The 126,312-nt window shown below is 44.0% G+C and overlaps 2 protein-coding genes and 1 non-coding gene across 3 annotated transcripts; 2 read left to right on the top strand and 1 right to left on the bottom strand.

Annotated features, from left to right (window-relative positions):
* Positions 1-5,636: 5,636 nt before the first annotated feature.
* GPR180 (G protein-coupled receptor 180) lies at positions 5,637-20,716 on the bottom strand. The gene is made up of 9 exons (XM_075852385.1): positions 20,397-20,716; positions 19,243-19,401; positions 13,917-14,117; positions 12,810-12,990; positions 12,684-12,733; positions 11,060-11,217; positions 9,649-9,840; positions 8,429-8,506; positions 5,637-6,876 (listed from the first exon to the last, which is right to left on the bottom strand). The coding sequence occupies exons 1-9, from the start codon at positions 20,527-20,529 to the stop codon at positions 6,718-6,720; spliced, it is 1,311 nt and encodes a 436-aa protein (XP_075708500.1). The 5' UTR covers positions 20,530-20,716; the 3' UTR covers positions 5,637-6,717.
* TGDS (TDP-glucose 4,6-dehydratase) lies at positions 20,550-71,909 on the top strand. The gene is made up of 12 exons (XM_075852386.1): positions 20,550-20,931; positions 40,877-40,943; positions 42,436-42,504; positions 43,319-43,409; positions 45,602-45,744; positions 48,349-48,447; positions 52,277-52,336; positions 59,335-59,378; positions 59,891-60,056; positions 64,935-64,993; positions 65,517-65,614; positions 69,831-71,909. Exons 1-12 carry the CDS (start codon positions 20,861-20,863, stop codon positions 69,905-69,907), a joined length of 1,044 nt encoding a protein of 347 aa, XP_075708501.1. The 5' UTR covers positions 20,550-20,860; the 3' UTR covers positions 69,908-71,909.
* Positions 71,910-84,283: 12,374 nt separating this feature from the next.
* On the top strand, positions 84,284-84,356 carry TRNAF-GAA (transfer RNA phenylalanine (anticodon GAA)). The gene has a single exon. It is a non-coding gene; the product is annotated as a tRNA-Phe (tRNA).
* The last annotated feature ends 41,956 nt before the right edge of the window (positions 84,357-126,312 follow it).

The raw sequence follows: 126,312 nt of genomic DNA, 5'->3' as shown, positions 1-126,312 counted from the left end.
GAAGGTGTCCGTGCCGTAGAAAGGCTCCGCAAATGGTAGGACATGTTCTATTTTTTGCTTTTTACAGACCGTGCTCCCATACTTTAGGTGGGAGCACGGCCCGCAAATGTGTGCGGCTGTCTGTGCCCGTAATCATGGACCGTGATTATGGGCACGGTTATGTGCATGGGGCCTTAGATGGGAAAAAAACTGAGGCCCAAACTAGGCCACGGTTAAAATGACTCAAGGAGCCTATAGGGTGTTCTCAGCAATACTGTGTACATACTATTTGAGACTGTATATAAGTAAATGTGTTTGTAATTTATTTTCAATTGGTGTATCCAAGTACAATAGCAAAATGCTGCAAATGTAAGAATATGGCTTTACCACAATAAAGACTGGTTGGTAAATATTAAATACCACTTGCCAGCATGGATTAAAACTAGAGTATTTTTTGTTTTTCAATTATCCATAGTAAAAGGTTATCCTGATTAAAGGGGTTTTCCGATGAGAGACATTTATGACATATACACAGGATATGTCATAAACATCATATAGATTCGGGTCCGACCTCTGGGACCTGCACCTAAACGAGCACTCAAAAAACCTGGTCTGCCGCTGGGTTGTGGCAGAAGCAGGTGAATCAGGAAACAGCGTAGGTCGCTGAGCTACGCGGTTTCCGTAACTCCTTTAGAACTGAATGGTAGTTACGGAAACGAGCTACGTTGTTTTCGTAACTCTTGACCATATAGCCAGGAAGTGGCCAAGGAGGCAGAAACAGGTAGAACAGGGTTTGGAGGGGGGGGGGGGGGGCGTTCCAGAGATAGGTTTGGGACCTGCATCTATTTGACATTTCTGATATACCCTGTGGAAAGTTTTTTTTTTTTTATTTAAAAAATTATTATTTGAGTGATTACACATTGTTTTAATTTTTTCTCAAGTTAGGAAATATTATAAATTAGATTCTAATTTATAACATTTCCATGTGCTGGGCACTAGAGGGAGCAGTTCCCAAAATTGCAGCATGGTCAATGTGGTAAAGCAACCTCATTGGTTTATGCTGCAAATTTGGGGTAGACACTCTCTCAAGTGTCCTCACACAATCCCCCCTCCCTTATTCTGGCTAGTGCCAGGAGAAGGATGGGTTTGAATCTTCAAACCTCCTACACTGTGTGCCGCCATTTTGAGCGACTGCACAGTGTAGGAGGATTAGATACAGTGCTCAGCAGACAGTATAACACGAACATAATACACCCATCACATACACGAACATAAATTACCTGCTCCTGCCGCCTCCGCTCCTATGCCTTGCCCCTTCGCTTCCTTGAACATATGGCCGGAAGCAACCAGCTTACTGTCCGGCTGCGGCTTCCGGTCCACATGAAATTGGCGCCGGATTTCGCTCTGCGAACGAGCTTCACTTTGGTCTGTGTGGGAGCGGTGCATGCGCCGTTCCCAGACAGACGGCGTACACTGCAGAGAATGGAATGGCTCCCATTCGCATTCTCTATGGGGATGTATGTGCCGTATTCCATCTCTGTATGTGTCGTTAATCGACACATACAGCGATGAAAAAAAAATAAATGGCAGCCCCCATAGAGAAGTAAAAGAAAGAAACAAGTAGAACACAAATAAATACAATTTATTTTAATATCATACTAAAAGCAATATTATATATAAAAAAAAAAATTCATGACACCTTCCCTTTACGTTTCCTTTAGCAGGAACTCCTGTAGGGCTGTCTGGATGCGCTGTTTCTATCAATTTCTTCTGTTAATGGAATCCGTCACTTTCGCTTTATAGAACTTAACGTGCACCTTTTGTTCTGGATTTATGAAATTTAGTAATATATCATTTTAGAGGAAAGTGGCATCTTCCTCACCTAGCATCCTGTAATTCCCCATTTCCCTACAAGCAAGCTCTATAAATATTCAAAAACCTCTTCAGTCCCTAAAATATCCATCTAAAGTAAGGGTCTGTTCACACATTAGTTCCTGATTCTCTGATGGTCATTATAGAATGGAATGCTGCGCTATACAATCCAGTAAAAAAAAAAAAAAAAAAAAAAAAAATACCATGCCAGTGTGAACAGAGAAAAATGCATTGACAAGTAGAGAGGGAGAATGGGGCTGCAGATTCTCTTTGAGGAGACATCTCTGGCTGGTTCAGGGTGCTGGAAACAGCACTATGGGATATGTGGGCAGCAGGACACTAGAGAAAAGCAAGGTTTTGTACACACTGGCGTCCTGGTTTCCATTTTTACCAGAATGATGAGGGATCTATGATGCGCAGTCATGATCAGTTAAAGGAACAGTGTCACCCCAAAAAAATTTTTTATATCAGTTTGATGTTAGTGTTTTATTAAAAACTTTTGTATTTATTTGTGTGTTTGTGTGTTACTTTTTTTTATTTTTTTACTTTTTCTTCACTATGGGGGCTGCCATTTTTTTTTCCATTTCTGTATGTGTCGATTAACGACACATACAGACATGGAATACGGCAGCTCCAGTCCCATAGGGACTGCGAACGGGGCCCGTTCCATCCACTATGGTGTACGCCGTCTGTGTGGGAACGGCGCATGCGCCGCTCCCACACAGTCCAAGTTGAACTGAGCTCCGTCCAGCGCCATTTTCCTGTAGACCGGAAGTCGCGGCCGGACAGTAAGATTACTACTTCCGGTCGCGGCTTCCGGACTTGTGCACATGGAGCAGCGGCAGCAGACGGAGCGGCGGGAGCAGGTAAGTGATTTCTATGTATATGTGTGTGTGTGTGTGTGTGTGTGTGTGTGTGTGTGTGTGTGTGTGTGTGTGTGTGTGTGTGTGTGTGTGTGTGTGTGTGTGTGTGTGTACTAGTGTATGTAAACCTTCTACACTGTGTGTTAGCTCAAAAAATGGCGATAATAAAGTAGGCAAAAGACAAGCTATATTGTCAAGTACATCTGCCTAAGCAAGGACTGATCCAAAAAAAATTATAATAATTCAGTGAAATGGAAATATATGAAATAAGTTAAAAGGCACATATGTTTTCACTCCTTTGAATTCAGACGTGTCGGTGTAGCATTGTATTCCAATTTTTGCAAGTTATTTTAACAAAACTGTTGTGCTTCTGCTTTGTCTTCTACAGTACATAAAACTACTAGGCCAAACTAACTAGACCATAATACTAACCAGGACAAAGACGTAGTAGTTTAGAAACCAGGCATCTCCTTTGTGTTCAAGGGGTGCTTACATAGATTTCGAATCTATTCTGGCAACATTTAACAATTTACAATAATTTTTTCATAGTAAAAAATTAATAAATAAAGCACGCCGGCAAATTGTTTTTGTGCACACATCATACTATCTTACCAGCGATATTCTAGCAACGTCATGTTTCTTCCCAGCTCACTTGCATCTATAGACTTTCCTTATGGTCAGCTGTGTCATGTGATCTGTCTGACCACCAGAATAGACCATGCTCTCATGTGTAGACAGGAGGTCATTTCTCCTGTGTGGCTGACTTCCTATGAACTACAGAATTACATCATCCCCAATCAAATACCTCCTGGCAGATCAGAGACTCCTCCCACCTCACCCAGCTCCTCCCTCCTTGTACCTCTGTAAGTCCTCCATGCATATAGTGCTGCTGAAGAGATCATTTCTGCCTTATCTAAGGAACCAGGAGTGCAGTGATATAATAGGGGAGTCCATACAACGATTAGCTGCCGTTATAAAACTCCCCTGACTCACAATGACTGTCTATACTATCTGTGTGTGGGTGTGCAGTGAATCCAGTGTATTTCTATGAGATGCTGCTCCTTACTGCATCCTGTGTTTTAACTGACAAGCTGAGCGGCATCACATAGGGATACACTGAGAGTGCAGTCAGGGGACAGCTATGCCACTGATCTATCACTTGCTGCATTTAGATAGCACAGAGCAAGTGCAGTATGACGAGATACCGCCCTCTCTGCGAAGCCAGAGGCTACATGGGAAATGTAGGCTGCATTAGGGGAATCATATCAGAGCTGAAGAAGGAACCAAGATGGCAGACAACTCAAAAACGGCACATTAACTAAAACAGGTATACACAACATTACAGCCTCAAGGCGTAGCCTCTACATTATTCTTTAACCACTGTCTGACCAGAAGCTTTACCCCCCCCCCCCCCTTCCTGACCAGGACCATTTTCAAGTTTTAGCCATGTGCGAATTTAAAAGCAAATTGTTGTTCTATTAGGGTATGTTCACACGTAATGTTTTCAGGCGTATTTCGGGGCGTTTGCGCCTCGAAAAATACAAGCAGAACGCCTACAAACATCTGCCCATTGATTTCAATGGGAAATCCAGTGTTCTGTTCCGACGGGGAATTTTTTTACGCCTCGTTTTCAAAAACCGGCACGTAAAAAGACGCCCACGAAAAAGTGCATGTCACAGCTTGGGACGTTTTTGGAGCAGTTTTTCATGGACTATATAGAAAAACAGCTCCAAAACCAGTTGTAAATAACGCAGCGAAAATCGCGAGTGGCTTAATAGTCCGTATTTTCAGACGTTTTGGATTTTGTGTGTGCACATACCCTTACTCTTCCAACCCACATGTATTTGGTCTTTTATTTCTCAGAACATATTGCGCTTCCATATCGTGTAATAAAATAAATCAATATTTTACTTTTAAATATAGAAGGAAAAAAAATGTGAATATATAATTTTAGGTAAAGTTTTTTTTTCACATCTGGTGCACACCACTGGGTAAACACACCTGAATACATATTTGGCAACTTCTGCCGACTTTAGCGATACCAAGTATGTGTGCATTTCTTACAAACTGGGCGCAAGGCTTTAAAAGAGCAATTTTACAAAGTTGGTTTGCTCTACAGCACACGACTAATACAGATGTTGTGAAGTGCCAAAACACTGAATAAGCCATCAATATCTAATGGGTCAAGGTCCAGCTGCCGGAACCCTGGCCAATCAGCTGTTTTGAAGGGGCTGCAGCACTTGTACGAGCGCTGCTTCCCCCTCATATCCATTACTACTCACACTGTGAATCGCCGACACAATTCTAGCAGCTGTTCTCCTATTGAAGTGAACAGACTAAGGGTATGTTCACACACAGTAGCAAAATACATCTTAAAATACGGAGCTGTTTTCAGGCGAAAACAGCTCCTGATTTTCAGAAGTTTAAGACACTCGCGAGCCAATGAAAAACGTCTCCAAAAACGTCCCAAGAAGCGTCCTGCCCGGATTACGTCTGAAAACAGTGCGTGTGAACATACCCTTATACTGCGAACCACCATTACAAGTGTGTCGAGTGCTGTGGCCCCTTTAAAACAGAAAAGACACTTTAATACCACTAAAATGACTTCTGGAAATTAGACCCCCCTCAAGGTTTTCATTTAACGACATATCAAAGATTTGAAAATCTGCTGTGTAAAATGTCTGCAGCAGGTGGAGGAGATTTGTAAAAACGCTCATCTACTTGCCTTGTACTGTAATCCGCTCCAGGTGATGTTATTAGTCACTCTGCATTGAAGTCTGAGCGATACAGAAATGGCATTACACAAGTACTGTAGTGTGTTATAAGAGCGATGAAACGATCACATAGTCAAGTCCCATAGTGGGACCAAACATTACTGCAAAAAAAAAATAAAAAATACACAATTGTATCCTATCTAAAATGTGAAAAAAATGACACTATTTATTTTGCTATGTACATAACAAGTGACACAAATAAATAAAAAGCGATCAAAAAGTTATATGTACCCCAAAGTGGTATGAGGGTCATCCCACAAAAGAAAAAAAGGCAGTTGATATAAAAATAAATAAGTTTTCAGCGTAGCAATACATTAAGAACTATATAAGTGTGGTTTACCACCACTATTACAGCACAGAACTGTCATTTCAGTATCAAATGGAGAGATTGTGCCACCTGCAGATGATTCACATATTACAGCTTCACATTTGCTTATTTATACCAAAGAACACACAAACCATTAAATACATAATGATATTTTACTTCGCTTGTAATCTTACTTCAATTATTTATTAGCATACATTCATTTTTCTATTTGACATATGTAACGAAAGTGGTTAGGGACATTAGCTAGAAGTCCTGAAATCTTACCAAATTAGTTGTTTTTTTTCGCAGGGGTGATAAAATCAATAATGGAATAAAATAAACAAAAATACACAAAATAAAAACATTTTACGCAACAGTAAAATTTGCATTTGTTCAAACATCACAAATACAGTAGAATCACAAGATGTATAAATAAAACACACACACACACATATATATATATATCTCAATAAAGTAGAAAAATCGATGCATACAAGAATGCTGCTTCATCTAGATTCACTTCAGTGGCAAAGATCAGTCCATTACTGCAAAAAGATCTGCACCAAAAACGTTCGGCTTCTGAAATACACGAGGACCAATAATGTGCAGCGGTGTTGTTCTTAAACCGCTCAAATAAGAGTCTTTGTAAGTATTCAATGGCTTCTTCTTACCAGAGACCACTAGTAGTGTAATAAGAAGGGACCGGCACTAGTCACTGCCATCAATCTAAAGCATGAGCAAAACCGCCTGGGTGTAGATCCATGGACCTGGGTGAAGTGACCGACTTGTACGGAGGATTCAGACCTAGTGACAATGTAATACTTCTTCCCCTGGGGGTAAAGTAATTCTCGCTGTCTGCGTTGGGGTTGTGGAGCCCAGCAAACAACCATAGAGTAAGCAAAATTCTCGTATCCAGGTCATATCAAGAGTAATACCGACTTTTGTATCCTGATGATACCGTTAATGGAAGGGTCACCGATGAAAGGGAAGATACCTCCCAATAAAGACTATGTGACAGGAAAAGTCTATACAGTATAATCATGGAGAGCGATTGAGACAGGATGACTCCCACAGTGATCACCTAATGAAGAAAAACACTGGTTAGTGTGCTGATGATACATGTGATGTGTACGGATTGCTAAACGATGTCCGTCTGTTTAACCATTTATTTCAGTATCGGAACTTTCATTAGACTAGATTATATGGGCCTTAGTTTAAAGTATAAATACTGTCAAAGTTTTGGAGTTTAAGGCCATGTTCACACAGGGCGGGCAGATACGCGGCGTGAAAGTACACAGCGTATCCATCCTGGAACCCGCAGGGAACTACAGCCAAAAAAACGGCACCACATTGTGGTTCAGTTTTTCAGGCGGAATCTCCGCTGCGGAAAACAGAAGTATCACTATGACAACGGCCGGCTGGAAGTATAAACTTTAAAAAAAAATAATTTTACCCAAGAAAAGTATTTTTTTTCCGTGATGAGATTTATTTGTGGAGGATTTGCAGCTTTTCCGCCGCAAAAAAAAGTAATCCCAGCATTTGCTATTTGTTGAAGGTTTTAACTCCCCATTGAATTCAATGGGGAAAACCCGCAACAGAAAAGCAGAGATTCTGCAGCATAAATTGACATGCTGTGGATTAAAAAAAAAAAAACAACGCAAAAAAAACATAAAACGAACCGCAGGTCAATTTATGAACGATTTTTCGGCAGTGTGTGGATGAGACTTGTTCAAATCTCATCCACCCTGCTGCTACTGTAATACGCTGCAGATTTTCCTGCAATAAAATACGTTACGGAAAATCCGCAGTGTTCACGCTACGCGTGACCCTACTCTAAGGTGTATTTGCTAAGGCTGTGGTCTCCCATCTCCTTAGTACTGAGTCGAGTTCCTCACCTCTAGCGTGCTGATCCGTTTATAGCTCTATATGGCTTCTAATAGTCGGACTAGAAGGTGCATACAGAGTCGTCCTCTAGTGGCATCAATAATTAGCCGACAGTATTCTAAAATGTACGTGTGGAGGAACAGGAGAAGAGCGTAATGTACTGAAGAAACAGACTAATGTAGCCTTATCAAGTAGATTAGGAAAACACTTAAAAAGTATTAAAGCTGCCAATTTCCTTTAAAAAAAAATTAAAATAACTAATAATAATTTGATATTCGCCCCATATAATAAAGTTCTACGATGGTCTTCACTCAACAACCCCCTTTTTTTAAAACCAAAATACTGGGCAAATTATATGTATATGGTCTCCACATGTCAATATGAAATACTCAGAACAGAGGTATAAGGCTAACATGAGATGGAAAATTCTAGAATGCACATAAACGTCTGCGTTCTTAAAAGTTCAACCCAGGCGGCTTCTATAAAACATGCAGGGGCGGGTCTGTGACAACCTATACACATAGCACAAGATTTGCTACTTTTTAAATGAAACACCTTGATGATGGTCATGGTACATTTATGTACATTTTTTTTTCTAAACACCTTATAGTGCTTTTATAATCGTCTATGTACAAAAAGATATTCCCATCATACACCTTAATAGCAGTAAAGAATTCTAGGAAGAATAATTTCAGAAAAAGTAGAGGTTTCAAAAGGTAATCTGTGAAAAAGAAAACCACGGTACTCACCTTTTCTCTTTGATACTCTTTAAACAAGTAAGAGATCGCAACAAAACATGGATGGCACAAAAACCATAGGAAACAACCCTGAAAATAAACACAGTCATTTACAGATTTAGATTTTACAGCAACATAACTAAAGAATAAGGCGGGATTCACACGACCGGGTCGTTCCCGAGCCCGAGTGTCGGCCGGTAAAATCGGCCATTTTGCCCGGCCGGTTTGCATAAAGTTATGCATCCGTGCCGGGCCGGGCAGATCCGGACAGTGACATCAGCGGCAGCTCCTGAAGGGGAATCCCCATGTGTTCGGGGATTCCGCTTCAGGAGTTTCCCCTGATGTCACTGCCCAGATATGGACAGAGACATCAAGCGCTCTGTCCAGGAGCGGAATCCCCGAAAACACGGGGATTCCGCTCCTTCAAGGAGCTAAAGTGCGGCTAGCACATAGCAGAGCGGGGAGATACCTCCCCGCTCTGCTATAGTGGCGTCGCTACAGTAGTAGCAGCCGCAGCAGCAGCAGCTGCTAGCGGCGCCATCGAAGGTGTCGCCGAGCCAGGGTGCTTTTAACAAGCAGGGGAAGGGAGCCAGCGCAGCGCTCCCTCCACCTGCTGTACACCCCGGCCCTGCAACACAGTGTACAGCGATGCCATTCGTCAGAATGGCATCAACTCCTCCTCCTCACATGCACTCTGCGCTGTGAGGAGGAGGAGATAGAGCGCAAGCGCCGGGAAACCCGGCCATCACTCGGAACACATTCCGGTGATGGCCGTGTAATACCCGGCCCCATAGACTTGTATGGGAGCCGGGCGGCCGGGTGCCCGGGCAAAGATAGAGCATGTCCTATTTTTTGACGGCCGGATTTTCCGGCCGTCAAAAAATCGGTCATGTGAATAGCCCCATTAGGGGTCTATCATTCCTAATACAGCCGGGTGCCGGCCGATTTATGAACGGCCGGCACCCGGCCGGGAAACCCTGCCGTGTGAATGAGGCCTAAAACTATACAAAAAAATAAAAAAAAGGCTAATGCTACACAGCGATATCAGGCACGACTTGCACTAAATTTGTGGGATTACCGCAAAGCGACCTTAATGTTTCCCTATGTTTTCAATCTAAGATACCAAGCAATATGGCGTTTATGAGAATATTCCAGAGACACAACTAGACTGTATATGACAATAACAAACTAATCATGAAGCACAAACACAAGTTTCATTAGAAGACACATACTTTGGCAAATGTGATGTAGAATTGTCGTTTCATTGTGCTTCTCTGAACTTTGATAATCTGGTATAGACCAAATGCCAAAGATGCAGCTAAACAAACTTTCATAGCAATAAGGAGTATGCCAGCCAGGCTTTGATGGGCATGGAAACTGTGGTGATTGGTGTCTTCAAACTGCTCCCAAATGAGTAAAATTATCTGTAATAAACACATGAAACAAGTTACACTTCACCTGTAACACATCTGAACTAGCGGTGGGGCATTGCCAGTATATATATATATATATACACACACACACACACACACACACACACACACACACACACCTAAATAAAATGGGAATGGTTGGTGATATTAACTTCCTGTTTGTGGCACATTAGTATATGGGAGGGGGGAAACTTTTCAAGCTGGGTGTTGACCATGGCGGCCATTTTGAAGTCGGCCATTTTGTATCCAACTTTAGTTTTTTCAATGGGAAGAGGGTCATGTGACACATCAAACTTATCGAGAATTTCACAAGAAAAACAATGGTGTAGTTGGGTTTAAGGTTACTTTATTCTTTCATGAGTTATTTACAAGCTTCTCTTTGTTTACAGCCATTGACATGTCGCAGAGGTTAACACGTGAGGAGCGGATAGAAACGGCTCCAAAAACATCCCAAGAAGTGACCTGCACTTTTTCGCGTCCGTTTTTTTACACGAGAAAAATGCAGTGAAAAACGCTCCGTCGGAATCTGCTTCCGATTTTTCGGCCGTTTACGGACGGAAAAACGGCCAAAAATAGTCCGTGTGAACATACCCTTATTCTTCCAAAATTCAGTACAGGAGAGAGCATACAATATAAGAGCTCATTTAGAAGAATCTTGTCTACTAGGTCCAGAAGCAACCAGCAAAACAGAGTGCCGCTGTAAGGGTATGTTCACACGGCAGCGTCCGTAACGGCATGTGCAGGCGCTTGAACGCCGCGTCCATTACGGACGTAACTGGAGTAGGTTTTCCATGGAGTCCATGGAAAACGGCTCCATTTACGTCTGAAGAAGTGACATGACACTTCTTTGGCGCGGGCGCATATTTACGCGCCGTCTTTTGACAGCGACGCGTAAACATACGCCTCGTGTAAACAGACAAACGTCAGCCCATTGCTTTCAATGGGCAGATGTTTGTCAACGCTTTCAAGCTGTATTTTCGGACGTAATTCCAGGCGTAAAACACCCGAATTACGTCCGTAAATAAGCAGTGTGAACATACCCGAATACTAGTCTGCAGCTCCGAATCAGTACAAGGTAAGTAATGTACTTACAAAGAGCTGCAAAATGTAGATCAAATATTAAATATGTAAAGACGGATCATTTTTAAATAATTAGGTATCGACTAGTAAGGTTGGACGGTCTCAGAAAAAACCCAATAAAGCCACAGACCTGAGCGATTACGGCAACCACAGCAATTCCCGTGGATGTGGGTGTCGAATCCCACTGAAGAGGTCTCCCCTGTGATTTCTTCATTCTGCTAAGAGTCCAACCAATACATAGGCTTAGGAGCAAGTATAACATCTGCACTTCTGAGGCTATGTCACATACTGAAAGGGAGAAATGGAAGAGGACGTGAGAGATCTGAAGTGTCGTATTCTTCAGCTGGACAGAAAAACGAGAGCGAGCTCAAAAGGCAATCGAGAATTAATGTAGACTTGACATATTAAACTTGTACACCCCCCTATGAGGTCTTAGCGGACAGCTGCAAACTGGTCAATACCGCTGCCCCAGTTCTTCACACAGTACATACGAATGCAGTAAACTGTAGAAGATGCCAAGGGCGTGAAATAATGAATGAAACGGAAGGAAAATTGTTTTCATGTGTCCATGCAGAAAACAATAATGCTTTCCTCTAGATTACAAAGGAATAGACGGACATACTGAATGGTTGCCTATTAACCCCTTCAGGACTTTTTTATTTTTCCGTCAATAGAGTGGTATAAGGGCTTATTTTTTTGCGGGAGGAGTTGTAGTTTCTATTGGTACCATTTATAGTTCCATATAATGTACTGGGAAACCGAAAAAAAATTATTTTGCAGGGGCTGAAGTTGGAAAAAACTGCGATTCCTCAATTGTTGTTTGGGTTTCGTTTTTACGTCTTTTACCATGTGGTAAAACCGTCAACTTATCTTTATTCCGTGGCTCAATACGATTATGGTGATACCAAATTTATATAGGTTTTTTTTTATATTTTACTACTTTTATTGATAAAAAAGAACTGTTAAAAAAAAAACAAAAAAAAAAACCTTTATTTTTTCACCAATTGAGCGGTGTGAGGGTTATTTCTTGCGGGACAAGCTGTAGTTTTTATCGGTACCGTTTCTTGGTATGTAGAACTTTTTATTCCATTTTTTTTTTGAGCGCTAGGTTGACCAAAAAACATTACATTTTTTACAGCGTTCATTGTGCGTGTTAAATAAGTCTATATTGTAATAGTTCAGACTTTTACGGAGGCAGCGATACCAATTTTGTTTACTTTTTAACATTACTTTAGGGGGAATTTTTTTTTAAACTTAATATTTGTATTATTTTTTTTTACTACGATTTTTTTTTTTTTTTTTATACACTATTACTTCATTAGCCCCCCTAGGGGACTTAAAATAATAACGATTGCTGGTTCATCATTTTTACAGGATTCACAGAGGCAGAGTGAAGGCAGTCCTGGGGGCCTTCATTATTTCAACGCCTCAGATGCTGCGGTCGCGATTCACCGCAGCATTTGAGGGGTTAAACAGCCAGGAACAGCGCGATTGCTGCTCATGGCTGTTAGTCCCGGGTGTCCGCTGTAAAATACAGCAGACACTCGCAACATACTGGGCGGGCTCAGCGCGTGAGCGCGCCCCAGACACCACTCCCCGCACCCGGACGTAATAGCACGAAGGGGTTAAAGACACTCATACATAAAGTTGAGGTCCACCGTTTTAGTTTGTAAGTTACCACAAAGTTATCTACATTGATATAAATTCTGTTCTGACTCCTAAATAATAAATTCTAACAGTATCGGCATACTCACATTCTGCCAAACTGCCAATGAATGGGGCTCCTTTGCCATCTTTGGCATACCTGAGAGAGAGTAGTAGTTGTAAATGAAAAGTAATAAAGACAAAAGCAAATGAAATAAAAATAACAGAGTATTTACCATGAAAAATGCAGATAGTTTGCCAAGGTCGACACTACTTGCAGTAACAGTGCATTCGATAGCACTTTTAGGACAGTATGCATCGGCCCACCCTTCTTAATAGTCTGCCAAAGCGCCTGAATATATATACAAGCAGCCACAAAATACACGAGCACAAGCAGGAAAAAGAATTCATGTAAACCTGTGGAAAGGAGCAAACACCTTATGAGTTGATAACATAGGAACGGCACCATTTACAATTTAAGGACTATTTACACAGGCCAATGATCGGACAAACTGGCGTGTGTGAACAGGGCCGCGATCAGCCGATGAACGAGCAAGAGCATCTTTTATGATGACCTGAAAAATCACCGGTCGGCAGCACATTTCCCCGTGTAAACAGGGGATGTGCTGCCGGCATTATGTCAACTGTGTGGGGGTGGAACGATCACATTAACGATTGTTCGTCTCTATACAGTTTACATGGGCCTGTGCAAAGCGCCTCACAACCAGCGCTGATCGACCTGTAATTATCAGCGCTCATTATGGGCACATCTGCCCGTGTAAAGCCTTTATTCTAACCAGGTACTTTTTTCCTTTACATTTTATAATGGACACAAATATAATATGCTAAAAGGACAATTAATTGATGGGCTGGGCGATCCCTAGATCCAAATGACCACCTCCCAAATAACAAATAGAAATGGTGCAATATCATATATATTCACTGAAATAATTAGTCATATACTATTACCGGTATTGAAAAAGTAGAGAGTCTAAATTTTATTGAATCACAACAAATATTAAAACTGTACATAGAGGATTCAAATCAACTGCATATGGGCTACATATAGAATCATCCACATCAAATAGCAAAAAGAGTCTCACATATGACAAGTTGTATAACCCGATCAGGGGAAAAGCTATGATGTTGAATGCCGGACAAATATGGGTACAAAATACCTAGTCAGGGAAACAAAGTCACAAATGCAGTGTTTGCCAAATACACAATGGCAAAATGTGTTCTAAATAAATTCGCAGGAAGAGGTAGCGTGATACGATAATCCTATCTCCTCTTCCTGCGGATTTATTAAAAAATAAAATCAATGCATGAACAACGACACTTACCAGACTCATCTGCCCCAAAATGATCAAAAGGATTCCCTGCTGCATCTGGATTCAACAAGGTGACTTGAAATGTGATCTCATCTGTCCTGGGATCCTCATAGCTCATGAGACAGGTGTATTTGTCCACATATATGGCATACCATGCTGCAGGAGAGATGATCTGCGGCAGAGTGTAGTTATATTCAGTTTGGTTCAAAGGAACTGAAATAAAAGAAATGTAAAATATAAAACTGCAGGTACCAGATTACTAGATTATTGGATGAGCATAGAAGGATGAATGACATTCACACCGCCATGCCTGACATGATGCCAACTTTTATCTTATTTATAGAATAGAAGTGAAGTCTGAATTGACTTGAGGTCTTCGCTTCACTTTACGCTTTCCAATATCTATTCACCATGATGTAAATAGAACACTAATCTGTCGTATTGTGTTTGCGTAGATTAATAAAACAAACTTGCAAACTTTGTAACATGGAAATCAATGTAAGGCGAAGTTCACATCTCGTTTTTACTGTGCGTCTGACGTGCACGTTTTGACATGAGAAAACATTATCAAAACGTGTACCGCAGCATGTACATTGATTTCTATTGTCAGGACGGATGCCCTAATGGCGTAGCTTGTGCGTACGTTTTGTTTGCTGATATTGTATGCTTTTTTTTTTTCCCATGTCCTGAAAAGCGAAGTCTACTACCCTTTTCAGTACTTTTCCCAAAACGTATACTTTATTTGTATTGAAGTCCATGGCAACATATGGACAACATATGCAATATTAAACCCTACATTCGCATACGTAAAACCTATACGATTTTGTGACCCTATATGGGAAATCTTGACTTTACAATGTTTGATTTTGTGAAACAAAAAAAGCATACGTTTTTAGAAGTAAGAACGGACACAACCGTATAAAACGTATGCCTTTTTTGTTTTGCAAAATCAAACATTGTAAATTCAAGATTTCCCATATAACCGTCAGACATATGTGGCCTGATCAGGGCCAGAGGCAGCAGAGCCTTTTTTATAGGCCACGCAGAACATTGATCACAGGGGAAGCCTCAGGCATAGTATATGGTGTGAATACAGCTCTAATCAAGAATACGTTATCAAATGCCACTGCCAGGATAGCTGACAAATGACAACGGCCTAAAGAGATCAGTGACATTATGGAGGGCAAGTGTTTAGGTAAGATAGAGATGTATTGTAATTTTAGATAAACAAAAATATAATTCATGTACAGATCATCAAGTGACGTAGCTGCGGTACTTCAGCTGGAGTCCCAGGCTGCTATCTTGGCCCGGAGAAGCTACGTCGCTGGAACTTCCCTGGGGTAGCTGGAGTGATGTGCTTCAGTGACGTAGCTTCTCCAGGCCGAGACAGCAGTCGGAGAGTCTGTCTGTTCGAAAGGTGCAATAGGACTGCCATGCGGGGGGTGGGGGGGGTTCTCTGTGTGGATCTCACTGAGCTGATATTGCCTAGCAGGGTGGATTGTGCTGTGTCGAGAAGCTCCAGTGATAACTGTCCAACTGCTCAGTATATATTATTTGCGGGATTCGGCGGGATGGATAAGCATAGTCTACTACGCTATTCCAACCTTTACAGAAAAGTATACCGACATATACCAGGCAGACGGAGGCCAAAAGGATGGACTCTTTTGGCCTCCGTCGGGCTAACGGAGCCGTATGGACAGGCTTAGCATGTATGTCGGGAGCTTTTCCAATGTACACGATAAATGTAGGGCATAAACGTGAAGAGCAAAAGGGACACGGACACACACACACACACACACACACACACACACACTTTACTGGACCAATCTGCACCAAATTTGGCATATAACTAAATCACGCGCGGCCGAAGGTCTTAGACCGGGTTTAGCTCTAGGACCTACTGTTCTCGACATATTCACAAAAGCACATAGGACACCACTGGCTTCCACATCAAGGACCCTCCTACATATCACATCAGATGACCTGTGTTAGCCAATAGAAGCTCGCAGGTCCTTCATTCGTCGCCTCACTCACATACACAGTTTTAGACCAGGCTTCCATAACAACCAAGCCATTTTTCTTTACTCGACCTGTGACTCGCCATAAACGAACTGCACCTATACTGGATGTGAGCATTCTCATAAACTGAACCCCTTTCATACCAGTCATGCCTCCAAAAAGGAACCTGCACTTATACGAAAGACTCCTGTGGCAAAACGTATGGCTGCTGCCCGAGCTGCTGACATCTCTCAACAGAACCAAGCCCGTGGATTTCAGCATTCTTATAAATTGAACCCCTTTCAGACCAGTCATGCCTCCAAAAAGGAACACTAAAATTGGACTTTAATGGATATGTTGGCTTCATATCAGTAGGAAAATAAGTTTAACCACACACACAAACCACAAACAAATCGACCAGTGTGAAGCCGGGTAACTCTGCTATTCTATATTATAAAAGTGAATGTCTGTTTGGATGCCTATAGCGGACAGACAAACACCTGAACTATTTGACCCCAAATTTGGCACATCGGGTGTTCAGGAAGGTTTATTAAAAGGTCCCGACCTTGCTGTTCTCGGTTATTAGCCATTATCACACGATCATAATCCAATACTATAAACGTGAATGCAGACATTCGCTTTTATAGTAAAGATGTTTTTATCTGGCAGTAACAGGTAGTGCACTTTACAAGATAATCCTAGATGGGAAGGCAGGGGAGCGGTTACCCATACCAACCAATCAGATTACCGATGGCCAGGAGCAAAGCTGCATTACTAGCTGCAGAGACTCCTCTTGCCCAACTGCAAGCTGATAAATGTGTCATACTGCTGCTCGAGCTGCTGAAACTCCTCAGCAAACCCGGCTCTCTCAGCAACAGATTAGACAGGTGGCTCTCAGAAGCGCAGAGACTCCTGCCCAAACCCAGGCCAGAAAACAAGATGATCGTGCAGATCATGTTGTACAGCATGCTAATGAGTGGGCTTTCATGCATGATGCGGTCTTCAATTATGATCCAACGATGGCCTATGGCCAACCTATTAATAAAACTGCCAATGTTGTTAATCAGGAGGCTCTGTCACAGTCTTGAGACTCCATTTCCTACTAGTTTAGCGGTTAGGTATTTAGGAAATAAAATGTGTGTAACTGCCAGGGTTAATAGGGCTACTAGCGATTTCTCCATAAACCAAGAAAACATGAAGGCATGGATTAGACTCCTGGGCACCCTTGGAACAAATCTAATGAACACACAAAAAAAAAAACACAGACCTACCAACACATTATACCCGGGCAGCGCCGGGTACTTTTTCTAGGTAGTTTGATAAAACAGGTTTTACTCAATACCCTGAAGCCGTGCAGCTGTCGTCACTGGTGACGCTGGAAACAAATAGAAGATGATCCCTAAAAGGAGGGCGTGATATATGTGTGTGGTGACAACTGCATTGATCAGGTGCTGAACAGTCATACCCCAAAGTCTTAAAATAGACTACAAGCCAACTTAATCATTGTACAAAGAATGTAAAAGGAAAGGCTTCTTATGTAATAACTTAATACCATAGTGGAGGTAACAGTAGGGTAAACCAATTGCATGAAACCCATCAATGCCCAGAGTATCTGGGACACGCCTCATACTGAATAACTAGTTATAGTATCCTATTAGGCAGTCAATGTTTGGTTTAAAAGGGCTGAACAAGACAGTAAGGCCAAATGCACACGATGCGGATTACGTGTGGATTTTCCGTGCAAAGTAAATGAAAATATTAATCAATATCATCTACACGTTGTAGTTTTTTTCTGCACGTAAATTGTCCTGCGGTGCGTATTTTATAATGCAGCTAAACATTTGACAAACTTCTGACATGTCATAGTGTCATGTCAGAAGTTTGGATTGGTGGGGATCCGAGCACTGAGACCCCAACCAATCGCTAGAACGAAGCAGCTGAAGCGCTCGTGTGAGTGCTCAGCCGCTTCGTGTCTGTTCGGCTTTTTCCGGAAATAAATGTATAGTGTACAGACCCTATAGAAAGTCTATGAGCCCGTACTCCGATACATCGGCTTTGCAGAAAAAGCCGAACAGACACGAAACGGCTGAGCGCTCAGACGAGTGCTTCAGCTGCTTTTTTCTAGCGATTGGTGGGGGTCTCAGTGCTCGGACCCCCACCCATCCAAACTTCTGACATGTCACTATGACATGTCAGAAGTTTGTCAAACGTTTAGCTACACTTTAAAATACGCAAACTGTCAGTTTATCTTGTGTTTCCGCTTGCGAATTGTATCTAACTAGTTGCATATTCCCACATCAAAATGTAAAAACCGCACCTAAAAACGCAGCATTAGGTGCAGATTCTAACTGCGGAAATACCTGCAGTTTAAATGCAGATTTTTTTTGCACCAAATTCCGCAATGTGTGCATGCAGCCTTAGAATGAGCTCACACGTAGTGTAAATACTGCGGATTTTCCGCAATGCATTTCGTTGTGTAAAATTCGCAGCATAGTGGGTGACATTTGAAAAAAATTAATAAAATAAAAATCGCATCCACACGCTGTGTAAATGACGAGCGGAAAAAAACAATCAGAAATTGACCTGCGTTTTTTTAATCTGCAGCAGGTCAATTGTATTTGCGTAATCGCTGGTTTTCTGTTGTGAGTTTTCCACATTGAATTCAATGGGGAGGTAAAACCCGCAACAAATAGCAGATGTTGCATTTTTTTTCCGGCAGAAAAGCAGCGATTCCACCACAAAAACCACAACTCCGGAAAAAAAACAAAACAACGACTTACTTACCCAGAATTCTGTGTTTCTTCGTCCAGGCCGGCCTCCTGGGATGTCACATGGGATGAAATGTCATCCCAGGAGGGCGGCCTGCAGAGGGACGCGCCGCCATGGATAGACAAGTATGACACGTTTTTGTTTTTTATGTGCAGTTTTCCACAGCAGACGTTCCGGACGAAAAAACTGCGCCACAATTTGCTTTTATGCACGGTGTGAACCTAGCCTTAGTCTCTGGTCCATCAGGCACGGCTTCTGAAACTCCCAGGGTTCAGCTATTATTGTCGGGGAAGTTGCGACTGGCCACACATTTCCACTGTGGTGAACGCTCCAAATGAATAGGTGACCATATGATACAGGACCAGGCTCTCTAATGGTATATAGAGTGGGGGGGTCTTTACCAGGGGACTCCCGATAGTTCATATAGACAATGGCTGTCACACAAGTATATTGCAGCTCCGTGCGGGAGTTGAATATTTAGTGCCAGGCCACCACTCACAAGTGACGTTATTATTACGGGAAACAGCAGGACAGGATTTCTATCTATACAAGTGTATATCCATTTACGTACTTGAGATTTGGGAAAGCGACAGTCTCTCGGGACAGCTGTACTCTTCCATGTTCCCGTGCAATTTCACCCATTCTTCATCCTGATACAGATACAGGGCCGCATCTTTCCCAACTGCAGCCGCAACATTGCTGATTCGGACACGTAGCACAGCTTGTTCGCCTATTTATAAAAAAAAAAATGAAAACAGATGTAATAGCACCAAGTATTACTAGACGTCACAAGATCATACTGCAGTAGCGGCCAATAACTGGGATGCTCGATTTGTGCCTGGTAAAACACCGACAGGGAGAGAAAAGCAACTTTGGAAAATACGTAAACGGCAGAATTCTCCTATAGTTTAAGAAGATTTTGTTTGTTAGACAGACATCCCTAGAATATTGGTCACTTAGCCACTATTTCCAGTAAGGGTACAGGCGACTGCATGCGGCCAAAACCAAACCCTCCTGCGGTGGCCATATATCGATTACCCCAATCGCCTCCTTTGTGGGCAGGGTTAATAAAGCAGAGCAGCAGTGGTTGTTGCAATGCCTGCCGATAAGGGAAGGGACATTGAATGGTCAGATTGGGATGTCGTGATTCAGATCATATACCACCTTGAGATCTAGAAGAAATCCCAGTACTTGATAGAAATATAATCACGTGTTAGTGACTAGGGCTGCACGCTTTATCCGGCAGTAAATCTCGCCAACAAGAATAGCGATTGTACTTGGCCATCAAGTACGCTGGGGTCTGCGATCAATCTTGTGGTAGATCAGGCGAGGTTACCACCGTCTATACATGTATAGGTCCTGTCAGGAGACAACCACTCTGATCCTCCGCACTAATATCACGCAGGAGGATCGTCTGCTGCAAAACGTTACATATAAAAGCGACGACATGGCAGACACTGAACGACTGCACGCTTACCAGCCGTCCATTAACACTGGAAGTAATGAGTCCATGATCTTTAACATGCCCCATTCAGAGGGTGGCACATCCACATTACAGATTTACGCAGTTTCATAACAAACCATATGCTTATAATAAGGAGATGAATGAATGAGGGTCAGTATGTAACTTCTAGCACTATTCCCAGTCTATTGGCTCCCTGCTAGCCAGGCCCAGAAGCTGCACAGCATCATCACCAGTGTCTCCAGCTGCCACCGTGTACCCACCATGAAATAGAAAGGTGAAGATGTGCTGCCCCCGGCTGTGCCACGCCAGGGCGCTGTCAAAGCTGCCATGCACAGTTTTGGCCCATCCCGTGTGTAGAAGAAGCGATACCACGGCCACCAGCAGCCCGAGCATCTCCTCCTATATACTGCCCGGTGACATGTGCAGCTCCAGCCGCCACATCTGCAGAGTCAACGGGACTGGGCGGGGCCGTGACGTCACGCCGAGCGCCCAATCTGCTGTAAGCAATGGAGAAAGCGAAACTGGCTACGTGTAAGTGTCGCCAGGTAGAGTCGAAAAGCGCGGCTGTCGTAACGTTCTATCGTGAGACGAGTTCTACCTGTGTCGGCGATCTGTGATGTGCTCCATACAGAAGTGTTACGAATATCCAGCCATAAGACGGGACTCCGAGTGAGCACCATGTCATGTTCCTCCGGCCCTATGATAGTTCTTCTCACGTCATAACATGAGCACTGAAAGCGAGCCGCCTGGGGGCTTCAGCAAGAGGCTTCTGGTGACCGGAGGGGCAGGTTTCATGTAAGTGTCTGCAGGGTGAGAAGAGCCTCTCGTCTTCTGATCCCAGCCTATGACTTTGTCACATTATACTTACATCTTGTCATAGACGTTAGACTATCAATCGTTAGAACATGTTATAAATCGTCTCCGATTATCTCTACAAATATGGGACGGATTGGACTGATCCAGATGGTTGCAGTGTATGCCCACGGCAGCCATCAACCCTCCTCTAGCTGCACCCTATGTTAGGCTAGTGGTAGAGGGTTTAATACGGATCTACACACGGCCATAGTTTTGATCCGCGATTAGAGACCGTAATTGCGGATCAAAGTACGGACCCATTCATTTCTATTGCCCCCGGACAGCTTCCCATATATTTACAGGAAGGTGTCCTGGGCCGTAGAAAGGCTCCATGTCCTGTTTTTTTCTATTTGACGGACCGTGCTCCCATATTTTATGGGAGCATAGTCCGCAAATGCGGGTGACTGTCTGCGGCTGGCTGTAGCCGTAATCACGAACTTGGATTACGGCTACGGCAATATGCTGCCCTACCGGTTTGTACTCCTAGTACGCTAAAACGGCGCATTAAAAATGTTGACTACGAGGTGTCCCTAGAGATAACACTGGGCTCCTAGTTATGATTCCAGCGTATTCATGAGGGGAGCACTCTCCCCGCCCCACTCTGCGGTGACTGACGGGCTGCTTAGTATACACAGCAGTCTATCAATTGCTGGCCTGGAGAGACGGGGGCATGAATACCCCAGACTGATAACTATGGCCCCATGCACACGAACGTGTTTTTTCGTCCGCAATTCCCCCGAAAATCCACGGGAGAATTGCGAACCCATTCATTTCTATGGGCCCATACACATTTCTATGGGCCCAAACAGAAATAATTTGCACCGGATCTGTCACCATTGAAATCAACGGTGATGCAAACGGAAACCTATGGTTTCTGTTTGTTTCAGTCAGGGTTCCGTTCTGACGGAAAGCTCCGACGGAACGCCAGAACAGAGCTCCGAAGCAGATGTGAACGAAGCCTTAAGGCCTCGTTCACATCTGCGTTGGGGTACCGTTCTGATGTTCCGTCGGAGCTTTTCGTCAGAACGGGATCCTGAACAGACACAAACGGAAACCAGAGGTTTCCATTTCCATCACCATTGATTTCAATGGTGACGGATACGGTGCCCGTGGTTTCCATTTGTCTCTGTTGTGCACCGGACCCATCGTTTTGCCGGAAAAAATAGCATCCCCAACGCAGATGTGAATGAGCCTTAAAGGGAATGTGTCGCAAATGAAACCTTTTTTTTTTTAAGTGTTGTTACTTATTTCTATTATATTTTTGCTGTATTTTTTATTTTTTTTCCATATCGTGGAAAGTATTAAAAATCAAATAATAATTTGACATGTTTTCCTATGTTGGTCACCAGAGGGAGCACTTCCCAGAATTACAGCAAGGTGAATAAGGCAAAGCAACCTGACTCACAGCTGCTGTAAATGTGGGAGGGAACCTCACCCCCCCTCCCACAAGCCAAGAAAAGGTGTCTTCAAATTGCTAAGCAGTGTCCGGCATCCATATTGGGTGTGATTCTGCAGCTGGAAGAAGTTCTAGGACACACCAAAAGGCTAAGTGTATGTTCACACGCTTACTAAACAAAGGGAAAACCGCTCCTGATTTTCAGCCATTTTTTAATCAAACTCGCGTTTTTTAACGGCCGTTTTTGGAGCTGTTTTTCTATAAAGTCAATGAAAAACGGCTCCAAAAACGTCCCAAGAAGTGATATGCACTTCATTTTGGTCGGGCGTCTTTTTACGTGCCGTTTTTGGAAAACTACGATGTAAAAAACGCCCTGTCGGAACAGAACGCCGTATTTCCCATTGAAACCAATGGGCAGATACTTGTAGGCGTTCTGCTTCCGATTCTTCAGCTGAAAACATTGTGTGTGAACATACCCTTAGGGTATGTGCACACGCTAACTGCATTTACGTCTGAAATTACGGAGCTGTTTTCAGGAGAAAACAGCTCCGTAATTTCAGACGTAATTGCTCGTACTTGCGTTTTGCGAGGCGTCAATTACAGCCGTAATTTGGAGCTGTTCTTCATTGAATCAATGAAAAACGGCTCCAATTACGTCCCAAGAAGTGTCCTGCACTTCTTTGCCGAGGCTGTTATTTTACGCGCCGTCTTTTGACAGCGACGCGTAAAATGACAGGTCGTCGGCACAGTACGTCGGCAAACCCATTGAAATGAATGGGCAGATGTTTGCCGACGTATTGGAGCCGTCTTTTCAGGCGTAAATCGAGGCGTAAAACGCCTCGTTTACGCCTGAAAATAGGTCGTGTGAACCCAGCCTTAGAATGATGAAAGTGAAGTGAATTACTTTTCAGTTGACCGGTTCACACGCCGTGTATTTGACATTTCACGTTAAAAAACCGCTTGATTACACTTGATTTTGCGTGTTTGGGGAGGATTTTTGTATGTGGGGGGGTGCTCGCCGCTGATTTTTCAAAACAGATGATAAGCGGCTATGAAGTATCAGCGGCGCCCGTGCACACTCCACTCTGCCACACACACACACGGGAAAACATGGCGCCGCACCTGTCCTCAGGTCGTGTGTGTTATTACAACTCTGTCCTATTCACTTCAATGGAGGTGAACTGCAATACCAGACACAACCTGCGGACAGGTGCGGTGCTGTGTCTCCAATCCGGACACCCCTTTTGTCCTGAGATGACCCGACGGGGGAGGCGGGTGTCAGAGCCACCCACCGCCATCACTGCAGACAGAACCACACAACTACGGCATGAGGGCAGGGCTTGTCCTGAGTGCACTGTCTCTTATTATGGACGGATTTATAGTCACATGAACCCCATCTGATGAACCGGTAACCTAGGTCCAATCACATGACAGAGGGGGATCACCAAAAACCTCTGCTGATCCTCATAGACCAACTGTCAGAGTGACTGTGACGTCACACTGACAGTTGGAATACGTTACACCACCTAGGTAGTGTAATGTATTTTAGCAGCGATCAAAGCTGCAGGTCAAAAAAAGAAAGTGTAAAAAGTAAAAGAAAAGTTAATAAACAAAAAAAGAAAGTGTAAAAAAAGTTAATAAAAATGTTTTATAAAAGTGTAAAAAAGTTTTTGTTTTCGTATAAGTCGTCATTTATTATAGGGAAAAAATGAAAACATTAAAAAAAAGTATATATATTTGGTATCACCGCGTTCGTAACGACCCAAACTATGAAACTATAATGTTAATTTTTCCGTACGGTGAATGCCGCAAACAAAATAAACGGAAAACTATGTCAGCATCGCTATTTCTTGGTCACCACCCCTCCCAAGATATAGAATAAAAAGTGATCAAAAAGTCGCATTTACCCCAAAATGGTACCAATAAAAACGACAACCCGTCCCGCAAAAAACAAGACCTCCCACAGCTTTTTTGACGAAAAAATAAAAAAGTTACGGCTCAGAATAGCGTGTCCCAGAAAATAAATTATTTTATAGAAACTTCATTTTATTGTGCAAACGCTGCAAAACTTTTAAAAAAAACTATACACATATGGTATCGGCATAATCGTACCGACCGGCAGAATAAAGTAAAACGTAATTTATTGCGCATGGTGAAATAAAGAATTGAAAGTGCCAACATCGTTGTTTTTTGGTCACCATAGCTCTAAAAAAAGATCCTGTGGGGTCAAAATGCTCACTATACCCCTAGAAAAATGCCTTGAGGGGTCTAGTTTCCAAAATGGGGTCACTTTTGGGGGGTTTCGACTGTTTAGGCACCACAAGACCTCTTCAAACCTGACATGGTGCCTAAAATATATTCCTAAAAAAAGGAGGCCCCAAAATCCACTAGCTGCTCCTTTGCTTCTGTGGCCGGTGCTTCAGTCCATTAGGACACTAGGGCCACATGTGGGATATTTCTAAAATCTGCAGAATCTGGGCAATAAATATTGAGTTGCGTTTCTCTGGTAAAACCTTCTGTGTTACAGATTTTTTTTTTATTGCAAATGAATTGCGGCAAAAAAAATGAAATTTGTAAATTTCACCTCTACTTTGCCTTAATTCCTGTGAAACGCCTAAGGGGTTAAAATACTTTCTGAATGTGGTTTTGAATACTTTGAGGGGTGCTGTTTTCAAAATGGGGTGATTTATGGGGACTTTCTAATATATAAGGCCCTCAAAACCACTTCAGAACTGAACTGGTCCCTGAAAAAATGGCCTATTGACATTTTCTTGAAAATATGAGAAATTGCTGCTAAAGTTCTAAGCCTTGTAACGTCCTAGAAAAATAAAAGTGAAAAAAATAATTATACAAACATAAAGTAGACATATGGGGGATGTTAACTAGTAACTATTTTAGGTGGTATTACTATCTGTTTTACAAGCAAACACATTTAAATTTAGAAAAATTTTAATTTTTGCAAATTTTTGCTAAAATTTGAAGTTTTTCACAAATAAATATTGAATTTATCGACCAAATTTTTTCACTAACATAAAGTACAATATGTCACGAGAAAACAATCTCAGAATCGCTTGGATAGGTAAAAGCGTTCCGGAGTTATTACCACATAAAGTGACACATGTCAGATTTGAAAAAATCATCTGTGTCCACAAGGCCAAAACAGGCTGTGTCCTAAAGGGGTTAAGCTGACCTATTCGTTTTTATTGGTTGTTTGTTTTTGGGTTTTTTATTTAGTTTACTGGTCACTGGTCAAATAACAGAAAAGAGATCATATCATACTTACCAGTAGCTGAACAAATAGGCCAGCAGGTTGCTTCCTTATCTGTTTAAAGAGGATCTGTCACCAGCTTTCACAATACAAACTATATGCAATATTAAATAGATCTTTTAGACTCTACTTACTTTACTCCTTCCCGCTGCTGCCAGTTTTGACCTTCCAGTCAGAGCCTCGTTTTTCCAATCTGACGTGTCACTTTATGTGGTTATAACTTTGTAGTGCTGTTACTCATCCAAGCGATTTCTGAGATTTGTTTCTCATTACACATTGTACTTTGTTATTGGTAAAATTTGGTTCATACATTGGTGTTTTTCTTAAATAAACACAAAGTTTAGAGAAAATTTTGAAAAATTAGCATTTTTCTAAAATTAAATGTATCTGCTTGGCATCGTTTTTTTTGTTTTTTTTTTAAATATCCTTTTATTTTTCTAGGACGTCGCAAGGCTTATGTTTTTAGCAGTAAATTCTCCTGTTTTCAAGAAAATTTCAAAAGCCTATTTTTTAGGGATAAATTCGGTTCTGAAGTGGCTTTGATGGGCCTATATATTGAAACCCTCATAAATCAACCCATTTTAAAAACTGCACCCCTCAAAATATTCAAAACAGCATTTAGAAAGTTTCTTAAAGAGGCTCTGTCACCACATTATAAATGCCCTATATTGTACATAATAGGATCGGCGCTGTAATGTAGATTACAGCAGTGTTTTTTATTTAGAAAAACAATCATTTTTGACGGAGTTATGACCTATATTCGCTTTATTCTAATGGTTTCTTAATGGACAACTGGGCGGGTTTTACTTTTTGACCAAGTGGGCGTTGTACAGAGGAGTGTATGACGCTGACCAATCAGTGACTAATCAGTGTCATACACTTCTCCCCATTCATTTACACAGCACATAGTAATCTTACTAGATCACTATGTGCAGCCACATACACACACACTAACGTTACTCAAGTGTCCTGACAATGAATATACATTACCTCCAGCCAGGACGTGATGTCTATTCTATTCGCTAACGTTTGTGTGAGATTTACAGAAAGGCAAGCGTAATCTCATTTTAAATGACCGTTTACAGCGTAATCTCGCGAGATTACACTTGCCCTGCTGTAAATCTCACACAAACGTTAGCGAAGTGTCAGGATTCTGAATAGACATCACTTCCTGGCTGGAGGTAATGTATATTCATTGTCAGGACACTTGAGTAACGTTATTGTGTGTGTATGTGGCTGCACATAGTGATCTAGTAAGATCACTATGTGCTGTGTAAATGAATGGAGAGAAGCGTATGACACTGATTGGTCAGCGTCATACACTTCTCTCCACAACGCCCACTTGGTCAAAAAGTAAAACACGCCCAGTCGGTCATTAAGAAAGAAAGCATAAAGCTAAAATAGGTCATAACTCCGTCCAAAATGATAGTTTTTCTAAATAAAAAACACTGCTGTAATATACATTACAGCGCCAATCACATCATGTACAAGATAGGCCACTTATAATGTGGTGACAGAGCCTCTTTAAACCTTTAGATGTTTCACAGGAATGAAGGCAATGTTAGGCAATATTAAGACGAGCATGGCCGATTTGCGCATTTAAAAAAAACGCAGTGATTTTGCTACATTTCATGTCCGTGTGCGTTGCGTATTGGCATCAGTGTGCTTTGCATGAGGCATGCGTTTTTCACGTTCATGCAAGCACTTTTTTTGTTCAATTTATTGCTCTGCTTTTCTATGTATCTGATGCGTGAAACACGGACAGCACACGGATGTTGTCTGTGTGCTGTCAAGTGGTTTTCACGCACCCATAGACTTTAATGGGCGTCTAGGTGCGCAAAAACGCAACCAATATAAGACATGCAGTGAGTTTCACTCAACGCACACTCGCTTGAAAACTCACCCATGTCTGAGTAGCCCAGTTGAAATGAATAGGTCCTTGTGCTGTAAGTAATTTCGATGCACAGCACATGGACGAGTATTACGCACATCTAAATGAGACCTAAAGGTAAAATTTAATTCTTTTTTTTTGCGGATATTCAATTTTAATACTTTTTTTTTTCTGTAACACTGCAAGTGTTAACAGAGAAACACAGCTCAATATTTATTACTCAGAAATGAAGGCGCACCTAGTGGATTTTGGAGCCTCCTTTTTATTAGTATATATTTTAGGCACCATGTTGGGTTTGAAGAGGTCTTGTGGTGCCAAAACACAGGCAACACCCCCCCCCCCCCCCCAAAAAAAAAAAGAACAGCATTTTGGATACTACCCCCCCCAAGAAGTTCACATACTGGTGTAGTGAGCATCTTGACCATACAGGTGTTTCATATATTTTATCAGAGTTGGGCCATGAAAAAAATAAATAAATATATATATATATATATATATATATATGTTTATTTATAATCACTGTGATATTGATTTTATGATCATGCTAGGTATTTACACTTGTAATGAATTGTGTAAATGTTGTATTTTTGTCCCACCCACTGTGAGCTGTATAAAAGGACTGATACACCTGTATTTCATTGCTTGACTAAGGCGGGATTCACACGACAGGGTTTCCCGGCCGGGTGCCGGCCGTTCATAAATCGGCCGGCACCCGGCTGCATTAGGAATAATAGACCCCTAATGGGGCTATTCACACGACCGATTTTTTGACGGCCGGGAATACCGGCCGTCAAAAGATAGGACATGCTCTATTTTCTTCCGGGTGCCCGGCCGCCCGGCTCCCATAGAAGTCTATGGGGCCGGGTAATACCCGGCCATCACCGGAATGTGTCCCGAGTGATGGCCGGGTCTACCGTCGCTCGCGCACTCTCTCTCCTCCTCACAGTGCAGAGTGCATGTGAGGAGGAGGAGGAGGGTCTTTTATTGCTCGCTGTAGGAGTCGGAATCCCCAATCCCCGGCCGGGGATTGGGGATTCCGCTACAGGAGAAGTGCGTGACTACACTGTCCAGATATGGACACAGCGAAGTCACTCACTTCTGCAGCGGAATCCCCGACTCTATGGCCGGGGATGCCGCTACAGGAGAAGTGCGTGACCACACTGTCCATATATGGACACAGCGAAGTCACGCACTTCTGCATCGGAATCCCCGACTCTATGGCCGGGGATGCCGCTACAGGAGAAGTGCATGACTACACTGTCCATATATGGACACAGCAAAGTCACGTTCTTCTGCAGCGGAATCCCCGACTCTATGGCCGGGGATTCCGCTACAGGAGAAGTGAGTGACTACACTGTCCATATATGGACACAGTGACGTCACTCACTTCTGAAGCGGAATTCCCGACCTGTGGCAGGGAATTCCTCTTCAGGAGAAGTCAGTGACTACACTGTCCATATATGGACATTGAAGTCAGTGACTTCTCCTGGAAGGGGGGGGATGGGTGCAACCTACAGGGGGCTGTGTGGGATCACCTACAGGGGACTTGGTGGCATCACCTACAGGGGGCTGGGTGGCATCACCTACAGGGGGCTGGGTGGCATCACCTACAGGGGGCTGGGTGGCATCACCTACAGGGGGCTGGGTGGCATCACCTACAGGGGGCTGGGTGGAATCAACTACAGGGGGCAGGGTGGGTGGCATCACCTACAGGGGGCAGGGTGGGTGGCATCACCTACAGGGGGCTGGTGGGTGGCATCACCTACAGGAGGCTGGTGGGTGGCATCACCTACAGGGGGCAGGGTGGCATCACCTACAGGGGGCAGGGTGGCATCGCCTACAGGGGGCAGGGTGGCATCGCCTACAGGGGGCAGGGTGGCATCGCCTACAGGGGGCTGTGTGGCATCGCCTACAGGGGGCTGTGTGGCATCGCCTACAGGGGACTTGGTGGCATTACCTACAGGGGGCTGTGTGGCATCACCAACAGGGGGCTGGGTGGCATTACCTACCAAGGGGGCTGTGGCATTATCTACAAAGGGCTGTGTGTGGCAACAAATTTAAATGAAATTCATCCGATTTTAAAACGGACAGGGAAAAAAACGGATGCAAATCGGGTCCAAATCGGCCGGTAAAAACGGCAACTCGGCCCGGAACGGATGCAAATCGGATGCAAACCGGCCGGGAAAATCAGCCAAAAACGGCCGATTTTCCCGGCCGACACTCGGACCCCGTCGTGTGAATGAGGCCTAACGTTCACACACCGTTTTTTTGCAGGCAGAAAATTCTGCCTGGAAAAATCGTAACCGTTTTTTTACCTATTTCTTCAACAGGCAAATGGAAAAGCCGCGAGCGGTTTTTGACATAAAACGCGTCGGCCGCTCGCGGCGTTCTTTCAGTCTCCCATTAATATTAATGTGGTTTTTGAGGCGGGGAAACACCTCAAGATAGGGCATGTAGTTTCTTTTTCCCGTGAGCGTTTTTTTCTGATCGTGTGAAAAAAATGCCTCCACCTCCCATTGAAAACAATGGAAGGCAATATCGGTCGTTTTTTTTTTCTGCAGTTTTTGCGGAAAACAACGTGTAAAAAAAAACTGAGTGTGAACAGGGCCTAAGGACGGTGCCTGTTTTCAACCTGATGGACCCGGCCATTTTTTTTTTTTTTTCAAATCTGACGTGTTCGTTTATGGGATAATAACTCTGGAATGCTATTTTTTCAAGCGATTCTGAGATTTTTCTCTCGTGCCATATTGTACTTTAAGTTAGTGGTAAAATTTGGTTGGTACAGTCAGTGTTTTATTTGTGAAAAACACCAACATTTAGAGAAAATTTGTATTTTTATAAATTTAATTCTGCTTGTAAGACAGATCGTAATACCACACAAAATAGTTACTAGTTAACATCCCCCATATGTCTACTTTATGATTGCATCATTTTTTGAACTTTCTTTTCGTTTTCTAGGACGTTACAAGGCTTAGAACTTTAGAAGCAATTTCTCACATTTTCAAGAAAATGTAAAAAAAAATTATGGACCAGTTCAGTTGTGAAGTAGCTTTGAAGGCCTTATATATTAGAAATCCCTATAAATCACCCCCATTTTAAAAACTGAACCCCTCAAAGTATTCAAAACAGCATTTAGAAAGTTTCTTAACCCTTTAGGTGTCTCACATGAAATGAAGCAATGTGGAGGTGACATTTACAAATTCATTTATTTTTTTGGGAGAACACAGTTTTTAATCAATTTTTTCTGTACACAGAAGATTTTCCAAGAGAAACGCAAGTCCATATTTATGGCCCAGATTCTACAGTTTTTAGAAATATTCCACATGTGGCCCTAGAGTGCTAATGGACTGAAGCATCAGCCTCAGAAGCAAAGGAGCACCTAGTGGATTTAGGGGCCTGCTTTTTATTAGAATATACAGTTGGGTCCAGAATTATTTTGACAGTGACAGAAGTTTTGGCATTTTAGCTGTTTACCAAAACATATTGAATATACAGTTATATAATCAATATGGGCTTAAAGTGCAGACTCCTCTTTAATCTGAGGGTATTCACATCCTAATTTGAGGAAGGGTTTGGGAATTACAGCTCTTTAATATGTAGCTGCCTCTTTTTCAAGGGACCAAAGGTAATTGGACAATAATCTCAAAAGCTATTTAATGGGCTATTCCCTCATTAATCCATCATCAATTAAGCAGGTAAAATGTCTGGAGTTGTTTCCAGGGGTGGCATTTGCATTTGGAAGCTGTTGCTGTGAACCCACAACTTGAGGTCAGAGGAGCTCTCAATGCAAGTGAAACAGACCATCGTTAGGCTAAAAAAAATGAAGAAATCCATCAGAGAGAGAGTACAAATTTTAGTAGTGGCAAAATCTACAGTTTGGTACATTCTTAAAAAAAAAAAAGAGTGCACTGGAGATCTTGTGAACTCCAAAAGGCCTAGACGTCCATGGAAGACAACAGTGGTGGATGGTCGCAGAATCCTTTCCATAGTGAAGAAAAACCCCTTCACAACATCTACCCAAGTGAAGAACACTCTCCTGGAAGTAGGTGTATCAGTATCTGCCTACCATGAAGAGAAGACTTCATGAGAGCAAATACAGAGGGTTCACCACAAGGTGCGAACCATTAATCAGCCTCAAAAATAGAAAGGCCAGATTAGACTTTGCCAAATAACATGTAAAGAAGCCAGCCCAGTTCTGGAACAGCATGAAACTAAGATCAACCTGTACCAGAATGATGGGAGGAAGAAAGTATGGAGAAGGCTTGGAGCGACTCATGATCCAAAGCACACCACATCCTCTGTAAAACATGGTGGAGACAGTGTGATGGCATGGGCATGCATGGCTGCCAAAGGTCACTAGTGTTTATTGATGATGTGATTGAAGACAGAAGCAGCCGGATGACTTCTGAAGTGTTCAGGGATGTACTTTCTACTCGGATTCAACCAAATGCAGCAAGGTTGATTGGACGTCTCTTCACATTACAGATGGACAATGATCCAAAACATACTGCGAAAGCAACCTAGGAGTTTTTAAAGGCAAAGAAGTGGAATATTCTGCAATGGCCAAGTCAATTATCAGATCTCAACCCAATCGAGCATGTATTTCACTTGCTTAAGACAAAACTTAAGGCAGAAAGACCCACAAACAAGCAACAACTGAAGACCTCTGCAGAAAAGGCCTGCAAAGCATCACAAAATAGGAAACCCAGCGTTTGGTGATGTCCATGGCTTCCAGACTTCAGGCAGTCATTACCTGCAAAGGATTCTCTACAAAGTGTTAAAAAAAAAAACATTTTATTTATGGTAATGTTAATTTGTCCAATTACTTTTGAGACCCTGAAATGAGGAGGCTGTGTCGAAAAATGGTTGCAATTCCTAAATGTTTCACAGGATATTTTTGCTCAACCCCTTGAATTAAACCTGAAAGTCTACACTTCAATACATCTCAGTTGTTTCATTTCAAATCCAATGTGGTGGCATGCAGAGCCGAAATCATGAAGATTGTGTCACTGTCCAAATAATTCTGGACCTAACTGTATTTTGGGCACAATGTCTGGTTTGAAGAGGTCTTGTGGTGCCAAAACAGTGGAAACACCCCCAAAAAGACACAATTTGGCAGACTACATCCCAAGGAATTTATCGAGAGATATAGTGAGCATTTTAACCCCACAGTTTATTTGCTGAATTTAGTGCAATTAGGCCGTAAAAATTTAAAATCGAAAGTTTTCTTAATAAAACAGAAATTTTCAACTTTTACAAGTCATAAAGGAGAAAAAGCACCCCAACATTTGAAAACCAATTTCTCTGTGGCAATAAGCGGCTGTTTGGACCAACGGCAGGGCTCAGAAGGGAAGGAGCACTATTTGCCTTTTGGAGCTCAAGTTTTGCTGGAATGGTTTTCGGGTGCCATGTAGCATTTGCAAAGCCCCTGAGGGACCAAAACAGTGAAAACCCCCAAAGGTGATCTTATTTGGGAAACTACACCCCTCAAGGAATTTATCGAGCAGTATAGTGAGCATTCAGACCCCATGGGTTTTTTTCTGAATTTTGTGGAATTAGGCTGTTAACATAAATATCAAAAATGTTTACACTAAAATGTTGCATTTTTTAATTTCCACAAGGGATAAAGGAGATAAAGCACCCCAACATTTGTAAAACCATTTCATGTGGTCATAATCTGCTGTTTGGACACACGGCAGGGCTGAGAATGGAAGGAGCGCTAGTTGGCATGCAGATTTTGGTTTTTTTGGGCGCCATGTCGTATTTGCAAAACCCTGAGGTACCAGAGTACAATGGAAACCCCCAAGAAGTGACCCCATTTTAGAAACTACACCTCTCAAGGCATTTATCATTTGCCTGGACAAATTACAGGGCTCAGAATTGAAGAGCACCATGCGCATTTGAGGTCTATTTTTTTTGTGATTTTCACACCATTGGCCCACAATTGCAGGGCTCTGAGGTCAAATAGTAAAACAAACCCCCAAGTAGTGATCCCTATTTTAAAAACGACACCGCTTAAGGCATTTTACAGGTGGTTTTTTTCATTAGAAATTAATGCGCAGCGGATGGTGCAAAGTGAAAATTTTTCCACTGATATGCGATTTTAGTGCACAATATGTTGCAATGTATAGAGGTGTTAGTTATTCACTGACAGCATGCTTATTAGGTCCCTCCTATGGCTGTGACAGCCGCGGCTGACGTCGCAGGCTCAGCTACTGAGCCTGCGCCATCTTGGTTCTACAGCCGGAAGCCTTCGAAGCCCCTCCTCTGGGCGGGACCTAATAGGCTTGCGTACTTTGCAGACAGGAGGCCATTGTTAGGCCTTCGGTCTGCCAGAGCAGCCATCGGAAGCCCACGATTGCATTGCGGGGTTCTGATCTGCTAGTAAACCCCATAGATGCAGCGCTCGCTTTTGAGTGCTGCATCTAAGGGGTTAATCGGCCCGATCGGATACTAGCTCCCGTCCCGGCAATGCAGCAGGGTGTCAGCTGTAATATACACTATTGTAAAGTGAGACCTTATCATTGGCAGATCTACTGGACATCGGAAATCTTGTAGAAGTAATGTGGTCTTCCATGTTGTTTATGCTGGTGAGGCATGTTGTGTCCTAAAGAGTTAAGAATAGTAGAACTAATGCTTTCTCACATGAGTAAGCAAAGATCAAAAGCCTGGCCTCCGGGTAAAAGCGGTCAGTAGACTTACAAGTATTCATCTATTATACAGTCCTGTGATAGTTCCCACTTGACCCCAGAATTAACAATCATCCATCCAAGCCTTGGGTGTGACTACCAAATTCTACTCCTGCTCCAAATTGTGTTTTGTTTCCACTTTCTTTGGATCAATACTGCAGGATAATACGCTAAACATGTACAATTTTAAAATGAACGTTTTTTTTATTTATTTTTTCTAAAAAGGGGAACTCTGGGAAACATTGAGGGCATAGTGTGTCGTGTCCCCTTCAATGTTTACACATTTTTACACATGTTTCATAAAGCATTTCAATTTATGTTGCGGATTTCACCTCTTTGAATGAGAAAATCCGCAGAAAAATTTGCATGTTACAAATCCCGATTTTGCTGCAGATTCGCCACCGGTTTTTCCTTCTCGTATGAACCCAGCCTTACAAATATGTAAGCTCCACTACAGCTGATATTTAGGATATATTCTAATTTATTTTATTTTTTTGTGGTTTAGGCCTCATTCACACGACAGGGTCTCCTGGCCGGGTGCCGGCCGTTCATAAATCGGCCGGCACCCGGCTGCATTAGGAATAATAGACCCCTAATGGGGCTATTCACACGACCGATTTTTTTGACGCCCGGGAAAACCGGCCGTCAAAAAATAGGACAAGCTCTATTTTCGGCCGGGTACCCGTCCGCCCGGCTCCCATAGAAGTCTATGGGGCCGGGTAATACACGGCCATCACCGGAATGTGTCCCGAGTGATGGCCGGGTTTTCCATCGCTTGCACTCTAGCTCCTCCTCACAGCGCAGAGTGTATGTGAGGAGGAGGAGTTTATGCCATTCGGACGAATGGCTGTACGCTACACTGTGTGGCAGGGCCGGGGTGTACAGCAGGTGGAGGGAGCGCTGCGCTGGCTCCCTTCCCCTGCTTGTTTTAAAAGCGCCCTGGCCCGGCGACACCTTCCATGGCGCCGCTATCAGCTGCTGCTACTGCTGTAGCGACGCCACTATAGCAGAGCAGGGAGGTATCTCCCCGCTCTGCTGTGTGCTATCTCCATTTTAGCTCCCTGAAGGAGCGGAATCCACGTGTGTTCGGGGATTCCGCTCCTGGACAGAGCGCTTGATGTCTCTGTCCATATCTGGGCAGTGACATCAGGGGAAACTCCTGAAGCGGAATCCCCGAACACATGGGGATTCCCCTTCAGGAGTTGCCGCTGATGTCACTGTCCAGATCTGCCCGGCCCGGAATGGATCCAAAAATAATGCAAACCGGCCGGGAAAAATGGCCGATTTTACCGGCCGATGCTCGGGCGGGACCCGGTCGTGTGAATCCCGCCTAAGTCTCGGCTTTTGGCAGGTTTTTCACAAACGTTTGGAAAAACTGCAAAAATTGTGATAAAAACCACTACCAAATTGCGAAAAGAATGTCATATATGAATGAATACACACTAAAACTGTGAAGAGGGCAACAATATAGCGTCTTGCACAGGGCACCATCCAACCTAAGGCCTACCCTGCAGCCATTAATCATTGGTGAGATGAGGCGGGGGTGCTTCCCTCATGAATATGGTGGACTATGGGTATATTTAGACGTGGAGGTGCGGCGAAAACCGCTTCAAAACACCACGTTCAAAAACTGAATTTTTTACTGCATCGAAAAATGCATGCGTTGATTTGGATGTGGTTTTACCCGCACCTAAAGAGGCTCTGTCACCAGATTCTCAAACCCCTATCTCCTATTGCATGTGATCGGCGCTGCAATGTAGATAATAGTAACGTTTTTTTTTTTTTGGCCAAGTTATGAGCTATTTTATATTTATGCAAATGAGCTTTGAAATTGACAACTGGGCGTTTTTTTTCTCGTTATGTCCAACTGGCGTGTATTGTGTTTTTAACTGGGCGTGTTTTTGTGTATGACGCTGACCAATCCGTGACCAGTCAGCGTCCTACACTTCTCAACATCTGCACGCTCCTCTGCTGAAATATTCTGTGCTGCTGTGAACTCTGCTCTTACCATTACGTAGCTCTCCGTCTGTTACCTCTCCTCCACTCCTGTCCTCAATAACACCTTCACATGATTGGCAAGTCACCACCCCGCACAAGATCCGCACGCTCATCTCCTGAAATATTCTGTGCTGCTGTGAACTCTGCTCTTACCATTACGTATATCTCCGTCTGTTACCTCTCCTCCACTCCTGTCCTCAATAACACCTTCACATGATTGGCAAGTCACCACCCCGCACAAGATCCGCACGCTCATCTCCTGAAATACTCAGTGCTGCCTTAAACTCTATGGACAGGTCAGGATCCTGTTTATTTTAAATGCTGCTGGGGAACCCGCTCGATCCACTATATAAGGCTTTGCCTCCATCCTCTTCTGCCCCAGTCACTTATTCCCAAGCACTGTAAACTTTCAGATTGGTTGCGCTGTGAATATTCGGAGAACGTGATTGGTTTATGTGCAGGGTAATGAACATACAGACAAGTAGTAGAAGACTGACTAAGGGCTGAGCATTTCATTGAATTCAGTCTTCTACTGCTTGTCTGCATGTTCATTACCCTGCACATAAACCAATCACGTTCTCCGAATATTCACAGCGCAACCAATTTGAAAGCCCAACGGATGAATATATATTCCTAATAACTATTAGTCCACTTTATTCTTTGTTAGATGCTATTTTCCAAACTACACAATAATAATTTTTTTTTGTACGGCTTCAGCTAGTAGTAGAGCGCACCTGCTATGCTGCATAGTTTGATGACAGATCTGCTTTAAAGAAGAACGCTGGCGGAAGAACTTTCCGCGCACCTGTTTGAAAATGTGAGTAGGTGAAAGGTAATGAGGGGTATTGGTTTACCGAGCACTTTTTTTTTGACAGTTAGCCACAGCCACGTTCCTGGCCATTGTTTGGTCACGTGATCTCCACTGACCAACCAAATCCTACAGCGTTTGCTGTAGGGACCAGAAGCCATTCTCTCAATGCAAGTCTATGATGGTCTCGATGTGGGTTGTGAGTCTTATAGACTTGCATTGAGAGACTGACCTCCGGTCCAGGCAGCAGATGTTGTAGGATTTGGGTGGTCAGAGTGGAGATCACGTGGCCCAAAGGTAAATAAAGTTCCCGGTAAGCCAATACACCTCACTACCTTTTACCTAATTGCATTTTCATATGGGGGGTTGGGGGTTGCAGGAGTGTTTCTTTAATGAATACATACTGGCGTATAGAGAAAAAAAAACATTACATAACAATATTTTAACAGTACTAACAAAATCACAAAGCATTAACCCTTGTTATTAAGCCTTAACACCAGCATTAAAAAGGCTCTGTCACCAGAATATAAATGCCTTATCTCCTACATAATGTGATCAGCGCTGTAATGTAGAGAACAGTGGTTTTTATTTTGAAAAACAATCATTTTTGACCAAGTTATGCACAATTTTTGATTTATGCTAATTACTTTCTTAATAGACGACTGGGCGTGGTTTTACTTTTTACCAACTGGGCATTGTACAGAGGAGGGTATGACGCTGACCAATCAGTGACTAATCAGTGTCCTACACTTCTCATTGTTCCAGCCCATTGTTACAGTGTGATTCTGCAGTGAAAGAAGCCGGGCTGGAACAATGAGAAGTGTAGGACGCTGATTGGTCACGGATGGGTCACTGATTGGTCAGCGTCATACACTTCTCCGTACAACGCCCAGTTGGTAAAAAGTAAAAAAACACCCAGTTGTCTATTAAAGGGAAGGTGTCGCGAAAATTTTTTTTTTTATGTTATTGCTTTTAGTATGTTATTCAAATTAATTTTATTTATTTGTGTTGTACTTTTTTCTTTTTTATTACTTTTAGGGCTCATTTACACGAGCGTGTTATACGTCCGTGCGACGCGCGTGATTTTCACGCGCGGCGCAGGGACCTATATTAGTCTATGGGGCCGTGCAGACAGATGCGTGATTTTCACGCGCGTCGCAGGGACCTATATTAGTCTATGGGGCCGTGCAGACAGATGCGTGATTTTCACGTGCATCGCAGGGACCTATATTAATCTATGGGGCCGTGCAGACAGGTGCGTGATTTTCACGCAGCGTGTGTCCGCTACGTGAAACGCACGACATGTCCTATATTTGTGCGCTGTTCACGCATCACGCATTGAAGTCAATGGGTGCGTGAAAACCACGCATGTCACACGGAAGCACTTCTGTGGGACAAGCGTGATTCGCGCAACAGCAATGTAAAGGATGAATGAAAACAGAAAAGCACCACTTGCTTTTCTGTTTACAAACATCCAAATGGAGTGTCATAATGATGGCGGCTGCGCGAAAATCACGCAGCCGCGCATCATACGCTGATGACACACGGAGCTGTCAAGTGCCTTTTGCGCATGCAAAACGCCACATTTTTTGTGTGCGCAAAACGCACACGCTCGTGTAAACCCGGCCTTACTTCACTATGGGGGCTGCCATTTTTCTTTTCATCTCTGATGGAATATGGCACATACATCCCCATAGAGAATGCGAACGGGAGCCGTTCCATTCACTATAGCGTACCCCGTCTGTGTTGGAACGGCGCATGCGCCGCTCCCACACAGTCCAAAAGGAAGGTCTTCGGCCGAGCGACGTCCGGCGTCATTTTCATGTGGACCGGAAGTCGCGGCCGGACAGTAAGATGACTACTTCTGGTCGCGGCTTCCGTCCATATGTTCAGAAGCAAGGACTAGGCGCGGAGGCAGCGGCGGCGGCAGGAGCAGGTAAGTTATGTTTGTATATGTTCGTGTTATACTGTGTGACTACTACTGTACATAATCCTCCTACACTGTACATTCGCTCAAAAAATGGCGGCGGCACACAGTGTATGAGGTTTGAACATTCAACCACCTCCTTTCTCCTGGCACTAGCCAGGAAAAAGAAGGGGGGATTGTTTGAGGACGCTAGAGCGAGTGTGTCTTCTCCAATTTTGCAGCATAAAGCAATGAGGTTGCTTAACCACATGCCAATGCTGCAATTTTGGGAATTGCTCCCTCTAGTGACCAGCACATGGAAATGTTATAAATTAGAATCTAATTTATAATATTTCCTGACTTGTGAAAAAATTAGAACAATGTTTAATCATTTATATACTAACAGTTTAACTAAAAAAAACATTTCTAGCGACACATTCCCTTTAAGAAACTAATTAGCATAAATCTAAAATTGTGCATAACTTGCTCAAAAATGATTGTTTTTTCAAAATAAAAACCACTGTTATCTACATTACAGCGCCGAATGTCTAAAATTGGTGCATGTGGGTTTGGAGAGGAGAGAACTTTTATTTTATTTTTTACTTTTTTATCTTTTGGGTCGTATAGATAAGATAGGTAACCGCTATCTAGGTCAGCCTAATGAACATAAGGAAAGACAGAAGGGGAATATCACAGTACTGGAAACCCAAAGCAATATGCAATATAGTGAGTGCAAGCATCAAAGGGACCTGATCCAGAGTCCCACAAATGGAATAAAAGAAAAAAAGTAGCAAGGCAGCACATCCAAGAAAACTGGAATTGTATTCACCCACAGGTGCGACATTTCAGTCCAACAGGACCTTTCTCAAGCATGTTTGAGAGAGGTCCTGTTGGACTGAAACGTCGAACCTGTGGGTGAATACAATTCCAGTTTTCTTGGCTGTGCTGCCTTGCTACTTTTGTCTTGGAGCCTAATGAACATGAATATGACGAGAACATGGATAAACGGTCGCCAGACACCTATTACCAATTACATCAAGGAAACAACTGGCTTTGGCTGGTTGAAATCCAACCTGTCCAATGTTTGTTGGAACCCCTACTCCCCTATTTAGTATGTTACTGAATAAGGTGGTGACAGAAAGGTCTGATGGAACCCACGAACGGAACCCTGACACTGATATGAACACACTCTTAGACTTATTTTTGACAATGTTTATAAAATGTGGGGATTGGTTAGTTTATATGTAGTATAATTGTTTATAGTAGTTTATATGTAGGTATAGGAAGTTTCCGGATCTATTTGTTGTAAAATTTCTCTCCTTATAGTAGTTTTGTTCCTCTACATAAGTGTCCCATTGTACTTCCAGCAGTGCGGTGGCCTCCCGAATGGTTCATGTGATCTTGTGCCTTCATTTATTTTGGCTTGCATTGCATATTTAAGTACATTTTGTAGCTAGGAATGCTGCAAGCAGTCTGACCCGAGTATAGAGCCAATCAGCTGCTTCTAAAGCATGTGCTCCTAGAAATATCCTCATCATAGAAGTGTGATATATTGTTTCTCTAAGGCTGGGTTCACACAGAGTTTTTTGCAGGAGGAAAATCTGCCTCCGCCTCCCATTGAAATCAATAGGAAGCATTTTCGGCCAATTTTTGACGCGTTTTGCGGCGTGGTTTCCACGTCAAAAAACACAGTGTGACCTGGCCCTAGCCTTTTCTATTTATATTTGGAATATGCCAACTAGAACATCACCCAGAAAATAATGTTGTGTTTCACAGCCATAAAATTCTTAAAGGGGTTCTCCAGGATTCCATAGGTTCCCTGGTCTCTATATATGTGGTTGATGCTGGTGGAGTGTATTCGTATAAAATGCTGTTTCCCAAGGAAATGTCTAGTCTAGAGAATATCCTTTTTTTTTTCTTCTCCTGCAGAGCATCCCATTTGATCATTTCGCTGGTTGAAAACCATTCGGATTACCTAGTTATAAACCTTGATAAGGTAAGTACTGTATGTGCTCTAGTCTTGAATGTAGAACCAGTAGTAAAGCGGAGCTGGTTTTTAAATTTACTGTAAAGATGGTCTTAGGAAATAGTTTAAATGCGCAGGGATGACGTTCTGTCCGTATTTTTCACACATGCGTAGATTTTAATGGATGGGTCTGGTCTCTAAAAACGGACCAGACAGCGCACTGACGAGAAACACCTTCATATGAATAAGGCCTTCGGGTGAGGCCACAACATAGTGGTTCTGTTATGGTGTAATTGCAGCTCAATCTGTAGCGTATGACAACACTCTTACAAAAGGAATGATTTAGGCTGTGTTCACATGTCCTGGGCAGTTTACGCTTTGACCGTGTCATGTGAACACAGCCTAAAACACCTCTGCGGAAGTACCTCTTCCCTTCAGATGCCCTGGCGAGCTGTCGGTTGATGGCACGCTGCCATTACGGAAGCCTGTCCTGTTCTCCTGCTTGTAAAGGGAGAGCTACTGTTAACTCTATTAGAGGATTGTTATTCATACAAATTTAGCATTAATCTTATTTATTTGTCCCGCTGCAGCCAGGATCATAAATGTATGTATTTAGATTTGTCCGAGACGTTGTGAATTCAGGAAATAGCCACGCGATGATTAGTATGAAGTGTTATTGATCATAGAAGTTGACAATTCATGTTTATTACGTTATTTTATGATGGCAATTACAACTCTTTTCCTGCTGCTAATATTATATTGTAAGTTGGTCGTCATCACTGTTAGGCTTTGTTCACATCTGCGTCAGGGCTCCTTTCCGACGTTCCAAACGGAGCCCTGACCGACACAAACGGAAACCAGTTGATTTCAATGGTGACAGATCCGGTGCCAATGGTTTCCGTTTGTCTCAGTTGTACAGGGGTTTTGGCGGAATCAACAGCGTAGTCGACTTTGTGTCAGTCAGGGCTCCGTTCCGACGGAAAGCTCCATCGGATGGAGCCCTGACGCAGGTGTGAACAAAGCCTAATATGTAAACCCCACAGAAACGAATTGTGTTGCATGCGACTGTCCATTATGTACTAGGGTGAGGAAAGAACATATCAAGGCTCTGTAGCTGCAACAATGTTGTAATTTAGCTGCAGTTACAAAAAAAGTAATCTTTGTAGCTGTAACCTCCATATAAGCTGGATCTAAGTGTTACCGGGATATATTACCACAAACCAAGTCCTCTTCAGCCTTCACATCCCATTGACGACACCGAACTTCTTTTTGCATGGTTTTCAATGTTTTTTGCTGCAGTTTTCTTGATCTTGACATTGGTTCTCTTGAACTGGGTGGACGGCTTCCATGTTTAATAGTCATTGTGAAAATGTCATTTCCAGTGTGAGGTAAAACAACAAAGATAAACAATAGACGTGGATAAAGCGAAATGAACAGAGATTTTCTAATATTCACGTATTTATAATCTATAATAATGAGTGATATTTTACATATTGGCCTTTTTGTTTCTTTCTTTTCTCAGCTTGACTATTGTGCCAGTTTGAAAAATCTTGATGCTATTTCAAGTCGACCAAATTACAAGTTCTTACAGGTATGTCCACAAATGTCACATGTTGGGTGATTGGATTGTCAGCTGTTTTTAGGATAAGGCCACACCGTGCAATTGGTATGCGGCCAAGATGAGGTTGTAAACTGTTTATGAATGGGATTCTTACCACAAAGCGCTGCATTTTCTATTGCATTTCGACTACACATTTCACAAAGCGTGGCCTCTTCCTTAGGCCCTGTTCACACAGAGTGTTTTGCAGGCGGAAAAATCTGCCTCAATTCCTTCAGGAATTTTAAGCAGATTTTGACCTGCCTGCACTCTTTGCCGCGTTTTTCGGTCGTAGCCATTGAGCGCCGTGGGCAAAAAACGCAGTAAAAACTGCTTTCTCTGCCTCCCATTGATGTCAATGGGAGGTCAGAGACGGAAACGCCAGTAAAAAGAGCATGGCGCTTCTTTTTCCCGCGACCGGAAAAAAACGCTCGAGGGAAAAAGAAGCGTCATGCCCCTTCTTATGAAATCAATGGGAGGCGTTTTCGGACATTTTTTGGGCGTGGTTCCTGACGAGGTTTCCACGCCAAAAAATACTCAGTGTGAACAGGGCCTTATAGCATTATGGCTTATTCACAAAAAAGTAATTAGGTGTTAGAAATACAAAATTCTGACCTGCAATTCTACTCGTATTAGGACGGATATCTGTGCCTTGTATTTTAAAGTTTGTAAAGCTTTTTGCCAATGTGTTTTTAACAACGGCAAAAGTAGCGTCTCTATATGTTAATCGTACTGATATTGTGCTGTAAGTGCTGCTTGATGCGTCACCTCTGATCTGTGTAGTCTAACCTTCATTGTTGTCTCTTAGGGGGATATCTGTGACTCGCACTTTATAAAACAACTCTTTCAAACTGAAAACATAGATGTGGTTTTACATTTTGCTGCTCAGACTCATGTTGGTAAGCATGTTTACAGTGTTATCAACTTATCAAATCGTTACAGTTCTTTTACAAAACATCTACATTACAATACAACGACACGCTGTTCTAACTCCTAGTTTGTCCACAAGGCGGCCAGACTGTGTAGGCATGTGAATGGTAACACTCAATTGTTAATTTATTCATAAATTTCCAGTATGAATAACAGAGGAACGGCACAAGGCAGACTTGTAACAAACAGTGCTTCAGAATTGTTATTTAATGGAGAATATAAGTATTTATGAAAACACTTATGTCAGATATGTAACCATTTCCCTGCCAAAGGCATATCTCATACATCCTACAGGGAAGCACCTCAGTAGCCAAGGATTTATATGATATGTCCTGGCTACTAAAGGCCATAGATTCATGAAAGTTGCAGCTATTGCTGCAATTTTATATCATTTTAAAGTCAAAATCCTGAGTGGGTGATCCGGTGACCAATAGGTCACCAATCGCTCCCACAGCTATTTAAACAGGGAGCTAATGCCACAATTTTCGTTTTCTTTCATAGCCAAGAGTCTTGCCTTTAAAATGAGGGGGAGATCCGGTAACCAGAAGGCCGCTGATCTCTCCCAGCAGCGCATAAACACGGAGCTAGGGCTTCTGGGGCAGCAGCGGGCAACTTCCAGTGAGTACAAGGAGCTGTAGCTCCCTGTACAATAGTTTGGAGGGACAAGGAGAAACAGAGGAGGTATAAAGAGCAGCAGATGCTGCTCTGTATGTCCGGTCCAGTGGGCGGTTTCACTCAATGATTGACAACCTTCCCTGTATGAGTGTGCATACAAAGATGGCTGTCAATCAGGGATTAGGACCACCCACTGGACTCCTAAGCCCAAACTGAACAGTGGTAGTACACGTTACACTGAATGTTTTCCCACAGAACCACTTTTCAATCTGCTCCGCTCATCTTGCTCTATAATATGCTGCCCGCAGATTGGACTTCATTTTTAATGTGATATCCACCCCTGTGTAGCCACATTGATAGTTTCTTGACGCTTTCACTTGTTCCACATAATGAACCTATTAGTCATTGAAACAAGACTAAATTGTCCTATCATGTCGCAGTCATATTGCATCTCACCTACTTGCAGACAGATGTGACACCGTGCTAAAAAAAAAAGTTCTGCAGCACAGTTAGACATTTTGTACAGTAGTCTATAGTACATGGAAGTCACTCCTGCCCTGCTCACACTTAGGCTGGATTTACACGAGCGTGTGCGTTTTGCGCGCGCAAAAAACGCAGCGTTTTGCGCGTGCAAAAGGCACTTCACAGCTCCGTGTGTCAGCAGCATATGATGCGTGGCTGCGTGATTTTTGCGCAGCCGCCATCATTATGACACTCTGTATGTTTGTAAACAGAAAACCACATGGTGCTTTTCTGTTTTCATTCATACTTTTTACTTCTCTTGAGCGAATCCCGCGCAGCACACGGAAGTGCTTCCGTGTGCTGCGCGTGATTTTCACGCACCCATTGACTTCAATGGGTGCGTGATTTGCGAGAAACGCACAAATATAGGACGTGGTGCGTTTCACGCAGCGGAAATAAGCTGCGTGAAAATCATGGACTGTCTGCACGGCCCCATTGACTAACATAGGTCCGTGCGAGGCGCGTGAGCAATTCATTTGAGTACAGTATATTGCCCTTAATAGGAGAGTGGGTTGTGTTTAAAACCTAGGTTCTCAACCTGTGGTATATGTACCTCAAAGGGTACGCACCAGCTCCGGGGGGCAGTGATTCCCAACCTTTTTTCCGTGGTGGTAATTTTTTCACACCCGGGGAAACTCCTTTTCCCATTCCTACCGCAAAGCAGCTTGGTGTGGGGGAGGGTAACGCACTCTATAATTTTATATTTTGGCTGAAATTTTTTGATGGCTCTTTCCGAACAGGATCTTGCTGCTGCCGAGAGCAGAAACCCTGGTTGGGAATCACTGGGGGTACTTGCAATGTCCTCATGCTGTAATTTTAAGGTGCAGCACAGTGTTTGGACATGGCCATTGGGGGAACTCTGAATATTGGGGCACTTGGCTTAGAAACCTTGAGAAACACTGTGATAGCAGATGTATTATTCTGGCCATCCAGAATTAACAGTGAAAACTGATCGCACATTGCCAGATTTATTGCGATCACCATTCGGCTTACTTTATTACTTACGAAGGCCTTTTTTCTACAGATCTGTCTTTTTTGGATTCCTTTAAGTTTGCTTATGTGAACATCTATGGAACGTACGTTCTTCTTAATGCTGCTTATGAATCCAGAGTGGAAAGGTTTGTCTACATAAGTACAGATGAAGTTTACGGTGGAAGCCTCCATGAGGTAGCTGTTCCCTTATTTTACTGTATGTTTCTAATTACACAAGGAATATGTGGCAGGAATAATAAACAAATACAAAAAGCCAGAAATAATATAAAATTGGATTGAAGGCTATATAAACATTTGAAGCCTTTTCTTTTTTTATTTATTGTATGCGTTTAGTGTTTTTAAGCATTTTTCTTAGGATATGCCATAAATGCTTGATAGGTTCAGGTCCTGCCTCTGGGACCCTCACCCACTTTTCTCTTCTGTCTGGGCTCCAGCATGATAGACACCTGTGCTGCTCTCTCCTCTAACTGTAAAGCCCCAGGAACAAACCGATCCCAGTGCACTTCCCTTAGCCATCCGTATCCAACAGGGTGGCCAACAATCAAGATTGGCTGCAAAGAGCTTTTCTTGTTTTGGAGGACCATGCATTATATGGACAGCCCATTGATTTCTATGACTATTTTGTAATGCTTCATATCCCCTGTGATGGCACTGCAGGGGAATTGAACACTTGATGGCAGGTTCCCCCACTCAGGTCCTAGAATTTTGTGAATGGCGGAATGAATTTACACCCATGTTTCCATTTGCGACTAGCCCGGTGCACCGCTATTCCACGTTGTAACTTAAAAAAACAGCTTTGATGTCTTGAGGCTACTCCTCTGACGCAAGTTCCACCAGTCCGCCACTGAGGAATAATGGCCTCTATTTGGAGCTTCAGACCGCCAAGGTGCTGGAGACAGCGCCACTCTTGGGAGCTACCTGGATCATACTTTGGACCTTGCCTTGTAGCTGTGTTAGTGGGGGGGAATGACTTTATATAAATGGCTGTAGTGTAACTTGTCTGGAGGTCAGAGGTTTTTATAGAACAAGGAATGCATGTAATAAACTACATTGTGTATGAAGCAGGGTGGCAATTACATGTTGTACAACTGGTGATGAAATAATAAAACTGCTCACTGACCTAGACATGACTAGCAAAATAACTCTGACATTGTGATGTGCGCAGCTTCTACAATTTATTTTGTAGTGAGACACACACATTTAATTACTGCAGACGTCAGTCTCTCCACAGTCTGGTGTAAACTCTGCCGCCGGTCAGTCCACAGTCTAGTGTAAACTCTGCCACCGGTCAGTCCACAGTCTAGTGTAAACTCTGCCAGGGGTCAGTCCACAGTCTAGTGTAAACTCTGCCACCGGTCAGTCCACAGTCTAGTGTAAACGCTGCCGCTGGTCAGTCCACAGTCTAGTGTAAACTCTGCCGCCGGTCAGTCCACAGTCTAGTGTAAACTCTGCCACCGGTCAGTCCACAGTCTAGTGTAAACTCTGCCACTGGTCAGTCCACAGTCTAGTGTAAACTCTGCCACCGGTCAGTCCACAGTCTAGTGTAAACTCTGCCGCCGGTCAGTCCACAGTCTAGTGTAAACTCTGCCACCGGTCAGTCCACAGTCTAGTGTAAACTCTGCCACCGGTCAGTCCACAGTCTAGTGTAAACTCTGCCACCGGTCAGTCCACAGTCTAGTGTAAACTCTGCCACCGGTCAGTCCACAGTCTAGTGTAAACTCTGCCACCGGTCAGTCCACAGTCTAGTGTAAACTCTGCCACCGGTCAGTCCACAGTCTAGTGTAAACTCTGCCACCGGTCAGTCCACAGTCTAGTGTAAACTCTGCCACCGGTCAGTCCACAGTCTAGTGTAAACTCTGCCACCGGTCAGTCCACAGTCTAGTGTAAACTCTGCCACCGGTCAGTCCACAGTCTAGTGTAAACTCTGCCACCGGTCAGTCCACAGTCTAGTGTAAACTCTGCCACCGGTCAGTCCACAGTCTAGTGTAAACGCTGCCGCTGGTCAGTCCACAGTCTAAAATAAATGCTGCAGCTTGCCTGTCCAGTCTAGTGTAAACGCTTCTGCCTGTCTGTCTAGTCTAGTGTAAACGCTGCCATCGGCCAGTCCACAGGCTAATGTAAACGCTGCCATCGGTCAGTCCTCAGTCTAGTGTAAGCGCTTCTTCCAGTCAGTCCACAGTCTAGCTTAAATTCTGCAGGCAATCGGTCCGCAATCTAGTGTAAATGCTGCCATCGGTCATTCCACAGCCTAGTGTAAAAGCTTTTTTTAATTTATGATCAGCTTATCGTCAGGAGGCCCTTCTAACAAAAATGGACTATTCAAAGTGGCTACAATTTAATGAAGCGTATGGCAGATTTACAGCTAAAATAGGAACATTTTAATATATTCTTATAATACACGACCCCACATGTGATCTAATGTAGGTAAAAATAGTAGTAATAGTAGTTTGTATGTGGGGGTATTTAGGCAGTTTGTGTAAAAGTGTTCAACTATGCTAACTATGTAAAAAATAAATTCTGGCCAATAGCCCAGCCTCCGTTTCCTTTTGGGAGCAATTGACTTGCAAATCTGTACTTTCGCTTAATGATGCCTCATGTTACATACATATTCTAATGGTTAGAGGTCACATTGGTGTAAACATTGATTCTAAACATTTGGATTGTTTTATTCCCAGTACAAATTTATGTAGATGAATCTTTTTATTACAGAAAATTTTGCCCAGTATTCAAAACATTATTCCACTTCATTGCCATCTTTAAAAATTCATATTTCATTAGGAATTTGATGAAACATCACCAAAACGGCCAACGAATCCATATGCGTCGTCCAAAGCAGCTGCAGAAAGCTTTGTACTGTCTTTCTGGGAAAGATACAAGGTAAGGAGGCAAGGGAAGAGCCAAGGATATATTAGCACAGGGAGTCCTAGCTCTATTCAGTGGGGTATGTGTGTAAATGAAGCATCACACAGCCATATGTTGTGAAGTGTGAAATGATTATTTCTACTGCTGGATGGATTTAGGACGTAGACCAAAGTGCCCCACCTGCTCCGCAATGCACCAGCTGTCATTCATTTCTTTCTCGCTGACATTGTTTACACTATGAAACTGCAGCCTGTAATCTGTCCAGGGTGACAGCGTAAATACACTGATGCCATTTTTCGACTTTGCATAGCATCTGTGGTACTTTTTATTCCTCGTGAGGTTTCTTCAGTTTAATCAATTGCTTTTGTAAAAAAAACAAAAACTTTTGGTTTACACAACAGAAAAGTTATCAATGTTGCATATATTTTATTATGAATACTGTGTGCTTATTGATTTGTTACCAGCCACACATTGATAATGGTACCACTGAGCTTATGTATGTACTGTATGTATGGATCTAAGGCCCCATGCACACGAACGTAAAAACGCCCGTAATTACGGGCCCATAGACTTCTATTGGCCACGGGTACCTCCCCGTATGCTTACGGGAAGGTGCCCGTGCCGTTGAAAAATATAGAACATGTCCTCTTTCAGGCTGTAATAAGGGCACGGGCAGGCCCATAGAAGTCTATGGGGCTCCCGTAATTAAGGGTGGCTACGTGTGTGCATCCGTACTTATGGGAGCGTTGCTAGGCGACGTCAGAGGATAGTCACTGTCCAGGGTGCTGAAAGAGTTAACTGATTGGCAGTAACTCTTTCAGCACCCGGGACAGTGACTACCGATCACAATATAGATCAATCTGTAAAAAAAAAAGACAGTCATACTTACCCAGAATTCCTTGCTTCTTCCTCCAGTCCGGCCTCCTGGGATGACGGTTCATCCCATGTGACTGCTGCAGCGGTCACATGGACTACCGCGTCATCCAGGGAGGCTGGCCTGGATGTCGAGAGGGATGCGTCACCAAGACCATGTCCGGGTAAGTATGAATTTCTTTTACTTTTACTGCGGAAAGGGCTGCCCCTTCTCTTTATCCTGCACTGATAGAGAGAAGGGGCTGTCGATTAGTGCAGTGCAATTTTGCAGCGAAAACGTGCCCGTAAATACGGGTGGAATACTGGTGACACTGGACCCGTATTTAGGGGCACGGGTCCGTAAATACTGGTGCAATACGGGTCGAATACGCGTGACCAAGGACACGTATTTACGGGAGGAAAAAAAATATGTTTGTGTGCATGAGGCCTAAATCTGTGGCTGTTTATATATCCATTTAAACTGTTTGGGTGGGGGGGGGGGGTTACGTAAGAAATTTACAATAATGTCTGAAATGGATACATTCATTGGATGAACAATATGTTTTACCAACTGTGTGAAAAGTCCACCAGCTACAGAAGTGAAGGTATCGGGCCGCATATTCCAGGCCAAGCAAAGAAATAAAAAAAACTCCACTAAACAATACCAACAAGACCTACCTATCTTACGCTCCTTATTTCTATTCGTTACACCAATTTTTGTTTTCATTGGTAGCCCTCCCCTGTTGGACTTTCTCATTCTCTACCCTATTCTATATCTGTACAAAACATTCATTGCTCCTCCTCACTGCTTGCTTGTCACTCATGTTGCGACAGCCAATCCTGATGCTCTATCTTGGATCCCTAGGCAATGCTTCATTCACTTATTGTAGAGAAAATGAAATATATATATTTTTTTACATTTTCTAGTCAGAGGGAACACAGCAGTGGTGTGTGTGTGTGTGTGTGTGTGTGTGTGTGTGTGTGTGTGTGTGTGTGTGTGTGTGTGTGTGTGTGTGTGTGTGTGTGTGTGTGTGTGTGTGTGTGTGTGTGTGTGTGTGTGTGTGTGTGTGTGTGTGTGTGTGTGTGTTCCCTGTTATTACATGCTTCTGTAAGGTTAGACACAGGCAGGGAAACAAGCTGACCCTCCCACAGTTTGAGAAAAGCAACTGCACCTTCCAACATATAAAATCCTAAAAAATGTGCTGAAGGTGTAAAAAATGCACTCATTATACATTCGTAAGCATACAGAGGCTCTCGGACTGTTTTGTTTATGGTGTCTGGACATGTTGCAAAAGGCTCAGGAACTGAGGCCGCACCATACCTTGCAGGGGCTGCAAATAACGACTGCAGCATCTGAGAGGTAAGACAGAGGGTGGGGGCTCCTTCTGTTCACCGATTGCACCCCCATGCAACGAGTCACAGGGTGCTGATTGGTTGTCATGGCAGCCTGTGGCCTTGTGAAGGCCTCCAGATCTGCCTTCTGTGTCCTACTATTATGCCTTGCCAGACGCTGGACTTAATAGCCGATCACAGACAAAGGCAATACACTGTGATATATATAAGTATTGCCTGAGTGATCTAGTAATCGCATGGTAAAGTTCCTTTAAGAATAAAAGTTAAAAAAAAAAACTTCCCATTTTTCACATAAAAAATATAAACAATAAAAAATAAACATAATTCGTATTGCCGCTTGTATAAAATGTAAAACTGTTAAAATATGTTGTTTAACTCGAAGGGTGAACACCATAGGAAAAAAAAATACGCAATGCCAGAATTTGTTTTTTTATCAACTCACTTCGCTGCCAAAAGTAATTGAATAAAAAGTAATCAAAAACGTGTATGTACCCAAAACGGTACAAATAAAACTACACGCCCTATAAAAAAACAAGCCTTCACACAGCTGCATCCAAAAAAGTTAGGGTCTCATAATATGGTGACACAAAACAATTTTTCTTTTAATGAATTGGTTTGTCTTTTAAAAACTAGTAGTAAAAAAAATATATATATAGTTTGGCATCACTGTAATTGTATCTACTCACAAAATAAAGTTAGCGTCTCATTTTTACTGCACAGTGAACACCAAAAACTATGATAGAATCGTGTTTTTTTCCAATTTCACCCCACAAAATATATTTTTGAAGTTTCTCAATACATTATATGGTGCCATTAAAATCCACAACTTCTTCGGCCAAAAAAACAAGTCTTTATAAGGCTACATTTAGACAAAAATAAAAAGTAATAGCTCTCTGAATCGCGATGATGGAAAAGAGAGCATTGAAAATTGGTTCTGTCTTTAAAGGGTTAGGGTATGTTCACACGCAGTGTTTTCAGGCATATTTCGGGGTGTTTACGCCTTGAAAAACGCCTGAAAAAACGGAACCTGAATGCCTACAAACATCTGCCCATTGAAATCAATGGGAAAAACAGCATTTAGTTCATACGGGGTCGCTGTTTTAAAAAAATGGAGCGTAAAAAGAAGTGCATGTCACTTCTTGAGGTGTTTTTTGGAGCTGATTTTCCATTGAACACTATGAAAAACGCCTCAAAAGAAGCTCCAAATTAAAAGAAGCTTAATTTTCAGTTTCAAAAATGCCTGAAAATCAGAGGCTGTTTTCTCTGAAAACAGCTCTATAATTTTCAGATGTTTTTGAATTTGTGTGTGCACATACCCTAAAGGATAGAATAATAACTAGCAATATAAGTAAATTTATTGTCATTTAAACTGGTAAGATTCACACCTGCGGTTGAACCATTCCGTTGTTCTGCCCCGTCAGAGGAGCAGAACAAGGAAATAATCCTGACACCGCCAAATGACAAGTCGCCTTAACTTTGCTGGGTTCAATTATATATCATGTTACATAGTGTTCGGAGTTCTAATATTTTTTTTTTGTTCCTTTTGTGCTGTTTTGATTGATTGTGTTGTAGAATTTGTATTTGGTAGTGCGTCAGTACTTTAACAGTGATGATGTATACCACTTTTATTTCTCTAAAGTTTCCCGTGATTATCACCAGAAGTAGCAATGTGTATGGACCTCATCAGTACCCAGAAAAAGTAAGTGGAATTTTATTATGCCTGAAAAAGGAAATGAACAAAAAAATATATTGGGAACTTGCTGTTCTGATGATAATTAGTCCGTATGCAATTGAGTTTGCAAAACTTGAGCGGTTCTGTGAATGTACCTCCTGATTCCGGACTAAAAAAAACATAAAGAAAAAAAGAATTGGGTTATACTGAATAATCAAAACTGATCTGCATACTGGCCTGCTAACTTGAGTTTTTGGTCCAACATGTATACGCGCACAGTACATATCTATATAAAAGCCCTTACGTATATATTCACATACATACACACATTCGCACATTGACGTAAGGGGTTTTACGTGAAGTCTATAGAGCAATATATAGATTGTGCTCAATATACTATACTTTGTTTCAATTACTCAACATTTAAACATTGCTGTTTACACCCAGAGGCTGAAGACCAGTACAGAATGAATATATTCTCGAGCACTTTGTTATAATTGTGTCCCGTCTAAGGCCCCATGCACACGACCGTGCCCGCAATCACGGCCCGCCGACTGACAGCCGCATTTTCGGGCCGTGCTCCCATACCAAGTATGGGAGCACGACCCGCAAAATGCAAAAGAATGGACATGTTCCATAATTTTCTGAACATTTCCACGGCACGGACACCCTTCCGTAGCGCTACGGAAAGGTGTCCGCGTTCAATGAAAGTGAATGGGTCCGTTTTTTACGGTCGTGTGCATGGGGCCTTAGCAATCCTTGAACTAAACACACAGGATTCCAAGTTTTACCTACACAAAGGCCTCCTGCTCACGAACATATTGGTTTTAAGTCTGCAAAACCACAGGTCCGCTGGGCCACAAAGAAACCTTGTGTGTCATCCGGACTCGTGGATCCACAACAATTCACCGATATTGGTAAATCTGCAAATCCGGACTATAAAATTACTTGTTCTGAGTCTTTTTGCGGCCCCTGCTCCGCTCCGTGGAAATCACGGTCGTGTGCATAGGGCCATAGAAAAGAATGGGTTTGCAATTCATCCGCAAAAATGTGGCTAAATTGTGGCCGCAGAAATACGGTCATGTGCATGAGCCCTTATGCATCGTAGCAAATAATCACGTCAGGAGAAAGATTTGCGCTGCTGAAATGGTTAGCTCACGGAGGATTGCCTAAGGCTCTGTTCACACTTAGGTTCAGGGTTTTTGGCAGGCTTTCCTGTATTTTTTTTTTACATAAAGTATAGCGCAAGTTTAATTTTCTATATTTTTTTAAATTTTCTTGCTGCTAAAAATACCAGAACCCAGACGGACCACAATAAAGTTAGTGGTCTGTTTTGATCCGTTATAAACGGAAGCCATGATGCTAGTGTGAAGGCTGCTGGACACTGTTCCAACAAACTCAGCTGTGAAAGGGGCTAGGTCTGTACAGGTTTTCAGTCTCTGGATGTAAACAAGAATGTCCTCTTTCACTGGCTGCAAGCAGAGACCTTGAAACAACACAGTCTGTTACAATAGTACATCATTTTTTACTATACAATCATTAAAGAGCTACAACCATCACAGGCTGCGCACATCTCCATTAAATTGAATCCCATTGCAGTTCCCTGCACAGCGGGTGGATGGGAGTGCCGCTGTGCAGGGAAAAGGTTAAAACGACCTGTCTCTTTATTCTCCCGATTGGTGGGCAAATAGTTTGGACCTGCTCAGATCTTCTTGTTCTAGCATATCCTGGTGATATGGCATAACACTAAGATGGGAATACCCCTTTAACATTCCTAGAGTGGAGCTTCATTTATTCCTCCTTCATTTTTACAAAGTGTTCGAAACCAAATTCTACTCTAAATATGTAAATTCTGTTATGTTGACCCCAATATACCATTCCACCAGTGTTCTACTTGCACTATGGGAAACATAGTTTTGTATGGCTATTTTGGGAGGTCCCCACACTGGGGAGCTGTTTCCGTGGTCTCTATAAAGTCATAAATGTATTTTTCGGCCCTGCGCAGCGTTTAGGTTATCAGGAAATGAAGACCACAAGAACTGCTAAACAGCTCTGCAGTATGAGGAACCCACCAAAAAGCACTATAGATCTCTTCTTCCATGTGAGTGGGATCTGGTGGTGGTCATTGAGTTATTGGGTTCAACCCGGAGTTCCACGGACATAATACAAAATAATTAAAGTGATAGGTCAGACCACTTATTGAATGGGTATTTAGAATTGCTTCTATAAAAAGCAGAGACTACAGGCAAGCTGATCTGTAATGTAAAAAGCAATAGAAGATAGAATGAAGGAACACCTAAAATGAAAGAAACTCAGAAGGAGCTGTACCCCCTCTGAAGCTGCACTTATATATTAACCCATTAGTGACCGCCCCATAGTGTTTTTACGTCGGTCACTAATGGGCTTTATTCTGATGCATATGCCTTTTTACGTTACTGCATCGGAATAAATAAACAGTGCAGGGAGCCGTTAAATCTCCCTGCTCTCAGCTGCCAGAGGTAGCTGAGGGCTGGGGGCGTCCCTGCTCGACCGGGTGAGATCGATATAAGTATCGATCTCACCTGTTTAACCCTTCAGATGCGGTGCTCAATAGCATGCGCCGCATCTGAGTGGTTTTGGAGAGAGGGAGGGAGCTCCCTTTCATCCCACCGATACCCGGTGATAAGGTCACCAAGTGTCTGTGTCTCCGATGGCAGCCGGGGGCCTAATAAAGGCCCCCAGATCTGCCTGTAGTGAATGCCTGCTAGGTCATGCCTCTGGCATGACCTAGCAGATGCCTGTCCATACAGGCAGTAATACACTGCAATACAGAAGTATTGCAGTGTATTATAAATGCAATCAGATAATCGCATAGTGAAGTCCCCTAGTGGGAATAGTAAAAAAGTTTCTTAAAAAGTGAAAAAAAAAAAATGAAAAACCCACTTTTCCCCCCTTACAAACTGCTTTATTATTAACAAACAAAATAAAGTAAAAAAAGTTACACATATTTGGTATCGCCGCGTCCGTAACGCCCCCGACTATAAACTTATTACATCATTTAACCCGCACGGTGAACGTCGTAAAAAATAAAATAAAAAACCATGCTGTTTTCTTCGAATCCTGCCTTTAAAAAAATGTGATTAAAAAGTCACATCTACTCCAAAATGGTACCGATAAAAACTACAAGTCGTCCCGCCAAAAAAAGCCCTCCTATAATTGCATCGGCGAAAAAATAAAAACGTTACAGCTCTTCAAGTATGGAGACACAAAAACAAATAATTTTGGAAAAAAAAGTGTTTTCACTGTGTAAAAGTAGTAAAACATACAAAAACGATACAAATTTGGTATCGTTGCAATCGCAACAAACCACTGAATAAAGTTATTGTGTTATTTATACCACGCAGTAAACGGCGTAAATTTAGGATGCAAAAAAGTGCAGCGAAATTGCAGGTTTTTTTTCTATTCCCCCCCCCCCCACAAATAAAGTTTATAAAAGTTAATCAATAAATTCTATGTACCCCAAAATGGTGCTATTAAAAATTACAACTTGTCCCGCAAAAAACAAGACCTTATACAGCTATGTCGACGCAAAAATAAAAAAGTTATAGCTCTTGGAATGTGACGATTGAAAAACTTCGAAAATGGCTTGGTCATTAAGGCCTAAAATAGGCTGGTCATTAAGGTGTTAAGAAGTTTCAGGAGAATTTTCCACTTACTGTCGTCTTCATCCATCTTTTTCCAAATACCGATCCATTCAGAAGGTGTGACGTTTTTTTCTGCTCCATCGTGATTGTAAATGCTGCAGTAAGTGACGACGTGGAAGCATTAATTGCGGAAAAGCGTGGTTAACATCTGTTTTTCCTGTTCTGTAATTCTGGTTTTATTGCCTGCACACCATGTTATTACTTTAGTAAAACAGTATGAAAGAAAGCCATTATATGATCTTAATTGCACTTTGCTGCTTTACATTCACCATTACTGCGTAAATCTGCACGGGTCCTGAAATAACCCACGAAAATGACACCTGTGTGTGTTTAACTACTCAGCAGGCTAATAAACATCTAATTGATGGCTTATACTCTATTTTACTGTGTAAAATGGATTAAAAGGTAATGTTACACATATGAGTACAAAGCCAGTCTTCCAGGATATAGACGAATGTGTAATTTGTATATAATAGTTTGTATCAACCAGACCATAGTAGAACATGTCCAACAACACCTTTCTGTGTGTATCTAAGCTGTTCATATACAGTGAAGGAAATAAGTATTTGATCCCTTGCTGATTTTGTAAGTTTGCCCACTGTCAGTCATGAACAGTCTAGAATTTTTAGGCTAGGTTAATTTTACCAGTGAGAGATAGATTATATATATATAAAAAAAAAAAAAAAGAAAATCACATAGTCAAAATTATATATATTTATTTGCATTGTGCCCAGAGAAATAAGTATTTGATCCCCTACCAACCATTAAGAGTTCAGCCTCCTCCAGACCAGTTACACGCTCCAAATAAACTTGGTGTCTGCATTAAAGACAGCTATCTTAAATGGTCACCTGTATAAAAGACTCCTGTCCACAGACTCAATTAATCAGTCTGACTCTAACCTCTACAACATGGGCAAGTCCAAAAAGCTTTCTAAGGATGCCAGGGACAAGATCATAGACCTGCACAAGGCTGGAATGGGCTACAAAACCATAAGTAAGATGCTGGGTGAGAAGGAGACAACTGTTGGTGCAATAGTAAGAAAATGGAAGACATACAAAATGACTGTCAATCGACATCGATCTGGGGCTCCATGCAAAATCTCACCTCGTGGGGTATCCTTGATCCTGAGGAAGGTGAGAGCTCAGCCGAAAACTACACGGGGGGAACTTGTTAATGATCTCAAGGCAGCTGGGACCACAGTCGCCAAGAAAACCATTGGTAACACATTACGCCGTAATGGATTAAAATCCTGCAGTGCCCGCAAGGTCCCCCTGCTCAAGAAGGCACATGTACAGGCCCGTCTGAAGTTTGCAAATGAACATCTGGATGATTCTGAGAGTGATTGGGAGAAGGTGCTGTGGTCAGATGAGACTAAAATTGAGCTCTTTGGCATTAACTCAACTCGCCGTGTTTGGAGGAAGAGAAATGCTGCCTATGACCCAAAGAACACCGTCCCCACTGTCAAGCATGGAGGTGGAAACATTATGTTTTGGGGGTGTTTCTCTGCTAAGGGCACAGGACTACTTCACCGCATCAATGGGAGAATGGATGGAGCCATGTACCATCAAATCCTGAGTGACAGCCTCCTTCCCTCCACCAGGACATTAAAAATGGCTCGTGGCTGGGTCTTCCAGCACGACAATGACCCGAAACATACAGCCAAGGCAACAAAGGAGTGGCTCAAAAAGAAGCACATTAAGGTCATGGAGTGGCCTAGCCAGTCTCCAGACCTTAATCCCATCGAAAACTTATGGAGGGAGCTGAAGATCCGAGTTGCCAAGCGACAGCCTCGAAATCTTAATGATTTACAGATGATCTGCAAAGAGGAGTGGGCCAAAATTCCATCTAACATGTGTGCAAAACTCATCATCAACTACAAAAAAAGTCTGACTGCTGTGCTTGCCAACAAGGGTTTTGCCACCAAGTATTAAGTCTTGTTTGCCAAAGGGATCAAATACTTATTTCTCTGTGCACAATGCAAATAAATATATATAATTTTGACAATGTGATTTTCTTTTTTTTTTTTTATATATAATCTATCTCTCACTGGTAAAATTAACCTAGCCTAAAAATTCTAGACTGTTCATGTCTTTGACAGTGGGCAAACTTACAAAATCAGCAAGGGATCAAATACTTATTTCCTTCACTGTAATGGCGTTTTATAAACTTATGACATGTCAGAGAGACTTTCTAAAGGGGTTTTCCCATTATAAGTGATGACATATGGCTTGGATCTGCCATCTTTTCCTGATCAGCTGGAGGTCTGATTGGTGGGACCCCCAATGATCCTAAGAATGCGGGGGCTGTGGAATGCACAGCAGGTAGACAGCACCTGTGCTGTGCAGAGAAACTGTCTGAGCTCCTTTGCTCTCGGGATTGACAGATGTCCGACCCCCACTGGTCAAAAAAGCTTGGTGCTCTGATTGAATTCAATGTGGCAAAATACTTCTCACCCCTGTGCAGAATAAACTATTCCTATATGTCTTATCAGTTAAAGTGACGACCGCAGCCTTAAAAAAAACAAAAAAAAACTCCTTTTAAAAAACAAAGCCTACTATAAAGGTTGAAACCATACAAAAAAGGGGAGGCGGCGCTCCTCTAAGGTGATATTACTTTATGCCGAGAAAACGTTTTGTATCAAAACAGATGATTTATATGTTCATCTCACCTATTAGAGTTGTGCTGTGAGAGGTACAACTCTATTAATTGGCATGTGTGGAAAAGGTTCTTTTTACGGCGGGCTGCCACCCACTGCTCTCTCTCTGGGCATCGATCCATGCTCCAGGAAGGAAGATAAAAGAGTAAAAAAGTTGCAGTGTTTGGGTGTCGGCGCCTCGCTTGTGGAAAAGGAAATTAAGCTTTTTCAGTTCTAAAACGTGTTTTCCCCACTAATGAATGAAACATACTCTTTAAAGGAGTTTTCCCCACAAAAGACTTATCACCTATCCACAGGATAGGTGATAAATGTATGATCGCTAGGGGCCCCGCCACTGGGCCCACCACGTTCGTTAGAACGGGGGTCCTGAGTCCCCCGTTTCTCCTCACCGCACTACCGCAGTGAAGAGGAGTCTAAATGGAGTGGCGTTAGAGCATGCGCACTGTTGCTCCATTCAAAGTATATGGGACTGTTGGGGACTGCCAAGCACAGCGCTTAGTACCCCGTTGTTAATTATTATTTTTTTTATGAAATTGTGTTGGGGATTTGTACTGAGAGATGTAGTAAATACAATTGTATTCTAGATTTTGTGCCCAAACTCCCCCCCAGTGATCTTCGCTTTTACACTGTTGTAAATGTAAATTATTTTCAAAACCATAATAATAATTGGTTTGTTTGTTTTCAGGTTATACCCAGGTTTATTTCCTTATTGCAGCAGAACAGAAAATGGTAAGTTAGCCTAGTAAATGCTTGTGTGATACACCTAGATAGCTGATAAAACCACAAGACTAGAGAATCCGTGTAGGCATCTAAGGCTGTTTTCACATCTGCGTTTTTGGCTTTCCATCGCATGACTGTAACCAACGGCACCCGATGGAACCTATTGACTTTAATGGGTTCTGTGCGGTACTCCGCCAAGTTTTCTTGTCGTTTTGCCGGACAAATTTCCAGCAAAAACAACGTAGTCTGAAAGGGAGACTCTTTCCTCCGACGCAAATGTGAACAAATCCTAAACTGTGGACTTGACTTTTGGTTTTAATGGAGAGAATATAAAAAGCTGCAGCAGATACAGGGCTTGTTATATGGTGGTCTCCATTTATACATATCTCTCATATCCCCAAATAGACGTGCAGGGTTAGGAGCAGTCCACTGTAGATCTCTTGTTGCTTCCCTACTTGTTGATATTTGCATTTATTAGCCTTTATTGCATGTTAACCTGTTCTTTTCCCCCTTGTTTAAAGCTGTATCCATGGTTCTGGGAGACAAACCAGGAGCTTCCTATATGCATCTGATGTAGTGGAGGCAATATTGACCATTTTAAAGATGGGGAAGGTTGGAGAAATCTATAATATTGGTACAAATTTTGAGATATCGGTCTCACAGCTTGCTAAAGAACTAATCGGAATGGTAAGTTGTAGTAGGTGTCACAGATCAATTATCCCTTATCCCTTCTACATACTTAGAGCTGGTTCCTATTCTCCCAGAGTTTCAGAATGCGTTATTTAGCTTGCTAGCTGAATAGCGGAGGCTCCCAGAGTCCACTCGGTTATCTTTTCATTGACTTCTAGTAGATGGCTCTGGCATGTTATATGCCAGGTGTGCTTGACTGTATGTATGTTTTCCCATCATAGAAAGTGATGGCGTATTGCTTTCTGATTGGTGACGGTCTGACTGCCAGGACACCCACCGATCCTGAGCATAAGGGGCCACAGCACTGGTATAGCATTGCAGTCCCTTCACCGTTTTTCCCTTACAGTGGTGCTCACAGCTACTGCCTCACAGCCCCATTCGCTTGGCCTTTTTCGTTCCGACCCTTGGACTAAGGCCCCATGCACACGAACGTGTTTTTGCGGCCGCAATTCCCCCGAAAATCCACGGGAGAATTGCGGCCCCATTCTTTTCTATTGGGCCATGCACACGACCGTAGTTTTTACGGTCCGTGCATGGCCCGGGAACCCGCACCGCAGAAAGAACGGGCATGTCCTATTACGGACATCTTCTGCGGTCCGGGCTCATTGAAAACAATGACGGCGGCCATGTGCATGTCCTACGATTTGCGGGCGGCCCGCGGCTGACAGTCCGCAGCTGGCCGACCCGAAAATCACGGCCGTGCACACTGCTACGGTCGTGTTCATGAGGCCTAACAGCAAAAAACTCCTGATTTCTGCTGTGAAGGATGGTTGAACTAATGGTGAGGGGAAAAAAAGACATGTTCTCCCGGTTTATTTTAGTTATTGTCTTGTAAAAAGCTTTACAGTATTTCCTAGGCTAAGGCCATGTGATATAGTGTTCATTATACTAGCTGTGAATACAGGGTATTCACACAAATAACTTTGCCAGTACTGAAGTGGAAAAACTTACAATCCCAACCCTTTATTTTCACAGAATTTTATATTTTTGATGTGCTTGATAACTTTTCAGGCGTTATGATCATGATGTCTTGTGATTTGGTTGTGGCACACTTACTTTAAGACTGTCTTTTATTTATTTTTATTTTTTTCAATATTATTTTTATTGAGCCCATACTGAAATAAGATATTTCCATACTTCCACAAGATATGCATCCAGTAAATACAAAACGTCAAGATACATACATTTGTGTGTGAGAGAGGTTGTGTAAAATTTAGCAGGAGGTAGTGATGCATCCCAAGTTATGTTTTGACATCTTTAAAGTGATTCGAGAGCTTATATATGTAATATATAATATATTATAAACTTAAAAAATGAGTAGTTGGAGTAGGGAGATTTTGCAGTCAAGGTGAGTGGACGGGGGAAGTTTGAAGTAATAGATCTTGTGTAGAATCTTCAGGTGGATGTATATAAATTAACATTTATTTGGCTAGGAATCTTACGTTGTGTGCTGGAGGCCAATGTTGTAAATTAACAGACTTTCTTACGAGGCCTTGACTAGGGTTCTGGTCTAGGAAGAAATGGTAATTAGAGATCTTGAGGTAGAAATCTAAAATTATGAGCAGGAAAAAGAAGTCCTAGATAATGACCATATATACCTAATAATAATTTTTTTAAAAAGCCGACTTAAAATGGTTTCAAATTTGGTCTCCTTTTTGTCCAAAATCGCACCACTCCTGTCCATGGTCTGGGTTTGAAAAAAGCCCATCCACATTCACTTGCATTGGGTATGAGCTACAATACCAGCCACAGCCCATGAACAAGAGTGCTGGGTTTCTGGGACAGGGTGGGGACAGTCCCATTTTTTGGTAATCTCATATGGCCCCTTTAACCTTGTAAATGTAAAATTATTTTTAAATGGATCTCTTAATTTGGATGTAGGAAACAGATATAGTGTGGTTTAACGCTGATCAAACCTTCTTGCCCCTTTTCTGCCCTTACTTACTTGGAAATTCATTTGAAAACTTTAGTAATCTGGGTTAGAGAATTTATTAGGGACATTCTGCCTCTAAAGTTATTGGAAACACTATGATTGTTTGACAGTTCCTCTAGTAACCTGACTGTCAAACATGACTACAACTCAAAGCAGGTTCTCCACTGATCTCAAAGAATATGAAAAACAGCATGCTAGCAGTCACATCATGCCATATCCGGTCTAGGTAAAACAATAGGGGCTCCTAAATTGCTAGAACTGTATTCACTGGATACTCCACCAACACTAGATGGCACCTGGCACCCAGCACAGATCATGGATTGCTTGGTAGAAGGACTATGACTAAACTGCTAAAAAGCGTGAATCATGGCACACTAGAGTGTATTTTAAGGTCTCATGCCCACTTCAGTTTTTTCAGGGTGCTATTCATTTCAATGGGCCCATGCACACTTCCGCTATTTTCACGGATCCGTTGTTCCGTTCCGTCAAAAGTAGAGCATGTCCTACTTTTTTCAGTGATTCCGTGACCGTGGAGCCCATAGAAGTCAATGGGTCTGTGAAAAAAACGGACGGCACACGGAAGGCTTCCGTGTGCCGTATGTTTTTGGCGGATCTGTTGCCCTCACAACGGCAGGGCGTGCCAAAGTTCTCAGACTACAGTACACATTCATTCCTGAAGATGGATATTGTGAGACTCATAAGCATGGTGCATGATCACCCAGAACTTTGGGACATACAACGTTTCTCCTGGGACATGTGACCAGTTCAAATGAAGTTTAATACCGTCCGTTTTTTTTAACGGATCCGTGAAAAAAAGAAGCACAACATCCGTTTAAAATGGAAACACGGAATGGACACGCAGAAACAACATAATACCATAACGGACACACGAATCCGTGAAAAACGGCCGTTAAAATGGTGATGGAAGTGTGCATGAGGCCTTAGGGAGCGGGAATATAGGGTTTTTTAATTGCATTATTTTTATATGTAAAGTAAAGCAAATAACAGTCTTGTGTAATATTCTGTTTGTGCTTAACAGACAGATACAAATACAAATTAAAAATGAGTCATGCTATGTTTAAAAAGGGGTCAGCCTATGCAGGATATGTATACTATCAATAGGGTACGAACGTGATTAATAAAGACATATGGAATAAATTCATATATAACAATTGTGTGCTACATGCACGTAACTAGCAATAAGAAAGGTGCATATGTAAAGTGCTTGTGTGCAAAAATGCTATCCTAATTGAAAAACACCATTGTTTGGTGTAACAGTGTATTATGTATGTAAGGCATGAGCAGCAGAATAGTCCGGGCTCATAGGCATAAGGTACAGACTAGACCCAGGAAAATGACAGCCAAATGTCTAAATAAATAGGTGGAGGCACATACCCAAATTCATATCACCGCATAGGGAAGACGCCAAACCCGACGCGCGTTTCGGCGGATGCCTTCGTCCGACCCCCGACTGTGTAATTTTACGCGTCGCTGTCAAAAAAAACTGCCGAAATTGCCTCCCATTGATTTCAATGGGAGGTGGAGGCATTTTATTCCTGCGAGCAGAAAAAAATACTCTGGGGGGGAAAAAGAAGCGACATGCCCTATATTGAGGCGTTTTCTGGCTCAAAAACCCCATTGAAATCAATGAGAGACTGATAAAAACGCGTTTCGGCGGATGCCTTCGTCCGACCCCCGACTGTGTCATTTTACGCGTCGCTGTCAAAAGACGGCGCGTAAAAGTACGCCCGCGTCAAAGAAGTGCATGTCACTTCTTGGGTCGTTTTTGGAGCCGTTTTTCATTGACTCCATTGAAAAACAGCTCCAATAACGTCCGTAAAATACGCCGCGAAAAACGCGAGTAGTTACAAAAACGTCTGAAAATCAGGAGCTGTTTTCAGGCGAAAACAGCTCCGTATTTTCAGCCGTATTTTGCTAAGCCTTGTGAACATACCCGAATAGTGAATTTATGTTTTGAATTATGGCTTCTTCATTCGCTTCTCTCACAAAATCCAATGGTGTAAATGCATCTCCTTTACAATACAGCCTTGTTTTTTTATGTTTGAGAAGGAGACTGAATAAAGCCTTTCATTGAAGCGCCAACAAGCTCATGTGATACTGTTGGGCTTTGTGGACATGGCCATATTATAGCTTCACGCAGGAGCCGCAAGGATGAGATTGGATCCTGTCCTTTTGAGATCAGGAGCGCTTGCTTTGGGGAAATGTTTCTGATCTCATAAGGGGATATCCCATCTCACCCTTTGTACTGAATATACGGCTTCTGTGAAGTGCAGTAATACAGCCGCATGCACAGAAAACTTTTCCGGAAACCGCGGGAAAAAACTGCCGAAATTGCCTCCCATTGATTTCAATGGGAGGTGGAGGCATTTTATTCCTGCGAGCAGAAAAAAATGCTCGGGGGGGGGAAAAGAAGAGACATGCCCTATATTGAGGTGTTTTCTGGCTCAAAAACCCCATTGAAATCAATGAGAGACTGATAAAAACGCCGTAAAGCGGCCGATGCGTTATATGGCAAAAAAAGCTCACGTTTTTTTCCTTTGCCTGTTGAAGGAGGTAAAAAAAAAAAAAAAGCGTCAAACACCCGTGGTGCAAAACCAATTCAAAACCTGATTTTACAGGCAGAATTTTTTTTTTTCTTCTATTGGGATTAAACCCATTTGCCCAGTTCTGTTTCTTTCTTGGAAAATGTTTGAAATTTTAATTTACACCTCTCATATTTCACAAGAAACACATGAATAGTCTGCCACTATGGATGGAATGGTTGACCGCCAGATGTCCTCTGAGCTCTTTATGACTACTTTTATGACTTTTTTTTTTACTTTGTCATATTCTTCGTAATGAAAGAAAAATTCTTCAATGCTTTTTCACTTATTTTTCCAAGCTGCAAGTTTTGTTAATTACTTTTTTCTATTGCTTTCAAGATCCAAAATACCTCCTCCGATACGGAAACGGAGCATTGGATGGATTATGTAAATGACAGGTAATTCATCGTCTGTGATTTTAGGTGCAGTCAATGTATCTGCTAAACATGCACTTGGTATAAGAAATAAAACATCACAGTCCATCTCACATAAATTTTAGTTTTACATTTAATTAAACTTGTGATCATAAAGGTTTTAACATTGGTACCGCCGCGATCCACGGAAAGAAGTTATTCTTCACTGCAGTACCTGACACTGCCACACTTGTCCCTGTTTTTGTCTGGGCAGACATTGTCCGTTACTGCAATGAAAGGGTTCCTATGCCCAACACACCTGGGATCCCCACCAATCAGAAATTGATAGCTTATTTTAAAGATTGCCCATCAATGTTCTATACCTTAATCCCCCTTATGGCCAGTTTTACGCGAGCATAATAGTCACATTTTTTCTCCCTTGCACTTCTATGAAACTGGCCTGAGCATGATAAGGCTACAAAGTAACTGTCTTAATTGGAGCCATTTAATTGCTTCTGATCTGGAGGAATTTATTTTTTCTATCTTTGTGTTTTTGTATTTTTTGAAGGCCTGTCAATGATCTTCGTTATTTGATGAAGTCTGAGAAAATGTACAGCCTGGGTTGGAGACCTAAAGTACAATGGAAGGAAGGCATTGAAAGAACAAGTATGTTATATAATATCTTCATTGAACAGGTTGCAGCACTGTTAGGGTATGTTCACACGCAGTGACTAAAAACTTCTGAAAATACGGAGCTGTTTTCAAGCGAAACCAGCTCCTGATTTTCAGACGTTTTTTTAACAACTCGCGTTTTTCACAGCTGTTTATGGAGTCAATGAAAAATGCCTCCAAAAACGTCCCAAGAAGTGTCCTGCAGTTCTTTTGACGAGCCATCATTTTACGCGCCGTATTTTGACAGCAACGTGTAAAATAAAGACTTGTGGGAACAGAACATCGTAATTCCCATTGAAAGCAATGGGCAGATGTTTGTAGGCGTTTTTTCAGGCGTAATTCGAGGCGTCAAACGCCTGAAAACACTGCGTGTGAACATACCCTTTTTGAGCTGATTTTATACTCCTTTTATTAACCTGGGGCTTTCCAGAGTCTACTTTTTTTATATTTTAAAAGCAAATTTAGGGTTTACTAAACAGCATATGGGATGTGCACAGCCACACAGCAAACTTAGGAGAAGTGGCAGGATTTATACGGAGGAGCCACATTCATCCCAATTCCAGATTTCCAGTAATATTATTGGGATGTTTGTTTTATTGCTGCAGTCAGAGATTTGTCAAATAAGTTTAGTGAAACTCCTAAAGGGGAAATAAATACATTTACTGACGTTTTTTATACAATCTGGCAATTGTTGCGTTGAATCTGATAAGAAGTTGTGTTGTCATTATTTCTTCCTTCTGTTCTTTATTAAATGTATTATTCATTTATCTCTCCCCCATTTAGGGGGTGATAGCAGGGAATGCTTTTTATGTTTATAATCATGTTTATGATGGTGTTCAAACGTTTTTGTTTTCTTAGGGAATCAATATTTTTTTATAATGTCTATATAGATGTGTTGTTTGCATACAAATTATCGCTACCAATGCATCTTTTTTAAAGACTCTTGATTCCACGCTACTTACATGCTGCTGCAGAGTTTATGGAGAGGGACAACCATGCGGAATATTTTATTAAAGATACATTGGAAAGTTATTCAAATGGCACATTTGTGTACACATGAAGAAACCATTGATTCTCAAACAGCCTATAGCTGTACAGCTTGAGCTTAAAGGCTATGTACATCTTCTGAAATCGTATATGTTTTCTTTTTTTAAATAAAAATGTCTATCATGTGATTGGTGCAACTTTCAAAATACTTTTTATTAAAAATTATTTTAACTTTTTGAGATACAGCTGCTTTGTACCTGTAAACCGAGCAGCTGTATCGTGCGCTAAGACCTGAATCAGTCAGGTCAGCGCACTGACTGATTCAGGGAAAGCGGGTCCTGCATGTCCCTGACGCGCCAGATCCACCTGTAATCGATCACATCTAAGTTATGAACCTGTGATAGATAACAGGTGGATCCTGCAGGTCTCCCTGACACTGAACTCATCAGTCACAGGTTTCAGTGCTACATGCAGCTGCTCTGTATACAGGATACAGAACAGCTGTATCTCAAAAAGAAGAAATAATTTTTAATAGGTCTCTCTTGAAAGTTGCACCAATGACACTGATAGAAGTTTTTATTTAAAAAAAATAAAAAAAATATTTCAAAGGTACACATAGCCTTTAACATTATGCTTTATGGAGGCAGGTATCATAATTGAGGCAAGAAATGTGGTCCTTCAATGCAGTTACGCCAAAATAATGCATGGGAATTTAGGGCAAATGTAAACTACTGTTAACTGTCTTTTGACATGATCAGAAATCTGTAAACATAGGCAGAAAGCGCCACAGCTCCAGTGTTCTGTGACTTCTGAACTCACGTGTTGTGGCTTTGTATGGTACTAAATGTCCTGGCTTGCCTGTAAGCTAGTGAATCAACGGGCGATAACTAGAAAATGTACTGGTAAATTTACAATCCACTGAGCTTTGAAATTCTATAACCCCATAACTTTGTTTGTAGTGATGGATGGTTTTAAATAATTTAAGGGTTATTCCATAAAAAAAAAACTTCAGAATAAAGAACTCATTTTGCCTAGCGTATTCTTACCTTTTTATGGCAAAGCCTGACCTTGTGCGCCTTTCCACTCTCCGACAAATCGGCTTCTGTCATGTAACATCCAACTTGTCCTGCATTCTGAATAATACATATATAATTAGAGCCTGACTTTGACGTCTTCTCCTTGTCACTCGAGCAGGCCATATGTGCTTCTGTCGTGTACTTACTCCTCTCCCGTGCATTATATACAAGACATTTACTGCACTGGACAAGAAGTGCAGCACATGATACAAATAGATGCAGCCTACCTGAGCTGGGTGGAGGTCAGGCCTGTGTCATGTATAACACTTAGAGGATCTGTCACTACTTTATTAATGCCCAATCTCTAACTAATCTGATAGGCACCGTCATGCTGATAATTGTACTGAAAATTGTATCCGAAAATATTTATTATAATAAAGTTATGATCTTTTTCTTAAGATGCAAATGAGGCTATACTAGCCAAAGGGGCGGTAAAGCTGCTCATTCTCTGTGGGGGGTGTTTGTGTTGTCTGTATGACTGTCTAATCAGTATCTTACAGCTTCTCCCCTTCCCTGCACAGCGTGCTCTCCGCTTCCATTGTAAGATCACGATGTGTTTACACTTCTGGCCGCAGCTCCTTCAACACATCGTCTCATCGCTCACCCAGTAAGACGGTCCCTGAAGCTGAGATCACGCTGTGCAGGACAGGGGAGAAGCTGTAAGACGCTGATTGGACGGTGTCACACAGACAACACAAACACCGCCTGAGAGAGAAGCGTTCCTGCCACTTTGGCGGCTAATTTGCATATTTAGAAATAACTTTTAGAATAATGTTTTTGCATACAATTTTTACTGGAATTATCAGAAGGACCGTGCCTATCAAATGAGTTAGGAGATTGGGCATTAATAAAGTAGTGACAGATCCTGTAAACCTGTTCTCTATCACATCTAAGCTCATAACGCGCTGTCACCGAAGCTGTCAGTCCCGCTTCGGGTTTCATTGTACGATAGTTTCTATTTATTTCTTTATTATTTATTTCAATTACTTATATAGCGCCAACATATTACGCAGCGCTGTACAGAGGTCCTCTTCTCTTTTTTTGAAATTTTTTTTTACTGTCCCCATTGGGGCTCACAATCTAAATTCCCTATTGGTATGTTTTTGGGGTGTGGGAGGAAACCGGAGTACCCGGAGGAAACCCACGCAAACACGGGGAGAACATACAGACTCCTTGGTTGGATTTGATCCCAGGACCCCAGCGCTGCAAGGCAAATAGTACTAACCACTGAGCCACCGTGCTATGTATCCAGGATAAATAGAAGCTGTTTATCAAAAAGTAAAACAATATTTAAAAAAAAAAAAAAAAATACAAAGTTGCACTAAACACAGAAATATAGTTTTATTAAAAAAAATAAAATGTCTTTAAAGATTTACATAGCCTTTAATTACATCCCAGATAGGCATCTAAACAGGTACACTAATGAGGGTAGGAGAATCGCCAATGTTCTGGGCAAAACTCTGTTTCACGTTTGCCAAGGAAAGTAATTTAAAGAGCATATTCCCCTAAAATAAACCTAGTTAGACCCCATGCACACGAACGTGCTTTTGCGGCCGCATTTCCCCCGAAAATCCACGGGAGAATTGTGGCCCCATTCATTTCTATGGGCCCATGCACACGACCGTGGTTTCCATGGTCCGTGCATGGCCCAGGAGCCTGGACCGCAGAAAGAACAGACATGTCTTATTACGGCCGTGTTCTGCGGTCCAGGCTCATAGGAAATAATGGATGTGGCCATGTGCACAGCACGCGATTTGCGGGTGACACTCGCCGGCCGGCCCGAAAATCACGGCCGTGCACATGGCTACGGTCGTGTGCATGAGGCCTTATAGTTATAGCTGCGTCTAGGAGAGCTGCCGTTACAACTTGCAGGCTCCTGAATGGCAAATCTACTTAGTTATGGGGTTATGGGTGTATTACGGCGTAAATAGAGACATTAGTCACATCAGCCACGATGACAACCCCTAAGGAGCAGGACATATTGGTGGTCACCCAGCTTTCCCAGAAATGGCTGAGTAGACTTTTTAATAACCCCATGGAGGAGAACAATGCAGGGATTTATATACACTTGTGACTATTTTTATTTAATGTAAATGTGTGATATTTGTTTTGTTTGCGAAATGTCACTTTCTTTCTTTTTCTTTTAGTTGAATGGTATAAAAACAATTTCAACAACTGGAAGAATGCAGAGGATGCATTAGAACCATTTGCTTGTCAAGCATAGCTAAGAAAGTGCAGGGAACTGTGGGAACACGACCGCATGGAAGAAAATATGAAGTGAAATATAATGAAATGACCGCACCGTCCGGAGTGTGCTTATAATGTTACAATATGGATGAAGTGTAGAACGATTACACTGGAATTTATGTCTGTAATGAAATGCCGCACGTGGAATGAAGTTTATGTGCAGGATAAGGTTTAGGGTCCCGGGGAGGTCCGGCATACTTGAATAACGTACTGAAATGTTAGCTGTTTGGAGGCTTTCCTGCTATGGGCAGCTGTATCAGTAGGCACGGGTATGCTGCATTCATTTAGGCCAGCTCTACTGTTTCTGAAGCAGAGCTTTGATTGGTGGAGGAAGTGCTTTATTTAGGCAGCCTCCAGAAACTGAAGTAATGATTGGTCTATCAGAACATCATTTGTAACCCTTTAAAGCGGGAAAGCTTGTGCTCGTATGTGCAGCTGATACTTTGAGCAAAGTGTGTGTTGTATTTCTTAGAAATAACACGGACTAGTTATGACTATTATGCAGAATCCCATTGACCTCCGGGACCCTATGGCCGTCTGCACCCCGACCAATTCCTGTGCTTGTGCAATAAAAGAATGTGCCTGCGTTATGTGATGATGTAATGTATGTTTTACTCCGCAGGAAATGAAACCATGTAAGCCCCTTTACGATCAAGCCTGTTTGGGCCTTCATCGCCAAACCATTTTTATTTTATTTTTTCATTTTTCCATCCTCACATTCCAAGAGCCGTAACTTTTTCATTTTTCTGTCGCCGAAGCTGTATAACGGCTTGTTTTTTTTCAATGGCACCATTTTCAAGTACATATAATTTATTGATTTCGCTTTCATAAATATTTTTTTTGTAGTTCTGAATTATTTTGTAGTTTTTGCTGTTTGGTTTTTTTTTTTGCGCTGTTTACTGTGCAGTAAACATGACATTAACTTTATCCTTAAGGTCGGTATCGATGCTGCAATATATGTATAGTCTTTTTTTAAATTTTAGTGCTTTTGCACTATAAAACGTTTTATGGAAAAAGTCTTTGTGTCGCCACAATGCGAGAATCCATCGATGTAGCTGTACGAGGATTGTTGTTGTTGTTTTTTTTGTGGGGTGACTTCAAGTTTTTATTGGTACATATCATTTATTTATTAGCTTTTATTATTTTTGAGGGGGAAATACAAATGAAAAATTAATTTCGCCATTGTTTTTTGCTTACTCCAGTATAACTAATAAGTTAGGTTTGTTTTACGGGTTGTTATGATTGCAGCGGTATCTGATATGTAGGAGTTTTTTTGTTTGATTTTTTTTATAATGACCCATTTTTTTATTTTTTACCCCATATAATTTGTTTTCATTACATTTTTTGGGGTGTACTTTTTAATTTTTATTAAATACCATTTTACATTTTTTTTGTTTTACTAGGGGTCTTGAAGCAGCGATTCTTTGATCGCAGATATATTGCTTTGGAATACTCTCCGTGTAAAACAACCTATTAGGCCATGCCAGTCAGGCCAGTTACTGATGGCAAACTCGGGGGCCTTTGTTAGTATATATCCATCCCGATACAGGAACGTGACGGATATATCTGTCGCTTAACGTTAAAGGGTTAAACTTACAAACGTTGTGAATAATATGAAAGGGAGTATTTATAATGATATAGAATTTGCACCTTATTAATTGTGAGATCTATCCATGTTGAATGTTATTTTTTGCCTGTTGGTTGTCCTTTACATCACACAAAGTTTGTTGTAGTGAGTAATTCATGAAGGGGGAGAGACGTTTTCTGCTGCAGGTCCAGTTTGTGATTGGAAACCTGTAGTTACATGTAATAACATATAGCAAAGAGAGAAGCTCGTTTCCAATGTGCATAGAAGTCCGATCTGAACAAAAAAAGGTTAATAAGAGATTCTCTTCATTTTATATTGTAAAATAATTTTTTATTCAGTGCCTAGTAAATGAAATATTTTATAAATGAATAATAAATATGGCTTTATACAAGTTTATTTCTGTCTTCTTATCCAGGAGTGTCCTGTTGTCAGCTATTACGAGCCTCCATGTTCAGTCCATATTGTTAGAAAGTATCTGAATCCTACATTGTCCTGCTGGAAGCAGCTTGAAAATCGTCTCTATTTTGGCATAGTTTGTTGCCTAGAAGTCAAAAAGTTGGAGTGAGATTCTACACGTTTATCAATGTGTTGCATCTGTTGGTTGACCGCGCCCCACAATTGTGGCGCTATGACCACGGCTGTGTGCCATCCATTCCCATCGGACATACTGTAAAAAAAAAACAAGGTCTCCTCAGCATGCTGCGGCTCATACAGGGTACTGACGCAGAACAGCATCTGGGCCTTAAATGCAACACAGCACTCAATGTTATCAGTGCTTCGTCACATACAACGTCCTGATGCTGCCCGGTGTAAGAACCCCGTTTTTCATCGAGGTTTTTCACAATAAATGATGTTGCAAAGAGGAATCTTTGCTTCGCATGATCTGTGACCCACATGATTTGCAATGTGAAAAACGTCACGTAAAAAAAACGCTGGTGGTAAAACACACTACTAGAAAAAAAAAAAAACTTTTTTACATACAACTTTTTTTTTATTTGCGTTTTTTATGCCCAAAAAATGGCACACACAGTTTTTTTTTGGGGGGGAGAACTGGTACATGCATTTTTATGGCGATTTTTGGAGGCATTTTTTTAGTGTGTTTTGCTACCTGCATTTATTTTAGGTGGTGTTTCCACAGATTCCTCTTTGCAACACACGCTTTTTTTGTGTAGACACCATAAAAAAAAAAGCACCACAAATAGATAATTGCGGTTTTTCTAAGAGAAGAAATAAGTTATGGAGGTCTATTGGACAAAAACGCCACTAAATTATTCCAAAAACATCAAAGCCAGGCTTGCAATGATTCTGGAAATACATCCTTGACCCAAAAACTGCAATTTAAAATTACCAAAAAAATTATCTAAAAAAAACCACGATGTTTGTGTTATATCTAGTCCAGAGTCAGCGCTGCCGTCTACCAGGACATTTTCGAGCACTTCATGCTTCCCTCTGCTGACAAGCTTTATGGAGATGCTGATTTCGTTATCCAGCAGGACTTGGCACCTGCCCACACTGCCAAAACTACCAATACCTGGTTTAATAACCACAGTATCACTGCGCTTGATTGGCCAGCAAACCCGCCTGACCTAAACCCCATAGAGAATCTATAGGGTATTGTCAAGAGGAAGATGAGAGACACCAGACCCAACAATGCAGACGAGCTGAAGGCCGCTATCAAAGCAACCTGGGCTTCCATAACACCTCAGCAGTGCCACAGGCTGATCGCCTCCATGCCACGCCGCATTGATGCAGTAATTCATGCAAAAGGAGCCCTGACTAAGTATTTTGGACATACTTTTCAGTAGGCCAACATTTCGGTATTAAAAATCATTTTTGAAATTGGGCTTGTATAATATACTAATTATCTGAGACTCTAAATTTTGGGTTTTCATTAACTGTTGGCTATGCTGGAAATAGATCATTCTGTGTGTAATGAATCTATAGAATATATGAGTTTCACTTTTTGAATTGATTGATATTCTAATTCATTGAGAAGGACTAATATATACAGCACCAGAACCAAGCTTAGTACATATAAACAGCCCCAGAACAAAGCTCATGCATGTATACAGCACCAGAACCAAGCTCCGTACGTAAATACAGCACTAGAACCATGCTCCTACATATATATACAGTACCAGACCCAAGCTCAGTTCATATATACAGTACCAGAACAAAGCTTAGAACATAGAAACTGCACCAAAACCAAGCTCATACATATATACAGCCCCAGAACCAAGCTGAGTACATGTATACAGCCCCAGAACCAAGCTGAGTACATGTATACAGAACCAAGCTGAGTACATGTATACAGAACCAAGCTGAGTACATGTATACAGCCCCAGAACCAAGCTGAGTACATGTATACAGCCCCAGAACCAACCTGAGTACATGTATACAGCCCCAGAACCAACCTGAGTACATGTATACAGCCCCAGAACCAAGCTGAGTACATGTATACAGCCCCAGAACCAAGCTGAGTACATGTATACAGCCCCAGAACCAAGCTGAGTACATGTATACAGCCCCAGAACCAAGCTGAGTACATGTATACAGCCCCAGAACCAAGCTGAGTACATGTATACAGCCCCAGAACCAAGCTGAGTACATGTATACAGCCCCAGAACCAAGCTGAGTACATGTATACAGCCCCAGAACCAAGCTGAGTACATGTATACAGCCCCAAGCTGAGTACATGTATACAGCCCCAAGCTGAGTACATGTATACAGCCCCAAGCTGAGTACATGTATACAGCCCCAAGCTGAGTACATGTATACAGCCCCAAGCTGAGTACATGTATACAGCCCCAAGCTGAGTACATGTATACAGCCCCAAGCTGAGTACATGTATACAGCCCCAAGCTGAGTACATGTATACAGCCCCAAGCTGAGTACATGTATACAGCCCCAAGCTGAGTACATGTATACAGCCCCAAGCTGAGTACATGTATACAGCCCCAAGCTGAGTACATGTATACAGCCCCAAGCTGAGTACATGTATACAGCCCCAAGCTGAGTACATGTATACAGCCCCAAGCTGAGTACATGTATACAGCCCCAAGCTGAGTACATGTATACAGCCCCAAGCTGAGTACATGTATACAGCCCCAAGCTGAGTACATGTATACAGCCCCAAGCTGAGTACATGTATACAGCCCCAAGCTGAGTACATGTATACAGCCCCAAGCTGAGTACATGTATACAGCCCCAAGCTGAGTACATGTATACAGCCCCAAGCTGAGTACATGTATACAGCCCCAAGCTGAGTACATGTATACAGCCCCAAGCTGAGTACATGTATACAGCCCCAAGCTGAGTACATGTATACAGCCCCAAGCTGAGTACATGTATACAGCCCCAAGCTGAGTACATGTATACAGCCCCAAGCTGAGTACATGTATACAGCCCCAAGCTGAGTACATGTATACAGCCCCAAGCTGAGTACATGTATACAGCCCCAAGCTGAGTACATGTATACAGCCCCAAGCTGAGTACATGTATACAGCCCCAAGCTGAGTACATGTATACAGCCCCAAGCTGAGTACATGTATACAGCCCCAAGCTGAGTACATGTATACAGCCCCAAGCTGAGTACATGTATACAGCCCCAAGCTGAGTACATGTATACAGCCCCAAGCTGAGTACATGTATACAGCCCCAAGCTGAGTACATGTATACAGCCCCAAGCTGAGTACATGTATACAGCCCCAAGCTGAGTACATGTATACAGCCCCAAGCTGAGTACATGTATACAGCCCCAAGCTGAGTACATGTATACAGCCCCAAGCTGAGTACATGTATACAGCCCCAAGCTGAGTACATGTATACAGCCCCAAGCTGAGTACATGTATACAGCCCCAAGCTGAGTACATGTATACAGCCCCAAGCTGAGTACATGTATACAGCCCCAAGCTGAGTACATGTATACAGCCCCAAGCTGAGTACATGTATACAGCCCCAGAACCAAGCTGAGTACATGTATACAGCCCCAGAACCAAGCTGAGTACATGTATACAGCCCCAGAACCAAGCTGAGTACATGTATATAGCCCCAGAACCAAGCTGAGTACATGTATACAGCCCCAGAACCAAGCTCAGTACATGTATACAGCCCCAGAACCAAGCTCAGTACATGTATACAGCCCCAGAACAAAGCTCAGTACATGTATACAGCCCCAGAACAAAGCTCAGTACATGTATACAGCCCCAGAACAAAGCTCAGTACATAAATACAGCACCAGAACAAAGCTCAGTACATAAATACAGCACCAGAACAAAGCTCAGTACATATATACAGCACCAGAACAAAGCCGATTACATATATAGAGCACCATCCCAAAGATGGGAGCTGCACTGTAAAAAAGGCTTGTAGGGTGGGTGCTAGCCTCAAGGGATTTGACTATCCGTTTAAACATCCACAACTCCAATGAGTTGAGGCTGCACCCCAAATGAATTCAAAACTGATTTAATGTGTACCTATACTTTCAAAAAGCTTTTGACATGTCAAAAGTTTTAAACGGTGGGGTTCTGAGCACAGACACCCTGACCGATCGCTACAACGAAGCTGCTGAAGCGCACAGGTGAGCGCTGTGCCCGCTTATTTTCTGCTCGGCTTTCTTTGGAAAGCCGAGCGAGGGATGTATGGGCTCAATAGAAAGTCTGAGTCATACACTGCTCGCTCTGCTTTCCAAGGAAAGCCGAGTAGAAACTAAGCGACCTAGCACTCACATGAGCGCCGCTTCATTTTAGCGATCGGTGGGAGTCTGTGCCTGGACCCCCACCGATCAAGATTTCTGACATAAATACAAAATCCAGCACTAAGGCTCCATGTACACGACCGTAAAAAAACCTCTGTTATTGCGGTCTGCAAAAACGGACCCATTCACTTCCATTGAACTCGGACACCTTTCCGTATCACTACGGATGAGTGTCCGTTCCGCAAATTATGGAGCATGTCCGTAATTGCGGCACGGACTCTACCATAGAAGTCTATGATGGAAGCCAAAATTGCGGATGGCAACGGAGGTGCGTCCGCAAATACGGATAGCCATCCGCAAATACAGAAGTGTTGCTAAGCGACACAAAGGGGATTTCCCATCAACCAGGCGTCCTTTTTTTTTTTTGCGGATGTAATACGGATGCACTACGGACCGTATGTGCGGATACCATTCAGCAGAAATGGGTACGTTGCTGATGACTATAAAGCAATACGGAACCGTATTTACGGTCAGTATTTGCGGATACGGTCGTGTGCATGGGGCCTAATGCAGATATCATTTGCAAAGTCAGGTACAATTTGTAGTGTGAAACCACAGCTTCTAGTATAACCTAAATAATGGTAAGGATATGCTGGGTGTTGCTGTTTCACAAAATGAATGATACCACACATCATCTCGCTTCAGGCCATACAGTATTAATGACTACATCTGATCAGTCAGAAGAAGAATAAACATTTAGGCCTTATTTACGCGAGCGTATTTCACGTCCGTGATACGCCCGCGTGAAAATCACGCACGTCGCACGGACCTATGCAAGTCAATGGGGCCATTCAGACATTCCGTTTTTTTCACGCAGCGTGTTCGCTGCGTGAAACTCACTGCATGCCCCATACTTGAGCGTTTTTAGCGCATCACGCACCCATTGAAGTCAATAGGTGCATGAAACTCACGGACAGCATGCGGACGCACATCCGTGTGCTGTGCGTTATTCGCGCAATAGTTGCTCAAGAAATGATGGGAAAAAGAAAACCACCGCCTTCATTTCATTTTGTAAATGTCACATGGATCTGCAACGTGCGCAAAACGTGTTTTTTACGCGCGCAAAATGCACACGTTCGTGTAAATAAGGCATTACATTCAGAGACTCACAGGTGACGTCTTCTCAGACTGTCGTCATTCCTTCTCCATCCGATTCAGACCTCCGTGACAATTTCTCCTGGCCATGATCCATCTCTGCAGGGTTTGCCGCCTAAATGTCTTTGACTCTTTTTCAGCGTGTGCCCCTGCGGAAAGTGCCGCACACCTCGCCACTTCGGAAAGTGCCACACACAGTGCTCCTTGTGGATAGTGTCCACGGCACAACAAGCATACTCACCTGTCCCATTTCCAGCACTGTGCTCTAGCGATGTCATCACCCCGCTTGCATCACAAGAAAAGTGCCAAATGACGGTCAGCCAATTGTATGAGTCAGCAGAGACTGCCTGGAGCTCCAATGATATTCTTGCACTGCCTGTAAACTAGTGCCTCGTGCACATGGCCAAATAACAGCTTTGTTAAACCTCTGAGCTGCCATAGAAATGAATGGGGCCCTCATACAGAGGTAACGAATCCAACAGAAAAAAAATGTGACGCATTTCATATTATGGAAGTATTCTCCTGTAAAAGCATGTTCTTTTTGTTACGTTTGGTCTATAGATTTTCCCCAGTGGCTATAATGAGGAAAAATGCAGCACTGAAACCCACATGTAAAAGCTGCGATTGCAATTTTTGTATGTGGTACCTTAATGTGATATTCTTTTTCCCCATAAGGGTATGTGCACACGTAGTGACCAAAAACATCTGAAAATACAGAGCTGTTTTCAAGGGAAAACAGCCCCTGATTTTCAGACGTTTTTTTGAGCAACTCGCGTTTTTCGCGCCGTTTTCGCAGCGTTTTTTACGTCCTGCACTTCTTTTGACGAGGCTGTATTTTTACGCGTCGTCGTTTGACAGCTGTCAAACGACGACGCACAATGACAGGTCGTCTGCACAGTACGTCGGCAAACCCATTCAAATGAATGGGCAGATGTTTGCCGACGTATTGGAGCCCTATTTTCAGACGTAAAACGAGGCATAATACGCCTCGTTTACGTCTGAATATAGGTCGTGTGAACCCAGCCTAAAGCATTTCTCTGATCATTTCCTTGGACTGTTCAATGTACTAACGTGGTTTATGTAATGGTTTTCAATCTGGTTAGCCATATCTCAAGGCGTCTTAAAATAATTGTAAGAAACTATGAGCGCATGAGTTCCTTTTTGTTTACATTGAGGGAACTTAAAGGGATATTCCTAACATAAGACATTTATGCATATCGAAAATTAAGAAGGTAGGCAGCATTCAAAAAGTTGGGACCCGCATCTATCTGACACTTTATGACATATCCTGTGGATATGCCAAAAACGTCCCTCGTTGGAAAACCCCCTTTAAGGCTTTATTCAGACGAACGGGAAAAACGTCCGTGCAACGCGCGTGATTTTCATGCGCGTTGCACGTACTTATATTAGTCTATGGGGCCGGGACATGTCCAGGATTTTTACTCGGCGTGAGTCCGCTGAAAAAAAGTCACGACATGTCCGTTCTTTGGGCGTTTTTCGCGCATCACGCACCCATTGAAGTCAATGGGTGCGTGAAAACCACGCATGTCGCACGGAAGCACTTCCGTGCGAACAGCGTGATTCGCGCAACAGCTGTCAAACATCTAAACGGAGTGTCATAATGATGGCGGCTGCGCGAAAAGCACGCAGCCACGCATCATATGCTGAGGCCACACGGAGCTGTTAAGTGCCTTTTGCACAGGCAAAACTCGTGTGAATCCAGCCTAACAAAAACAAACTGTTGATTTGCGGTACAACCTCAGCTGCCTAGTGGTTGCTACAGGTGTCCACACCCTAAGGCTGGATTCACACGAGCATGTTCGGTCCGTAAAGGACGGAACGTATTTCGGCCGCAAGTCCCGGACCGAACGCACTGCAGGGAGCCGGGCTCCTAGCATCATAATTCTGTACGACGCTAGGAGTCCCTGCCTCTAAGTGGGACTACTGTCCCGTACTGAAAACATGATTACAGTACGGGACAGTTGTCCTGCAGCGAGGCAGGGACTCCCAGCGTCGTACATAACTATGATGCTAGGAGCCCGGCTTCCTGCAGTGTGTTTGGTCCGGGACTTGCGGCCGAAATACGTTCCATCTTTTACGGAGCGAACATGCTCGTGTGAATCCAGCCTAATACAGCCACTACCAAAAGACAGTCACTCTTCAGATGTTTACAGGGTCTTGACACAACAGGGTTTAAGTAATAGATGTAGGGTTCACACTTCCTAATATGTACTGCGTTACAATTCAGTCCCCTCTGTGAGGATTGTTTAGGTACCACTCGCCCATATTGGTGGTCTCTATAGATATAATTGCTATGAAGCCCCCTGCACCCGGTGCATAATTTCCGTCCACATATGCGAGCGGAAAATCCAGTAGAAGACTGTTGCAGGCAAGTGGATAAGATTTAAAAAAAAAATCTCATCCACATGCTGCTGAACATTTTCCGCACGGAAATCAGAGCATGCTGCGCATTATCAAATCGACAGCGTGCTCATTCTGTTCTGGATGTTCATTGCGGATTCTACCGTTTTCAATGCTGAAGGGGTGAGATCTGCAATAAAAAACTGCACGTAACACAGCAATTTTGCTACACGAGATGAACGGGTATGTATGAGCAGAGCAACGTTCCACTATGCTAAAGGCCACTATGCGCTGGGGCGGTGATGCTGCATCGACTTCAGTACTTTACCTTGAGAGGGTGCAAGTTATACCAAGTCATTTGAATCCCATTTTCTGTGACTTGTTCACATCACATGCAGTTTTTACCACAGTTTTGCGAAGATCAAGATAATTATTACTTCTATGGAAAACGGCAAAAAAAAAAGTCATTGCTGCTTATACTAATGTTAACCTAGAAAGGGCGCATTAAAGTGTGTGTGTGCGTGCGTGCGTTCATGCTCATGCAAAATCACGTTTGCTGTTTTTGAGACAGCAAAATTGCCAGAACCCTTAGGGTATGTTCACACGGCCAAATTTCAGACGTATACGAGGCGTATTATGCCTCGTTTTACGTCTGAAAATACGGCTCCAATACGTCGGCAAACATCTGCCCATTCATTTGAATGGGTTTGCCGACGTACTGTGCAGACGACCTGTTATTTACGCGTCGTCGTTTGACAGCTGTCAAACGACGACTCGTAAAAATACAGCCTCGTCAAAAGAAGTGCAGGACACTTCTTTGGACGTTTTTGGAGCTGTTTTCTCATAGACTCCAATGAAAACAGCTCCAAAAACGGACGTAAAAAACGCTGCGAAAACGGCGCGAAAAACGCCGCGAAAAATGCGAGTTGGTAAAAAAACGTCTGAAAAGCAGGGTCTGTTTTCCCTTGAAACCAGCTCTGGATTTTCAGACGTTTTTGTTGACTACGTGTGAACATACCCTTAGGGTATGTTCACACGGCCAAATTTCAGACGTATACGAGGCGTATTTTGCCTCGTTTTACGTCTGGAAATACGTCTCAAATACGTCGTCAAACATCTGCCCATTACTTTCTATGGGTATAACGCTGTATTGTCCACACGACGCGTAATTTTACGCGTCGTACGGCAATTACGACGCGTAAAATTACGCCTCGTAAAAAGAAGTGCAGGACACTTCTTTGGACGTTTTTGGAGCTGTTTTCTCATAGACTCCAATGAAAACAGCTCCAAAAACGGACGTAAAAAACGCCGCGAAAAACGCCGCGAAAAATGCGAGTTGGTCAAAAAATGTCTGAAAAGCAGGGTCTGTTTTCCCTTGAAACCAGCTCTGGATTTTCAGACGTTTTTGTTGACTACGTGTGAACATACCCTTAGGGTATGTTCACACGGCCAAATTTCAGACGTATACGAGGCGTATTTTGCCTCGTTTTACGTCTGGAAATACGTCTCAAATACGTCGTCAAACATCTGCCCATTACTTTCTATGGGTATAACGCTGTATTGTCCACACGACGCGTAATTTTACGGGTCGTACGGCAATTACGACGCGTAAAATTACGCCTCGTAAAAAGAAGTGCAGGACACTTCTTTGGACGTTTTTGGAGCTGTTTTCTCATAGACTCCAATGAAAACAGCTCCAAAAACGGACGTAAAAAACGCCGCGAAAACGGCGCGAAAAACGCCGCGAAAAATGCGAGTTGGTCAAAAAACGTCTGAAAAGCAGGGTCTGTTTTCCCTTGAAAACAGCTCTGGATTTTCAGACGTTTTTGTTGACTACGTGTGCACATACCCTTAAACTATGTTCACACGCTCAACAAAAACAGGCTGAAAATACGGAGCTGTTTTCAAGAGAAAACAGCCTCTGATTTTCAGTCGTTTTTTTAAGCAACTTGCACTTTTTGCAGCGTTTTTTTGGAGCAATAAAAAACGGCTCAAGAAGTGACATGCACTTCTTTTTACGAGGCGTGGGAACAGAACGCCGTTTTTCACATTGAAACCAATGGGCAGATGTTTGGAGTCGTTCAGCCCCCGCATTTTTAGCCGTTTTTCGGGCCGTTTACGGACCGAAAAACGGCTGAAATTAAGTCGTGTGAACATACCCTTAGGGTATGTTCACACAGCTTATTTACGGACGTAATTCGGGCGTTTTACGCCTCGATTTACGTCCGAAAATGCGCCTCGATAGCCTTGCCAAACATCTGCCCATTCATTAGAATGGGTCTTACGATGTTCTGTGCACACGGTCATTTTTTTTACGCCCGCTGTCAAAAAACGGGGCGTAAAAAAGACGCCCGCGTCAAAGAAGTGCCTGTCACTTCTTCAGACGTAAATGGAGCCGTTTTCCATGGACTCCATGGAAAACCAGCTCCATTTAACGTCCGTAATGGACGCAGCAAAAAGCGCCTCAACATGCCATTACGGCTGAAATTACGTAGCTGTTTTCTCCTGAAAACAGCCCCGTAATTTCAGCCGTTACGGACGCTGCCGTGTGAACATACCCTTAGTATAACAAAAGTTGCGAAACGGTACTGGGAGTCTTAAGGCACTGTTCACACTGAATTATTTGCTGCTGCTTTTTCCACGGAAACCCCAGCAAAAAACTGCTGAAATTGCCTCCCATTGATTTCAATGGGAGGAGGAGGCATTTTTTTCTCCGCGAGCGGAAAAAACGCTCACGGGGAGAAGAAGCAACATGCCCTATCTAGAGGCGTTTTCCACCTCAAAAACCCCATTGAAATAAATGGGAAACAGAAAAAAACTCTGCGAACAGCCGCTGGTTTTTTTACACGTTTTTTTTACGCATTTTATGGCAAAAAACACTTGTTATTTTTTACTTTGCCTATTGAAGAAAGAGGTAAAAAACATGGCAAGAAACGGCTGTGGTGCAAAATACTTAAAAAAAATCGGGGCTGATTTTTTCCAGGCAGAATTTTCTGCCTGCAAAAAACTGTGTGTGAACAATTATGAAAATGTTTACATACACAGGCAGTTGGAGTGACTTGTGCCAAATTTATTATCAGGGTATGTGCACACACAAAATAAAAAACGTCTGAAAATACGGAGCTGTTTTCAAGGGAAAACAGCTCCTGATATTCAGACGTTTTTTAAGCCACTCGCGTTTTTCACTGCGTTTTTTACGGACGTTTTTGGAGCTGTTTTTCTATAGAGTAGAGTCTATGAAAAACGGCTCCAAAAACGGCTGAAGAAGTGATATGCACTTCTTTTTCGCTGGTGTATTTTTACGCGGCCGTTTTTCAAAATGGGCGCGTAAAAAACGGCCCGTCGGAACAGAACGCCGGTTTTCCTGTTAAAATCAATGGGCAGATGTTTGCAGGCATTCTGTTTCCGATTTTTCTGCCGTTTTTCAGGACGTTTACAGCGCGAAAAACGGCTGAAAACAGTGCGTGTGCACATACTGTCAGGTACACGCCTTTTAATAATTTACCATATTTTCCACAGCATATGCAATAAATCTACGATCACAGCAGTTTCCACATTTGATTTCCGCACCTAGATCTCTAGAGTCGACTACGCTATTGCTTCCGGCAAAACGACGGGTCCGGTGCACAACAGAAACAAACGGAAACCACGGGCACCGGATCCGTCACCATTGAAATCAATGGTGATGGAAACGGAAACCTCTGTGTCTGTTCACGGTCCCGTTCTGACGGAAAGCTCTGATGGAACGTCAGAACGGGCCCCCAACGCAGATGTGAATGAAGCCTTAAAACAACGAACCCTGCAGAATAACTGAAAAGCGCATGTTTTCAACCGCAGACGCCAAACCTCGAAGAAAATATCAGATCACTATGTTCCATTTAAGGCTCTGTTCACATCTGCGTCGGACGCTCCGTTAGGGGCCTCCATCGCAGATCCGGCAGGATTTACCGGAAACTGGAGCACTTTGCGTTATTGCATCCAGTGAAATCACGGACACCCCGACGGAAGCTATTAAAGTGAATAGGTTCCGGCGGTGTGCGTTGTATAATGGAGCCGTTGGTTGTTATTCCCTTGTTCTGCTCCTCTGACGGAGCAGAACAACGGAATAGCGCAATGCAGGTGTGAACAAAGCTTAAATTATACACTGTTTTTAGACCCATCTGAGTATGGAATAATTGAACTAAATGGGGATTTGCAGTAAACTACACTAGACTCCTCACAGTGTGATGTGCTCAATTAGAAGTGTAAACTCCATTACAGAGTATAAAAACAGGGACAGTTCAGTCAGATATACAATGTTTGCCTGATTCCAGCACCACACAGTTTATCCAGTGCGGCAGAGTAGCTCTATTGTACGGCCGCATAACTACTCTGCGCCTGCGCAGCTGGACGCTCAGCTTTCTACCAGCTGTTTACTCAATATAGTAATATTGCACTGGAGTCCTGTGAAAGGGAATATAAAGACGGCTCAATGCAAAATGCAAGGGTGCAGGGCAGGGTGCAGAGGTGCAGCACACAGAATCATATACTGAGATTCCTCACATGTAGGAGGTGCCGAAATAGCTCAGTTGGGAGAGCGTTAGACTGAAGATCTAAAGGTCCCTGGTTCGATCCCGGGTTTCGGCAGCAGGGGTTAATTTTTTTTGGACGTAATAAATACATTTCTCTTCGTTGCGTGAGTTGTTTCTGCGCTTTGATTTTTCCATGACACCATAGTTAATACATTGTAAAAGTTTTTCTCTCAGTTATTGGGGAAATTATCAATGTATTTACACCAGTTTTGTGGCATAAATACATTGAAACCTATGACTCTCAGTACATACGCCATATTTATAAAGCACTGCGCCACATTTCTCACACATCTAAACTGGTCGGTAAAGAGAGGCAGAACGCAATGCCGGGTCTGACCAAACGCTGTTTAAACCCAGCGCCATATTCATCAACAAGGTGATCATGGTGCACTGTTTAGATGGTGCACTGGTATTAACCTGAACGCCATAGTTTGTGCCTTAAGGAAGCATCGATTTTTTATTTTTTCACCGTGCACTATAAATGACATGGAACTTTATTATGCAGGTCATATGTTAATTTACGAAAAAGTCAGCAAAAATTGGTGTTTTTTTCTGCTGACCACTACAGCAGAAAAAAACACTGTCCAGGATTTTTCTTCATTCTTCGGAACTTTGCACTGCGCAGGCGCTAAAATGTACATGCGCAGTGCAAAAGGAAGAATAGTCCACGGCCGGGCATATTTTCAGATTCCGCTTGACTTCTGCGGAGTCGGAAAATATGCAGGCCGCTGCTAAGTGAGGTCGGTGACAGCTAGTGAGTGGACCAATCCTGTCACCTGACCTCACGTCAGCGTCATGAGGTCAGGTGACTGGACTGCTCCACTCCTGGTCCATCACTGACCCCAGTCAGAAGTGGAACTCCGCCGCTGCGCCACTATGGTGAGTCACGTCAGGCAGAGCGGAGAGTGGTAGCAGTACCGCTCTCTTTGCAGTGTGGCACTAAGAGTGCAGACACGTTATCCCTCCTGGGGTGACGTTTCATCCCATGTGACTGCCGCTACAGCCTGTGACTGGCTGCAGCGGTCATATGGGATGAAACGTCATCCCAGGAGACCGGCCCGAAGGAAGAAACATAGACTTCTGGGTAAGTATAAGTATTTTTTTTTTCTGAATTGCGTTTTTTGCAGGGCAATCGCTTTGACTCTGCCGCAAAAAATACAACTGCTATTTGTTGTGGGTTTTACCTTACCATTGAATTCAATGGGGAAAACCCACAACAAATAAGCATAGTTTACACAAATACAATTGACATGCTGCGGATTAAAATTCTGCACCACATGTCAATTTCTGAGCGTTTCTTTTCCGCTCATAATTTACGCAGCATGTGGATGAGAATTGTTCTATCTAATCCACTTTAATGCCACTGTATTATGCTGCAGATTTGGCGCAACAAATTCCGTTGCGGAAAATCTTCAGTATTTTCGCTACATGTGAACTGACCGTTAGGGTAGGGACACACAGCGTAAACACTGCAGATTTTCCGCAACAGATTTTATTGAGGAAAATCCACAGCGTAGTACAGTAGCAGTAGAGTGGATGAGATTTTAATTAAATCGTCCAGCTGTGCGTTTTTTTAAATCCGCAGCATGAAAATTTATGCTGTTTAATCGCTGCTCTTCTGTTGTGGGTTTTCCCTATTGAATTCAATAGAGAGGTAAAACTCTCAACAAGAAAGCAAATGTTGTGATTTTGGCAGCAGCCAAAATCGCAATTCATAAAAAAAAGCTTTTTTTTTAACCCCTTCCTGACATCCGCCGTATATATACGACGCACGCTGGGTGGGGGAATATGGAGCGGGCTCACGGGCTGAGACCGCTCCATAGAGCGAGTGTGTCGGCTGTGTGTTACAGCTGACACTTCCGGGTTACGAGCGGGATCCCATTCTACTTCCGGGTAACGAGCGGGATCCTATTCGAGCGCGATCCCGCTTGTTTAACCCGTTAAATGCCGCTTTCAATTGCGATCGCTGCATTTAAATAACTAAAAACAGGGGGTCGACCCCCTGTAACGTCCCAACGGCCCCCCCGCGGCGAGATCGGGGGGAGCCGTTGGTTGGCACGGCTGCCTGGGGGCCTGGCGAAGTCCCCCAGGTCCGCCATCTTTGTACTCCGGCAGGGCTTCATAAGAGACTGTCAGAATCGCGATATACTGCAATACATTTGTTTCGCAGTATATTGTGCAAGCGATCTAACGATCGTTGGTTAAAGTCCCCTAGGGGGACAAGTAAAAAAAAATAAAAAAACAGTAGAGTAAAGTGTTTTTTTAACAAATAAAAAAAAATAAAAAATAATTAAAAGCTCAAAAAAAAACCTTTTCCCATTTTCCCTCAAGCACAATGTAAAAAAAATCAAAAGCTAACATAACTGATATTGACACGTCCGTAAAAGATTGAACTATTACAATATATCATTAATTAGTCTGCACGGTGAACGCCGTAAAAAATAAAAAACATCAGAATTGCTGTTTTTTGGTCCCTTCTCCAACAAAAAATGAAATAAGAAGTGATAAGTCTCATGTACCCCAAAATGGTACCAATATAAACTGCAGCTCGCCCCGCAAAATATAAGCCCTCACACGGCTAAATCGACAGAAAAATAAAAACGTTATGGCTCTCAGAATGTGGCAACAAAACTTTAATTTTATTTTTAACAATCAGTTTTTTCCCTGTAAAAGTAGTAAAACATAAAGAAAACTATATCAATTTGCTATCGCTGTAATCGTATTGACACACAGAATATAGATAACATGCCGTTTTTAAAATACGGTGAACGCCGTAAAAACAAACCACCCAAAAGGTTGAGGAATTGCTGTTTTTTTCCTATTCCACCCCACATATGTTTTTTCTCGTTTCCCACTACATTATATGGTAAAATAAAATGGTGCTGTGAAAATCTACAACTCGTCTTGCAAAAGACAAGCCCTCATACGGCAATATTGATGGAAAAATAAAAGAGTTATGGCTTTTGGAAGGTGGGGAGGAAAAAACAAAAGTGAAAATCCGAAAAATGGCTGCGGCGGGAAGGGGTTAAAAATAATAAAAAAGTTAATATTTACCCCCAGTAGTTGTCATAGCAACACGATCCCCTGTTCTGAGCACAGCCCGGCCTCCTGTAATGACGTTTCATCCCATTCGACTGCTGCGGTGGTCACATGGACAGCAGCGTCATCTTAGGAGGCTAGGATGTACCCAGAGCAGGGAGGCGTTTTGCAACAGAGAACAGGGTAAGTTTGACCTTTTTTTTTATAGCAGTATTTCCGCAGACATTCCGCCCAAAAAACTGTACCACAATTTAGTGTGTTTTTTAGAAAAATGGCCATGAAAAACTAATCAGTTTTTCATGGCCGTTTTGCATCAGTGTGTCACCAAATTTTCATCCATTTCCAGTCCATCTGTCAGTCTTTAATGGCCGTTTGTCATCCGTTTTCCATAGCCGTTAAAAAAAATAAAAATGGATTTCATTTGTCAGGGTTTTTTTTTTTCCAACCCCTTGAAACTACCACAGTGCTCATGTATATAGTGCCGCAATATCCATACAGATAGTGCCACAGTGGCTAATGTAGATAATGCCAAATGCTCACTGTAGATAGTGCCAGTGCCCACATTGATAGTGCCCACTGTAGATAGTGCCACAGTGAAGTGCCATAGTTCCCACATATAAAGTGCCAGGCCAGTGCCCACATGGTGGCACAGTGCCCACTATAGATAGTGCCACAGTGCTCATATAGTACCACAGTGCCCACATAGAAAGTGACATAGTGCCCACATACAAAGTGCCAGTACCCACATAGTGCCACAGTGATCATTGTAGATAGTACCACAGTGCCCACTTAGTACCACAGTGCCCACATATAAAGTGATAGTGCCCACATTCAAAGTGCCAGAGCCCACATAGTGCCACAGTGCCAATTGTGGATAGTGCCACAGTGCCCATTGTGGATAGTGCCACAGTGCCCTCTTAGTACTACAGTGCCCACATATAAAGTGAATAGTGCCCACATACAAAGTGCCAGAGCCCACATAGTGCCACAGTGCCAATGTAGATTGTGCCAGTGTCCCCTGTAGATAGTGCCACACCTCCCATATAGTGCCACAGTGCCCATATATGTAGCGCCATTCCCCTGTAGATATCGCCACTGTAACTCCCTGTAGGAGCGGAATCCCTCTGGCCGGGGATTCCACTCATAGACGGAGCACCTGACGTCTCTGTCCATATATGGACAATACGTCGTCGCCAGCCCTCTGGCAGGGGATTTCGCTCCAGTAGTAACCCCTTCACGTCTCTGTCCATATATGGATAATGACGCCAGGGGCTTCTCCAGGAAAGGAATCAGCGGCCAATGCAGGGTCTGGCCGCCGGGGATTCCGCTCCTGCAGGGAGCTACAGTGGCGCTCTTTTCAGAGGGGGGTGGTTGCTATCTACAGGCAGGGGGTGCTATCGTCAACGGCTTTTCCAAGACAGGAGTCCCTGGCCAGAGATTTTGCGTTTCTCTTGCCGTGGACCCCATAGTTGAAAGCCCTGACTTCACTGTCCATATATGAACAGTGCTGTCACGGGCTTCCCCGGGCTCATCGCTCAAAGAAGCGCTGTGTGCGGGGAGTCCTCAGGCAGGATAATTTTCTACCAGCCGTTACAATGATTCATTCATGAAAAACGCCCGGTAAAAACAGATCCATTTTCTATGGGAGCCGTTTGGCCGTGAAAACAGGCAAAAATAGGACATGGTATTCACGGGCCGTTAAAAGAAACGGCCGTGTGAATACACCCATAGAACTTCAGTGTTCTGAAAACGGCAGTTTTTCACTATCGTGTGAATGTAGCATTATGCAGCGTATCCGCCCTGTGTGTCCCTACCCTACAGTGCCATTGTCATACCCAGGGGCGTAGCTAAAGGCTCATGGGCTCTGATACAAAAGTTCTTCTTGGGCCACCCTAAACTTCTCATGACCGACGGCCCGCAGCGTTCATCTGCATCGCTGGGTTTCCAAAGTGACCCAACGATGCAGCATTAGCAGCCAGGGACGTTGCTAAGGCCTTATAACGTCAGTGGCAATAGCCCCAATATATATGTTATCCTCGTCCCCCATGAAAATGTGTGTGCGTGTTTGTATATGTGTGTGTGCGTATATGTGTATGTATATATATGAGACAGCATATCTATAGCACTACAACCCTATAGCTATGTATAGGGTTAAATACAGTGGCAGTAGCCACTGTAGCAGCCAGGGACGTCACTAAGGTCTTAAAACGTCAGTGGCAATAGCCCCAATACATATGTCCCCCCAAGAAAATGTGTGTGCGTGTATGTACATATGTGTGTGTATATGTGTACGTATATGTGTGTGTATATATATGAGACAGCATATCTATAGCACCACAACGCTATAGCTATGGATAGGATTAGATACAGTGGCTCAGCAGACAGCATCACATATGATAGGATTAGATATAGGTCCCAGCTCGAAGACATTGTGGGTCCAGCGCTGGACCCAGGAAAGTTAACCCCTTCCCGACATATGACATACAGTTACGTCATAGCCAGGTAGGGGAAGTATGGAGTGTGCTCACGGAGTGAACCCGCTCCATACGATGCGGGTGCCGGCTGTTTGTTACAGCCGACATTTCAGAGTAACGAGCGGCATTGTGCTCGAGCGCGATCCCTCTCGTTTAACTCATTAAATGCTGCGGTCAATAGCGACCGCAGCATTTAAATCGTTAGAAAGAGGGGAGCGGCCCCCTCTAACAGCTCATCGTGCCCCTTGCAACGCAATCGCGGGGGGCGATGGTTGCTATGGCTGCCATCTTTGTGCACTTCCGGCAGGGCTTCATAGATGCCTGTCAGAATCACTTAGGGGGACTAATAAAAAAAAGTAAAAATTAGTTAAATAAAGTTGTTTTTTTTTTGTGTAAAAGTAAAAAAAAAACCTTTTCCCATATTTCCCCCTAGAGCAGGGGTCTCAAACTCGGCCGGGTAAGTGGGCCGCATATAGAAAAAATGGGAAGTTGACGGGCCGCATTACTTTCAACTTTGATACAATACAAAATTATTGTTAATCAATTAGTTATTTGAACTACAATAACACTATATTACTAGAATAATAATACTACATTACTATAATAATAGCGATAGGTTTAAAATTTGAGATATTTCTCCACGTGCTTATTTCAACAATCCAGCTTTCCAGTTTAAGTGTCGCTAAATGCAGTCCGGCGGCTCAGTTAGCACACATGTCAAGATTGGGCAGCCCCTTTTTAGATAGTGCCGCAGTGCCCTCTGTGGATGCTGCCGCAGTGCCCTCTGTGAATGCTGCCGCAGTGCCCTCTGTGGATGCTGCCGCAGTGCCCTCTGTGGATAATGCAACATAACCCCTAGATTAGGCCACAGTGCCCTCTGTAGATAAGGCCACAGTGCCCTCTGTAGATAAGGCCACAGTGCCCTCTGTAGATAAGGCCACAGTGCCCTCTGTAGATAAGGCCACAGTGCCCTCTGTAGATAAGGCCACAGTGCCCTCTGTAGATAAGGCCACAGTGCCCTCTGTAGATAAGGCCACAGTGCCCTCTGTAGATAAGGCCACAGTGCCCTCTGTAGATAATGCAACACACCCCTAGATAATGCCAGTGTCCTCTTCAGATACTGTCACACCCCTACTAGTAGATAACGCCACAGTGCCCTCTGTAGAGGCTGCAACAGTGCCCTCTATAGAGGCTGCCACAGTGCCCTCTGTAGAGGCTGCCACAGTGCCCTCTGTAGAGGCTGCCACAGTGCCCTCTGTAGAGGCTGCCAAAGTGCCCTCTGTAGAGGCTACCCCAGTGCCCTCTGTAGAGGCTGCCCCAGTGCCCTCTGTAGAGGCTGCCCCAGTGATGTCAGGGGCTTGCCCAGAGCTGGAGTCCCAGGCACAGCGCTAGTAGGCTCTTTCTGGGACTCCAGCTGTACTCCTGACATCACTGGGACTCCTGCTCTGGGGAAGCCCCTGACATCATTGTCGATGTATGGACAGCGATGTCAGAGGCTTCCCCAGAGTCCCGGAGCAGAGCCGATAATAGCGCTCTGCCCGGGACTCCGCTCTGGGGAAGACCCTGACACACTGTCCATATATGGGCAGCGATGTCAGGGAATTCCACAGAGTCCCGGAGCAGAGCCGACACCAGCGCTGATGCTCGGGACTCTGGCTCTGGGGAAGCCCCAGACATCGCTGTTCATATGTGGACAGCGATGTCAGGGAATTCCACAGAGTCCAGGAGCAGAGCCGACACCAGCGCTCTGCTCGGGACTCCGGCTCTGGGGAAGCCCCAGACATCGTTGTTCATATGTGGACAGCGATGTCAGGGAATTCCACAGAGTCCAGGAGCAGAGCCGACACCAGCGCTCTGCTCTGCTCTGGGCAAGACCCTGACACACTGTCCATATATGGGCAGCGATGTCAGGGAATTCCACAGAGTCCCGGAGCAGAGCCTGTACTAGTGCTCTGCCCGGGACTCCGGCTCTGGGGAAGCCCCAGACATCGCTGTTCATATGTGGACAGCGATGTCAGGGAATTCCACAGAGTCCCGGAGCAGAGCCGACACCAGCGCTCTGCTCGGGACTCCGGCTCTGGGTAAGCCCCAGACATCGCTGTTCATATGTGGACAGCGATGTCAGGGAATTCCAGAGTCTCGGAGCAGAGCCGATACTAGCGGCTCTGTGTCCCGCGGGCCGCAGATGACAGCCCCAGGGGCCGCATGCGGCCCGCGGGCCGCGTGCTTGAGACCCCTGCCCTAGAGCATAGTAAAAAAATAAATAAATAAACATAATTGGTATCGCCGCATCCGTAAAAGTCTGAACTATTACAATATATAATTATTTAACCCGCACGGTGAACGCCATAAAAAAAAAAATTGTAATCGCCAGAATCTCTATTTTTTGGTCACCTAATCTCCCACAAAAAATTAAAAAGTGATCAAACCGTCGCATGTACACCAAAATTGTATTATGAAAAACTACAGCTTATCCCGCAAAAAATAAGCCCTCATACCACTTAATCGACAGAAAAATAAAAAAGTTATAGCTCTCGGAATTTGGCGACACAAAATCAATTTTCTTTTTTACACTTAGGTTTGTACTTGTAAAAGTAGTAAAATATAGAAAAAACTATATATATTTGGTATCGCCGTAATCGTATTGACCCACAGAATAAAGTTAACATGTTGTTTTTTATTGCACAGTGAATTCCGTAAAAACGGCACGTAAAAAACCATGGAGGAATAGCTGTTTTTTTTCATTTTCTACCCCACAAATAATTTTTTCCCGGTTTCCTAGTACATTATATTGCAAAATAAATAGTGCTAAAAAAATCTACAACTCGTCCCGCAAACATCAAGCCCTCATAGTACTATATTGACGGAAAAATAAAGACGTTATGGCTTTTGGAATGTGGGGAGGAAAAAACGAAAATGAAAATCTGAAAAAGGGCTGCGGCGGGAAGGGGTTAAGAAGAATAATTGTTTTGCTTTTTTTATGTGTTACTAATTATATTTGCGTGTTTGTGTTTTTTTACATGTTCAGATGTTGGAACTTCCCGTCACCCCTGGTGGTGGTGGATACCGGGGTAATAATGGGGGTTTGTGTTAGCCTCTGCACCAGCTAACACTAAGCCCCGCCTTAGTAATGGATGCTGTCAATCAGCAAGTAGCCATTACTATTGAGGTAAAAATGAAGTTTAAAAAAAATACAAACACATAGAAAAAATATTTTATTGAAATAAAAACCCCCAACACAACCCTCGTTAACCATTTTATTGATAATAAAAAAAAGCTGTCTATCGAAATAGTCCTCGAATCCGAAGTAGTCCAACAACCGAACCTGTAAAAAAACACACAAAAAAAAAACAACCATTAGTAACACATGTGGTAGGCTTAGATACAGGGCCCATGTGCATGTGTGATACTGTTTGTTGGACCATGTATCTAAGCCTGATACAGGGTCCAGCTGACAGTAATTTTATACAGTATAAGATTACTGTCTGCTGGAGCCTTGTATCTAAGCCTACCATGTGGTAGGCTTAAATACAGGGCCCATCAGACAGGATCACACATGGGCCATGTATCTAAGCTTACCATGTGGTTATGCTAAGATGCTTAGATACAGGGCCCCAGAAGACAGTAATATTATACAGTATAAGATTACTGTCTGCTGGGGCCCTGTATCTAAGCCTACTGTGTGTTAGGCTTAGATACAGGGCCCATCAGACAGGATCACACATGGGCCATATATCTAAGCCTACCATGTGGTTGGTTAAGATATAGGGCCCAGCTGACAGGATCACACAACGTGTGATCCTGTCTCATTGGCCCTGTATCTAAGTCTACCACATGGTAGGCTTAAAGGGGTTGTCCAGTCCCTAAACATTGATGGCCTTTCCTCAGGATAGGTCATCAATAGCTGTTGGGTCGGGGTCCAACTCCTGGGACACCCGCCAATCAGCTATTCTGAAGGGGGAGTAGCGCTCAAATGAGTGCTGCTTCTCCTTCATCTCCCTTACTTGCTCACACTGAATCGTCGACACGTCCGTGTCAGCGATTCATAGTGTGAGCAAGTGACTGGAATGAAGGTGAAGTAGCGCTTGTACAAGCGCTACGGCCCCTTCAAAACAGCTGATTGGCGGGGTCCCAGGAGTCGGACCCCGACCTATTAGCTATAGCAGACAGTGATATTAAACTTACCGTCCTCTTCGGCCGCAGCAGAGGTACTGACTCCATCCAGGGTCGGGATGTTGTGCGCGGCGCACAGCGTCGTGACATCATGCGCTGCGCACAGCAATGTGACGTTAGGACCTCCGCTGCGCTCCGGAACGAGGAGGTTAAATACTGTCAGTTACTACAGTAACAGGGGCCCCGTGCAGTTTATTTCATAGGCCCCAGTTACTATAGTAACTTTTTATTGATGTGGGCCCCCCTGGCTTTGGGGCCCGGTCACAATTGCGATCGCTACGGCCCCTTTAGTTATGCCACTAGTCATACTCTCACAGTGTTGCCCCCTTTCCACGCCAAATATACCGGCCAGGTTTGGGTTATATACATATATACGCGTGTTGTTTTGTGGCAATTGTGGCCACAGTTTTTTGCAAATTGCGACAAAAACATTGGTAAAAAGTGGGTGGGGTTTTGGTGAAGAGGAGCCTCAGAGTGACAATGAGGTCCTTTAAATCAGTCAGTACCCTTCTCTAGCCTCCAGCACTGTTTTCTAAAACTGCGCAGGCAAGCACGCAGTGTGCGCATGTCTGGCTGCTGAAAGTGAGTGGCTCTGGCTCTCTGATTATCTGCTGGGGATTCTGCTCCTAGAGGTAGCCCCTGACATCACTATCCATATATGGACAGTGACGTCAGGGGCTACCTCTAGGAGCGGATTCCACTGCCACAGTGTTGCCAACAGTCTGGCCGGGGATTCTGCTCCAACATGTATCTCCTCACTTCACTGTCCATACATGGACATTGATGTCAGGGACTCCATCTAGGAGCGGAATCTAAAGCCAGAGCAATCTGAATGGGGATTCTGCTCCTAGGCGGAGATTAGGTGGTACTATTTACAGGGGGGGGGGGGTGCTATCTACAGGGGGGGTGCTATATACAGGGAGGAGGGGTGATGCTATAAGCAGGAGGGGTGAAGCTATATACAGGAGATGATGCTATATGCAGAGAGGTGGCGCTATCTGCAGGGGGGTGGCACTATCTACAGGGGGTACTATCTATAGGAGGGGCGACGTTATATGCAGGGGGTAACACTAGCTAGAGGGTGATGGTGAAATCTACAAGGGGATAGAGAGACGTCGGGAACTCCATCTAGGAACGGAGCACATGGCCAGAGCGCTCTGACTTGGGGATTTCACTCCTAGAGGGAGCTTATGTGGCGCTGTCTACAGGGGGATTTGCACTATCTACATAGGGATTGCGTGTTGCGCTATCTACAGGGGTGTATTCTGGGGATCTCCCGCATCGGCAGACATGAGAGTGCAGCGCGGCTCACACTAAAGCAGCACTGCAATAATTAAACCCCGTTTCAGGCTGCCAACGTTTATATACGTGACAACTGCATGGGGCATCAGCAGTTGGAACATATATAGCCATATGGCAGTCGTGAAGGGGTTAAATTTACTTCATGGTATAATGTTGAGAATCTAAAAGGCTCCTTAGGAAGATTGAATGTTTAGAAGGGAGGGAAACTCCAGTCGCTCACTGGGGAAAGGAAGGGGGGGGGGGTATATTGTTATGCCTTGTTATGCTTTTACGTTCTAACTTTTGGGGCAGACATACAATGGAAAATTAAGATAGACAAATACATTGTAATAGTGTAGGTGTTGTAGTCTATGTATGGAGCTTTGAGTTATGTGATATGCACACTGTACCACAAGACCCCGTTGACTTTGTCTACTTTTCTGCTGCCTTAAAGAGGCTCTGTCACCATATTATAAGTGCCCTATCTCCTATATAAGGAGATGGGCGCTGTAATGTAGGTGACAGTAATGCTTTTTATTTAGAAAAACTATCTATTTTAAACCACTTTATGAGCGATTTTTAGCTTTATGCTAATGAGTTTCTCAATGCACAAGTGGGCGTGTTTTTACGTTAGACCAAGTGGGCGTTGTACAGAGGAGTGTATGACGCTGACCAATCAGCGTCATGCACTTCTCTCCATTCATGTACACTGCACTAGCGATATAGTTATATCGCTATGTGCAGCTTCATACACACACTATAACATTACTGCAGTGTCCTGATAATGAATATACATCACTACCAGCCTGGACATGGTGTTTATTCAGAATCCTGACACTTCTGAATCTTTTCTGTGAGATTCCAGCAAGGCAAGCGTAATCTCGTTTGAAATGACAGATTACATCGTAAACTCACGAGATTCCGCATGCCTTGCTGGAATCTCACAGAAAAGATTCAGAAGTGTCAGGATTCTGAATAAACATTGCATCTGCAATGCCCCTGAGCCAGTTACTCTTTTAGGAAATTACACTACTCAAGGTATTCATCTAGGGTTGTAGTGAGTATTTTGACTCCGCAGGTGTTTCAATTTGGAGTGCACATTTTACTGGAATGGTTTTCGGAGGCCATGTTGCATTGCCCTGTGGTACCAGTACAGTGGAAACCTCCAAGAAGTTAAAATACGCACCTCAATGATTTCATCTAGGGGTATAGTGAGCATTTTGAACCCACAGGTGTTTTGCAGAAATTAGTGTGCAATACATGTTGCAAAGTGAGAATTGCAATTTTCATAGATATACCATTTTATTGTCCAGTATGTTGTGTCCATCTTGTGCCACTGTGAATAAACGGCTAACTAATTATTATACAGTGTTTTCTGAATTTAAAAACACCCTACAAATGGTTCTTATCTTTTGGAAGGGCTCAGGAGAGAAAGAGCATCATGCGCATTTTAGGCCTAATTTGGTGATTTAGGCAACATTGGCCACAAATTAAGAGATTCTGAGCTCAAATAGTAAAAAAAATCCCAAAGAAATTACCCTATTATAAAAATGAAGCCCCTTAAGGCAGCCATCTAGGGGTGTAGTGAGCATTCTGACTAGAGATGAGCGAACTTATGAAAAGTTCGGTTCGGCAAGTTCGCCGAATTTCGTGCAAAAGTTCGTTTCGGACCGAACTAGTTCTGACCGAACCTGTAATACAAGAAAGCCCCTAAAAATCGTGTATAACACTGTTTTAAAGCCCTAGAAGCCCTGTATAACACTCTTAGGTCACCCATGAGTGTATCCAAGTACTTTGGAGCTGTCTTTAATGCAAAGTTGGTGTCAAAGTTACGCCAACATGCATGGCTATAGGAAAACGGATGGGACACGGAGATAACTAACAGAAACCACTGCACTTGTGCATGTTGTATGCTTAATGCATTGTTAAAAAAGGTACAAAAATTAACCATTTTAGGCGGCTGATGCCTGCCAGGGTTCATACATATAAGATGGTAAAAGAAGAAGCAATGGCTTTTGACAAGCCCTCCAAAAATTGACCCTTTTTATTGGCAGATGCCTGCCGGGGTTCTTCCATACATGGATGTGAAAGCAACAAGCATGGCTTTTCAAAAGCCCTCAAAAAACTGACCCTTTTTATTGGCAGATGCCTGCCGGGGTTCTTCCATACATGGATGTAAAAGCATTAAAGCAACAAGCAATGGCTTTTCACAAGCCCTCCAAAAATTGACCCTTTTTATTGGCAGATGCCTGCCGGGGTTCTTCCATACATGGATGTAAAAGCAACAAGCAATGGCTTTTCACAAGCCCTCCAAAAATTGACCCTTTTTATTGGCAGATACCTGCAGGGGTTCTTCCATACATGGATGTAAAAGCAACAAGCAATGGCTTTTCACAAGCCCTCCAAAAATTGACCCTTTTTATTGGCAGATGCCTGCCGGGGTTCTTCCATACATTGATGTAAAAGCAACAATCAATGGCTTTTCACAAGCCCTCCAAAAATTGACCCTTTTTATTGGCAGATGCCTGCCGGGGTTCTTCCATACATGGATGTAAAAGCATTAAAGCAACAAGCAATGGCTTTTCACAAGCCCTCCAAAAATTGACCCTTTTTATTGGCAGATGCCTGCCGGGGTTCTTCCATACATGGATGTAAAAGCAACAAGCAATGGCTTTTCACAAGCCCTCCAAAAATTGACCCTTTTTATTGGCAGATGCCTGCCGGGGTTCTTCCATACATGGATGTAAAAGCAACAAGCAATGGCTTTTCACAAGCCCTCCAAAAATTGACCCTTTTTATTGGCAGATGCCTGCCGGGGTTCTTCCATACATGGATGTAAAAGCATTAAAGCAACAAGCAATGGCTTTTCACAAGCCCTCCAAAAATTGACCCTTTTTATTGGCAGATGCCTGCCGGGGTTCTTCCATACATGGATGTAAAAGCATTAAAGCAACAAGCAATGGCTTTTCACAAGCCCTCCAAAAATTGACCCTTTTTATTGGCAGATGCCTGCCGGGGTTCTTCCATACATGGATGTAAAAGCATTAAAGCAACAAGCAATGGCTTTTCACAAGCCCTCCAAAAATTGACCCTTTTTATTGGCAGATGCCTGCCGGGGTTCTTCCATACATGGATGTAAAAGCAACAAGCAATGGCTTTTCACAAGCCCTCCAAAAATTGACCCTTTTTATTGGCAAGGGTGAGTAGTAGCAGCACATTAAAAGACACTGGACGACAGTCGCAGGACAAAGCCCTGTGGTGGGGCAGGCCTGCTTGTAGCAGACGGGCGGCAGTGGAGGTGTATTGGTGGTAGTAGTCGAGGTAGCCAACACAGACAGCAAGGGTGCAAGCAGTAGTAGCAGTAGTAGCAGCACATTAAAAAAAGAGACTGGACAGTCACAGGAGGACATAGCCCTGTGGTGGGGCAGGCCTCAGGCCTGCTTGTAGCAGACGGCAGTGGAGGTGTATTGGTGGTAGTAGAGGTAGACTAGCCAACCCAGACAGCAAGGGTGGTAGACTGGTAGTAGCAGCAGCACATTAAAAAAAGAGACTGGACGACAGTCACAGGACATAGCCCTGTGGTGGGGTAGGCCTGCTTGTAGCAGACGGGCGGCAGTGTAGGTGTATTGGTGGTAGTAGAGGTACTAGCCAACACAGACAGCAAGGGTGCAAGCAGTAGTAGCAGTAGTAGTAGCACATTAAAAAAAAGAGACTGGACAGTCACAGGAGGACAAATCCCTGTAGTGGGGCAGGCCTCAGGCCTGCTTGTAGCAGACGGCAGTGGAGGTGTATTGGTGGTAGTAGAGGTAGACTAGCCAACACAGACAGCAAGGGTGGTAGACTGGTAGTAGCAGCAGCACATTAAAAAAAGAGACTGGACGACAGTCACAGGACAAAGCCCTGTGGTGGGGTAGGCCTGCTTGTAGCAGACGGGCGGCAGTGGAGGTGTATTGGTGGTAGTAGAGGTAGCCAACACAAACAGCAAGGGTGGTAGTAGTAGTAGTAGTAGCACATTAAAAAAAGAGACTGGACAGTCACAGGAGGACAAAGCCCTGTGGTGGGGCAGGCCTCAGGCCTGCTTGTAGCAGACGGGCGGCAGTGGAGGTGTATTGGTGGTAGTAGTCGAGGTAGCCAACACAGACAGCAAGGGTGCAAGCAGTAGTAGCAGTAGTAGCAGCACATTAAAAAAAGAGACTGGACAGTCACAGGAGGACAAAGCCCTGTGGTGGGGCAGGCCTCAGGCCTGCTTGTAGCAGACGGCAGTGTAGGTGTATTGGTGGTAGTAGAGTTAGCCAACACAGACAGCAAGGGTGCAAGCAGTAGTAGCAGTAGTAGCAGCACATTAAAAGATACTGGACGACAGTCACAGGACAAAGCCCTGTGGTGGGGCAGGCCTGCTTGTAGCAGACGGGCGGCAGTGGAGGTGTATTGGTGGTAGTAGTCGAGGTAGCCAACACAGACAGCAAGGGTGCAAGCAGTAGTAGCAGCACATTAAAAAAAAGAGACTGGACAGTCACAGGAGGACAAAGCCCTGTAGTGGGGAAGGCCTCAGGCCTGCTTGTAGCAGATGGCAGTGTAGGTGTATTGGTGGTAGTAGAGGTACTAGCCAACACAGACAGCAAGGGTGCAAGCAGTAGTAGCAGCACTGTGCACATTAAAAAAAAGAGACTGGACAGTCACAGGAGGACAAAGACCTGTAGTGGGGCAGGCCTCAGGCCTGCTTGTAGCAGACGGCAGTGGAGGTGTATTGGTGGTAGTAGAGGTTGAGGTAGCCAACACAGACAGCAAGGGTGCAAGCAGTAGTAGCAGTAGTAGCAGCACATTAAAAAAAGAGACTGGACAGTCACAGGAGGACAAAGCCCTGTGGTGGGGCAGGCCTCAGGCCTGCTTGTAGCAGACGGCAGTGTAGGTGTATTGGTGGTAGTAGAGGTAGCCAACACAGACAGCAAGGGTGCAAGCAGTAGTAGCAGTAGTAGCAGCACATTAAAAGATACTGGACGACAGTCACAGGACAAAGCCCTGTGGTGGGGCAGGCCTGCTTGTAGCAGACGGGCGGCAGTGGAGGTGTATTGGTGGTAGTAGTCGAGGTAGCCAACACAGACAGCAAGGGTGCAAGCAGTAGTAGCAGTAGTAGCAGCACATTAAAAAAAAGAGACTGGACAGTCACAGGAGGACAAAGCCCTGTAGTGGGGAAGGCCTCAGGCCTGCTTGTAGCAGATGGCAGTGTAGGTGTATTGGTGGTAGTAGAGGTACTAGCCAACACAGACAGCAAGGGTGCAAGCAGTAGTAGCAGCACATTAAAAAAAAGAGACTGGACAGTCACAGGAGGACAAAGCCCTGTAGTGGGGCAGGCCTCAGGCCTGCTTGTAGCAGACGGCAGTGGAGGTGTATTGGTGGTAGTAGAGGTTGAGGTAGCCAACACAGACAGCAAGGGTGCAAGCAGTAGTAGCAGCACATTAATAAAAAGAGACTGGACAGTCACAGGAGGACAAAGCCCTGTAGTGGGGCAGGCCTCAGGCCTGCTTGTAGCAGATGGCAGTGTAGGTGTATTGGTGGTAGTAGAGTTACTAGCCAACACAGACAGCAAGGGTGCAAGCAGTAGTAGCAGTAGTAGCAGCACATTAAAAAAAGAAACTGGAGAGTCACAGGACAAAGCCCTCTGGTGGGGCAGGCCTGCTTGTAGCAGACGGCACTGGGGTGGATTGGTGGTAGAAGTAGTAGCAGCTGCAGCACCAACAGCGGCACATTAAAAAAAGAGTGGACAGGACAGAATCCCGTAGTAGCAGGCGGCAGTAGCAGGCGCCAGCGGCAGCAATGTCAGATCTAATCAAAGGCATCAGGCACAGGGGTTTTAAAATCCTCACCGATCCACGCTTGATTAATTTTCAGAAACGTGAGATTTTCCAAGCTGTTGGCGGACAATCTTGTTCGCTTAGGGGTGACGAAGCCCCCTGCTGCGCTGAATACCCTCTCTGACGCTACACTGGAGGGTGGACAAGACAGTACACCCATGGCAAACTGGGCCAGTTCTTGCCAATGATCCAATCTGCTGACCCAGAAGTCCATGGGGTCTGGGATCAGCATTTCTGACGGAGAAAGGGCACAGTCCAGGTACGAGTGAACCTGGTTGTTTAGGTGCTGCACCTGGAGATGGTGAACATCTCTTTGGTGACTAGTACTACGATGTGTGTCAGGTCGGGGTATTGGATGTAAAAATGTTGTCATCATATTTTCCAAACTGAATTGGCTGCTGCTGCTGCTGCCGCTGCTGCCGCTGCTGCCACGGCTGCCGCCTATTGCAGAGGTAGCTATGCCAGAGGCGGTGGAACGATGAGACAGTGGGGAGCGGAGAGTGGCCCCCCGGTCAGACATGCTTGCAGCGGGTGTTTGCCGTTTGAAAGCCGTGACAAGCTGGCTGCATAGCTTCTCTCTATAATAAGCCAATTTTGCCTCCCTTTCGGAAGGCGCAAAAAACTCCCCCATTCTGGCTTTATACCGAGGGTCTAAAAGTGTGGCTATCCAGTAGTCATCTCTTTGCTTCATGCTAACAATACGACAGTCAGCGCGCAAGTAACGAAGCATACAGCTCGCCATCCTGGCCAGCGTTTCAGAGGGCCCGGTTGGTTCCATCTCCGCCCCATACTGCCATGGTTGTCCATCATCAAGGTCGTCGTCAGACTCGTCATCACCACCATCACTGTCATGTTGTGCGGCTGCCTCGTCCCCTATCCCTTCCTGTGATTCCATCTCCAAATCCAGCTCCTCTTCAGGTCCTGTTTCCTCATCCTCCTCCTCCTCCTCCTCCTCAACATCCATAGCCAGATGTGATCCTTCCTCCATCCTTTGCTGAATCATCGCTGTGAGCGTTTGCTCCATAATGAATATCAGCGGCATAACATCGTTCATTCCGCTAGCGTCACGGCTCACAAATCGTGTGGCCTCTTCAAAGGGCCTCAAAACGCGACATGCGTCTCTAACCAGCTGCCAGTGCCTGAGCTCGAAATTACACTGGCTCCAAACGCTGCCCGTCTGCTGCATCAGGAAATCATTCACGGCTTTCCGCTGTTCGTACAGACGGTCCAACATGTGCAGGGTGGAATTCCATTGTGTTGGAACGTCGCAAATCAGGCTGTGTTCTGGGAGATTGTTTTGACGCTGCAAGTCCAGGAGGGCGTGCTTAAATGCATACGAACGTCTAAAGCGAACGCAAACCCTCCTGGACATGGCCAGCACACCCTTCAAACCAACATATGACTTTAAGAAGCGTGTTATGACCAGATTGATCACATGTGCCATGCAAGGAGTGTGTGTCAGGTGACCTAGACGCAGTGCAGCCACAACGTTCTTGCCGTTATCAGAGACAACATTGCCCAGTGTGAGTTTCAGAGGAGACAGCCAGCGTGCGATTTCCTCCTTGATGCACAGCAGCAGCTCCTGCCCTGTGTGGCTTTTCTCGCCCAGGCTCAGCAGGTGTAAGACAGCGTTGTGGCGCTTCACCTTGCACCTATGAAAAGAGGAGGGAGGAGGAGTGGAAGATTCGCTGTGTCCTATCGGGGACGGGAAGACCTCCAAGGAGGAAGGCAAGGAGGAGGAGGAGGAGTAGGAGGAGAAGGATGGTAGGCGTCTGGTGTCCGGAATTGCACTAGAAACATACAAGCGTGGAGGTGGTAATGCCTGGCATTGCTGCGGTGGTGCATCGGACTGCAAAATATTGACCCAGTGGGCAGTGAAAGACATGTACTGTCCCTGCCCATAGTTGCTGCTCCACGTGTCGACGGTGGCATGTACCCTGCTGCACACGGATAATTGCAAGGACTTGGACACCTTTTCCTCCACATGCTTGTGCAAGGCAGGGACAGCTGTTTTGGAGAAGTAATGTCGGCTAGGTATTCGCCACCTAGGCTGAGCGCACACCATCAATTGCTTGAAGCCGGCGGAGTCGACCAGGTGGTACGGCAGCGACTGCACCACCAACAACTTAGCCAGGTGTGAATTAAGCCGCACGACAAGTGGATGACTGGGTATATATTGTTGCTTATTGGACAACGATTCCGTAATGGATAACTGACGGGACATAGGAGGAGCACTAGATGACAGTGATGATGATGATGACAACGACATGGTGGATAAGGCCTGGCTACTACTTAGATGACAGGGACTCGGAGCAGCAGCAGCAGCGGAAGAGGGGTCTTCATTAGATGTACATGATGGTGGGGCATGTTGATTGTCCCACATGGCCTTGTGATGCCGTTCCATGTGTTTACGTAGAGCAGTAGTTCCTACATTGCTGCCCTGCCCACGCCTTACTTTCTGCTTGCAGATACGGCACTGTGCCATGTTTTCTTCCTCCGGGAAGGTACAGAAAAATTGCCACACGGCAGAGTACCGTAAAGAGGTAGTACCACGTCCACCACCACCACAACCACAACCACCCGAGCTTGCCCCTTGTCTGGCAGGCTTTTTTCGGGAGCCTACACCAGCATCTGTGTCGCCGTCACCGGCTCCTGAGCTGACCCTACCGCTGCAACGTTTTGCAGATTGACTTCTGCCCCTACCTCGGCTTGGCTGTTTATCACATCCAGTGCCGCCACTACTACCCTCCTCCTCTGATGCCGTCATCACCTCGTCACCTGGTTCCCACGTCCTGTCTAAAACAACATCATCATCATAGCCTTCCTCATCATCCCCGCCACTTCTGTCAATGTGTTGTGAATGTGATGTGACATCATGGCGGGCTCCATGCCCCCCCTCATTACTGCGTCTGCCACCACGGCTACCACCACCAACACCCCCACTACCGCAGCTATGCGTCTCGGTCACCGCTTCCACCTCCACCACCGCCGCAACACACTCCGTTGGCTGACTCGCGGAAAACAAATCATCATCATCACTATGTTGTTCAGTATCTTCCTTCGCACCCGAGGAGATGTCTCTTAGGACTCTCAGGAAAGATGGCTTCCCGCTAGGAAGGGGGAGCGAAGACATAGATGATGGAATGGAAACGCTAGAAATACCTATATTACTACTGTCACCGTGCCAAGGAACTGTAGAGGATCTGGAATCCAACGAAACCTGGCTTGAAGCCAGATCGTCAGTCTTCCTGCTGAGATGACCGCGAGCCAGCCAACCAGTCCACAATGGCCGTATTGTCTAAAGTAACCCGCCCACCGGAGGAGATGGACAAGTCTGGCTTGCTGATACTACTACGAGCAGGCACATGGCAGCTGCTACTAGTGGAACTGGGCACATGTCTTGTGCCACAAATGCTGCTACTGGGTCTGGCACCAACAGATCCAACATTTGGACTGGAAGAGGAGACGGCATGGGTGTTTCTTCCTCTACCCCGTCCTTTCACAACCTTTTTTTTCCCAGACATTTCAGAGCCCCTTCTAAAAGCGTATTCACACACTGACACTGGCTTGGCAAATGGCAATGAATGAGAATTTCAATCAGCCTCGCTGCAGTGCACTCAGGGAATGCTGGGCGTTGTAGTACTACTAGGCTGCCTGTATGGCAAGTTGGATTGTTATTCCTGTTAATAACGGCCAGGGATGAGCCCCTTTTAAAAGCGTATTCACACACGGACACTGGCTTGGCAAATGGCAATGAATGAGAATTTCAATCAGCCTCGCTGCAGTGCACTCAGGGAATGCTGGGCCTTGTAGTACTTCTAGGCTGCCTGTATGGCAAGTTGGATTGTTATTCCTGTTAATAACGGCCAGGGATGAGCCCCTTTTAAAAGCGTATTCACACACGGACACTGGCTTGGCAAATGGCAATGAATGAGAATTTCAATCAGCCTCGCTGCAGTGCACTCAGGGAATGCTGGGCCTTGTAGTACTACTAGGCTGCCTGTATGGCAAGTTGGATTGTTATTCCTGTTAATAACGGCCAGGGATGAGCCCCTTTTAAAAGCGTATTCACACACGGACACTAGCTTGGCAAATGGCAATGAATGAGAATTTCAATCAGCCTCGCTGCAGTGCACTCAGGGAATGCTGGGCGTTGTAGTACTTCTAGGCTGCCTGTATGGCAAGTTGGATTGTTATTCCAGGGATGAGCCCCTTTTAAAAGCGTATTCACACACGTACACTGGCTTGGCAAATGGCAATGAATGAGAATTTCAATCAGCCTCGCTGCAGTGCACTCAGGGAATGCTGGGCCTTGTAGTACTACTAGGCTGCCTGTATGGCAAGTTGGATTGTTATTCCTGCTAATAACGGTCAGGGATGAGCCCCTTTTAAAAGCGTATTCACACACTGACACTGGCTTGGCAAATGGCAATGAATGAGAATTTCAATCAGCCTCGCTGCAGTGCACTCAGGGAATGCTGGGCCTTGTAGTACTACTAGGCTGCCTGTATGGCAAGTTGGATTGTTATTCCTGTTAATAACGGCCAGGGATGAGCCCCTTTTAAAAGCGTATTCACACACGGACACTGGCTTGGCAAATGGCAATGAATGAGAATTTCAATCAGCCTCGCTGCAGTGCACTCAGGGAATGCTGGGCCTTGTAGTACTTCTAGGCTGCCTGTATGGCAAGTTGGATTGTTATTCCTGTTAATAACGGCCAGGGATGAGCCCCTTTTAAAAGTGTATTCACACACGGACACTGGCTTGGCAAATGGCAATGAATGAGAATTTCAATCAGCCTCGCTGCAGTGCACTCAGGGAATGCTGGGCCTTGTAGTACTTCTAGGCTGCCTGTATGGCAAGTTGGATTGTTATTCCTGTTAATAACGGCCAGGGATGAGCCCCTTTTAAAAGCGTATTCACACACGGACACTGGCTTGGCAAATGGCAATGAATGAGAATTTCAATCAGCCTCGCTGCAGTGCACTCAGGGAATGCTGGGCCTTGTAGTACTTCTAGGCTGCCTGTATGGCAAGTTGGATTGTTATTCCTGTTAATAACGGCCAGGGATGAGCCCCTTTTAAAAGCGTATTCACACACGGACACTGGCTTGGCAAATGGCAATGAATGAGAATTTCAATCAGCCTCGCTGCAGTGCACTCAGGGAATGCTGGGCCCTGTAGTACTACTACTACCACTACTACAAAGGCTGCCTGTATTGCAAGTTGGATGCAATGGGGATGAGCCCCTTATAAAAGCGTATTCACACACTGGCTGAGTAGTGGATGAGCCCCTTCGATTTCTGAATTCCAGAAGAGGCTGGACGCAGCCTGCAGGGATTAAGGGAAGCCGACATGACCGTCCTAGTAGGGAAAGGGTTAATTAGGTGAGGGAGAGTTGGAGGGAGTTGGAGGGGGGACGGGGAGGAGTTAAGGGGGACGGGGGGCAGTTACTGAGCTTCCCGCTGTTTCTCGGCATTGAGCCGGAAGCAGCGGGAGGAGTAACACAGAAATAGTAAGCTCCCCGTTGCCCGTGCTTCTCAGGATGGCAGAGGCTTTAATGTTAGAGCGGCTGCGGGCCGCTGCTGTGCACCACGGTCCCGGATGGCTAGAGGAGACCGTGGCTGCAATAACTAAGATCCCGGACGCCGTTTCGCCACGTCGGGCCCGGCGTTCGGGGTCTGTTGCACAGGACAGGCTCCCCTCCCCCGGCCCCCTTACAAGCATGGTTATGGCGGCGGGGGGGGAGTCGGCAACAACCGCTCCTGCGCAGAGCAGGCAGAGAGCGTTGCCGGGGGTGACGGCGACGCAGGCCGGGTCGACCCGTCCCTCTCGGCGGTCCCGACCTCCAGAGCGCCTCAGTCCGGAGGCAGTCCCGCGGACACGGCGTCGCAGAGGGAGCCCGATCCCGGACGCTGCAGGCCAGGCATCTGGGAGGACCGCCCCTTCTCAGGCCCTGCGTCCTGGCAGGAATCCCAGGCCGCGGCGGGGTCCGGCGGTAAGCAGGGAGTCGCAGGCTGGGCTCCCTGTCACCCCTCCCCCATCAGATGGAAGATTTGGAGGACAAGGTACGGCCGCCCCGCCTGGTGATGTTCCGGCCAGGGGGCAGGCTTCGTCAGGATCGTCTAGACGGACGCCTAGATCTGCAGCGACGTCGAGGCAACAGGTCCGGTCGGAAGTCTGGGTCCCGGCGGTCGGGCGGCAGGTTGCCGGCCCATCGGTCAGCGCGTCCTCATCCCCGTTCCACAGATGTCGTTGGGATGGACAGTCGTCGGCGAGAGAAGAGCTGGAGGAAGGTGAACTGGACGTGTATCGTCGAGGTCAGGATGGTCCGGCTGACGGGAACACAGCGCCTGTGCAGCCCGGTGAGTGTATAACTCCATCTCTGTCTTATCCAGCGATTTTTATGTCGGGTGTCGGCGGGGGGGCTGCTAGTATTGCATCGGGGGCCGGTAGTGGCGCGGGCGGACGCGACGGAGCGGGTTTGGCGGACTTAGTGGGTTGCTTACGGGAGCTGGTGGGGCGCCTAGATAGGGCCGCGGCGCCGGTAGTAACGGAAGTGTCCCCTGCGATAGTTTGGGAAGGCCCCAGGGACGTGGGATCGGTACAGGCGCGTCCCGTGATGGCGGTTAGAGAGGCGGTCGCGGTGTCGGTACAGACCGAGGCACAAAAGGATGGCGATCGAGTGCGTATTGATGATCGTGCTCGGGGGGAGGTGTACGTTTGTTTTGAAGGTTCGGTGGGGGCGCATTTAAAGCAGGAGGTGCGCGAGCGGATCTGGAAGGACGAGTAGGTTGAAATTTTTTCTCTCTTGCCGCTCGCTAAATTTAATTTGGATAGGAGCAAGCGGGATGAGAGTAAAAAGGACGAGGAGGAACGGCGGCGGTATAGGCTTATCCCGCAGACGTTCGTTAATTGGTCGCAGGCGTTCGCCATATTGGCTAGTGTGATAGGGGAAAAGGCGCCGAAAAATTGTTCGGCGTTGTTTTGTTATTTTGATGCCATTGGGGAGGCTCACAGGGCGTATGGGGGTCAAGCATGGCTGCGATACGATGAGCAATTCCGTCAGCGGAAGGCGGTTCGGCCGGCGATTCGGTGGGACCAGAAGGATATTGCTCTCTGGTTACGGGTTACGGCTCCGGTTAGGCAGTCCTTTCCCGGGAGCGCCGGCCAGGGAGGCCAGTCTAGTTAGGTTGGACAAAGCGGCGGGGGAAAGGCGGAGTTTTGCTGGCAATTTAATGAAGGTCAGTGCAAGTTCGGGGCCACGTGCAAGTTCAAGCACGTGTGTTCCGAGTGTAATGGTGCAGCACACGGGGCGGCAAAATGTCTGCGAAAAAAGAGGTCAGGTAACCAGCACGCGGCTGGTCAAGGGGGTGTCGCCGGTGAGGGTGGAAAAGATGGCCCCTTATCTAAATGAGTATCCGGATAGGGCGGCGGCTAAGTTGCTTCATGAAGGGTTTTGTGTTGGTTTTGTTATTCCTCCGCCTCCTTATGAGGTTCCGGTTACGCGGAGGAATTTAAAATCGGCTTACTTGCATGCAAAAGTCGTGTCGGAAAAGTTGTTAAAAAGAAGTTTCGTTGGGCCGCATGTCGGGGCCGTTTGTTGAGTCGCCGGTAAAAGATTTAGTTGTGTCCCCGTTGGGTATTGTCCCTAAACGCGAGCCCGGAAAATTTCGTTTGATTCAACATTTATCGTATCCCAAGGGTTCGTCGGTAAATGACGGGATTGATCACGAGTTGTGCTCCGTAGTTTATACCTCATTCGATAAGGCGGTGGGGTTAGTGCGGGCTGCGGGTCCTGGGGCGCTGCTAGCAAAAACTGACATCGAGGCGGCGTTCAGGTTGTTGCCGGTCCATCCAGAAAGCCAACGGCTGTTGGGTTGTTTTTGGAATGGGGCCTTTTACGTGGATCAGTGCCTTCTGATGGGGTGTTCCCTTTCTTGTGCATACTTCGAGGCGTTTAGTAGCTTCGTGGAGTGGGTAACGAGGGGAGTATCCGGGGTCGACTCGTTGATCCATTACTTAGATGATTTGTTATGCGTTGGCCCGGGGGGTTCGCCGGTTTGCGGTAATTTGCTTCATGCTCTACAGAAGGTGGCGAGGGATTTTGGGATTCCTTTGGCGCCGGAAAAAACGGAGGGCCCGGTAGCGACGATTTGTTTTTTGGGAATCGAAATAGACTCGGTGGCAATGGAGTGTCGTCTCCCGGCGGATAAGTTGGGTGCTTTGAGGCTGGAGGTTCGACGGGCTTGTAGAATGAAGAAAATGACGCTGAGGGAGCTTCAGTCGCTGCTGGGGAAGTTGAATTTCGCCTGCCGGATTATGCCGATGGGGAGGGTGTTTGGTAGGAGGTTGGCGGCGGCAACGGCGGGAGTGCGTGCGCCGCATCATTTTGTGCGGCTCAAGGAGGAGCACCGTGCTGATCTTCAGGTTTGGAATGACTTCTTGGGCCAGTACAATGGTCGCTCGCTATGGATGGCCCCAGCGCAGGATACGAGTGTTTTGAATATTTTCACGGATGCGGCTGGGGCGGGTGGTTTTGGAGCTTACGGGGGAGGTCCGTGGTGCGCAGGTCAATGGCCGGCTAGCTGGGTGTCCAGTGGACTCACGCGGAATCTGGCCCTGCTCGAGCTGTTTCCCATCGTGGTGGCGGCTACCATTTGGGGGGACAGGCTCAGGGATAAGAAGGTCCGTTTTTACTGCGACAACATGGGGGTGGTGCTTGCCATTAATAACATCACGGCGTCCTTTCCTCCGGTAGTTCAATTGTTGCGACATTTAGTGTTGGTATGTTTGTCGTTGAACGCGTGGGTGGTGGCGGTGCATGTCCCGGGTGTACGGAATTGTATCGCTGATGCTCTTTCTCGCTCGCAGTGGGACCGGTTTCGGCAATTGGCACCGGGAGCGGAACGTCTCGGTTTGGCTTGTCCGGAGCATCTTTGGGATCTGGTCTCGGTCCCGTAGAACAATTGGTACAAAGGTCTTTGGCGCGCACGACGTGGAGTGCTTATGCTGCTTGTTGGAGGCAGTGGGAGGAGTGGGTAAGAGAGTTGGGTGACGTCAATACGGATAGAGACAGGTTGGTGGCACTTTTGTACTGGTTAGGGGACGCCTGGGAGGCGGGGTTTTCAGTGGCGAAGGTGAACCGGTTCATATCTGCGGTGGCGTTTGGGTTTAAGTTGCGGGGCTTTCAGGATGTATCGAAGGAATTTCTGGTATCGCAGGCTTTGAAGGGGTTGCGCCCCGGGGTCGGTTATGTGCCCAGTAGAGTGCATGCGGGGTTTTACGCCAAACAGGGGGTCTCCAGATTTGCCTTTGTTACGTCATGTGGACGGGTCGTTTTTGTCCAGGTTTCAGTTTGGAGCTGTATTTAAAAAATGTTTGACGGCGGTTGGTGTCGCGGCAGGCTCACATTCATCTCATTCCTTCAGGATTGGCGCAGCAACAGAAGCGGGGCGCTGGGGGTTGGATGATGAGGGGGTGAGGCGTATTGGTCGTTGGGAGTCCAACAGGTTTAAGTCCTATGTCCGCCCCCATATGTTATGAATTTTGCTGTTAACGCTTTACAAATGTTATATGGTGGTGCCTAATTGTTTTTCCGTTTCAGATTCGCCTCCGTGTTTGGTGTGGTTGATGGGTCATTCTTACGTGCACTGGGGGGCTTTGAGGGCGGACGTCCGCCCGAATGGTCGCCAGTTGCGCATTCCGCGACAGGATGCGGTTGTGCATTGGCTGGGTTTTTAGAGGTATGTCGTGGAGCAGGGTGTTGGCGGAATTCCAGACATATGCTCGGCTTGATAGGGTTCCGGAGGTCTTAGTGTTGCACGTGGGTGGGAATGACTTAGGAGTCCGCCCCTTTCGTGAGTTTGTGCGGGATATCAAACATGATATGTTGTGTTTGTGGGTATCTTATCCCAAGTTGGTGATAGTGTGGTCGGACATAGTCCCAAGAAAGCATTGGCGGTTAGCTAGATCTGTGGAGAGAGTCAATAAGGCTCGCATTAAAGTTAATCGGGCGGTGTCCCGTTTTGTGGCAAAAAACGGGGGCATTTGCGTGAGGCATAGGGATTTGGAGTCAGGAGTGGGGAATTTCTGGAGGAGTGACGGGGTTCATCTGACCGAGGTTGGCATTGATCTTTGGAGCTTGGCGATAGCAGAAGGAATAGAAAGGGCGGTGGTGGTGTGGAGGAACTCACAGGCTTAAGGTGGTCAAGGCCTGTTTCGCTGTGGCGGGGGGAGTCCTTGAGGCCAGTCAGTACAAAATGGTGGGGGGGTCGCATCGGGGGTATGCGTCCCCCAAAAAAGGTACATGGTTGAAGACTTCATCGGGTGGTATCCCTTTGAAGTGGTCTTCTGGTAGAAGGTATATCACTTGAAGGCTTCATCGGGTGTTATCCCTTTGAAGTGGACTTCTAGTGGTCGGTATATCACTTGAGGGCTTCATCGGGTGTTATCCCCTTGAAGTGGACTTCTAGTGGTCGGTATATCACTTGAGGGCTTCATCGGGTGTTATCCCCTTGAAGTGGACTTCTAGTGGTTGGAGCCATCTGCAGAGGTGAACGGTGCTTCCGAGCTGGTTTACGGCTGGAGGTAATTGGTGGTTTGCAGATGGCTAATTCGGTGTGTTCTTTAAAAAGGACTATCTGAGGGGGCTTCAAGGACTTCCTCTGCTCGGGTTAATGTTATGACCCATGTTGGGTCATGGGAATTATTAGGAGGAATTCTCTGGTGGATTCCTAACTAGTTATCCGAATGTTTCGGATTTAAATTGTTTTTATAAAACTGTGAAATTAATAAACGGCTGCTGTGGCCATTTCACATCCAACCTCGGTGTCATGTGTCTTTACTAAAGTGGGGGTGGGGGGATAGTAGGGTATAAGGTTAACACACGACTCTACTTAGGCAGGTCAAGAAGAGGCTGGACGCAGCCTGCAGGGATTAAGGGAAGCCGACATGACCGTCCTAGTAGGGAAAGGGTTAATTAGGTGAGGGAGAGTTGGAGGGAGTTGGAGGGGGGACGGGGAGGAGTTAAGGGGGACGGGGGGCAGTTACTGAGCTTCCCGCTGTTTCTCGGCATTGAGCCGGAAGCAGCGGGAGGAGTAACACAGAAATAGTAAGCTCCCACCCTCCCGCCCTTGGTTTGTTACTCTTTAGGTCTTATGTACGTCCGTCTATGAGCGTTGGTTTTTTATTTGTGTGCTTATTTAACATGTTTTTCTTTTTCCGGAGTAGGTTCTGTTGTCATGGCAGCTGGCGGGGGGAGTCCTTGAGGCCAGTCAGTACAAAATGGTGGGGGGGTCGCATCGGGGGTATGCGTCCCCCAAAAAAGGTACATGGTTGAAGACTTCATCGGGTGGTATCCCTTTGAAGTGGTCTTCTGGTAGAAGGTATATCACTTGAAGGCTTCATCGGGTGTTATCCCTTTGAAGTGGACTTCTAGTGGTCGGTATATCACTTGAGGGCTTCATCGGGTGTTATCCCCTTGAAGTGGACTTCTAGTGGTCGGTATATCACTTGAGGGCTTCATCGGGTGTTATCCCCTTGAAGTGGACTTCTAGTGGTTGGAGCCATCTGCAGAGGTGAACGGTGCTTCCGAGCTGGTTTACGGCTGGAGGTAATTGGTGGTTTGCAGATGGCTAATTCGGTGTGTTCTTTAAAAAGGACTATCTGAGGGGGCTTCAAGGACTTCCTCTGCTCGGGTTAATGTTATGACCCATGTTGGGTCATGGGAATTATTAGGAGGAATTCTCTGGTGGATTCCTAACTAGTTATCCGAATGTTTCGGATTTAAATTGTTTTTATAAAACTGTGAAATGAATAAACGGCTGCTGTGGCCATTTCACATCCAACCTCGGTGTCATGTGTCTTTACTAAAGTGGGGGTGGGGGGATAGTAGGGTATAAGGTTAACACACGACTCTACTTAGGCAGGTCATGCCTTTTAGATTCCTAAAGCTTTCCCTTACTGCACAGAGATGCTATCCCTACAGCTCCTGTCTGTAAAATGGCCGCTGAGCTCCGTGCATAGACTTTTATTGCAGGCTTGAGCCCGCCCCTATGCTGCCTCCCGATTGGCTGGGAGAGCCGTTTGCAAGGCATTATGGGGTAGCCTGATGTCAGGTGATCTTCTGTAATCCTCCATTTTAGATGTAACATGTGGCAGGCGCCAAAATGTAGCCGGGTTCGGTCAAAACGGGTTCGGCCGAACCCGGTAAAGTTCGGATTCGCTGCGAACCGAACTTTTCATGAAGTTCGGACCGAAACCGGGTTCGGATGTCCCGGTTCGCTCATCTCTAATTCTGACAAACAGAAGTTTTCCAGAAATAAGTGCTTATTGGATGAGTGGAAATTGCAATTTTCCCACAGATATGCATATTCAGTGCCAAATATGTTGTGCGCAGCTTGTGCCACTGGAGACACACACCCCATAAATAGTTAAAAGTGTTCTGCAGAGTACAGTAATACCCCATATGTCATCATAAAATTCTGTTTGGGCACACTGCCAGGCTCGGAAGAACCACCATTTGGCTTTTGAAGCAATGTTTTTTCTTGAGAGTAGTTTTGTTTGGGATTTTACTGGTATTTAAATTTATAATGTGAGAGCATATGTGAGCTTTGTGGTATATATTAGGGCATAATAATAAGTTAAACACATAATAAAATTAATAATAAATAATAAATGTTGAAATGTTGTGGTTTTCCTTAACCCCTTCCCGCTCCTGGACGTACTATTAGGTCATGGTATCTGTATCGTTCGCGCTCCATGACCTAATAGTACGTAACGGCCGTTTCGGCCGTCTTTCCGACACATACAGGAGCTGTGACAGCTGCAGTCTCGTACAGCAGTTTCCGCAGCTCCTACAGTGGGGACCGATCGCTGTGTCCCCGCTGATTAACCCCTTAAAAGCCGCGTTCAATAGGGATCGCTGCTTTTTAGGGGTTAGGCTACCATCGCCGGCCTGCTACACGATAGCGGCCGGCGATGGTGACTATGGCAACCGGACGCCTAACAATGGCGTCCGGCTATGCCATCGACGGAAGCCTAGTGAGTCCTGACAGTCAGGACCCACTATGCTTGCTGTCAGTGAGTAGCTGACAGCTCTAATACACTGCACTACGCATGTAGTGCAGTGTATTAGAATAGCGATGAGGGCCTCCTGCCCTCAAGTCCCCTAGTGGGACAAAGTAATAAAGTTAAAAAAAAAGTTAAAGAAAGATGTGTAAAAATAAGAAAATAAAAGTTTTAAAAGTGATAAAAGTAAAAATCCCCCTTTTTCCCTTATCAGTCCTTTATTATTAATAAAAATATATAAACAAACAAATAAACTATACATAATTGGTATCGCCGCGTCCGTAACGGCCTGAACTACAAAATTATTTCATTCTTTTTCTCGCGCGGTGAACGCCGTAAAAGAAAATAATAATAAACCGTACCACAATCACAATTGTTTGGTCACTTCATCTCCCAAAAAATGGAATAAAAAGAGATGAAAATGTCGGATGTACCTAAAAATGGTACTCATCAAAACTACAGTTTGTTACGCAAAAAATAAGTCCTCGCACGGCTTTCTTGATGGAAAAATAAAAAAGTTCTGGCTCTAAGAATATGGCAACACAAAAAGTAAATGATTTTTTACAAGTATTATTATTGTGCAAATGCCATAAGACATAAAAAAAACTAGAAACATCTGGTATCGCCGTAATCGTATCGCCCCGCAGAATAAAGTGAATATGTCATTTATAGCGCACGGTGAACGCTGTAAAAAAAATAGAATAAAAAAACAATAGTAGAATTGCTGTTTTTTAGTCACCACGCCACTTAAAAATAGAATAAATCCCGATCAAAAAGTCGCATGCACCCCAAGAAAACTACAATGAATTCCTCAAGGGGTCTAGTTTCCAAAATGGGGCCACTTTTTGGGGGTTTCCACTGTTTTGGCACCATAAGACCTCTTCAAACCGGACATGGTGCCTAATAAAAAAGAGGCCTAAAAATCCACTAGGTGCTCCTTTGCTTCGGAGGCCGGTGCTTCAGTCCAATACCGCACTAGGGCCACATGTGGGATATTTCTCAAAACTGCAGAATCTGGGCAATAATTATTAAGTTGCGTTTCTCTGGTAAAACCTTTTGTGTTATAGAAAAAAATGGTATAAAAAGGATTTTCTGACAAAAATAAATAAATATGTAAATTTCACCTCTACTTTGCTCTAAATTCCCGTCAAACACCTAAAGGGTTCATAAACTTTCTAAATGCTGTTGTGAATACTTTGAGGGGTCTAGTTTCTAAAATGGGTGTTTCATAGGGGTTTCTAATATATAGGCCCCTCAAAGCAACTTCAGAACTGAACTGGAACCAAAAAAAAAAAAAAATGAGGTAATACTTCGCTTCTCCTAATGAGCAGCGCCCACTCCGAGATGACCCCAGTTTTGACCGTTTGTATAAACGGAGACCCCTATTAGACTGTTTCAGTGCCCGGTTTTCCGAAGCATACACCCACGAGAATTGTATTTCTATTGATGAGTCCTTAGTACATTTTAAAGGGAGGCTTCAATTCCACCAGTACCTTCCGGGTAAGAGGGCAAGCTATGGTGTGAAGATGTATAAGCTGTGCGAGAGTGCATCAGGGTATACGTACAAATTTAGGATATATGAAGGGAAGGACACCAGTATTCAGCCCCCAGAATGCCCCCCCTTACTGGGAGTTAATGCAAAAATTGTGTGGGATTTGGTGCACCCACTGCTGGACAAGGGTTACCAACTCTACCTGGATAATTTTTATACCAGCGTCCCACTCTTCAAGTGCCTCGCTTCCAGAAGTACTACGGCATGCGACACTGCTAGAAGAAATCTGAGAGGCCTCCCTAAGACTCGGCTTGGGCAAACAAGAAGGGGTGAGAGCAGGGCACATTCTAGCAGCAACATATTGTGTGTCAAGTACAAGAACAAGAGAGATGTCATTGTATTGACAACAATACATGCCCACACCAGTACCCATGTACCTGTACGAGGTACCAGTACAAAGACCCCTAAACCAGACTGTATTCTGGACTACAATAGGTACATGGGTGGGGTGGACTTGTCAGATCAAGTCCTGAAGCCCTACAGCACCATGCGGTGTGATATAAGAAGCTGGCCGTGCACATCATACAGATGGCATTGTATAATGCGTACGTGCTACGTCGTTGTACAGGCGAGAGGGGAACTTTCCTGGAATTTCAAGAGGTGGTTATCAAGAAACTAATTTTTAGGGACCAAGAAGGGGGGCACCCAGTACTTCTGGAAGCGAGGCCACACGCATCGTACCAGGGCAACACTTTCCAGGAGAAGTTCCCCAAACTGGCAAGAAAGGAAAAAGTCAAAAGAGGTACAAAGTCTGCTATAAGAGGGGGATAAGGGAGAACACAATATATCAATGTGACACGTGTCCCGAAAAGCTAAGACTCTGTATGAAGGAGTGTTCTAAAATGTATCATACATCCCTTGATTTTTAATCTACCCCAGTTTTACTTACCCTGGTGCACTCCGCACAGCTTATCCCCCCTCGTCTTTCCCTTCTGAGCCCTGCTGCGTGCCCAGGCAGCTGATAACAGCCACATTGAGTTTATAGCCATACCCAGGAGAACCCACATTACAGTTTATGGGGTGTATGTCTCCGGTAAAAATGCTCACTACACCTCTAGATGAATGCCTTAAGGGTGTAGTTTTTAAAACGGGGTCACTTCTTGGGGGTTTCAACTGTACTGGTACCTCAGGGGCTTCTGCATACATGACTTCGCACCAGAAAATCCCCAGTAGGCCAAATTGTTGTCCTTTCCTTCTGAGCCCTCCCTTGGGCCCAAACGTCAGTTTATCACCACAAATTGGGCATTGCCGCACTCAGGACAAATTGGGCAACAAAATTGGGTATTTTATTTCTTGTGAAAATAAGAAATTTTCAACCAAAACGACATATTATTGGAAAAATTTTATTTTGTTTGAATTCCCAGCCCAATTCAATAAAGTTATGTGAAAAAACTATGGGGTCAAAATGGTCACAACACCAATAAATGAATTCCTTGAGGGGTGTAGTTTCCAAAATAGGGTCCCTTCTGGTGGGTTTCCATTGCTTTGATACCTCTGGGGCTCTGCAAATGCGACATGGCACCCGAAAACCAATCCAGCAAAATCTGGACTCCAAAGAACAAATAGTGCTCCTTTCCTTCTGAGCCCTCCCATGGGCCCAAACGGCAGTTTATCACCACAAATGGGGTATTGCTGCACTCAGGACAAATTGGGCAACAAAATGAAGTATTTTATTTCTTGTGAAAATAAGAAATTTTGAGCTAAAACTACATATTATTGGAAACATTGTTTTTTTTTTTTAAATTTCCAGCTCAATTCAAATAAGTTCTGTGAAGAAACTATGGGGTCTAAATGGTCACATTACCCATAAATTAATTCCTTGAGGGGTGTAGTTTCCAAAATGGGGTCACTTCTGGTGGGTTTCCATTGCTTTGATACCTCTGGGGCTCTGCAAATGCGACATGGCACCCGAAAACCAATCCAGCAAAATCTGCACTCTAAAGAACACACAGCGCTCCTTCTCTTCTGAGGCCTCCCATGGGCTCAAACGGCAGTTTATCGCCACAAATGGGGTATTGTTGCACTCAGGAGAAATTGGGCAACAAAATGGGGTATTTTGTTCCCTGTGAAAATAAGAAATTTTGATAAAAAATGACATCTTATTGGAAAAAATGATTTTTTTTTAATTTCACAGCCCACTTCAAATAGGTGCTGTGAAAAAACTGTGCGGTCAAAATGGTAACATCAACCATAAATAAACTCCTTGAGGGGTGTAGTTTCCAAAATGGGGTCACTTCTGGTGGGTTTCCATTGTTTTGATACCTCTGGGGCTCTGCAAATGCGACATGGCACCCGAATACTAATCCAGCAAAATCTGCACTCCAAAGAACACACAGCGCTCCTTCCTTCTGAGGCCACCCAGGGTCCGAAACGGCAGTTTATCACCACAAATGGGGTATTGCTGCACTCAGGAGAAATTGGGCAACAAAATGGGGTATTTTGTTCCCTGTGAAAATAAGAAATTTATATAAAAAATGACATCTTATTGAAAAAAATGTAATTTTTTTAATTTCACAGCCCAATTCAAATACGTGCTTTTTAAAAACGGTGGGGTCAAAATGGTAACAACAACCATAAATTAATTCCTTGAGGGGCGTAGTTTCCGAAATGGGGTTTCTTTTGAGGGATTCCTACTGTTTTGGCACCTTAACACCTCTTCAACCCTGGCATGCTGCCTAAAATATATTCTAATAAAAAAAGAGGCCTCAAAATGTACTAGGTCCTTCTTTGCTTCTGGAGCTTGTGTTTTAGTCCACGAGCACACTAGAGACACATGTCGGACATTTCTAAAAACTGCAGAATCTGGACAATACATATTTAGTAGTGTTTCTCTGGTAAAACCTTCTGTGTTACAGAAAAAAAATGAATACAATTGAAATTCAGCAAGAAAAATTAAATTTGCAAATTTCACCTCTACTTTGCTTTAATTTCTGTGAAATGCCTGAAGGGTTAAATAAACTTTCTAAATGCTGTTTTGAATACTTTGAGGGGTCTAGTTTTCAAAATGGGGTGTTTATGGGGGTTTCTAATACATAGACCCCTCAAGGCTACTTTGGAACTGAACAGGTACCTTAAAAAAAAGGCTTTTGAAATTTTCTTAAAAATATGAGAAATTGCTGTTTATGTTCTAAGCCTTGTAACGTCCAAGAAAAATAAAAGAATGTTCAAAAAACGATGCCAATCTAAAGTAGACATATGGGAAATGTGAACTAGTAACTATTTTGGGTGGTATAACCGTCTGTTTTACAAGCAGATGCATTTAAATTCTGAAAGATGCTATTTTTTATACATTTTCTCTAAATTTTGCAATTTTTCACCAATAAACACTGAATATATCGTCCAAATTTTATCACTAACATAAAGCCCAATGTGTCACGAGAAAACAGTCTCAGAATCGCTTGGATAGGTTTAAGCATTCCGACGTTATTACCACATAAAGTGAAATATGTCAGATTTGAAAAATGGGCTCTGAGCCTCAAGGCCAAAACAAGGCTGTGTCCTTAAGGGGTTAAAGAGGCTCTGTCACCACATTATAAGTGCCGTATAATTATAAGTGCCTTTTTCGGGTACATTCCGTGTTTGAAGTTAGGGGAACTTTGCTGTGAAATTGCTGCCCTGGTGTAATACGAGAGCCTTGCTTCTAGAGAAGATGATGATATTTTGAGGCAGATGTGCTTGGGCCCTACCCTTCCTGGTTCCCAAATAATAGGGCCTTGATAACCATCTTTTAGGCCTCATGCACACGACCGTAGCCATGTGCACGGCCGTGATTTTCGGGTCGGCCTGCAGCGGAGTGTCACCTGCGAGCCACCCGCAAAACGCGGGCCGTGCACATGGCCACGGCCATTATTTTCTATGCACCTGGACCGCAGAACACGGCCGTAATAAGACTTGCCCATTATTTCTGCGGTCTAGAATCCTGGGCCATGCACGGACCGTGGAAATCACGGTCGTGTGCTTGGCCCCATAGGAATAAATGGGGCCGCAATCCTCCCGTGGATTTTCCGGGGAATTGCGGCCGCAAAAGCACGTTCGTGTGCATGTTTTCTTCTGGCCTCCTGCACATGGGGATAGCATGTAAGCGTTATACAATACCATCTGTTCGATATGCATGACAAGCATTTTGTACCATGGGACAGAGGGAAGATGGGTGACATATACATATAGCAAAGCTGGGTGACATAGCATACATGTAGGAAAGCTGGATGACAAGACATTTCATATAGGAAAGCTGTTTTGCCATCACGCTGTCACTCTGCCAAACTAGACTAAAAATTGTGAAATGCAGACCGGGCAGTTTTACTGATACTCCTGAGGATGTAGCATGATAATGCTGCTATTGAAACGCGTAGGGTTCAAACGATAAGGTGTACATAGTATTAGGGAAAAATTAGAAGGTGGAATGTGAATAGGGACAGAACAGTAACCCTGAATAATCACCCCCCCTGTACCGAGTACTCTTGTCAAGAGCCTGAAAAAGTCCAAATGGACTAGTAGCTCACACCTTTTAAAGGGAATGTGTTGCGAATTAAAACATTTTTTTAGTAAGTTACTTATTTTTATTACATTTTTTTTTGTGTATTTTTTTTTCTTTAACAAGGTGGGTAGTATTAAAAGTTAAATAATAATTTGAGATGTTTTCCTATGTTGGCCACCAGAGGGAGCACTTCCCAGATTTACAGCAAGGTGAATCAAGCAAAGCAACCCGACTCAAAGCTGCTGTAAATGTGGGAGGGAGACTCACTCCCTCCCTATTTTTGGCTACTACTCAAAAGACGTGTCTTCAAAATTGCTAAGCAGTGTCCGGATCCACTTTGGGAGTGATTTTTACAAATGGTAGCTGACAGAAGCTATAGGACCCTGTGGTGAATGACTTTTCAGTTGACAGGTTCACATGGTGTGTATTTGATGTGTTTATTGGCGCATTTTACATGCCGTAAAATGCGTAAAAAATGCTAGATTAAGCTTCTCATTTACATCAATGGGAAGCTGTGGCGTTAGTACATACAACGCGTTTTTTTTTACACAAGCGTTTTTAAAAACGTGTTGTGTAAAAAAAGAAATGTCGAGTCAATTCTTTGGCACGTAAAACGCACCAAATGTTCCCATAGTCAATGGGAGTTATGCTCCAAAAAAGGCACAAAAATCGCACACAAAACACGTAAAATAAACTTTAAAAAGACCTGTATTTTAAAAAGCACTTCACAAGAAACGCTAGTATATTCGACACGTTTACACGTCTTACATGCCTAAGGGAATTATTTTTAATTGACGTCTAGTTTCTATTGTTGCGCAGGGGAGAAGACAGAAGACTGCTGTAGGTGAGATAAGTTTTTTTTTCTTTCATACTACTAACTTTATTTTTTTTATTTTGCAGGTTCCGATGGACCTATTGGACGAAGTCGTAGATTCGGTGTACTACTTCTATGAACTACGTTTTTTTAAAATAAAATGGTGAAAGAGGGTTTTGTCTGGGAATTTTTATTTCTTTTTTATATCTGGCTGATTATGAAAAATGGGAGAGACCCCACATTGTTCTTGTCAATTATTAATTTAAAAAAAATATAAAAAATTACGTGGGTTCCCACCATATTTCATAATCAGCCAGATACAATAAAGCAGCCGCAGCCTATTATTACAAGGTTTGAAGGGTTTTTGGCCTTTCCCAGCCCCGCAATACAAGCCTGCGGCCGCCCCAGTGCCCGATCATCGCTCCAGATGGTCGGGTACTGGATTGTACCTGGCTCTTCCCGATACCCCTGGTGGCAGTGGGTACCGGGGTAATAATGGGGGTTAGTTGCAGCCTTTTTACTGGCTAACACTAAGCCCCGCCTTAGTAATGGATGCTGTCAAACAGACAACTGCCATTCCTAAGGCGCTAATAAAGTATTAAAAAAACACAGAGACATAAGAAAATATTTTTATTGAATTAAAAACTCTCCACAAGACCCTCGTTAACCATTTTATTTTAAATAATAAAAATGCATATAGTCACAGTTGTCCCCCGAATCTACCACTTCGTCCAATAGGTCCAGCGCAAACTGCAAAGCAAAAAACAATAAAGTTAGTAATATGAAAAATAAAAAATCTTATACTCACCTACAGCAGTCTTCTGTCTTCTCCCCTGCGCCGCAATAGAAACTAGACGTCAATGAACTGTAGTTTCTATTGTGATGCACGGGACCTAGAGATGCGCCAGAAATAATTCTGCCGCATCATGGAGCTCCCCCCACAAGCAGCCGTTCCCTCAAACCCACGCACCCCATACGAACACCCCACACATGCAGCCGCTCTGCAAATCCCGCACCCTCCCCCACACATGCAGCTGCTCCGCAAACTCCCCACACACATCCCCCCACACATGCAGCCGTTCCACAAACCCACACAAAAGAGAATTTCGCTGAGCTACGCTGTTTCTGTAACTCCCATAGGAGTGAATGCCAGTTACGGAAGCAGCGCAGCTATGCTTGGTGAAATAGCATTACATATAGGAAAGCTTGGTGATATAGAATTACATATAAGAAAGCTGGGTGATATAGAATTACATATAGGAAAGCTGTGTGATTTAGCGTTACATATAGGGAAGCTGGGTGACATGACATTACATATAGGAAAGCTGGGTGACAGTATTACATATAGAAAGGAAAGCAGGGTGGTATAGCATTACATACAAGAAAGCTGGGTGACATCACATTACATACAAGAAAGCTGGGTGACAAGGCATTACATATAGGATAGCTGGGTGACATGACATTACATACAACAAAGCTGGGTGACATGACATTACATATAGGAAAGCTGGGTGACAAGGCATTACATATAGGAAAGCTGGGTGACAGCATTACATATAGGAAAGCTGGGTGACATGGCATTACATATATGAAAAATGGGTGGCATGGCATTACATATTGGAAAGCTGGGTGACATGATATTACATATAGGAAAGATGGGTGACATGGCATTAAATATAGGAAAGCTGGGTGACATGGCATTACATATAGGAAAGATGGATGACAAGGCATTACATATAGGAAAGCTGGGTGGCAAGGCATTACATATGGGAAAGATGGATGACAAGACATTACATATAGGAAAGATGGGTAACAAGGCATTACATATGGGAAAGCTGGGTGACATAGCATTACATATGGGAAAGCTATGTAACATGGTATTACCTAAAGAAAAGCTGGGTGACAAGACATTACATATAGGAAAGCTGGGTGACATGGCATTACATATAGAAAAGCTGGGTGATGTAGCATTACATATAGGGAAGCTGGGTGATATAGCATTACATATAGGGAAGCTGGGTGACAAGACATTACAAATAGGAAAGCTGGATGACATGGCATTACATATAGAAAAGCTGGGTGATATAGCATTAAATATAGAAAAGCAGGATGACATGGCATTACATATAGGGAAGCTGGATGACAGCATTACATATAGAAAAGGAAAGCAGGGTGATATAGCATTACAGACAAGAAAGCTGGGTGACATGACATTAGATATAGGAAATCTGGGTGACAAGGCATTACATATAGGAAAGCTGGGTGACATGACATTACATATAGGAAAGCTGGGTGACAAGGCATTACATACAAGAAAGCTGGGTGACATGACATTACATATAGGAAAGCTGGATGACAAGGCATTACATGTAGGAAAGCTGGGTGATATAGCATTACTTACAAGAAAGCTGGGTGACATGACATTACATATAGGAAATCTGGGTTACAAGGCATTACATATAGGAAAGCTGGGTGACATGACATTACATATAGGAAAGCTGGGTGACAAGGCATTACATACAAGAAAGCTGGTTGACATGACATTACATATAGGAAAGCTGAGTGACAAGGCATTACATATATAAAAAATGAGTGACATGGCATTACATATTGGAAAGCTAGGTGACATGATATTACATATAGGAAAGATGGGTGACATGGCATTAAATATAGGAAAGCTGAGTGACATGGCATTACATATAGGAAAGCTGGGTGACATGACATTACATATAGGAAAGCTGGGTGACAAGGCATTACATACAAGAAAGCTGGGTGACATGACATTACATATAGGAAAGCTGGATGACAAGGCATTACATGTAGGAAAGCTGGGTGATATAGCATTACTTACAAGAAAGCTGGGTGACATGACATTACATATAGGAAATCTGGGTTACAAGGCATTACATATAGGAAAGCTGGGTGACATGACATTACATATAGGAAAGCTGGGTGACAAGGCATTACATACAAGAAAGCTGGTTGACATGACATTACATATAGGAAAGCTGAGTGACAAGGCATTACATATATAAAAAATGAGTGACATGGCATTACATATTGGAAAGCTAGGTGACATGATATTACATATAGGAAAGATGGGTGACATGGCATTAAATATAGGAAAGCTGAGTGACATGGCATTACATATAGGAAAGCTGGGTGACATGACCTTACATATAGGAAAGCTGGGTGACAAGGCATTACATATAGAAAAGATGGGTGACATAGCAATACATATAGGACAGATGGGTAACAAGCCATTACATATAGGAAAGATGGGTGACAAGGCATTATATATAGGAAAGATGGGTAACAAGCCATTACATATAGGAAAGCTGGATGAAAAAGCATTACATATAGGAAAGATGGGTAACAACCCATTACATAGAGGAAAGATGGGTGACAAGGCATTACATATAGGAAAGATGGGTAACAAGCCATTACATATAAAAAAAAAGATGGGTAACAAGGCATTATATTTAGGAAAGATGGGTAACAAGCCATTACATATAGGAAAGCTGGGTGACAAAGCATTACATATAGGGAAGATGGGTAACAAGCCATTACATATAGAAAAGATGGGTGACAAGGCATTACATATAGGAAAGATGGATGACAAGGCATTATATATAGAAAAGATGGGTAACAAGCCATTACAAATAGGAAAGCTGGGTGACAAAGCATTACATATAGGAAAGATGGGTAACAAGCCATTACATATAGAAAAGATGGGTGACATGGCATTATATATAGGAAAGCTCGATGACATGGTATTACATATAGAAAAGCTGGGTAACAAGCCATCACAAACATCATAACTGTGTCAATGACAATGAAATAAACAATATCCATTCTGGAGAGATATAAAATACAGGCAGAAAACAAGGCAGATTACTGGAGGGAGAAGAACGTAACTTTTCTGCCGAGCTGTTGGGGGGAGGCGGAGGCAACAGCTTTATGAACGTGCCGGTGATAATGAAAGCCCCGTCCCCACTTTTGTCTCTGCCGCTACATATGGAATTTCCCTCACAACAGGCAGTGGATGGCAGAATAGGAGGAAGTGAGACCTCTAGTGGCCGGGGCTTTTTAAGGGACTTCTAAATTATAATATAAAGTGATTTACGCTTTTGATGCTTATTAATGCAACTTTCGAATGAGAACAAGTCTGAAAAGTTAGTGACTATTTAAATTGTGTTCCTATGTAAGGAAACCGTCTGATAATATGTATATTACCAGAACTGTGACATCACAGTCAGAGATACAGTATGTCTAGGCACTTGTAGAACACTGTACTGTTATATCACAATTACCAAGAAATATATCATAAGTAAAGTGATAACTTCATCAAATTCAATATCCTGGCCAATCCGCTTGACAAAAATCACTGCCTCCTGCGACTCTAATAGCAGAGGCGGTCGCTCTGTGTTTCGTGTTAAAATGAGCCATTATACAACTACAATGACTTTAAAGAATGAAATGAGAAGAATCCTAAAGGAAAGGATTCTTGGAAGGAGGAGAGGGATCAAGGAAGACCCGGAACCTTTGTTCACTGTTGGACAAGGTGATCAGAAACCACTGGATATGGATAGGGACACCTCAGAAGTGGTGTCTAAAACAAAAGATCTGGAGAGGGGAAGAAATATCAAAAGAGATGCAATCCTCACTGAGAAGAGGAAGACGGAGAACCTCAAAGTGTCTGATTCTGCAATCTCTGCCTATGAAGAACTGCAAAAGACCAGGATTAACAAGGAGAAGATCCTGAAATAACACAGAAATATTAATAGTGCAGAGTTAGAATCGGACGAGGAATTCCAAGAAACACCAAAATGCATCACTTTTAAACATCTGGAGAGGGGAAGAAAGATCAAGAGAGAAGCAATTCTCACTGAGAAGAGGAAGATGGAGAACCCTTAAAGTGTCTGACTCAGCAACCTCTGCCTGTGAAAAACTGCAGAAGACCATTCTCAACACCAGAAATAACATCAGAGAACAGGTCCCTGCACGACGGAGGATCAACAAGGAGAAGATCCGGAAACCATGCAGAAATATTGTGCAGAGTTGGAATCAGACGAGGATCTCCAAGAAACACCAAAACGCATCACTTACCCCAGATCTAAAAGCTCAGAGAGTCCAAACCTCTAATGAATGGAAACCCAGAAGAGGATTAAGAACAACATAGACTTGGTTCTCCAGAGTAGGAGGAGACTCAGATATCTCAGCCCAGTCTAGGACGGAAATGGTGCAAAATGGTCCAGGCCATCAACTATCAATACTGC

The sequence above is a fragment of the Rhinoderma darwinii genome, chromosome 2 (assembly GCF_050947455.1).
Source record: "Rhinoderma darwinii isolate aRhiDar2 chromosome 2, aRhiDar2.hap1, whole genome shotgun sequence".
In the NCBI taxonomy this organism is placed as follows: Eukaryota; Metazoa; Chordata; class Amphibia; order Anura; family Rhinodermatidae; genus Rhinoderma; species Rhinoderma darwinii.
The sequence above is the reverse complement of the archived record's forward strand: the minus strand, read 5'-3'. Positions and strand labels throughout refer to the sequence as shown.

What these genes read in the sequence shown, in the direction of transcription:
- GPR180 (XM_075852385.1), bottom strand. Translation starts at nt 20,529, where the DNA reads ATGCTCGGGCTGCTGGTGGCCGTGGTATCGCTTCTTCTACACACGGGA. An exon ending in GTCGCTTTCCCAAATCTCAA is followed by an intron (nt 14,118 to 19,242) that starts GTACGTAAATGG and finishes CTTTTATTTCAG; the next exon opens with TTCCTTTGAACCAAACTGAA. An exon ending in TCTACATCACATTTGCCAAA is followed by an intron (nt 8,507 to 9,648) that starts GTATGTGTCTTC and finishes GTTTATTTTCAG; the next exon opens with GGTTGTTTCCTATGGTTTTT.
- TGDS (XM_075852386.1), top strand. Translation starts at nt 20,861, where the DNA reads ATGAGCACTGAAAGCGAGCCGCCTGGGGGCTTCAGCAAGAGGCTTCTG. An exon ending in CAAATTACAAGTTCTTACAG is followed by an intron (nt 42,505 to 43,318) that starts GTATGTCCACAA and finishes GTTGTCTCTTAG; the next exon opens with GGGGATATCTGTGACTCGCA. An exon ending in ATGGATTATGTAAATGACAG is followed by an intron (nt 64,994 to 65,516) that starts GTAATTCATCGT and finishes TATTTTTTGAAG; the next exon opens with GCCTGTCAATGATCTTCGTT.